At 39.3% G+C, this 107,716-nt stretch overlaps 8 protein-coding genes across 17 annotated transcripts; 5 read left to right on the forward strand and 3 right to left on the reverse strand.

The window, feature by feature from the left end:
* The first annotated feature begins 2,247 nt into the window (after window positions 1-2,247).
* LOC105694689 lies at window positions 2,248-72,751 on the forward strand. Of its 3 annotated transcripts, none has more exons than XM_012415584.2 (3): window positions 2,248-2,488; window positions 67,510-68,038; window positions 71,314-72,751. In XM_012415584.2, exons 2-3 carry the CDS (start codon window positions 67,573-67,575, stop codon window positions 71,502-71,504), a joined length of 657 nt encoding a protein of 218 aa, XP_012271007.1. In that variant the 5' UTR covers window positions 2,248-2,488; window positions 67,510-67,572; the 3' UTR covers window positions 71,505-72,751. The 3 variants fall into 3 exon arrangements, with proteins under 3 accessions (XP_012271007.1, XP_012271008.1, XP_012271009.1); XM_012415585.2 differs by lacking the exon at window positions 2,248-2,488 and adding an exon at window positions 56,298-56,629; XM_012415586.2 differs by lacking the exon at window positions 2,248-2,488 and adding an exon at window positions 58,997-59,752.
* Window positions 72,752-74,552: 1,801 nt separating this feature from the next.
* Window positions 74,553-78,076, reverse strand: LOC105694690 (probable enoyl-CoA hydratase, mitochondrial). 2 transcript variants are annotated; one of them, XM_012415588.2, is made up of 8 exons: window positions 77,967-78,076; window positions 77,758-77,874; window positions 75,775-75,981; window positions 75,582-75,706; window positions 75,285-75,489; window positions 75,046-75,165; window positions 74,910-74,977; window positions 74,553-74,828 (listed from the first exon to the last, which is right to left on the reverse strand). In XM_012415588.2, the coding sequence occupies exons 2-8, from the start codon at window positions 77,852-77,854 to the stop codon at window positions 74,763-74,765; spliced, it is 888 nt and encodes a 295-aa protein (XP_012271011.1). In that variant the 5' UTR covers window positions 77,855-77,874; window positions 77,967-78,076; the 3' UTR covers window positions 74,553-74,762. The 2 variants fall into 2 exon arrangements, with proteins under 2 accessions (XP_012271011.1, XP_012271010.1); XM_012415587.1 differs by lacking the exon at window positions 77,967-78,076 and having other exon boundaries at window positions 77,758-77,960.
* Window positions 78,077-79,481: 1,405 nt separating this feature from the next.
* On the forward strand, window positions 79,482-84,189 carry LOC105694693. Of its 2 annotated transcripts, XM_012415592.1 has the most exons (5): window positions 79,482-79,561; window positions 80,424-80,671; window positions 82,157-82,302; window positions 82,486-82,601; window positions 83,596-84,189. In XM_012415592.1, the coding sequence occupies exons 1-5, from the start codon at window positions 79,501-79,503 to the stop codon at window positions 83,598-83,600; spliced, it is 576 nt and encodes a 191-aa protein (XP_012271015.1). In that variant the 5' UTR covers window positions 79,482-79,500; the 3' UTR covers window positions 83,601-84,189. The 2 variants fall into 2 exon arrangements, with proteins under 2 accessions (XP_012271015.1, XP_012271014.1); XM_012415591.1 differs by lacking the exon at window positions 83,596-84,189 and having other exon boundaries at window positions 82,486-82,734.
* A 126-nt stretch (window positions 84,190-84,315) lies between these two features.
* Window positions 84,316-90,052, forward strand: LOC105694692 (inositol 2-dehydrogenase). Its single transcript, XM_012415590.2, has 4 exons — window positions 84,316-84,475; window positions 85,750-85,995; window positions 86,177-86,558; window positions 87,564-90,052. The coding sequence occupies exons 1-4, from the start codon at window positions 84,393-84,395 to the stop codon at window positions 88,023-88,025; spliced, it is 1,173 nt and encodes a 390-aa protein (XP_012271013.1). The 5' UTR covers window positions 84,316-84,392; the 3' UTR covers window positions 88,026-90,052.
* Window positions 89,574-92,388, reverse strand: LOC105694691 (protein DDI1 homolog 2). Its single transcript, XM_012415589.2, has 6 exons — window positions 91,911-92,388; window positions 91,470-91,709; window positions 91,104-91,358; window positions 90,413-90,718; window positions 90,213-90,332; window positions 89,574-89,815 (listed from the first exon to the last, which is right to left on the reverse strand). Exons 1-6 carry the CDS (start codon window positions 92,170-92,172, stop codon window positions 89,589-89,591), a joined length of 1,410 nt encoding a protein of 469 aa, XP_012271012.1. The 5' UTR covers window positions 92,173-92,388; the 3' UTR covers window positions 89,574-89,588.
* A 331-nt stretch (window positions 92,389-92,719) lies between these two features.
* LOC105694695 (prenylcysteine oxidase) lies at window positions 92,720-95,443 on the reverse strand. The gene is made up of 7 exons (XM_012415593.2): window positions 95,260-95,443; window positions 94,929-95,135; window positions 94,667-94,811; window positions 94,300-94,603; window positions 94,102-94,216; window positions 93,674-94,023; window positions 92,720-93,594 (listed from the first exon to the last, which is right to left on the reverse strand). Exons 1-7 carry the CDS (start codon window positions 95,396-95,398, stop codon window positions 93,334-93,336), a joined length of 1,521 nt encoding a protein of 506 aa, XP_012271016.1. The 5' UTR covers window positions 95,399-95,443; the 3' UTR covers window positions 92,720-93,333.
* A 317-nt stretch (window positions 95,444-95,760) lies between these two features.
* Window positions 95,761-98,308, forward strand: LOC105694696 (guanine nucleotide-binding protein-like 3 homolog). 2 transcript variants are annotated; one of them, XM_012415594.1, is made up of 8 exons: window positions 95,761-95,905; window positions 96,052-96,156; window positions 96,222-96,586; window positions 96,656-97,043; window positions 97,123-97,474; window positions 97,542-97,767; window positions 97,862-98,048; window positions 98,125-98,308. In XM_012415594.1, exons 1-8 carry the CDS (start codon window positions 95,887-95,889, stop codon window positions 98,223-98,225), a joined length of 1,743 nt encoding a protein of 580 aa, XP_012271017.1. In that variant the 5' UTR covers window positions 95,761-95,886; the 3' UTR covers window positions 98,226-98,308. The 2 variants fall into 2 exon arrangements, with proteins under 2 accessions (XP_012271017.1, XP_012271018.1); XM_012415595.1 differs by having other exon boundaries at window positions 95,884-95,905; window positions 96,203-96,586.
* Window positions 98,309-100,427: 2,119 nt separating this feature from the next.
* LOC105694697 lies at window positions 100,428-105,865 on the forward strand. Of its 5 annotated transcripts, XM_012415600.2 has the most exons (6): window positions 100,514-100,615; window positions 102,035-102,183; window positions 102,890-103,108; window positions 103,210-103,391; window positions 104,735-104,901; window positions 105,176-105,865. In XM_012415600.2, the coding sequence occupies exons 3-6, from the start codon at window positions 102,895-102,897 to the stop codon at window positions 105,375-105,377; spliced, it is 765 nt and encodes a 254-aa protein (XP_012271023.1). In that variant the 5' UTR covers window positions 100,514-100,615; window positions 102,035-102,183; window positions 102,890-102,894; the 3' UTR covers window positions 105,378-105,865. The 5 variants fall into 5 exon arrangements, with proteins under 5 accessions (XP_012271022.1, XP_012271020.1, XP_012271021.1 ...); XM_012415599.2 differs by lacking the exons at window positions 100,514-100,615; window positions 102,035-102,183 and adding an exon at window positions 100,428-100,505; XM_012415597.2 differs by lacking the exons at window positions 100,514-100,615; window positions 102,035-102,183 and adding an exon at window positions 100,461-100,509.
* The last annotated feature ends 1,851 nt before the right edge of the window (window positions 105,866-107,716 follow it).

Below are 107,716 nucleotides of genomic sequence, written 5' to 3' on the forward strand. Positions count from 1 at the left end.
AAGATTATTATATGTCATATTTTGTTTACTACTCGTATGAAAAAAAATGTGATTTTAATTCGTACTCGCATACACATTATCAATAATTGTTTGTTAGTCGAATGAAATCAGTCTTTAAATAAAATCATAGTTTATCATTCACATAATTTCATTTAAAGTCTGACTTATTATATAATACTTAACTATTGCCAAGTGTGACAAAATAATACAAAATAAAAAATTTCATAATTTTTTATAGAATTGCATTATTTTTTATTAAATGCTTGAAAAATTAATATTATATTAAGGTAGCTGAACTTATAACGGTAATAGAACATGTTACATAACAGTGGGAAATAATAACAAACATCTAACTTCCATGTTACTTTTATGCTACATAACACGTTAGCTTCGAAAACGTAACATTTACCTAACAGTTATATAACAGTGTTCAGTGGGTAATACAAAAACAAAATTGTTACATTTTCTTCATATCAGATTCGTACAGATATATTCTTCCTGCGGGAGATAATACTTTGTTCTCATCGTACTTATTATTGACAATTACCGTGCCATGAGATGCGCGTGGTACTGAAGATTTTCTAGGAAACGTATTATTTTTTAAGCAAAAAAACGTGAAACAAATCGATGTTCCAATCAGGTGCACGCAGATGTCTCGATGTATTGCTTCACTGTTTTCATCGGCAATAATCAGTCTTTGAAACCATTTTGCAAACGTTCGGTGTTTCGATATACAGTCAGTTCGAGCCATAATGACGGTTTGCGTGTCGTTCTGTCTTTTTGTTTGTCTCTGTCTTCGAAATTTCAGTGCATTTTCATCAAACAACACGCAAACTGAGAAATAATGTTGTACTCTGTAGTGGTACTGTTTTCATCTGTATCAATGAATCAGCGTGAAGAGAGGTTCTCGCCATACCATTTGCTATAATTGACAACTCGTGCATTTCTTTCTTATTTCGATGTCTGCACTTGCTGACTCGATAATAACACGTCAGAATTTCTCTCCATAATTCGTTCATAATTATTAGCCGACCGCATTTGACCATCCCAATTTTACTTCACACACTGAAGAGCTCTCGCGCCCTGAAACCTGTGTACAATTTCATTGGAATTAAAAGTTCGGAGTACCTAGAAGCAATTTATAATTCCTAGAAGATTAATAAAAACAGAACCAGGAGTAAGTCGATCGAGAAATAACGGTCCAGTAATTTTATTTCTAAAACGCGTTATTTTGAGAATCTTTAATTTTACCTTCACCATGTACTTTTACTATGACTTTTTAGCCATATCATCTACGAATTTCTTACAATTTTACTCTTACCGTTACTTTTAATTTCACCATCTGAGTGGGTGAAACGAAATATTCCTTTAGAAGAAAAGAAATTTCGGTAATCATTTTGGAAACGTGTTTTCTGGTTTCCTGGCTTTCTACGTAATCCTAGCTTACAGTATCATATAACATTAGGCTCGTTTCGATACATATAAGTGATTTGGATAACGAAAGAAAAACCCGGAAAATATAAATCGAAAGTGAGCATTTGATTCTTTATTAGTCGCTCTTACATAAACAAAAATTCAGTGCTACAAAAAAAGAATCAGTTCTTATATAATACCTCTTTATACAAATTTTATTTTCAGCTGCACCAACTTGCGCCTTTTTGCAAAGATAAAGAGACATGTATCAATATTGCATATATCCGAAACGATTTGTTACCAGCAATGAAATCATGGAATCTAAATTCACCACCTTTTATTTCTGCAAATCCATGATGTACCATTAACCTACCCTATCGACGATTATATCAATTGATTTATTTGTTATCGTGAGTATGAAATCATTCATCGATAAGCCATGGTCTTTAAAACTCAATATTAGACGTCTCGTATGTCGTATAAGTATCATATAAAATGATGAAGATGAAATATATTTTTGTCAAAGAATTAATTAACATCCTGTGCACCTGCGCTATTAGCTTTCGACGAGACTGACGTCCATATACGTATATCCTCCCATAACTCGCATACGATTGGTGTAATTCCCTTAGAGCCCGTTCCTGGGCGGTCGATTTACGGTGGAATGGAAGCGGGGACTGTTCCTCGAATTTGAAGGAGTACGCATGCGCAGCCCGAGAGGTGCGCGGTGGGGCGGTGCGCAGGTTCAGGTGCATAGCGGCGTGCGGGTGCGCGCGGCTTCACGTGCGCGACCCGGCACCCGGCGACTTTCATTGACGTGCAGTTCTGAACGAACTCGACTCCGTGCCGGACGCGCGATCCCGGGAACTTGGAACTCACTCTACCCGCCGCAAGGATTCCCACCAGCCATCCTTGTGAACCGTACCGGGTAACTTCGCAGCTCTTTGCGAGAAGCGTTCGCGCGTCCAAACTTCGAGCCGAGGAACCGGCACTTGGAATTTCGAATTCGCCGGTTCGGGAAGAGGAATTCACCGCTCACGTCGGCGGCTACTCGTCTCCTGTGTCCTCTTCTCCGGTGAGTTCTAGCATGTACGCGAGAAACGCTTATCGTTTATATGTTTGTGAGAAAACTGTCCAGAAATAATCATTTCTTTACAAAGCTAAAAGGATTCTTGTTCCTGTCTGGTGTACGAATTAGTAGAGAGAATTTGTAACGAATACTCGGATCCCATTTTGAGAGTGTTATTTCCTCGATGCAATCACATCGTGGGACAGAATAGGTAGGTAGGGGCTAATTTGCATAAGAGATCATGTTTCTTTGCTAATTTACATTTATATGTCATTTTTTGATGCATATTGTTTCTACGGTTCTGAACAGAAGTTCGGTGAATTTATGCCTCAAGGCTTATATCTCTATGAATATATATTGGAAAATATGGTTTTACAGATTATTCAACTTAATGTGTTTAATTTGAGTACACGGAGTGAAATCTTAATGTCGTTTAAAGATGGTTTACTAAAATGTGATAGGCCATGTTCCTCCTCGTGGGAACAAAGTGCATTTCAATGGATTAATAATCGGTCGTCGGTAAAAGCCTCTACCTCCTTTACTGAATACACATTTTTTTTAATTTTTATTATTCTTTTAATATGCAGACGAATTGAAGATTAATTCGAAGCGTAGCTTTTCTTTGTAAAATATGAATTATCTTCAGATTTCAGGGTTTGCATTTTATACGCTAAGAAAAAAAATGTCATCGAACCAAAGGAATATTTCTTTGAATAGTGCCAAAGAAATATTTTATTAATTCAAAGAATAATTATTCGACTCCAATTCGAATAAATTGGATGCAACGTTTCTTCAGGATTATGACAATTTATTTGACTTTGAGTCTAATAATTATTCCTTCAATCAACAAAATATTTATTTGCTACTATTAAACAAAATATATATATTTCTTTGGTTCAATAAAACTGATTCTCAGGGTATGCATATAAACTTACACACGAAAATGCACTAAATTCCAAATGGAATATTGCACTACATACATATCAATTGAATTATGCCATACTAAGGCAATACAACGTTCCCGTTAGAAGTTTCATTTGATCGAGGTCTACGTTTGATTCATATTTAGAGGCAAAGAAAATGAGGGGAAGAGGAGTCTCAAGTGTCTTAATAAGTTGATAAATAAATTGCATAACGATATGGGTAAGACTAAGGTAACCAGATCAGTGATTAAATTCTAGGATCCTTTCTTAAGCGGGGATATTGCAAAGATAGAAAAACCGCTAGCCTCCAGCTGTAAGCCCGTGTTATAAACACGGATAAAATCGCTTGTTTTTTGTTTTTTCTTTGCGAGAAATAGATAGTTAAACGATACCTTATGTGCTCGTAAACCAAGGCTGTCTCCGCAAATACAGCATCTCGCAATATTGATACGGCTAAAATAACGGTACCCCGCGCTCGTTGCCATGAAGTCGGGAAAGGTACGACTAGAGCAAACAGAATTACAGTTAATGTCCTTAAATATTTCTCTTCTGCGGGAGCAGCCGCGTCGAAAGAGAGTGGCGAATTTCCCAAGTAATGGGTTTATAACTGCACGCCGTGCCGTCGAGTCTCCAGGTTCACGGTTTTGCGAGAAAATAACACATATCCGCTTGAGTGGCGTTCTACTCCGGAAAATCCTTCCCCGAGAAATCGCATGCCAAATCGCGAGCCGATATTCCGCGAAATATTCAAATCGCATTCGGAACGGACGTTTATTTTCATACGAATGAGAGAATTCCCGGATCTCGGAGAGACTTCTCTCTGCCGTGTTAACCCATTTGCATCGTAAGGAAGTATGAAAAAGAGGGTCCTTATCACAAAATTTCAGGCTGAATGATAGTGACCAGGAAAACTGGGCGTAGTGATGGAAATAATACGTCGCGATCAGTATCGAATCCTAACAGTAAAATATCACTATCAATACCCAAATGATACCCACACGCAGGTATCAAGCCTGAGTAACTACTCGTCCACTGGAAATATTATCGATACTATCGCAATACTTTTTGTTAACCGTCCAAACACAAACAAGTAGAGTAGTTTGTGTTGATATGTACGTGCGAGTCGGAAAATTTACTGCCAATAGTCAATTGTTATTGTCGACTGTCAGTCGCCGAGCGTTATGTGAGAGAATGCGATAAAGGTTAAAAAAATGTCGAAAAGATCGTGGGGGCGGCAGTATTACGGGAGGAATGAGAATGGAGTTATTTAGGGCAATATAAGTACGAAAAAATGTTCTTCGATTAAAAATTTGGGGTAATTATTACCAGTGTTGTTCATTAGAAATGAGCTAAGTTAAGAAATGAAAGATGAGAACTATTATTCATGTATTGTATCATAAAGTACTTGAAATATTCGTATATATTGTTGATAGTATCGATACTTCGCTATTTTGTGACTGTATCAGCACATAACTGTATTGTTATATGTGCCCATAATTATGAAAGTGGTCTAAGTCAAAATTAAAAAAAAAATGAGTTTATCAGTTATTTCACGCCATATTATTTCAAACGAAATTAATTCAATGTAATTTCGAAACAAAAAATATATGACTTAGACCACTTTCATAATTATGGGCACATATGTATCACTCTAAAAGGTATCGATATCGAATATTTATGCTAAGCATCTCATTTTTTATATATTTTCGATACTTTGGAATAAATACCAGAGAATTGAGTTATTGCAATATTATCAATAAGTATCGTATCAGTTCCATCGCTAACTGAGCGTATATGTACGCTAATGATGCAAATGGGTTAAGGTGAAGTGAAACACGTCGAGGAACTTGATCGACGTCGATAAAGAAGATTTTTCTAAATGCCTACGTTGCCGGCGTTCGTTATTATATTGACAGATGTATCGAATTATATTGGATATTGTACCAAATGGCATACTCCACGTGTCGTTTTCGTACAATAAATATCAAGAAATCGAAGTAAAACTCCAGAAATCCTCTGGATTCATGTTTTCTGGGGCCCTAATTGACTGCAGAGGGACACCCCGCGCCGTCTGTGATTTCCAGGTCGATTAAATTTTCACTCCAAGACCTCGTATTCTCATTGTTTTAGCATAGAAGCGCATACAACACTTTTTTTGCCTTTATCCCGTTCAAATGCGAGTTTATCGATTACCAGAGTGTTATAAATTGTCGTAAAATTGTGTCGACCCTTTCGTTTCTCATATCAGAGCCTTCGATAATTGTATATTGATCGAAATATGAGAGCTCGACGCCATTTTGTTTCTGGTCTGGGCTAAGTGAACAAATTTTTTCCAAAAATCCAAATTTTGAATGTGTCAGGACAATTCTTAGATGATCGGGAGTGACGTGTCAAGGTTTCGGCCAGTTTGGTCTAATACCCTTAAAAAAAAGGTGTTGTATTCGAATCGAATGATTTGAAGGGGGTTTCACTTCACCTTAAGCGCGTTTTCTCACGAAGGAAAATGAGTAGGTACCCCTTTTACCGACGGCGAAGCATCGCCGTTGGGAGGACGTTTGGGTGAACTGGAAATTGATATTGAATTAATTTCGAGTAATGGTTGGGTGTAGGATATGCCGAGGTATTCCGAGTAATCGGGGGCAATTTGGAGTATCCCGAGGATATATCCTATGCCGTCTGGGAATGGGAATAGGAATATAAACGAGTCTAACTGTAACAAATCCTCTGATCGTCACGCCCGTTGGTCTTGAGAATCTCGGAACTTCGAGGACTGTTAGACGTTGAACGAGCGTACTTTAACGAGGGAATCCCTTGATCGGTGTGACTCAGAACCTCGAGACTTCCTTTCCCGATGGTCGGCGGTTTCGATAAAACGCCCCTCGAGTCGTACCCTTTTGTGCGCCTTGTTAATTCAGCCCTCGACAGACCTCCCCTAGGATAATTTGGGCCAAATAAAAGAGGGGACTTCTAGACAATGCCGAATGTAACGCCCACCCATATGCGACCTTTCGTTCGACCGTGTCTCCGTAATCTCTTTTGAAACCTCGAATATGTTACGCCTACGTATATTTTTGCGGACAGAACTCGTAGCATAAATTTTCCCAAATTAAACCGTAATAAATATTTTCAAAGGTCATCGTTGAGGAGTAAAATCAAAGAAAGGGGGAGAATTTTGTTTTATAGGAACTTTTTCTGTGATATCTCCTGTATATATACTTTGGAGAGATTATTCAAACATAATGGACTACTCGGCAAAAAATCTTCAAGCTTAAAATTCACAGTTGCGCATATCTAATAACCACGTGTATTACATGGCATAGTAAAAGGTGACCATATCTCGGTAATTGTAAGTATTCTTTAAACCAAAATTGAATCACCGTCCATTTATATTATCCTAGAGAATTAATTTTAGTCCGTGATTTGCACGATTTATGTTCTGAGGTGTTGCGACTTTTTACCGAGCGATGTAATTCTCTTTCTTCCACTCTCAGGAAAAATTATCCGTCGACAAGTGAAATTTGAGAATTTATCTCGTAATTGCGCCATATGGGGGGCGGCTTGTGTTATTACTCGACCTTAATCACTGGCCTTTTATTTCATGTCGACACATAAAGGTCCGTCGCTCGTAACCTTCAGCCTTGAGTAACGCGCAGGAAGTTCAGGGGGAAATGAGGGGAATTTTTCTTTCAGAAAATTTCTCGATACGGTGCACCCGACGGCAATACTAAAATACACATGAGGTCGAAAGGTCGCGAACTTCCTGCATGACCTTTATTGCGATGCCAATGCCTGGGTATTCCTACGGTGCCAGTAGTGCGGATATTATCAGAAAGATAGGTCAGGGATATCGGCTAACTCCCAGCCAGCTAATTGTGCACACATGGAAGGTACGTAGGGTACTCGCCGATCTCATCGAGGCAATCATCTTAATGACGTGCATCCAAGTTCCTTTCGAAAGAATTTACCCAATAATTAATGAACGTTCTCCCCGCGAGTACGTGAACTCTAATGGGTCGCGTTTCCATCTACGAGGAATTTATTTACGTACTTTCTATAATCGTAAACAACTGTCGACATTGTTCCGGTTGACAGACTGGAGAATACGTGCGTGCACTATGTCCTGTGGGGTTACGCACCATTTTTATCGGGGCAATCGGCTCAATTACATCGCATCGAGGTCCTTTTGGTAAGAACTTGACTTACATATCTCGGTGTGCGGTCGACGCTGCAAATGGATACAAGAAGAGAGCCTACTTTCTATTCCGTCCACATTCCCGCCATTAAAATCCGTCACGTACTATCCATCTTCCCTTATTAGATGTTTACTGGATTAAGGTGAAGTGAAACCCCCTTCGAATCAGTCGATTCGAATACAACACTCTTTTTTAAGGGTATTAGACCAAACTGTCCGAAACTTTGACACGTCACTCCTGATCATCTAAGAATTGTCCTGACACATTCATAATTTGGATTTTTGGACTAAATTTTTTAACTTAGCCTAGACTAGAAACAAAATGGCGTCGAACTCTCATATTTCGATCAATATACAATTATCGAAGGCTCTGATATGAGAAACGAAAGGGTCAGGACAATTTTACGACAATTTATAACACTCTGGAAATCGATAAACTCGCATTTGAACAGGATAAAGGCAAAAAAAGTGTTGTATGCGATTCTATGCCAAAACGATGGGAATACGAGGTCTCGGAGTGAAAATTTAATTTACCTGGAAATCACAGATGGCGCAGGGGTTCCCTCTGCAGTCAATTAGGGCCCCAGAAAGCACGAATCCAGAGGATTTCTGGAGTTTTACTTCGATTTCTTGATATTTATTGTACGAAAACGACAGGTGGAGTATGCCATTTGGTACAATGTCCAATATAATTCGACACAGCTGTCGATATAAAAACGAACGTCGACAACGTAGGCATTTAGAAAAATCTTCTCTATCGACATAGATTAAGTTCCTCCACGCGTTTCACTTCACCTTAATGATACGAACGACTAAGCGTCTTTCGTGGACCAATCGTGGAGTGACTTTTGGGCGTGGGAGCCGAAAACTTGGTACGTGATCATTTGGTCGACATTCAGACGCCTCGTATATTTCTTCCGTGGAAATTCGTCCGTTGCAACACCCTGATAGATCGTAGATACTAATTTCCGTTCGCCTAATGGCCAACATATGTGATCCTCCCAGCGTGGAGTGTCACACTGAAACACCGTTACCGATAGAATGGTAAATTAATATACCCGGTAAAAACCACAGCCATTAGTCAATCTCTCAGCCTCGACCATTAATTACCGATCGATATTTCCCTTACCTAATATCAATTAAAACTAATTGAGTCGGTACCATTCCTGATACAGTCTGGGAGATTAATCGCGTGATCATCTCTTTATCGTCCAATTAATTCGAGGGATTTTCACGTCGTCGTTGTATGATATATGCTTCTCTCTGGTATCGAGTCGCTCTTTTTTATTAAGCTGAAGGAAATTAATCGAAGCATCACCTCGGTTCATCGGCCAGATCCAATCGCACGTGGTTGACCTTCGTTTCCGAGGGTGGGTTTCGACTTCCTGTGAGTTTTGCATGGTAGTAACCTTTCGTCAAAGGTTAACGAGTTCGCAGTTGAGGTCGAGGGTGAAAAGCGCAGTCAGGTGGCTCTAATTGGAGCACCGTTCTCGGTACCGCGCCTCTCTCCACTTTGACTTCTGCGACCCGTGAAGTGCATCGTACCGCACCTGCAACTGTACCTGCGATTAGACGACACTTGCTCCTCGCGAGCAATGTTTACGCGAATTCGCGTCCCACATACTTCCAGGATGCATTCACACGCACCAAAGTAGGTGACTCATTCGTTGCTTCCGCCGCGTAAACCAATGGAACTCGGTCGAAGCACGTACGTGACCAACAGAGAAAAGTTACTAACAATTTATATTGAATTCTTAAGATTACTTATCTTCAGTTTCAACCCAGCTGGGCAATTCGTGAAAACTAAACGTTCCTTCTGACCGCTTGCAACAATTGCGTTATACTTTACCTTTTAAGGTGATGTGAAACACGTCGAGGAACTTATCGACGTCGATTAAGATTTTTCTAAATGCTTCGTTGCTTCCGCCGCGTAAACCAATGGAACTCGGTCGAAGCACGTACGAGACCAACATGGAAAAATTACTAACAATTTATATTGAATTCTTAAGATTACTTATCTTCAGTTTCAACCCAGCTGAGCAATTCGTGAAAACTAAACGTTCCTTTTGACCGCTTGCAACAATTGCGTTATACTTTACCTTTTAAGGTGATGTGAAACACGTCGAGAAACTTATCGACGTCGATTAAGATTTTTCTAAATAACCGTTTTTATATTGACCCCTGTGTCGAATTATATTGGGTATTGTACTAAGTGGCATACTCCACTTGTCGTTTTCGTACAATAATTATAAGGAAGTCGAAGTAAAACTCCAGAAATCCTCTGGATTCGTGGTTTCTGAGGTCCTAATTGACTGCAGAGGGTCACTCCGCGGCATCTGTGATTTCCAGGTCGATTAAATTTTCACTTCGAGACCTCGTATTCCTATCGTTTTGGCATAGAATCGCATACAACACTTTTTTTTTCCTTTATCCCGTTCAAATGCGAGTTTATCGATTACCAGAGTGTTCTAAATTGTCGTAAAATTGTTCTGACCCTATCGTTTCTCATATCAGAGCCTTCGATAATTGTATATTGATTGAGATATGAGAGCTCACGCTCTTTCGATTCTGGTCAGGGCTAAGTTAAAGAATTTTGTTCAAAAATCCAACATTTGACAATGTCAGGATAATTCGTAGGTACCCTCGAGTCATGTGTCAAAGTATTTGACGGTTCGATGCAATACCCTTAAAAAAAAGTGTTATTCGAGTCGACTGATTTGAGGGGAGTTTCACTTCACCTTAAGGTGATGTGAAAGTGGCGTTGAAGAGCTTTTGTTAATGAAACTTTTCTCCAAATTGGATTTACCGAATCGTTTTAAACTTTACAATGTGAATACGGAGACTATATGGAAGGTTCTGCAAGTCGTGAAACTTCAGTTTCTTTTAAATTTGTTTATGGGTAGTTTTACAATTTTGTATAAGAAATGAAATTTCATAACTGTCAAGATCTTTATACACTCTATATTCATGTTGCAAAATTTCAACCGATTCGGTACACCCAGTTCAATGAAAAGTTTCATGAACGATCGTTCCCTCAGATGCCACTTTTACATCCCCTTAACGGAAAAACTCCCAATGAATTATACATACCTATTTTTATATCGAAACTAGTCCGTGAAGTACAATAAATGCCCGTAATAGTCAATTTTGTAAGATTATAAGAGTAATTGATTTTTGAGGACTAGTACAAATAATAATTTTTATTTGTATTTTAGTCTCAACATTTATATTATTTCCATATGCACTTACTACGTAATAACGGACCCGAAGGTATACAGCGAAATAATAAAATATACGCACTCGATGAATATCGTTTGTATTATGAAAATATTCAATAAATACGAACAAATAAAATGGGAATATCCAAACTTGTGTATTTCAGATTTAGTGTTAAAATACTATGCCTTAATATACAACAGACTTTGTCTAACAACGAAGAAAGATGATCGAGTTTAAAGAAACATGCTTAACATTTGGATTAATGTTAATTCAGTGAATCAAAAAAACCAAATATTGTCCAATTGTTTTCGTTACTCGATGAGCTAAATTGTGAGGATTTGCGAACGAGAGAAATCAGCCAAAGCCTTTCATTAATTCGCGGATCATCTGATAATCTGATAAATACCACTAGGAGTGTATTGAGCATCTTTATTATCCTACTTATCCTTATTGTTCGTTATTGGCGTCGAGCATCGTTTCCAATCGTTATCCGTATTCGGCGGTTTCGGTATTAACGCATACATTAACGGAATCTAACGATGGCGCAATTACCGCGCAACGAGAGACTTTCCACTCGCGTTCGCCTAGGAAATAATGGGTACATTCTCGCAGTTATTACGGCGGTCCTCGTCGTTAGGACTTCCGTCGTGGCTCGAACGTGTTCCGCCGTATGGAACCGTGCGAGTGCGAGACAAGAGCCGCCGTTGTTGGTCATTTTTTCAAGCAAGCCCGTCGGAACGGCACGGAAACAAAGGGCAGTATTCTCGGCTCCGTTGGCGAAAATAAGAAGAAGGACGAAGGGCTGGCAAAGATGATGTGGGCTCCCTTTAATTGGCCGCTCTCTCTGGCTTTTCGAGAGAGAGAGAGGGAGAAACTTTTCGGCTCTCGCCTCCGAGCGAGGTAATCGAAGTCGATCCGCGAACGGCCGGTCTTCCCTTCTAACCTGTAATATAACTGGGCCGGAAATTAAAAGGAGAAGCCCATGACTCATGCCTCGTTTAGGGTCTGGCAAAAGTCGAGCGGCCCTCTCGAATCGCTTCCATGGAGGATTCTCCACGTCAACGGGGTGCGGTTTACTACAGGGGATGAAACTCGGAGAATTAGCAGGGTTCGACGTCGGCGATATAAGAGAGGGAGACCATAAGTGAAGTGTCATGGTCGTGACAGGGCCTTGTATGTTAATAGGCACCTTATATTTATTTCTTCTCTTCAAAAAAATAAGAGGAAAAAATTGCAAAATGTTAACGCTAGAACTACCAAGCCTAGTCAAATTTACTGTATTTAGATGGCCCACCACAGCCAAAAAATATCCGCCTGTAGTTCTAGTGTTATACGGAATCTGATAAAAGAATCGAGCGAGATCCGCGAATCGCTGTCATAAAGGATTCTTTGCGGAAATAGATGCGGTTTACTACAGGAGATGAAACTCGGAGAATTAGCAGGGTTCGACGTCGGCGATATAAGAGAGGGAGATCATAAGTGAAGTGTCATGGTCGTGACAAGGCCTTGTATATTAATAGGCACCTTTTATTCATTTTTTCTCTTCAAACAAGGGGGAAAAATTGCAAAATATCAAACGGAATCCGGTTAAAAAACAAACGAGATACGCGAATCTCTTCCATAAAGGATTCTCCGCGTTAAGGGATGCGATATTACCGCAAGGGATGAAGTTCAGAAAATTAACGGGGATATGAGAGATGGAGGCCATAAATGAAAGGTCGTGGCAAGAGCCTTGTACATTTATAGGCACCTTTCATTAGTCTTTTTTCTTAAGAAAAGGGAGAAAAATTTCAAAATACTAGACAGAATCTGGCAAAAAACGAGCGAGATCCGCGAATCGCATTCACAAAGGATTCTCCGTGTCAAGGGATGTAATGTTACTACAGGGGGATGAAGCTCAGAGAAGAAACGGGGATCGACGTCGGCGATACGAGAGAGGGAGGCCATAAGTAAAATGTCATGGTCGTGACAAGAGCCTTGTACATTTATAGGCATCTTTTATTAGTCTTTTTTCTTAAAAAAAAATGAGGAAAAAATTTCAAAATATTAGATAGAATCTGGGAGAAAACGAGCAAGATCCGCAAATCGCTCTCACGAAGGATTCTCCGTGTCAAGGGATGCAGTGTTACTACAGGGGATGAAGGTCAGAGAATGAACAGGGATCGACGTCGGCGATACGAGAGAGGGAGGCCATAAATGAAATGCCATGGTCGTGACAAGAGCCTTGTACATTTATAGGCATCTTTTATTAATCTTTTTTCTTTAAAAGAAAAAAAAAGGTGAAGGAAATGTACAGAATATTAAATGAGCGACGAGCGAGATGCCCGAACCATTTTCATGAAGAATTTTCCGCGTCAACGAGGTGTGGTTTATAAGGGGACGAAAGTATGAGGGTTGTTGGCGTCGACGTCGGCAATATAAGAGGGCGACCATAAGTGGGATGTCAAGGCCGTGACAAGAGCCTTGTACATTTAGGGTCCGGTCACATAACGCATTTTGAATGCGCGTTCGTTCATGCATTACAGCTATGCCATTGTATGAACTATCGCGCCGTCAAAAACGTGCTACGTGAATAGGCCCCCTTGTACCCTGACAAAGACAAAAAGAAAGCTGCTTGACTTAAAGAAATATGCATTACGGCGACAAAATTCTACGATCATTTGAGTCCAAAGAAATGTCAAATTGAGTTAACAGAATTATTTTATTGAATCAAACGAAAGAAAATGGTACCTCTTAATAGATATCGATGTTTCACCGACAATAGCAAGATGCGATAAGAAATAAATAAGTTTACCATTACGAAATATGTAATTATTTGGACATTAGGATTGTTGGGTGGACCACATACTTTCTTTGTTCAAGAAAATATTAGCTTGATTGGATAAATACCATCTCGAAATAAATAAAGGAATTCTTAAACAAGTGTATATATAGTGCGACTGAAATAAACTATATCGCGCAGGAAAGGAACGAACAGAATATGTTTAAAAAAAAAATAATTAAATTAATTAAACCCTATTTTATGCTAGAATATTTTTTCCGATTATATATGGCTGAGGCAATTACGTTTACATCAACAAAATATATTTATTTCAGTCAAGGTAGGTGTCCCAGGTCGATCTCTCCGATTTGATTTCTTTTATAATATGTTATAGTAGACTAAAAACTAAGCGCCACGTATATTTTTTTGATCTACCATTAAACACTTTAAGGGGGTGAAACCACCATCCAAAGTAAGGCATGTCAAGGGGCGATTTGGCAGTTTCACCCGCAAGAACATAATATTTTTTAACCAATCCATTTGGAAAAGCTTTCTCATAACGAGAAATGAAAAATATAAAACTCAATAAAAAAAAAATTAAGGGGTGAGCAACCCCTCATAGGCCTTACTTTGGATAGTGGTTTCACATCCTTCAAGTGTTTAATGGCAGATAAAAAAAAATACGTGTTGCTTAGTTTTTAGTCCACTATAACATATTATTAAAGAAATCAAATCGGAGAGATCAACCTGAGATACCTTCCTTGTCAGCGTAGACCCTGGATTCGTGTTTCCCTTGAAAATGAAACGAGAAGGAAGAAATTGCAAAATATTAAACATAAAACCCAAGAGAAATCGAGAGGGATCCACAAAGTGTTTGCATAAAGGATTCTTCGGGTCAACGTGGTGAGATTTATTAGGGGATGAACGTCGAAGGGTGGCGATGATCGACATCGATGATATAAACGAGGGCGACCATAAGTGAGACGTTGTCAAGAGTGTTAAATTTTCGGCCACCGTATTAATCTTTTCTCTTAAAGAAAAGGAACAAATGAAATCACTTTAAATGAAAGAATTAAAAAAAACTCGGAATGTCAGGTGAAATGACGCGGTTGCGCTTAACCTTTAAACGATGCCAAACCTCGTCGGGAATTTTTAAGAACCCCGCAATTCGTAGGAATTTAATATCCAGGATTCCTTGTCCTTACCCGAATTCTTCGGATATTACATTTCCTGCAAAACTGAGGGAACGACTGATTAGGAGTCAGGGAACGAGTAGCTCGCAGGACGGAAGGAAACGGAGGAGACGAAAATAAACTACCTTCACTGGACATTTAATTACTCCTGAACAAGTATCTATATTTGTAAAAGCTAAATACCACTCATTCACTGCCTGACTCATCATCGTTCAGCCGAAACCGCTGGGCACAGAAACGTGAAATTTGGGTTGTATGTTCCTTTTGTAACATAGATAATCCCTAAGGAGGGTTTTTTCGAACTTTATCCCCTAAGAGGGTGAAAATGGGTAAAACATGTTTTTACAAATTTCTTAACATCTCTCAAGCCCGCTGAGATATTGACTTGGATTTACCCAAAAAGAAATACACGTACGTATACCTAAAAACCAATTTCAGGATTTCGCTCTAATCAATCCTGTAGGGGGTGAAAAAAGGTAACATACGTTTTTACAAATTTCTACTTGCACATATCACGAGCGAAGCCGCGACGTGGCATGTTAATAAATAATAAATTAGAATCGTTACAGGATATTTTCCTAATTCTCATTCATGCTATCCTAGGATCCCCACGGTTTCGTCCCTTTCATTGGAAGCTCTCTTAATAAAATATAAACGGAGAATAATAGAATAGGCGAGAATTACGTTTAAGCCAGCAAAAGGAGGGAATTAAGGCGGTCGTTAAGGTGAAGTGAAACACGTCGAGGAACTTAATCGACGTCGATAAAGAAGATTGTTTTAAATGCTTACGTTGCCGACGTTCGTTTTTATATTGACAGCTGTGTCGAATTATATTGGATATTGTACCAAATGGCATACTTTCCTGTCGTTTTCGTACAATAATTATAAAGAATTCGTAGTAGATCTCCAGAAATCCTCTGGATTCATGCTTTCTGGAGCCCTAATTCACTGCAGAGGGACACCCTGCGCCATCTGTGATTTCCAGGTCAATTAAATTTTCCCTTCAAGACCTCGTATTCCTATCGTTTTGGCATAGAAGCGCATACAACACTTTTTTTTTCCTTTATCCCGTTCAAATGTGAGTTTATCGATTACCAGAGTGTTCTAAATTGTCGTCAAATTGTCCTGACCCTTTCGTTTCTGATATCAGAGCCTTCGATAATTATATTTCGATCGAAATATAAGAGCTCGACGCCATTTTGGTTCTGGTGTGGGCTAAGTTAAACAATTTTTTCCGAAAATCCAAATTTTGAATGTGCCAGGACATTTTTTAGACGATCAGGAGTGATGTGTCAAAGTTTCGGACAGTTTGGTTGGTCTAATACCCTTAAAACAGTGTGTTGTATTCGAATCGACTAATTTGAAGGGGGTTTCACTTCACCTTAACGAGTCCGGTTTTATGAGTACTTTTCGGGGGGGGTAGTCTCGGCTTTCTTCGATTCCGAAAGAAGGAAGGTTCGGCCGGTAGTTTGCTCACAAGTGTTCGTGGTTGGCGGCCTGTCACGAAAATAGAGGTAGGCACATAAATGCAGCGCAGATCAAAGGCCGTGCTGGCGCAGCTCTCGAGCGAGCCAGCGCTCTGAAAGCGCGGCCGAACAAGACGAACAAGAAAGGGAACGGCCAGGCCATCCCCCCGCCGCCAAATTGTTTTGTTTCCCATCGTACCTTAACGCCTCTCTCGGCCTTCTTGTTTTCAGTTTCCGCTCTTAGGCTTGTCTAAAAATATACAAAGCGTCGCTGATGTTTCTCGGAAGCGCGACGTTGGCGCCGCTAACCGCCCCTTACCTACAGCGACGACGCAGCACGGACGTTTTTAATTTTGCGCCCCCTAGGCACTTCTGTTCTTAGGAACCACCTTGAAATCTCGAGAACCTTGGCATCGTTTAGCCAAAAATTCGCAACGTCAAATACTCATTAATGTACTCGAGAATTAAATTCTACGGCCCCACGTTAACCATCCGTTAACCATCTTCCCATCTGAAACGTTTTTTAACTGCGCAACGTACAGCCATTAACGAGAACGATATTAATAACAATAGTAATGTACAAATCATAACAAATTTTATTGCGACGTTAACTACAAGTTTGCTCATTTGTCGCAAAATCGTGGGCCTTGTCCAATACTCGAAGTATTACGTCCAAACTTAATTGTACTTGTAATTATTAAGATGTATGGAAAAGAAATGTCAAAATATTTATAAAACTTTTCTCCAAACTTAGTGCACCGAATAATTTGAAACTTCAGAACGTGATTATGGAAGCTCTAAGGATAAACGCGATGCTCGTGAAATTTCATAAAAAAAAAGTCGTTTATTTATCTTAGACTAGAACCGAGCACACATTTTCGTTGATAAATAAAATTTCACGAGCATTATGTTCTTCCTTCGAACCTCCATTCTCACGTGCCGAAGTTTCCAATGGATTCGGTGCACCCAGTTTGAAGAAAAGTTTTGTAAATATGTTAACGTTTTGATATACATATATACCCTTTCGGAACACCTTAACGATAACGTTAGCAATATATAAACCGTAAAAAATGTTTCTAGAGGTTAGCCAACCCGACGAGGCAGTTTGTTCCGATACCGCGCAAAGTTCCTCCACGATCTGCGGGGAGTCCATCGTTCCTCAAAAGCGAGGTCCCACGCTGTCGCTAATTTATCCATCTGCCGCAGTCATAGGCCTAGCCCATTCTCCGAAGCATAACGCGCAAGGTTAATCGCGTCCGAAGCGTGAAGCACGTGACCGGGGAAGTCCGGGGATCGCGCAGCATCCCTGCAGGAGTCTGAGAAGGCGTCTGCACGTGTATGCAACCCGAGGACGCCTCGCTCGGTCGGTGTCGGAGAGTCTCGGCGAGTTTCGGCGGGTCTCGGCGAGTTTCGGCGAGTTTCGGCGGGTCTCGGCGGGTCTCGGCGGGTCTCGGCGGGTCTCGGCGGGTCTCGGCGGGTCTCGGCGGGTCTCGGCGGGTCTCGGCGGGTCTCGGCGGGTCTNGTCTCAGCCGGTCCGGGCGCGGCAGCGGAGGGGGTGCCGGTGCTTCCGGTTTCTAGCCGATTGAGTTTATATCGCATGTGGCGCGGCGAGCGGTTAAGCCGCGCTCCCACGAGTTGCCGGCGGCGTCATCGACCACCGTGATCCCTCTTTAGTCGCTGCCTCTCTTTCCTTCTCGTCGCTCCCCTCCACACCGCTGGCGCTCCTTCTCTTCCGTCGATTCGTTCTCTCTCCCTCTGCGTCCCCGTTCCGCCCGCCGCCCTCGCTGGCATCGCTCGTTGCCTTCTCTCTCCCGCGCTCGCCTTCCCCGCCTTCCCCACCCCCGGCCCATCAGCCTCTCTCTCGCGCTCCTTCCGCGACGCGGCATCTTTTTCTCCCGTTCGCCCGCCGCTGCCGTGCCCTCTCGCGGTCGCCTCTCGCTTTCGCACCGGATCACCTTGGTGCGCCACACTCGACCGGCTTAACCTCTCGATCGGATCGCATAAACCAATATAGCGTACGCCCGCCGATGGTCGGGCCGCATTCCCGTTTCCTAATTGCGGCCCGCCGACCCCGCGAGCTGACCGACGGCCGATCCGCGGAGGGATCCCCCTCTTCTCGCTTCCGGAAACGCGAGAGAGAACCCCCCGGCGTTCTATTTCGATGTTTTCAACCGTGGGTCCTACGAAGACACGGATGGTGAGAATCGCTCCAGGGGTGAAGCTCGAGACGCGAGGGGGAGGAAAGGTGGCGGCCATCTTGTCCTGCTAACGACCACGTGTTTTAAAGGGAATTAAGGGGATGTGAAAGTGGCATCCGAGGAGCCAATCGTTCATGAAACTTTTCTCCGAACTGGGTATACCGAATCGTTTCAGACTTGAAAATATGAACATGAAAGCTGAAAGTAAGGTCCTGACTCTCAGGAAATTTCAGTTTTTATCAAGAATTTTGAAAATATCTATAAACAAATGGTTAAAAAATTGAAATTTCACGAGGGTTAGGACCTTCCTTATAGCTTTCATGTACGTATTTTCAAGTTTTAAAGGATTCGGTACGTCCAGCTCGATGAAAAGTTTCATAAATGGGAGCTCGGTGACGTCACTTTCACATCGCCTTAAAACAATTTGAAGTACATACACGGTTACCGTTATTGTCGCTTGCAATTTTCGTGTCCTTGAGAACAGCGTAGAAAACGATTTCACGAGCTTTATACCTTTTAACTCGCGCCTTATCGTACCTCAAAAAAAGGCATAATTTTATAACCGTAGCTATCGTGTTCACGAACATGAGATCGCATATGTGGCGTAGTCTGGGAAGATGGCCGCTGCAGTCCTCTCCTCATACGTGTCGAGCTTTAATCCCCTCGTCCGAGAGCTCACCTTATGCTCCATTTGTCTCTTCATAGATCCATGACTTCGACAAATGTGACAATTACTTCGAAAAGAGCTTTGCTCCCTCGTAAGGTGACTTCTTCCGTGTACGCTGAACAAGGCGTCATCGGTTTTAGAGATTCGACAAGTTTGAATATTTGCCCTATAGTTAAATTGCATTCTTAATGTCTTTTATTGTATTACCGTACTTGTAAATCGCCCGTAGTTGCGCCGCATTCCAATTTCGTAATTACAGACCCACGACCTTTTGTTCCGATCCGCTTTCATTGGCGTTGCCGGATGAAACGATCGAATCGAGCCGATAGAAGGTAATGCTACTAGATGTGGCGCAGGCCCTGCAGAGTGAATTTATTGCTGTGGTCGTTTATTTAATTTCCTATCAAGTACTTGTGGAGAAATGGTAGACCTTATTAATTCGCTTTAATGTCGGGGTTTTCAGTTTCCATGCTTCCGTGCTACCGATATAGATTCTTGCCTTAAGGTGAAGTGAAACGCGTCAGGGACCTTGATCGACGTCGATTAAGAAGATTTTTCTAAATGCCCACGTTGCCGACGTTCGTTTTTATATTGACAGCTGTGTCGAATTATATTGGATATTGTGCCAAATGGCATACTCCACCTGTCGTTTTCGTACAATAAATATAAAAAAATCGAAGTAAAAGTCCAGAAATCCTCTGGATTCGTGCTTTCTGGGGCCTTAATTGACTGCAGAGGGACACCCTGCGCCATCTGTGATTTCCAGGTTAATTCAATTTTCACTCCGAGACCTCGTATTCTCATCGTTTTAGCATAGAAGCGCATACAACACTTTTTTTGCCTTTATCCCGTTCAAATGTGAGTTTATCAATTACCAGAATGTTCTAAATTGTCGAAAAATTGTCCTGACCCTTTCGTTTCTCATATCGGAGCCTTCGATAATTGTATATTGATCGAAATATCAGCTCGACGCCATTTTGGTTCTGGTGTGGGCTAAGTTAAAAAATTTTGTCCAAAAATCCAAATTTTGAATGTGTCAGGACAATTCTTAGATGATCAGGAGTGATGTGTCAAAGTTTCGAAAAGTTTGGTCCAATACCCTTAAAAAAAAGTGTTATATTCGAATCGACTGATTTGAAGGGAGTTTCACTTCACCTTAATTCGCCTAAGTCATTCCCGAATCTTCGCCGAAATTTCTCGGGGAACGTTATGTTCCGAGGGGGTCAATCAGCGTTCATCGTTTCACCGATCAAATCACGCGCCCGCTCCAACGGAATACCGCCTTGTTCTCTCCAACGGAAAGCAGCTTCGGTCGGCTGCGGCGCAATTCGATGTACCGCTATTTCGCGATTCCACCATAGACGTAGAATGTACGGACCCCATACCCTGATCCAGTCTTTGACTATATAGGGATGAACTACTAGTCGTTTTTCTCTTACCACGATGTGATAGCCCTAAAAGTGTGACTAACGTGAACTATGGTGCAGCCCCCGCGTTAATAACTAAAAAGAAGAAAATTCAAACATAACTATTTGGATCGACATGACAATCCCAAAAGCTGGTTCTTTAAGAGTACATTGACATAAGAAAAAGATTATCGATAATTTACGCAATTTTCAATTCTATTGAACATCTTTTTATGCACTACACGTAAAATATCCATGAATGCCTAAGAAAAAGTTTTTGCTGAGAAGCTTATAAATAAGATATCACTTATTCAAATATAATGAGTTAATCACATACCCATAACATAGCATACTTGCTGCATTTTCTCGATTTTTAAGCTGATATTTTGTGTTATTGCGGCCTTTATAAAGTTACAGCGGTCCATTTTTGTTAACTGATTGCAAGTCGTTTACTTTGCCTATTTAACCAGTTAACTGTGTCGACCTATTGGAAACGTGTGTTCTCATGACGAGTATACTCGTCAAACACAGCTAACTGGTTAAATTCCCGGACGTATTGAATTAAATTAAAATCTCCCGGGTACATTAAATGATTAGTTCTTGGTAAGAGATGGCGCTGACATCCTAACAACCTGTGTGAAGTTGGTACCTACCAAGTGCATGTTTTATAGTCAAAGCCGTTTACTCACTCTTTCTCTCCCTCTCTTTACGTGGAATAGGTACGCGGCGCAATATGGCGACAGTCTATCCATCAGTAAGAGAGAAAAACAGAGAAAGAGGTAGAGAAAGGGTAGCCCCTCTGTTCTCTCTTTTTTCTCTTCACCGCCTTCACAGGAGTATCAAAGGAATGATTGAGCTTATGGGCTCCATACCTTGATCCATATACTAAATACTTTCAATGTTTAATAATGTAATATAACCTCGCAATTACAAAAACTAACCTCTACATCCTACTAAATTCTCTTTCTTCTAACGAAAATGGGTCTGAGGCATCACGTAATTCGCTTCTTCTTCAAATAAGGTTATTATTACGTCCCCGAATACGATTGTTGCCAAAAATCAAAACACCCAGGAGATTTTCCATTTCGAATTTCGGTGTCAGAATCCATGGAAGATGGCGTTTGCGGCGCTTATTATCCTATCTTTTCTTGTATGCTTCACCATTTCTCTTAAAAATTTGTGCCGAGCCAGTTCATATGAATGGTCTCGCATTTTCACCACCAAAAACGTTCCGTAATACCGTGAGCTACTCATCTTTCACATTTTCGCTCAATTTGCTTTACGTAATAGACTCCCAGCTATCCAGTCGGTATAGAGACCAGGAGCCCTATACCTCCTACGTCCATGGCTTCGCCCGGCCACGAAGCGATTCGGTATTTCGCCATTTCGCGATTCCGCGACTCCTCGATGCGCTCATCGACGTTATCGCGCGATCCCGCGATCCCGCGATGCGCTCGCCGGCGTTACTCGCGATCCTTGCGCGAAGCCAGCCGGAAATCTGCGCGCCCCGCCTGTGGACATTGCCATTCGAAATATATTCCGAGGTTAGCCCAGCGGAACAGAGAGAAACCGGCGGCCGAGCCGAACCGCGGATCTTGGGCAACCCGCGATTCCGCAACGGCCTGCGAGTGCACCGGCTATCTTCACATCTGGCCGGCCGTGATTTTAGGTCCCGCGGAGGAGCGTTACGGGCCTTAATTCTAACGAGCGAGATGGAAAGGAGGATCGTTCCCCGGCGCTCGTCCGGCTGCTCGGCGATCCCGGCATTGCGGTTGGGTAATCGGACCGACCGCTCGGACCGCTTGCTCTCACCGATCGAGAACGAGACGATTCTTTGGGGCTTCTTTCGCTTCCTTCCTGTACTCGCGGGTTCCGCTGGGAGAACGATTCGACCGACGATGATCGCCGCCCCGCGAATCGATAACCAATGGACGCAAACCGCGCTTCTTTCCGGCACTAAGAGGTTAAGGTGAAATGAAACCCCCTTCAAATCAGTTGATTTGAATACAACACTTTTTTTTAAGGGTATTGGACTAAACTGTTCGGAATTTTGACATTATTCCTGATCATCTAAGAATTGCCCTGACTCGTTCAAAATTTGGATTTTTAGAAAAAATGTTTTAACTCAGCCCAGACCAAAATCAAAACGGCGTCGAGCTCTCATATTTTGATCAATATACAATTATTGAAGGCTCTGATATGAGAATCGAAAAGGGTCAGGACAATTTTACGACAATTTAGAACACTCTGGTAATCGATAAACTCGCATTTGAACGGGATAAAGGCAAAAAAGTGTTGTATGCGCTTCTATGCTAAAACGATGGGAATACGAGGTCTCGAAGTGAAAATTTAATTGACCTGGAAATCACAGATGGCGCAGAGTGTCCCTCTGCAGGCAATTAGGGCCCCAGAAAGCATGAATCCAGAGGATTTCTGGAGTTTTACTTTGATTTCTTGATATTCATTGTACGAAAACGACAGGTGGAGTATGCCATTTGGTACAGTATTCAATATAATTCGACAGAGCTGACAATATGAAAACAAACGTCGGGAACATAGGCATTTAAAAAAATCTTCTTTATCGACGTCGATCAAGTTCCTCAACGTGTTTCACTTCACCTTAAGTTGTTTGGTTGGTTGGTTATTTGCAGTGGCGCTTTACAACGCCTTTTTTAGCCTGCATTCGATAAGGCACTTTAGCAAACTCAAACTGTAGTATTTTATTCTAGTTTTTAAAATTGTTCCGTATAGATTCCTTTGTTTAGTTTATCGAGTTTGTCTTCTTTGTGGGTTGTATGAGCACGAGGTAGTAGCTCTGCATGCAGGTTGTTTCTTCGGGTGGTGGCGCGGCGTCCCCAGAATGTCTTCCGCGTGCTTTGTTGCTGTATAGATCTTGATACGTCGTCTTGTTTTTCGGACATCCTGCCGCCACCGCGATCGCCGGGAAACTCCTTAAACGTTAGGTTTCTACCACCTTTGAAGTTAATTCCCATAATCGTCGCGCCCGTGTATGAACGAAAGAGGAGAAAAAAAGAGCACCAGCGGGAGAACAGCCGTATCTCATGACGAGCATTATGTAAAACCTCGTCGTAAATAACGATACGATCTCGTCTTTTTACAGAGATCCTGCGAATGTAACCTGTCGTCATAATGCGAGGTCTGGAGGAAATTTGAATAATGGAGGGAGATCGATGGTTCGTAATGCAATGTCAGGGTTTTCGAGGATTTATAAGGTCCCGGGGTTGGGCTGTAGCCGGTAGTTAGACGGTTTTGTGGGATCGGGTTTCCGAAACAATGATTTAATGGATATTGTGGGCTCTCCCGATGCGGTCCAGCTCTCCCTAGGGATGCCCCATAACCGGGGTATCAAGCTACGTTTCGCGGTGCTCCCGCTCCGTTCTGAGGTGAATTGGTACCTCTCGGAATCCTGCTAGAAATTATCGCTCGGATTCTTCTTCCTCGTTGTCGAGAGTTAACGGTAGCGGGAACTGAAACGCAAAGGCAGAGCCAAAGGTAAACCGAAGAGACGGTCGTCCAGCTACGGGGCGCAGTTATCGGCGGAGGCTCGAGCACTGGAGATTGCCGATAAATTTGATAACCATTGCCCGGCTCTTCATCTTTTATTTATCCGCCTGCACCGTTACATAAACATTGCAAGAAGATACCTCGGACCGTGTGAGCAAAAATGGATGACTTTCAAATATCGGCCCATATTTCGTACAACGCCAATCGGGCCAGATTTTGCATTAACTCTGTAGGGGAGAGGGCTATGGCAAAGCATACGATATGGTGAAACATTTGAATAATTACGGATTGGATGAACGCTTAAAAATTCATGCCACTTTATGAAGAGCGCACTAGGCGGCAGTCATTTTTCATGCCTACAGTTGGTAACTTCTGTTGCAACATTGACGAGTATCGGATATGGGTACAATGCTGCCACGACGTCATAAAGCACATTTTAGATGAGTCGTGTTTTTAGGAACAAATGCCTTAAATCTCCCGAGTATTCAAGTCATGCAAATATCGCTTAATTTGCTTGAGACTTAAGGTGAAGTGAAACACGTCGAGGAACTTGATCGACGTCGATTAAGAAGATTTTTCTAAATGCCTACGTTGCAGATGTTCGTTTTTATATTGACAGCTGTGTCGAATTGTATTGGATATTGTGCCGAATGGCAAACTCCACCTATTGTTTTAGTAAAATAAATATCAAGAAATCGAAGTAAAACTCTAGAAATCCTCTGGATTCATGCTTTCTGAGGCCCTAATTGACTGCAGAGGGACCCCATGCGCCATCTGTGATTTCTAGGTCAATTAAATTTTCACTCCGAGACCTCATATTTCCATTGTTTTAGCATAGAAGCGCATACAACACTTTTTTTGCCTTTATCCCGTTCAAATGCGAGTTTATCGATTTCCAGAGTGTTCTAAATTGTCGTAAAATTGTCCCGACCTTTCAGTTTCTCATATCAGAGCCTTCGATAATTGCACATTGATCAAAATATGAGAGCTCGACGCCATTTTGTTTCTGGTCTGGGCTGAGTTAAACAATTTTTTCCAAAAATCCAAATTTTGAACGTGTCAGGACAATTCTTAGATGATCAGGAGTGATGTGTCAAGGTTTCGGACAGTTTGGTCTAATACCCTTAAAAAAATGTGCTGTATTCGAATCGACTGATTTGAAGGGGGTATCACTTCACCTTAATGGCTTAATCTAAGGATTTTGCAAATATGACCTTAAATCGTAAAATCCGTCACGTGGAGTGCCGTGGGGCGAAATGGAACGTTGTTTCTCTGTAATTCGCAGTATCTCTCTAATTTTAAATATTACATACAGTTAAACGAAATGGTTAAAAATCGAAATAAGCCTAGGGCCATTGGCAGTATTAGCAAAGAAAACATACTTAAAACCATGCAATTGGTATATCTAAATGTTCGTTTGTTTGAAAAATATACGTTGCTTTAATAGACCTATATCCATTAAAAAAACTTGTGAAATTATATTAAAAGGGAAGCTTTTCCTTTTGTTTCATTGTACCCCGTATGTTAGACACGGCAGAACATTTGCATTCCGTATAAATATCTGAATTTACAAAAAGATTGAAAAACATTAAAAGGAAATAGCACTTAACTATATACTAAGAAGTCTATTTAGCATGCACAAGGTCCCTTTTTTCTACAGATTATACTTAGAAACTTATCGGGGATTGGAACTTTTTCATTCTACCGTGCGCCGGCCTCTTCGAAAGTTTCGAAGCTTCTCGGTTCTCGAAATGCGGCGAATCCCGGCACTATCGTCGTCTAATTGGCACCTCTCGGGGCCCGGCCCGAGACCATAGCCCCAATTCCTCTTCCTCATTGTCAGGAGTTAACGGTAGCGAGAACTGAAACGTAAAGGCAAAGGCAAAGGCGAAGGCAAACGCAAGAGGCGATCACCGAAGAGCGAGGCGTAGCCGGCCTAGAAGGTCTCGCGTTAAATCGTGGAAACCGAGCCGCCGCGCCGCCACGATAGAGGATAGAGATAGGCGGTACCTAGGAAAAAGTCGTGCACGAGGCGTACAATGAGGTGGAAGGTCTTACGTGGAACCAAGGTACGGACCGAGACTCGCCTGGAAAAGGTACGCTCGCGCGTTCGCCGACTCGCCTGTGTCCTGTCGGTGTCGATGTCGGAGCGAGACCCGAGGACAGGACAACGGGAGTCTGGCGGCGAGCAAAGACCGCGTGCAGGTTGCATAACGGTGCGGCCCAGCATCCACCATGCAGTATCCGATGTCCGGGAGGAAAATATTACCCGAGTCCACCCGGCGGTGACAACGCCGACGACCGATCGGCCTCTGTTCACTTTTCGGGGTTGTGGCGGGAGCCGAGGCGACGAGGACCATTCGAGGACCTCCAAACTAGGAGCTGCATCCACCATGTCGTAGGGATGTGACGAGTCGGATATCGACTCGAGTTACTCGAATCGCATTACCAACGAAAGCATTACCAACTTGTGTTTGGACTCGAGTCGAAAACTCGGTGCCGCGTACATTCAATGCGGCGAGGAGAGCCTATGGCGAGTTAGCGAGAAAAACGACTCGATTAGCCAAGGCGCGAGTCGAAATGGTATAACGAGTCGAGTACTTTATTGAATCGAGTTACTCAAATATCGCCAACTCGAGTCGACGACTCCATGCCGCATACATTCAATGCGGCGAGTACAGTCAATGGGGAGTTGGCGAGTAAAACGACTCGAGTTAAAACGGTACAACGAGTCGAGTACTTTATCGAATCGAGTTACTCGAATATCGCCAACTCGAGTCGACGACTCCATGCCGCATACTTTCGACGCGGTGAGTGTGGTCAATGGGGAGTTGGTGAGTAAAAGGACTCGAGTCGAAACGGTACAACGAGTCGAGTACTTTATCGAATCGAGTTACTCGAATTTCGCTAACTTGAGTCGACGGCTTCATGCCGCATACATTCAATGCGGCGAGTACAGTCAATGGGGAGTTGGCGAGTAAAACGACTCGAGTCGAAGCTATATACCGAGTCGAGTACTTTATCGAATCGAGTTACTCGAATATCGCCAACTCGAGTCGACGACTCCATGCCGCATACACTCGACGCGGTGAGTGCGGTCAATGGGGAGTTGGCGAATAAAACGACTCGATTAGCGACGACTCGGGTCGAAACGGTACAACGAGTCGAGTACTTTATCGAATCGAATTACTCGAACCTTGCCATCTCGAGTCGACGACTCGATACTGTATGCATTCAACGCGGTGAGTACAGTCAATGGGGAGCTGGCGAGTAAAACGACTCGATTAGCGACGACTCGGATCGAAACGATATAACGAGTCGAGTACTTTATCGAATCGAGTTAATCGAATATCGCCAACTCGAGTCGACGACTCGATACTGTATGCATTCAACGCGGTGAGTACAGTCAATGGGGAGCTGGCGAGTAAAACGACTTGATTAGCGACGACTAGGATCGAAACGATATAACGAGTCGAGTACTTTATCGAATCGAATTACTCGAATATCGCCAACTTGAGTCGACGGCTTCATGCCGTATACGTTCAATGCGGCGAGTACAGTCAATGGGGAGTTGGCGAGTAAAACGACTCGAGTTAAAACGGTACAACGAGTCGAGTACTTTATCGAATCGAGTCACTCGAACATTGCCAGCTTGAGTCGACGACTCGGCGCCGCATACATTTGGCGCGACGCGTCGAATCAATGGCGAATTTGAGAGGAAAGCAATTCGAATAACGATTACTCGAATAAACAAAGAAGGCGCGATTGGTTTCTCGGAACGAGGAACTCGGTCTCACTCTTACCCTCGTAACTCGTTCTCGCCCTTACCCTTGTAATTCGCATTCGTTTGTCCGAATAACTCGAGTTACAATAAAAATGACTCGAGTTGACTGGAATATCCGCTTGACTCGAGTTTAACAAGTTGAAATACTCGACTCGTCCCATCACTCCCGTGTAGTATTCGATGACCGGGAGGAAAATATTACCCGAGTCCATCCGCCGGGGAGAACGCCGACGACCGATCGACCTCCGTTCGCTTCTCGGGGTTTCGGCAGGAGCCGAAACGACGAGTACCATCCAAGGACCTCCAAAATAGGAGCGCTCAGAACGCGAGAAAGCCAGTTCTCGGCGTTTCCTGGAAGGCCCCGAACAAGGAAAACGCAAACCCCGGGAACTCGATTCCACCTGGTTTCGTAACTCGGGAAGATAGGCCCGGAGGCGTTAAAAAGTAATCCCTGTAATCTTGGAAAAAGCGAAAAGGCAACGTAAAAATTAAAATTGCCGTAGTCCTGGAAAAGTGTAAAGGGGATAAACGTAATGTGGGCATAAATGAGCCTTTTACGGAGGGGAACGAAAGCGAAAGAACGGAGGGCCGAACCATGGACTCGCGTTTAGTGCCTTTGGATCTGGGAAAGTGTACTCTATTTTGTTGTAAAATAAGCAGGAAGGAAACGCTCGTCCGAGTCGTTGGTTTCGATTCATCGAGGTTCTACGGACGATGCCCTAAGCCCTGAAACGAATATGCTTTTAGCAAACGCACTTTTTGCTTCATCCCGGCGCATTTATACCCGAGTAACCGCGACGCGGAGTCGATAAGATCATCGCGGGATGAAAATACTGGCTTTCACATTTAACACGAAGGTAATTACCTTTCCCGGGGTACTCATAAGCCGCGGTGTCGTCCTTGGACGCGGGTTCCTGGAAGCGAAGGACATTCAAGATCGCCGACTGCAGCGCATGCGCGATCGACGTCGTAACATCCAGATCCAATGGATACCTCGATTAACGGCAACGATGGGAACGACGTTGTCGACGGAGACCCCCGATCGCTCGTTATTACTCACGAGCGTGCGTAATCGTTGACGAAGAAGCCCTTCACGCTTCGCGCAGTTTCACGACGATGGTGGTCCTACTGTTAGCGCGAACCACCTTGCGTATCGTTTGCTCGGTGATTGCTCGACTTCCTCTGCGTACCTCCACCTCGTTCTTTCTCGGTCTTGCGCAAAGCTCGGCGCATCCCTCTCTCTTTCTCTCTCTCTGTTCCCCGCCTTCTCAGCCCTCGGTTTTGTCCATCTTCCACAGTCCGTCCTTCCCTTTGTCTCTTCTCTTGGTCTCTCAGGATTGGATATTCCTTTCAAATCACGGCGAAGCAAATTAGTTACCCTTATAAATGTTATCAATTCAATGTACCGATTCAACGGAAGAATGTTTAAACTTTGGAGGTCATTTTTATCAACTGTCCCTTTTGTTAGTAAGATATCCTGAGAAAAAAGATTAGTTGAATTAAACAAATATATATTATTCAAACAAATATTGTTGCCTGAACCATGTATAATTGCAAGAAACAATTATTTTGTTCAGAAGAAAAATTGTATTGTTGGTTTGAACGCATTTTGTTGACATTTCTTTGAATGTATCTGATCGCAGGATTTTGTTGGGACAATGCATATTTCTTCGAGTCAACCAACTTTTTTTTCTTAGCGTAGATTCGCTAAATATTGCCATGCGAGGATTTATCATTTTTTTTGTTACTGTTAAACAATGGTGTAATATTCGGTTAACTTAACCACATATGCAATAGAGGTATACATATTTTAAAAGTGAACAAATAATTGGACTATAGAAATGGAAAAGAAAGTTATAATTTGTTTTTTTCAAGTTGGCAAACTAGAGACTAAATCTCAAATGTTGCCATAGTACCGACAACAAAAGAAGCAGCTGTTTTTAACAGCAAAATAAATTAAATATAAAAATAGACCAATTAACATTTTTAACTGCTTTTTAGGAATACCATGGGTACATAAAAATATCCTTGTCATTTTGAGTGAGACCTACAGCTGCCTTATGTACGTATCAATTACCAGCTGAACAATCTCATATCGGCACAGCGATTTTCGCTACATAAAAAAAGGAACATCATATTTGAACAGCAAAACAGAATAGAACAAATTCAGCACATTTTGGGGGAAAAAGCTTTTCTTACTAAATACATCTTCAATAATTTTACAGCGTAAGCTGTTAATATTGCCATAGCAATATTTGAAACTAAGTCGCACAGTTAGCATATCAACTCAGAAAAACAAAGTTTATAACGTTTCCGTCATTTAATTTCGTCATCAGTTAAACAGAATATGGATTAAAAACTTTATTTTACTTTACAACATTTCCGCTCTGTAATTATCAGCGTCAACAAGTTTGCTGCAGTCAGCACAATTTTGTAATTTTGTTGTAGGAGAAATGCACGAAACACGTATTGCCATGTTTTGAAGGTATTGTCGGCTGAGTGCACCTGCATCGCATTTTGTTTGTTTATTTCGATTAGGATTTCGATATATAAGACCTACTGACAATATCATTTATGATATGAGGTACGAACTGACGAGTCTAAGGAAGATGGCAAAACCATGATTGTGACAATAACTGGCGCACCTATCTTATATCATTATTAAAATGAGCTGTTGAACGGCGAAGAGTCCTGGTTGCATAGGTTAGACGATGGGTTGAAGATTTCCTGAAAGAATAATTGATTTCTCTTTGTCTTGTCTTTATCCGAAGCATCCAGGGTGTCTAGAAGCATCGAACCAATCGAGTCACGAATTCACCCAGGTGTCTCAGGATCCGTCGAAGAGCATCTATGGGTTTTCGCCTTCCGCCTTTCTCCTGGGGTTCCCTGTTAACTCGGTTGTCGCCTCGTCCTAAGGACCTCCTCTAGGATGTAGAACCTTACCTCCCATCGTCGTTCAGCTGATTATACGGTTGCATAAATGCATTAAGCGACATTGCCTGGAAAGACCCGCGTCTCCTTCCGGTCTAGCCAGAGAGACCTGAGCCGAAGGAAACCAAACCCGAAAAAGAAATACGTACCTGAAAGACTAAAGGATTTAAAAGGACCGCCCAACCTAACTCTCCGGCCTAAAAGGAGCTCTTACTTTTGCGCCCTTCTTCCAACCAAGCCCAGATACGATCTCCTGGAAGAACCGGAAGTTGCCGACGTTCCCTGGCATATAATCGCGAAGGTACAGAACATATGAAGCATAATAACCTAGTTACTACGTTGCTACATGTATTGCTACCCGAGGCGCAGGATATGCACGCGTAACCTCGATAAAGGGCCTGATTCCCAGCAGGATGCAGTAAGAAAAGTATGAAATCATAATCGGTCCCAGATAGAAAGATCCCCTTGAAGGTCTCAAGCCGCGCGAGGGATCCTCGAGTCTCCCCACACCTGTTCGATTTTTAACCAAGAAAGTGCTCAGGTGTGTGGTATCTGGAATTATTTCTGAGCCTTCGGTCCGCCATGTCGTCTGTCGCACGGTGCCTGTAAAAGCGGGCCCGAGAAGACGTCCCTCCTCGCCTGGGTATACAAGAGGGTCGTATGTAGGAACGAGCGTACACGCGTGCACGTGTACGCACGGACGTGCACGTCTTTCCGTGCCGCGCGAGTGCCGATCTCGTGCGCGCGCAGCTCCCGTGTACCACGTGGGTCGCGCACACTCGTGCGCGCGCAGGTACCTTCCGCGGCGCGGAATGCCCGCGCGCATGCGTCCAGCCCGGTAGGTGGACAGAAGGTAGGAAGTATCCCACCGCGGAGCCCGTTTCGCCGCAGGTAGGTCCGCGAGATCTAACCTAACCTGGCGAGTACACGGCCACGCAGCGCGCACGCGCACGTACGAGACCGTTTATTGGCACGACAGGGTTAATATTCTATGCCGCAGGCGATCCCGGAGGGACTCGTGGCGACCGGCAACGATTCTAAGTGCATTACCGACAGACGGTAAAACGCAACGTATAACGTATAATCAATACTTTATCAATACCGGAGATGCGTGACTTTGTTCCTTCTGTCCCTTCACCTCTTTCCCAATGGTCATCGGTGCTGATCTTACGGATGTACCAACGCGCGAGATGGAAACTACCGCGTAATATTTACGAACGGCATTAAAACCACTAAATATGGATGCAAGGAATTTTCCTTAGCTTACAAATGTAGGAGGTTAAATTAATTAAATGTGTCTACTATTGACAAATTCTTATAGTTTCCCTAGATCTCGCGGAAACTTATCGTTAACACTAGAACTACCAAGACCAGTCAAAATGACTGGTTTCAAATGGCCCATCCTATACAAAAAAAAATCCGCCGGTAGTTCTAGTGTCAAAACAGTATCCATGTATGCCTCAAAACTAGTGTATTTGAAAGAGTCCAACTACTCGGTTCAGTGGTCCAGGATTAAGGTGAAGTGAAACACGTCGAGGAACTTGATTGACGTCGATAGAGAAGATTTTTCCAAATGCCTACGTTGCCGACGTTCGTTTTTATATTGACAGCTGTGTCGAATTATATTAGATTTGTACCAAATGGCATCCTCAAACCTGTCGTTTTCGTTCAATAAATATCAAGAAATCGAAGTAAAACTCCAAAAATCCTCTGGATTTATGCTTTCTGGGGCCCTAATTGACTGCAAAGGGACCTCCATCGCCATCTGTGATTTTCAGGTCAATTAAATTGTCACTCCGAGACCTCGTGTTCCCATCGCTTTAGCATAGAAGCGCATACAACTCTTTTTTTCCCTTTATCCCGTTCAAATGTGAGTTTATCGATTACCAGAGTGTTCTAAATTGTCGTAAAATTGTCCTGACCCTTTCGTTTCTCATCAGAGCCTTCGATAATTATATATTGATCGAAATATGAGAGCTCGATGCCATTTTGGGTCTGGTCTGGGCAGAGTTAAAAAATTTTTTCAAAAAATCCAAATTTTGAACGTGTCAGGACAATTCTTACATGATCAGGAGTGACGTGTCAAAGTTTCGGACAGTTTGGTTTAATACCCTTAAAAAAAAGTGTTGTATTCGAATTGACCGATTTGAAGGGGGTTTCACTTCATCTTAAGTGTGCCGTTTTTGTCCACTGCTCGAAGGGACAGCCTTAGTTCAGCCTTATCTGCTGTTTGAGCAACAATAACGTCTTCTCGTGAGTAATCCCTGAAATAGAACCGCCTGTGGATCTACGATCATTTTGCCTTTGTTCCTTTATGAATGTTCCCTTTAGAAGCGCGGGATTAAGATGCGTTCATGCGAGGGCATCGTCTGGTCTCGAGCAGTAGGCGGTCGATTTCGCAGCTTCGCTGCCGACTTCGATGCAATAAAGTCATACTCGGAGTCGGATTAATGAAAGATCGATAAAGCGATTAGAGGCCAGCTCGACGAGCGACCGCGAGTGCTCCTAGAGTGCGAGCCTCGGCCAATTAAGCTCTTCAGCGAGGAAACCGACGCGTTGCAGTGTTAGGGTGGATCGCGGCCGCGCTTAAATTACACGCCGCTCGTCTCGCGTTCTTCGCGCGGCCGCCATGTTGGAACCGTCACGCGTCTCGCGGGAAGAGGCGCTCGGGTCAAGCGGCAGGACTGACGAGGACGAGGTTTATTTTTCCCGATTATTTACAAGGATTATTACAGACCGCGGGGGTCCCGGTCTAGTTTGACGGACATCTGCGTGCGAGGGGGCCGCGAGGAGACCCGATACTTCGGGTCTCGTACTCGTAGGGTCGCTACTCGATACTTCGGTACTCGACACCGTAACAAGCAGCTCCTGCACGGAGAGAAAAAAGTTGTTATAATTACTACAATTGGGATAGATGTAACAGCAATCGCTGGGAAATATAAGGACGGCAGTTCTACAAAGTAATGATTACTCTGCTAAAAATTGTCAAATGTACAATTTCATTGTAGTACAGGTTGTTACAAAGAATGATTACGGTTACAACGATACGACAGTTATATTTACAATCGTGACAGCATAAACTCGTCAACTGAAGTAATTGTTACCACATAACGTGTGTATATGATAACGTTCGCTAGTGTACCGTTTACTGTTGATACATGTAGAAAGTAACGTGCAGCAACGCATTTATTACCGTTGGGGTAGCTAGAAAATACAATAGCGACATGTGTATATTACAGTCAGCTCGTGTGAAAACTATCATGGACAAACGTACATATATGTTGCCGTTGCTGCATGTAAAAAGTATCATTGTAAACGGTATCCTTTCCTGTCAGGAACTCGGGAAATCCCTACAGATATAATACATTGAAAACAGTAAATATTTGTTTTATGTAGAGCTTACCTTGGGACGATTGTTGTAGGTTTTCTAACCTCTACTCCTGAAGTTCATTTTTTACAAAGTAATCCATGTAGTCACTCAATCAAATTATTACAATGAGTTGAAAAAGTAAAGCTCGATCTTAAATTAGATCGAAAATCGAATTTCGAAGAGGACCGAATGATGCGGCTACCGAAGCCACAATGAATCTAACAGTTCGCAGGATTGCACAACTAATGCATGTCACGACCCAAATGCTTCTCGCGCTGTCTTAAACGCACAATAGGAACAATAACAGTTCACGCTTATAAAAATTACCAGTGCTACGGTATATTATACGGTTTTCAATAGAGTTCTTGTTTTTCAATTTTACACCTATGATGGTCATTTTCATACGTGCCTTCATACGTGTAATTTTTACTTTCCAATGTTATGTATGTAACACTGTCAGATGCAAATATAACTACAATTTATTTACAAGAATTCTGCAGTTGGTGCTACAGCCGCAATGGTTAAAAGGACAAAAAATTGTAATTACATCTACAATAATTGTTGTTAAGGTTACAACGATACTTTAACCCGCGAGCATATGTAATGATTACAATATTATTTTTCTGCGTGTGCCGCTCGAAAAGTCGACCATGACGATATCCTCGACTCGGAAAGGCTGATAGGGCGGAAAACCCGCAAGTGACTGGTTAGTAGTTCCGTTATCGTTTTTTACTAGAGCACTCGCGGTGTTCTAATTTTCTGGGAAAATCCGTGAATTCGTCAGGGTAACTAATTAGAGGGGTAAATTGGAACGGCGCGTGGTAATTGGCTCGTTGAGGTTATAGTCGCAGGAGAGATAGGATCGTTTGATTTAGATTTGGAGCAATTTGGGTATTTCATTAGATTTAAACTAAAACTTCGATTAGGACTAAAAAATCGACAGATTCGTCATCTAAGGGCAGATCATGACAATTCGAAGATTCGATGTAAACGCATGCCCCATACATAAGGCAATGATATGAGAAGTACCATACGTGGCAACTACATCGCAAACCACCAAAATATCTCGCGAAGAACATATCGATCGTAAATATATGTAGCATAGCAATATAGCTATGCTTCTGTTGATTTTTCGTGACGTTTGCAATTTTTCGTGACATTTCCATTTTTCCATGATATTTGATTTCCCAGGGTGTACCCCATATGTAAGTCGAAGAAAGACATAGTTCTATGCAATGGTCACGTTTAATCTCTTAAACTGTTATGTCTCTTTGCGATCTCGGCTAATAATAACCAATGTTTTAATTTCATTTTTGAAGTATAACTTCTTACGGGACAGTACTGATGTAAGTTCACACGTTACAAAAGGAACCGTTTCGGGATCTGAAACGCTTCCTTTTCTTTCTCCTTTTTTTTACAGTAACTTTCTATTTACGTCTTTCTTCGTCGATTAATGTTAACAAAATTTGTACAAATGTTTTCGTCCGTGTTATTTAATTTCAATTTCTTGTCTAAAAAGTCAATCTATGGCTGTGCATCTGGCGTGATGATGATAACATTAAGGGGCTTTGATAAACAAGTCGGTTGGCTGAATTAGTCGTTACACCCCTTTCCGAGATGATATGAACTTTTTAGAAAAACAGCGTACGTTATGAATGTTGGAAATCGCTACTTTCTAATGCTGCCACGTTATTGTCAATTCGATTTGTAGGTTTAATTATTTATCATTTGGATTTCCAGTGAAGGTGTAAATTTACATCAATAAATTCTGTATCGATCTTACCGACCTGGCCAGGATAAAGACCCCTTAAAAACGCCTTTCATTATAAGTATCGCTGCAAGTGTGCCTCTCAAGCACCACCGATGTGCGGTGTTCTACTCCAAGTGTGTTGGAGTTGCCGGTCGATATTCACAATTAAAAGTCGGAGCGTTAAGGGTTAATGTACAAAAGAATCGATATTGAATGCGTAAAGGTATTCTGTGAAAGAAAATTAAGAATTATGAATAATACCTAATATTTCTATTTAACTTGCGGCCACACGCGACAAGAAGTTAATCTTGTAGTTGGGAGATTATAGGGGATTCCGTTTATTTCATAACTTTTCAACGTTTATTCAAGAGATTTGCCAGGGGAGAGACATCGAGGCGAAATTGGTGAAAAAAATGGTGTATTGGATAGTGCTCTTAGATTACAGCAACCGGGGTTGGCAGAGAGGGCGAGTACTGTGCCGATGACGTAATATGGTGCCTCGTTGCATCCTGGGTGAATGGTTTCTGCGCTTACGTCCTCCGAAAGCGTTCACCCAGTGACGAGAGTCTCTCGGGCCTCGTTGGGCTTGAGTTACCCTGTCCGGCAGGTTCGTAAATCACGGCCGGTAATTCGAGTCTATAAATGAGACGTTAAGGCGCTCTTAATAGGACGACGGACTGAATTCTGCGAAGCGAGACCGGCCGAGGATCGCGATCGGTGGCCAACGGTACCAACAAAGGGGAACCTTAAGATGGTGCCCTCGAGACCCCTTGGCAAACCTCCGCTCCAGGTTTAATATTTCAACCTTCGACGTAATCCCGGGCAGCCTCGGCAAAGTCTCGCCAATTTCCGGAAAGCACGAGGCAAGCCGTCCAATAACCCCAAGCACCAAGAACATCTGCGTTTTAATTGAATTTCTTTATTACCCGAGGAAAGATGCCACACTTCGCGCGTGTGACTTTTTTTCCCGCATTTCATTTAAGGTTTGAGATTTAAAACAGAGGTTGTAGACGGGGCACTTAAAAAGCGGATGCGTTTCAACCCGGGGTGGTGTTCGAAAAAGCCTTTGGGAAAGAACGGGCGAAGAGGGCAATTATTGCGGAGAGTAAGAATGATGGCAACATCCAGCTGCTGGCCGAAATTGGCGTTTGGTAGGTAACGGTAGCCTACGTGTAACGAAGAGGACTGGACTTCCTTCGGGTGGTGGCCGTTCCCAAGAGTCTCCTCGAGCGCAAAGTTCTCCGGTAACCTCGGGAGAGTTTCGCAGATTCGCGGAGAAAGGGAGACATAACGCGGTCCAGGGACCCGTGGAGGAGGAACTTTTGTCCCAGGGCGTTAAGAGACGTCAAGGTCCGGTCCTCCCACCAGAGGAGTAACTTCCTCAAACTCTGCGGATGATTCACCGCTCGAGCGGGAGGCAAAGTTCGCATCGAGGAAGCCCTGAAGCCGAAAGGCGAAATGAATCACGGTCCAGCTGCAAACGGTGAAACCGTGAAAATGTCCGTAATAAATGTACTGATTACATTTTTTAACGATCGTCAACGCATTCGCCTTTTGCTTAACAGGCGGGACCAGCTCGCGGCCCTAATCAGCTGCAGGGTTAAGGTGAAGTGAAACCCCCTTCAAATCAGTCGATTCGAATACAACACTTCTTTTTAAGGGTACTAGACCAAACTGTCCGAAACTTTGACACATCACTCTTAATCATCTAAGAATTGTCCTGACACATTCAGAATTTGGATATTTGAACAAAATTTTTTAACTTAGTCCAGACAAAAACCAAAATGGCGTCGAGCTCTCATATTTCGATCAATATACAATTATCGAAGGCTCTGATATGAGAAACGAAAGGGTCAGGACAATTTTACGACAATTTAGAACATTCTGGTAATCGATAAACTCGCATTTGAACGGAATAAAGGCAAAAAAAGTGTTGCATGCGTTTCTATGCTAAAACGGTGGGGATACGAGGTCTCGGAGTGAAAATTTAGTCTACTATAAGATATTATAAAAGAAATCAAATTAGAGAGATCGACCTGGGATACCTTCCTTGTCAGAAATCTATAATAATTGTACACTAATTTACATTGAAGAGATCACATTTATAATTATATTTCAGTTTTAAGTACTAAAGGTGTACGAATGTTATTTTTAGCGGTGTTTTTTTATATCTATTGTCTATATTATACTGGGTTGGGCGATTTTTATCAAATATCACGCACGAAACTGCACGAACTTATTACACAATCCTATATATTTACTAAGCGGGTCAAGACAATTCTTCCCTCGGTACAACTCAGGCAGGTCAAGTTGAACTCCCTGATCTAGAATGTGCGAACACGTCTATGAGACATTTATGCGCCACACAGGTCACGCATACCACAAAGATAATGGAATTTCGAGCGAGCAACAAACGGCGAGATAATTATAAAATAATTACGACGAAATAAGAGGTAAAATTAAAAACGAGAGCCAGGCCATCAGGGAGAAATCCATTATCGCGACCCCGCCGTTGATTTGTTTGCGTTGCAGGCCACGCAAGTCGAGAAAGTGGTAAAATTACGCGGTCGGGATGAAAACTCGGCGATCGTTCGTGGACCGTTCCAGGAGGGACAGAGAGATATCGCCGATGGAACGGACGCTCTATCCAAGGTGAGGCGAGAGAGGATTCGCATTGTTCCCAGCCTCGTGACTGGCGATGCTCATCTCCCGCCTGTCCTCGTCGGGCACGATCGTAATTTAAGCGATCGTCGGGAACGATTTAACGACTGACCCCGACGGAGCGCCGCTTTCGAAATCTAACCCTTCCTCTTTCGGAGGAGGAACGGGTTACGCCCGTTACACGCGCGGAGCCGCCTTTGAACTCGCCACGGCCTCCGAGTGCGTCGATTTGCCGCCGTGGGGTCTCTAACCTTTGTAGCGCTCGTAGCGTCTATGCCGGGAACGAGTCGGGACCGGCACGGACCTCCAGATGGCGAGGTGTCCGCCCGAAAGACGTAATCAGGATTGAGTAAGCAGCACAGGGGAGAATGGGGTACGGTCAAACATTTCAATTATTGCAGATTGTACGACCGTTTACAAATGCGTCCCATTTTACGAATAACGCACCACACGACAGTCATTTCCTCCCTTAAGGTTAAGTGAAACACGTCGAGGAAGTTATCTTACATCGAGAATTTTGTACGCGATGGAAATTCCGTGAACATAGGACTTTATCTTTCTATAGTTCATGTTCCTGCCGTTGTGCGATAATGAGCATAATCTCCTTTATTCCGAAATTTAATGAGATCGCTTAAAAACTTATTACAAATAAAGTATGAATAGAGGCGGGAGGCCAAGACACAAAAGCTACAACGAATTGGGCTGTCTTTTAGAAAATTATCCGGAATTATTACATTAAAAAATGAAGCGAAAAGGTGTAGCTTTTTATCTTCATTTTTCAAATTCATTTTTCCATGGAATGCATGAAAAACTGGAATGTTGAAGCTTGGAAGACCTTTTCACTCCTGCCTGTCGTGATTCTTTATTCTTTGTTCTTCTTTTTTTTTTAACAAAAATATTATAATAATTTACAAATGATGTACACATTAGATACTTTTGAAAAAATGAGATTACACCGCCATCTTTGTCGTATAATTTACTGGGTATTTTTCGTAAAAAATGTCGAATGACGCGTCACTACACAACCCTGATCGTAATACCACTTTACAACGTGCCTACATCCCGGTACCCGAATGCCCCCGAAACAGGTTTCTTGAGAACGCTCCTGAAACCTTCGTCGGCCTGGGTTCGCGTGCAAGTGGCTCGCTGTGGATGTGCCTCGTCACGTTTCGACGTGTTTCAGCTGGTTTCGGCAGGTTTCGGCAGGTCTCGCCAAGTTTTAGGACGTTTTGGAGCACCGAAAGGGCCTTCGAAGCGCCATCTTCCTCGCCCCGGGTGGCGCGACAACGGTACATTTTTTTTTATTCCCCTTTACTTTGGTTTTTATGCATCCTCGACTTAAGCGGGTCAAGCTTCAAACTGAAACGTTCGTGTACATTTTAACGTACCCACTGATTATCCCTCTGTTTTAGGAACTATTTCGATTGTTTCGATTTAATTTTTAATTTGTCCCTGTTAAACCCAGACAGCACAAATACATAGCACGGAGGTTCATAGAATATTCTTTGAAAGTAATTCAATATTAATAGGATATGGATTTATGTACTGTGTACATTGTTTGAACATAGGATGAATGTAGTTTGGGTCAGTTTTTTATATTCGAAGTATATTTAACGAAATATTGTATGAACATGGAATTGATGCTTCTTACACATAAGACGTAGCATGTCATGTACATATCTGAATAATATTTTTTGGCAAGCAAAGAAAAATACAAAAGGTTCATGTTTTAGTATTCTATTTTTAAATTAGTATCAACATTTGGCGAGATAAAATATTGAAACACTGAAACATAAGCACCTACTTTTGCAAAAAACAAAGTACTTACCCAGGGAATATAAATTTAAAGTATTGGGGCACGTATGTGTATTCAAAATAAAGTAATAAAATAATATTATTATCACACGAGATATTTAGCGTGTTTCGATTTTTTTTAAATAAGGGTGTATGTGAAAATGTTTAAAATAATTGTTAACTTTAGTATTTCAATGTTATATTACAAACCTTTCCTAACACTTGTAGTATTTATAGAATAGTATTACATATTTGAATTGACATTGCTAAACCAATATTGTATATTTATAAAACATTAAATATTTAGACTACATCTGGGAAACATTATCATATGTACATAATCTAGTATTGTACTTTAAATATCATTCCAATGTCGAACATACATGAGGAATATTTTCCAACTTCTTTTTTATATGCCATGAATATTTTATGCTGTCTGGAAAGTTATTTCGATATTTCAGACACTTTCGAATACAGATGTGTACTCGATCCAAAAACGACAGCATTTGGAACGAAAACGAGATAAACGTATGTAGAGAACTTCGAACAACCTCCCCTAGTAGCATAGAACAATTCCTAAATATTTGTTTGTAATCTTTGCTAAATATCGCAAGCGACAGATTTTTTAAAATTTCTTGTAGATTTCCTTTCGAAGATATTTGAAATATTTGTTGAAAATCACAACGACATATTTAGTTTCAATAATTTATAAACATATAGAAATTATATTTTTTAATTTATGAACATGTAATAAAAATACATTTTTTATTTCACAACTATTATTGGACACTTCATTTTGTATCAATAAACACGAGAAATTTTTCTAATATTTTCGTTCCGCTATTTCATTATGGGAGCAAAACGTGTGATTTTGATTTTAAATGTATTTAAAACGTTTATAATGTATTCGGCAGAAAATATTAAAAAAATACTTGTATTAAAATGAAACGAAATGTTTCGTACATCTGGTAGAAAAATATTATGAAAACACATGAAGCTAACATTATATAAATATTATAGAGATAATATTCTAAAATAAACGTATTGCAAATATTTCAAATGTCTGCTAAATATTTACAAAATTTACGATATTCGTTAAATATATAGAAAATATAGGACAAATATTTTGTGCTACTAGGGTCGGTTCTATAAGAACGAACGTGAAAAATATTCGAAATTTTGAACGCCTTCGAATACGAATGTGTACTAGAACCATAAATGGCGATACTTAAGATGAAAACCGGGCGAATATACCACATTTTGAAATACACCATTTCTGCATGAGAATTCGTACAAAAGTGTTAAAAAATTGTGAATAAACGGTAAGATGATAAAAGAAGTCGGTACAAACGCCAATAAATGCCCTGTAGGACGTTTCCCAAAAATACATATGTACATTAAGTATCTCTATGTAGACGCGTGATCGAAAATCAATATACAAAAGTATCTAAATTTCCGTACACATGTTTTATGACAATTGTATCCTTGTACATATACACAATTGCCCGTAAATTCTCAGATGTGAGAAAAAATGAGTATACAAAGTATTTCTAAATTTAGTATACATCCCCTCTAAAATCCATGTACTTGTATATTAAGACCCAAAACACATTTGTATATGAAATTCCAAAATATTATATCTTGAAGCAACATCGACTATACGTATATTATATTTCGAGCGGATATCTTTAATAGTATAATTACATGTGCATATACACTGTATTATTATAAAACTCGAGGCTGTTGTGTTTTCCGCCGGATTTCAGGGCATTTCGCTCCGAAGAAATCTCCCGGATGCCATTGTTCTTGGTTTCGGGAGATATTTATAACGGGCCATTTCCTCTCCCTTTTACTTCCGGTTTATACATCCTGTCCGTAACTTTCGAGCTTCGGACTCCAACGCGAAATTGCCTCGATGAATCACGATTTACTAATTATTTGTCGTTGGTGGTTTGGAGTGGCGTCGATGTTGATTTAATTTAACTTAAGCTGCAACTCGTTAAATTCCCGTATATACGACCGCGCGATTCGCGATGGCCGCGCCGCGGCGCCTGGCGCCGTCCTTCTCTCCCTCGAGTTGACGTTTATTGCCGCGTTTATTTTCTCCCCTTTGCGCCCGGTTTTACATCGTGTACTTAACAGTTATCGTGTCAGGTTCGAAACCAAATTGTTGAGTCTAAGTTTTCCTTCGTCTTCTGGTCTGCCGACTGCGGTGTGCCATACCACACGAAGAGACTTCCGCTTGTAGTGGCGGGATAATTCATTCATCCGTGAATGACCGATCGTACGCTCTCTTGCAGTAGATAACATATTTAATTATAAGCCCATCGACAATCAGGTACTTAATCTTATTATACGTAATATTCTTGGTCTATTGACTTAACCCTTTTAGTGCCGGGCGAAAAAGAGGTGCTTATGCGAAGATAACCGGCCGAATTTTACGATTTTACTAGGATTTGGAAAAAGGCTCATAAGAACCAAACGAAAAGCAATATTTACATAATTCAAAAAGCAGGGTATTAAGGACAAAATAGAGAATAAAACAGTGACGCTAATTTTTCTATATTCATTGAAAATTATATAAATAACAAAGGTATACGTGATAAAAAAAAAAGAAAAATTGAGTTCTCTGTTTCAAAACGTAATTGCACATAGGAAAAGTCATATTTTTATCATAAATTTATATAGACCGCTTATTGCAAAGTATATACTTTAAATTTCCAATATATTTTTTAACAAAATAATTAATATTGCCCAAGAAACATAAAAAATAACTCCAAGGCACATGGGAGGCGCCGGACGGATTATCTCATCCGAAACAAGTAATTGTTATAGGTTATAGGTGTTGTTGTATTGTTATTTTAATTCTCTCGTAATGAAATTAGACTATTTATAACGTATTATAAATTTATTTTGAGATAGAGATCTCTCGCAAAGCGAATAGTAAAGCGCTACAAGGTGCGGGCCGATATATCGGCTCTGGCACTAAAAGTGTTAAAAACAATATCTTTCTTTGGTTACGACAAATTTTCACCACCCATTCTACCGTCGAAGTCGCAACACTTTTACAGCATTTTTACAACAGGGATGTTGTTTAGTGAAAATCCGTGATACATAGTTAAAATAGACAAGAAAATGACATGGCGTGCTGGAATAAATTGGTCGATGTAAGAAGTAACTTGCTTAGGGTTTCTTCGAGTAGGAATAACTATTACGTTGAAAGTGCGATGCATCGGTGTCCAGTAAAGTGAAGATAGAAGGAACTATGAAGAGGTTTGCATTATTTGTGATAGAATATATGGGAAAATAATTAGGCCTGCACATTAGAGCAGTTAACGTATAATCCTTTCCCATCATCGGTATCAATGCTATCTTCCTTCAGTTCACCCGAGGCGATTGATCTTAACTTTAACCTTCTCAACTTCATTTCTTTCTCAGATCCATTGTTTAATCGGCGTACCTCTTCCGCTGTTATCTCGTCCGTCTTGAAACCGAAAAGCGAAGCGTTAATTAATTAAACCGACTTCCTCGAGCCAAAGTAGTCCACGACGGATTCGTGCGACCAGATCGGCGTCTTTTTCCTTGCAGAAGTCTGCAAAAGCCAGACCGAGGGGCACCGTTAACTTTCATAAACAAGACGGAAACGGCAAATGGGGCACATCTACGTCTCGCCACCAAGAAAGATTCCTTTTGCCACCGAATTGGATTTCACTTTCCTACTTGATTTGCCACGGGATCATCAGCGACCTCTGGATCTCCCTGAATCCCCCCTCGGTGCAATTGCAGTTATAATGACTCGGTTTATTGTTCGCTTCCGAGACATCGGGGCCACGTACATATTTATGCTCGGGAAAGAAAAGCCTCAGGAGGTTTCTCTTCATAGCTTCGAACGTCTGGGAGCAAGACAAGGCTTCGGTGATAACGAATCTGCAGCGGATGCACACGAGATCGCGGACATGTATTAAAGCCACTGATTATCTTGGAAATGCTCGGCCAAGCGTGACATAAAAATCACAAAAGGTTAAGGTGAAGTGAAACCCCCTTCAAATCAGTCGATTCGAATATAACAATTTTTTTAAGGGTATTAGACCAAACTGTCCGAAACTTTGACACATCGCTCCTGATCATCTAAGAATTGTCCTGACACATTCAAAATTTGGATTTTTGGACAAAATTTGTTAACTTAGCCCATACCAAAACCAAAATGGCGTCGAGCTCTCATATTTCGATCAATATACAATTATCGAAGATTCTGATATGAGAAGCGAAAGGGTCAGGACAATTTTACGACAATTTAGAACACTATGGTAATTGATAAACTCGCATTTGAACTGGATAAAGGCAAAAAAAGTGTTGTATGCGCTTCCATACTAAAACGATGGGAATACGAGGTCTCGGAGTGAAAATTTAATTGACCTGGAAATCACAGATGGCGCAGGGGGTCCCTTTACAGTCAATTAGAGCCCCAAAAAGCATGAATCCAGAGGATTTCTGGAGTTTTACTTCTATTTCTTGATATTTATCCTACGAAAACGACAGGTGGAGGATGCAATTTGGTACAATATATAATATAATTCGAGACAGCTGTCAATATAGAAACGAACGTCGGCAACGTAGGCATTTAGAAAAATCTTCTGTATCGACGTCCATCAAGTTCCTCGACATGATTCACTTCACCTTAAGAAATTATCGATCCGGATCTCTAATCCTCTATTCTTTTGATAATTTAGTTTGACAAAAATTTCAATCTTATATACTTCGCCATAAACCTCGGAGTACCTTTGTCTCATTACAATAATTCAATTGAATCTAAGTTTGAGAAATCTCAGAATTAAATGGCTATTTCGTACAATTTAGATAATCTATACACAATAATCATCGGCGAATGACAGAAAATGAAAATCGGTAACCCGTGGCCTTGATTTTATTTTGTTATCTAATTTAATACCTATTAGAAATATAAATTCATTGGAGTATTGCAGTCATAAAAAGAAAAATGTTAAATATGGAAAATTTAATATTGCAATTTATGGTAATAATTTATATAAGAATCTACCCCTAGGGTCAAAGATGTAAAGGACCTTGAGGATGAGGTCCGATTGAATATTCGAAAAATTGAGGTTTTCGCGATTTAACTGAGTTTAGTTTTATTCCACTACTTTTTTTTTTTTTGGATCTCAACCCAACGGACAAAACTGTACAGTTGAGGTTCAAATGTAACTGATTTTAATAAAATTCTTCTATTTTAAATTCTTATATTATAAGATAACCGGCCGAATTTTACGATTTTACTAGGATTTGGAAAAAGGCTCATAAAAACCAAACGAAAAGCAATATTTACATAATTCAAAAAGCAGGGTATTAAGNCATGTGTTTTCATGATATTTTCCTACCAGATGTACAAAACATTTCGTTTCATTTTAATACAAGTATTTATTAAATATTATCTGCCGAATACATTATAAACGTTTTAAAAAGATTTAAAATCAAAGTCATACGTTTTGCTCCCATAATGAAATAGCGGAACGAAAATATTACCGAAATTTCTCGTGTTTATTGATACAAAATTAAGTGTCCGATAATAGTTGTGAAGTAAAAAATGTATTTTTATTACATGTTCATAAATTAAAAAATATAATTTCTATATGTTTATAAATTATTGAAACTAAATATGTCATTGAGATTTTCAAGAACTATTTCAAATATCTTCGAATGAAATCCGCAAGAAATTTAAAAAAATCTGTCGCTTGAGAGATTTATCAAAGATTACAAAGAAATATTTAGAAATTATTCTATGCTACTAGGGGGGCTTTCATGAGGCTATATGAAGTGAAAATTGTCGACTCGAAAGGTCGGCGGAGGAAATTGGAAAAAGGAAATTGTCGACTCGTATCGGCGACGATGTCAATGGAGTTTTCTCGCCGTAAAATGGCGATCCCTTGGGATGAACTTACGTTCGGAGAAATCGAGAGGGCAATTTTCTCTCGCGGTCGGAGAAACTCCGAGAAACGGCGCCCACGAATTGGATTTTCCCCGTGAAAACGTGAAAACGTGAAAACGCGGAGACTAGTGCGCCGAACGATGATGTCTCCCGTTCGGAGGCAGCGGTCTATTTAATTCGCCTTAATTGAACGCTGAAATATTCGGAATTATTACCGTACAAAGAGAACGATTCGATACGTTTCACTGGCTTTATGTGGCTAAATGGCCTCGGCCGAATAAAAATTAGGGACCATTGTGTGGACTCTTCGGGCGAGTTAATTATTCTTCGCTCTTCTGGGGCTTTGTCCATCTTGATGGCGCGGTAATTGACCGCCAATTACACCGGTGGATTTTGCAAGTTATTTAAATACGTAATAATTGGCCGAGGTGATTGTATCTTTTTTTGGAGTCGAGTTGGCCGACGTGGTGTACGGTGGAAGTGGGGTAAGGCCATGCAATTGTGTGAGGGTTAGTTGTATTATTTAAGCGAAGGAGAAGCGAGTAAATTGGGAATCCGGGTTGAAGGTGAGGGGCATTATCGATTCTCTGGGAGCGATAATTTCTCGTGTCGGAGGACTCTTCTCGAGGCTCGACCAGCCGAGGTAATAGGTGAATTATTTAATACTCCGTTCACGGTCTGCCGGCTTTTCGGACCCCGGTAATCCGGTGGTTAGTTACCGACTTTTCCTCTTTACCTGCACCAGCCTCGTAAGAACACTAAGTCACTCGATTAGGTAAACGAACGCACGAGGATCCCTACGAAAAAGAGGAAGTCTCCTCGAGAATCCTGACCCTGAGTTTCGATCGACTGCTCTTGAGAATATAAATGTATGTTCACAACATATTATAATATATATATTTTATTATCTTTAATGTATTTGGTAAGGATACCCTATCCAAAAAATCAATCGAAAGTACAGACTTTCTAGAGGATGTGATTCAATAAAAAATGATTTAAATGCTTTGAAAACAAAAAATAGAGCAATTAAATGGTAGGATAACTCTAGGTACTTTTCCTTTATAACACGTATTAACATTCTTAGATTACTTGCAAATGAATAAATACGTATTACTCCATATTTTTGAAAACTTATGTAATTAATTTGTCGCAGGAAGTTGGATTTTTAATCCACCAGAAACATCCATCGAACGAAAATCGAACGACCCGTCAAAAATGCATACATTGTCGGATATGTTAGATAAAAAGTTTTAATTGAAGATTTGCCTGCAAGTCAATTTTGCGATGTCCGGCACTTGCATCTTCTTAAGGACACGTTTCATCGATAAAGCATAGTCGAGATCCGATCATCTGATTGCTCGTATACGTATTGTATACGTACTGTATACGTACTTACGGCACTTCGTTACGTCTCGACTTAGACATGCTCGTCGGCAAAATGAATAGTTCCACGCCCCTTGTTGGCAATTTCATTGCGAATAAATATTCGCGCAATGGACTTAACAGTGAACAACGGTCGCTCACACCAGTTACACTTTTCTCTTATGTAATTCCACTTTGAAGTTTCTGCTCGGCGTAGCGTGGAGGCTGTCTTACCGGACAGTCCGGTAACTTCATGCCAGGCCAAAGTGAAGGAAGTACTGTCGGTTCCTTTCTACAATTCTGTACGAACATGTAGGTACACTTTGTACGAGTAAACCCGATTCCGGATTACCTAGCCAAAAACATCATTAAGGTGAAGTCAAACACGTCGAGGAACTTGATCGACGTTGATAAAGAATATTTTTCTAAATGCCTACGTTGCCGACGTTCGTTTTTATATTGACAGCTGTGTCGAATTATATTGGGTATTGTACCAAATGGCATACTCCACCTGTCGTTTTTGTACAATAAATATCAAGAAATCGAAGTAAAACTCTAAAAATCCTCTGGATTCCTGCTTTCTGAGGCCCTAATTGACTGCAGAGGGACCCCCTGCGCCATCTGTGATTTCCAGGTCAATTAAATTTTCACTCCGAGACCTTGTATTCCCATCGTTTTGGCATAGAAGCGCATACAACACTTTTTTTGCCTTTATCTCGTTCAAATGCGAGTTTATCGATTACCAGAGTGTTCTAAATTGTCGTAAAATTGTCCCGACCCTTTCGTTTCTCATATCAGAGCGTTCGATAATTGTATATTGATCGAAATATGAGAGCTCGACGCCATTTTGTTTCTGGCCTGGGCTAAATGAAAAGATTTTGTCAAAAAATCCAAATTTTGAATGTGTCAGGACAATTCTTAGATGATCAGGAGTGATATGTCAAAGTTTCGGACAGTTTGGTTTACCCCTAAAAAAAAGTGTTGTATTCGAATCGACTGATTTGAAGAGAGTTTCACTTCACCTTAATGCTGTCGCACGAGAATTTTTCAGTGCCTTTCGTACATGCTAAATATAAGTTTTACCCTTTACTTTGAAGAATTGTATCCACTAATGAAATTTAGCAGTAGTAGGGAATATTTCTTTTTCATTGAGATATAATGGGATTTATCCACGTGTTATTTTTTAGGGAATAATTACTTTAACAATATCTAATCAGAGGAAGAAAGATTTCAAGTGTTTTAGGTAGAAAACGTTAGGAATAGAATGAAAGGAATGGTAAATTTATTTCTAGTCAAGAAAGAAACGTTTTCAAGGAAATATTAAGACATTAATTTACCGTGATTTCACGGTAATACTTACTAATTGTATAACACGATTTTCTTTAACATGTTGCACAATCGGACACTCTTCCGAACTCACTTCAAAAGCATGACGCTCTAGAGCTCCGGAACGAATGATATTCTAGGAAAGTTCCGTGTGTTCGGTAACAATTACCGTCCTATAAGGGAAACAATGAAATATTGCAATTTTATTTCTAATGAAGAATTCGGATGTTTTGAATTCCACCCCACCCTTTCTTCCATTGGTAAACCTAATCTCGTAATAAACATCTTTAAGCTCCATTCTCATCATCAGTTTAACGGGTTGCGCCTCTCATCTGAGATTATACGAAGGAGATTATACAGCCCTAGTTGATAGCGATCTCTAGAAATACAGCAGATGAAGGAGTTCTCGTTTAAAGTCTCTTATTACCTGCGATATCGCGCTTTCATCTTTTTACAAAGAAGATCCTGTCGCCGTTGGTCCGTGATATACTCCTTTGAGGGATTTCGAGTGAAAGACTAAAATCTGATGACAAGCTCCCATTCGCTTCTCATTCCTGTTCTGTTTATTAACATCAGTCTTTCGGAATTAACTTGAAAATTCGTCTGTTTATTGAGGTAAGTGAAACCCTCTTCAAATCAGTCGATTCGAATACAACACTTTTTTTTTAAGGGTGTTGGACCAAACTATCTGAAACTTTGTCTCATGACTCGTGATCATGTAAGAATTGTCCTGACACGTTCAAAATTTGGATTTTTGGAAAAAATTTTTTAATTTAGCTCAGACCAGAACAAAAACGGTCAGCTTTCATATTTCGATCAATATATTGGGTTGATGCATAAGTCATTGCGCATTTGTTCAAATATAAAAATGCGCGCAGAAATTAAATGTTTTAACATAATGTTATATGTTATTTTAAAGAGAAATTTTTGCTCTATAAGACAGTGTTTTAATATTTTTGTTAGATTTAATTTTTGAGTCCATTTCTTGTGCCAATTCTCTGGTCGATTTTCGCGGGTTTTCATGGATAAGCTGGTTCAATCGCTCTTCATCAAATTCAACCGGGCGTCCAGAGCGAGTGCTGTGTGTGTGTGTGTGTCTTTGAGGTCGAAATTTCCATTTTTAAAGCGCAAAAACCACCATTGAGCCGTCCTTGTGGTCATAGTTTCTTCTCCGTATATGGCGCAAATTTCACGAGCCGCTTTGGAAGCATTTGAGCCGCGATTAAACTCGACCAAAGGAAAGTGTCGAAAATGCTCATTTTTGTCCACTTGACTCTCCATTTTAATTGCCTGAAAATTCACAAAAATTAAATCTAACAATAATATTAAAACACTGCCTTGTAGAGCAAAAATTTCTCTTCAAAATAACATATAACATTATGTTAAAACATTTAATTTCTGCGCGCATTTGTATATTTGAAAAAATGCGCAATAACTTATGCATCAACACAATACAATTATCCAAGGCTCTGATATGAGAAACGAAAGGGTCAGGACAATTTTACGACAATTTAGAATACTCTGGTGATCGATAAACTCGCATTTGGACGGGATAAAGGCAAAAAAAGTGTTTTATGCGCTTTTATGCTAAAACGATGGGAATACGAGGTCTCGGAGTGAAAATTTAATGGACCTGGAAATGACAGCTGGTGCAGGGGATCCTTCTGCAGTCAATTAGGGTCTCAGAATGCATGAAACCTGAGGATTTCTGGAGTTTTGCTTCGATTTCTTTATAATTATTATACGAAAACGACAGGTGGAGTATAGCCATTTAGTGCAATACCCAATATAATTCGACACAGCTGTCAATATAAAAACGAACGGCGGCAACGTAGGTATTTAGAAAAATCTTCTTTATCGACGTCGATCAAGTTCCTCGATGCGTTTCACTTCACCTTAACCCTTTGCCCTCCCAATTATTGAGATGTCGATGCTTATGTCGATTCACACTCGACAAAGGAGTGCAAAGGGTTAACGTCAACGTTTTGGAATTAACCTGAAAATTCATACTCGTTCGAAGTAAGAAACTACTGCTTAGTGAAGTAATCAACTGTTAAAGCACTCGCAGGGAATCCTTTCTTGGAGAGACTTACCTTTCACCCCGAATGTAGCTGTAAAACAAGAAAAATTAGTAAAACAGTGTTTCAGGCGAGGAGACTCCTCACCGCTTCTCGGTGTTCTTCTATCCTCGACCCACTGTTGCACTTTCTTCCTTTCTTACCTGTCTTTCAGGTCGATGTTAAAGCAATTTCCTGCCAAGATATCGTATCTGTAATCAAACCAATTGCGTACAAATAAATTCAAGTAAACTTTCGATGGCATCGAAAATAATTCAAGTTCATATAATCAAAAACCCATTTATCCAGTAAATTGTATCATCTTAAGTTTTTAATTTCTTGGAGTGATATCGCGTTAAACGAAACGACGAAATATTTCTATGGATTTGTGGGAATTAGGTAAAAAATGATTCGAATAAAAACTAATCAATATGGTGGGAGAAGTAACTGTGGTATAAGATTACTTTTTCACGTGCTTTCGTGAAATAAACAAATTGTCGTTAAAAGTTTATTTCGCAAAGTTAAACCGCAGTCAGAATTTTAATTGATAGTGTACTTGAAGTTCACTTTTATGAGGAGGGAGAAGTTCTCCAACATTCCCGGAAACGGGAGATCCACTTGGATTACGTTTCCAAAAGTCACCTGGTATTAAATGGAATTATATTATCGGGTAATACTGTTCCTGATACCGTGATAGCAATCTTAGTGCAGGATGGTGTCGTGCGCATGTACGATGAAGTACCGGTACGTCGGGTAGATATCTTATCGCTTCCTGCAATTCCAACGAAAAGAACGACCATAAAAAAAGAGGAGAAGATGCATTGCAGAGAGCCAATCAACTTCCTGCTCAATGTTTCTCCAATTCATGCCGATACTTCTTTCGTAGCCTAAATTTAATAGACATTTTCTGAACATGTAGTTTTTTTCCGTAACATTTCTTCGTAGAATTAAGGTGAAGTGAAATACGTTGGGGAACTTGATCGACGTCGATAAAAAAGGTTTTTCTAAATGCCTACGTTGCCGACGTTCGTTTTTATATTGACAGCTGTGTCGAATTATATTGGACATTGTACCAAATGGCATACTCCACCTGTCGTTTTCGTACAATAAATATCAAGAGATCGAAGTAAAACCCCAGAAATCCTCTGGATTCATTCTTTCTGGGGCCCTAATTGACTGCAGAAAGACCCTCTGCGCCATCTGTGATTTCCAGGTCGATTAAATTTTCACTCCGAGACCTCGTATTCCCATCGTTTTAACATAGAAGCGCATACGACACTTTTTTGCCTTTATCCCGTTCAAATGCTCGTTTATCGATTACCAGAGTGTTCTAAATTGTCGTAAAATTGCCCTGACCCTTTCGATTCTCATATCAGAGTCTTCGATATTTGTATATTGATCGAAATATGAGAGGTCCACGCCATTTTGGTTCTGGTCTGGACTAAGTTAAACAATTTTTCCAAAAATCAAAATTTTGAATGTGTCAGGACAATTCTTAGATGATCAGAAGCGATGTGTCAAGGTTTCAGACAGTTGGGTCTAATACCCTTAAAAAAAAGTGTTGTATTCGAATCGACTGATTTGAAGGGGGTTTCACTTCACCTTTATTCCTCGACGCTTAATAAAGTGATTAATATTTACCAGTACCTAATCGATATTTATTGGAGTATTGTCATGCAGATGTAATATGCAAACGTATGTTCTTCGGAACAAGCGAAACACCCTGTTCATTAATGAGAATGAATATCAGGTGAATAGCTAGCTATAATTTCGATTACGTATAAAATTTCTTTCTTCAACATTTCGTTGCAAAATGAAATCATCAGCACTATGCATGCAACCTTCTATTCTTTGAATTAACCCAACACGATACAACAATCGGTTAAAATCTTGTCATAATTTAGCGATTGGTACAGAAGCCTACAATTAAAGTTTCGCTAATCAACATTTGTTCAAGTGCCAATTGCGTGTTCTCCTTTAGAAAAGCGTAATAAGCGCGCGCGAGTCGTAATGAATCGCGGCCATTTAAAAATGGCGGCCGCGGATCGCGATCGTCTCGGCTGGCGCTTCGCGATGAGCTTAGCTCATTGTGGGCTTAGGAGTACAGTTCAATGGCTAGAATAAATCAGTTTGCACAACGGATGTAAGAGGCTCGTACGGAAACGCCGTTACGCGATTTTGAGTCGCCGCGGCGTTGTAGGAACGAAGTGCGAACCGGCAGTGCAAAAGGTGAGCCGCCATTGCGCAACCTAGGGCCGCTTTCATTTGCGTCCGCTTAGAGCATTATTTAAAGTTTATTCGCGTGGAGCCCGATTTCCACGGCTCCGATTCGTTCCCATCGACGTTTCACCCTCCGGTGCACCGGAACGCGAAACGTCTTTGGGAATGAGGTATAGAAATCGGCTGAAACGGCAATCCTTGCTCCTCCATGGACCATCCATCTTCGGAGCATAGTCGTATCTCTTCGTTCCCGTTAAAGATCCTCGTACTCGAGCGCGAAGCGCCCCGAGATGGCCAAGCGCACATTTTTCGCCACCGAGATTTATATTACTTTTCGAAATCCCTACCGATTCGATATCTCACCGAGGGGCACTCGAGAAACAACGTAGAAACACTGCCAAGTGCCTGCGAGATTTTTTCACCCTCCGGGTAATATTTTCCATTTCTTTCGCTCTTACGCAAACGTGTATAGGGAGATTCAGGAAAATACATTGATCATTTTCCAATGTAAAGACGAATTCTTCAGGAGGGTTGTACAGGAGAGAGTGGGTTGAGAATTTAAGGAAGAAGAGTCCACGATACTCGCCAATAAATTGCAACACCATGGAATAGAAATCGTGCAGATCAGAGACTAACCTATATCGTTTAGGACAGGGTAAATAGATAGTGAATTAAATTTTATTTTAAAAATGGGTGTAATTATCGAGGTATGGTCCGAGTCTCCTTTCATTTTGCTACACAATATGTTTTTACGGATTGCAATGCTTTTCGCGCACAACGGATTTTGACATCGACGATAGGGTAGATGTTCGAAATTATTGAGGTTTTTATTTTCGTATTTTTGAAATCAATGACCTTTTTCACTTGGGCACGTGGCACGGAGGAAGGGCACCCATTCAAGTTATGTGCTTCTATTTTTACTTTACGAGGGTCGAGAGTCGAAGCAACTCCATTTTGGGACCCCATTCGTCTTTGGGGCACCCTCGTCTCTCCTTGCCCCCTGTAAAAATCGTCGCGTAACTTTTTCTACACCCGCGTAATCCACCAGGATTCCTTTCGAGCTACGTCTGGATATCGGGTTTCGCAGGGATCTATTTTAACTTGAAAAAGCAGTATATTTTCTTTTCCTATATCCATTCATTCCCGGGGCGGCGTCGTCTTGTTTTCGCTCCCCATAAATTTCTGACTGTGGGGATGTAGATTTTTCGAATAGTTACCCCGTGTTCCTATTTTTATGCAACGTATCGGCGGATACGTTCTCGTACTCGTAGTCGTCGCTAAATAAAATGTCCCATTGACTACATAGATTTTTAATTTTCAATCGGTAACGTCTTTGCGATATTAAAACATACTCGTTTCAAAATTGATGATTTTTAGCCCTTTACCATCCTTATAAATGCTGTTTTAATCGAAATGAGCTTAAAATAGTATGAAAAGATATATGAAATATTTTCTTACAGAGGTGTTTCATTTTATGTTTTGCGGAAAATTTAAGATCAATTCTTTTATCTTAAATTTTCTTTAAGTTTCTACTTTAAAATGTTTCAGAATAACAAACTCGTAGAGTAGTGAAATTTATTGAGGAAAAGCAATAAAATTGAAGGAATAATTTTCAAAGAAAATTGTAAAACCGATCATTTAATCGACTTGGCAGTTTCAGTGTTAAAAGGGCTCATACCTTTTGACAATGATAAAACTACCCATTTTTCAAACAGGTACAGGAATGAAATGAAACAATAGTTAAATACAGCTTAAGCGTGTTATTAACCGTACGTTTAAATACATACTGATACCATTACTTATCATTTTATATTAAAAAATGTTTAATTTATAGTACCTTGAAAACAACCGTATTTCGGCGTATATCTTTGTTTGTCATACCTTTTCAGACAGACCAATCACTCCAGAGTATTCCGTTTAAAAAAAAAGGATCATGAATATCTATTCAAAGATGATCATTTTCATTAAAATCCAGTAGTATTTAAACATTGTTTAAACGCATGGAAGAAATTTCCAACAAAATATTAATGGAGAACTATAATTTTACTTAATTTTTCTGTTACATACTTATCGGTGTTCATTTTGTTATCCATAAATTCTACCAACCGTCTTCAAAATATGAACCGAATCTTCTTAACATATCTTGTAACAAAGAACGAGGAATGGCATCGTTCGCAAACTGGCTTTAAAGTTTCAAAATACTTTTTCTGTAAAATGATAATATATACTTAAAAGTCTGATCAGTAATCGATTCCAATACAACACAGTTTTTTTAAGGGTATTAGACCAAACTGTCCGAAACTTTGACATATCACTCCTGATCATCTAAGAATTGTCCTGACACATTCAAAATTTGGATTGTAGACAAAATTTTTTAACTTAACCCAGACCAAAACCAAAATGGCGTCAGCTCTCATATTTCGATCAATATACAATTATCGAAGACCCTGATACGAGAAGCGAAAGGGTCAAGACAATTTTACGACAATTTAGAACACTCTAGTAATCGATAATCTCGCATTTGAACGGGATAAAGACAAAAAAGTATATGCCCTTTTATGAATCCAGAGGATTTCTGGAATTTTACTTCGATTTCTTGATATTTCTTGTACGAAAACAACAGGTGGACTATGCCATTTGGTACAATATCCAACATAATTCGACACAGCTGTCAATATAAAAACGAACGTCGGCAACGTATGCATTTAGAAAAATCATCTTTATCGACGTCGATCAAGTTCCTCGACGCGTTTCACTTCACCTTAACCCATTAACTGTCAGGAAGATTTAGAGGCAGCTAGGTATATACGCTTACTACGAGATATCTCTTAGCTGGCAGTAAATGGGTTAATCCGTATTTTCATTTTGAACTTAATTTGTTCCTGTAGCTGTCAGAAAAATGGGTATCTTCCCCCTGTCAATAGATACGTCTAGGCGCATAGAGCAGTCGAATAGAGCACAGGGCGTATCGGTGCTCGCGGGCGTAGGAGGACCGCAAGAGGAGGGACCCGATCCTCGGGAGAAAGTCTCGGATCTTTCGTCCGAGCCCTCAGTTCGACCGCGGCCTTCCTTGTGTACACTTCGCGGCGTGCGGTGCAGCGCGACGCAGGACGGTGCAGCAGGGTGTCTCACTGTGCTCCGCGGCGCGGCTCCGCGTCCCTGCTCGGAGGCCGGGAAGTTCGGCAGTGACTCACGGACCTCCGAGAGACCCGTCGCCCGTCTCGCTCGCACTCGCGGGAACCAGGACCCAGGGATGAATCAGGATGCGACGCCGCGCGGGATGAACTCGAGGCGGCGGTTTTGCCGTCGCTGAATCGATCCATCGATCGACCACGTAATCGGCGGCGGGGACTGAATAAGGAATTACCTGCAGCCGGGCTGCGTCAGCCGAGACGAGCCAGGTGCATCTTGGATTAAATAATTTACCGACCGGATGAAATTCCTCGGCCGCGCTGAAAATTGGAAACCTTTAAACCTTTTCGGCACTGGGTGATTTTCATTTATCATTCGCCGTTAATTAAAAATCGGCCTCGGTAGTAGTCGAAGGGCAAATCCGAAAGGCCGCTCTCTGAGAAGAAACATTCATCGAACCAAAGGAGTCTTTCTTTGAACGGTACCGAGGGAACATTTTGTCACTTCAATGGATAATTATTTCACTGAGATAAACTCGAATAAATGGAATTCAACCGAATTATGACACTTTATCTGAGGTTATTCCAGCTAAGTATTTTTTAGAATTGACTAAATATTTCTTTGGTACCGTTCAAAGAAACATCTCTCCGATTCAATGAACATTATTTGTTTCCAGGGTGGGGATGCGCGTAAAGTGGAGATTTACCGAAAGGCCGAGGTCGAGCGTTTTGGATGTCTCGAGAGATTAAATTAATGATATTTTTAGATCCGAGGAGGGTAATGAGAGCGTAATGAAAATCGGGATTTGCCCGAGTCCGTAAGGAGAGCGCGTCGATTGGGTTTTGCTGGATTTTGCCGTACTGGAACTAGTCGAGCGTTTCGCGAACGGCGAAAAAACGGAAACCTGCCGATAGGAGCTACTCTCTAACGTACTCGGGGGTAATGTATGCACCGCCAGGTTTCCTGATAACGGGCTGATAGAGGCCGGTGGAGGCTGTTCCATGATCGAACGTTGAGCAACTAGGAAACGAAGCCAAGCTGGATCGCTGCCTGGCAACCGAGAGACCTTTCACGTTCTCTTTGTCATAGTTATCTAATAAAGTCGGCACGGGGTCTGCGGGGAAAACCGTGAAAAAGCCGGACCCGTTGGACGTCTTGTCGACTTCCCTCCGGGCGGAGAAAAACCCGCGAAAACCCCGTTTTTTGCCCCAAAACTGTTAGCCTACTGGAAGTGTCAATTTCTTCGCCCCTTTGCCAGGAGCTCGTGCTAAAAAATCGATTTCGAAGCAAACGCGCGGGTACTGAATTATTCCTTTTTTGTTCCCTTAAGAAAAAGATCCATCGGACCAAATAAAACGTATTTCGTGGACGCATGGTCGACCTATATTTTTTGTATTTTTAATATTCGAGGACATGCTGGTAAAAAATGTTTTCATATTTGAACTCTTTCTAGAGCATATATATATTAAAATCTGAAGAAGCGCCACTTGAAATGAAAATCTGACTAATGTACGTTACATTTCGAAGAATACCATTCTTCGTGATAATTCCTGCAAAAGTATTTTAAATTTTAAACAGAACAGTAAATTGAAGGAAAAAATTGGGACAGTTTTAATACATATACTAAAACGCGCTTTTCTCAAAATACATAAATACAATTGCCTGTGTGCATGTGATGGAAAATTGGTACGCAAAAGATTTCGAGATTCGGTCATAAATGCCCTCGAAAATTTATATACTTGTATACTAAAATCTCGAACGCAATGTATGAGAAATTTCGAAATACAGTAGATTCCCGTACAACGCGATTTCTTACAACACGCGTTCCTATAACGCGCCAAAGATATTGCAACTACTGTTTTCATATAATGTGATTCTTCGTACAAATAAAACACATTATGCGCATTATACGGGAAAAATTCCCGTACAGCACGATTTCCTATAACGCGAATTCATATAGCGCACAACGTGTTAAGGTGAAGTGAAACCCCTTTCAAATCAGTCGATTCGAATACAATAATTTTTTTTAAGGGTATTAGACCAAACTGTCCGAAACTTTGACACGTCACTCCTGATCATCTAAGAATTGTCCTGACACGTTCAAAATTTGGATTTTTTAACTTAGCCCAGACCAGAAACAAAATGGCGTCGAGCTCTCATATTTCGATCAATATACAATTATCGAAGGCTCTGATATGAGAAACGAAAGGGTCAGGACAATTTTACGACAATTTATAACACTCTGGTAATCGATAATCTCGCATTTGAACGGGATAAAGGCAAAAAAAGTGTTGTATGCGCTTCTATGCCAAAACAATGGGAATACGAGGTCTCGGAATGAAAATTTAATTCACCTGAAAATCACAGATGGCGCAAAGTGTCCCTCTGCAATCAATTAGGGCCCCAGAAAGCATGAATCCAGAGGATTTCTGGAGTTTTACTTTGATTTCTTGATATTTATTGTACGAAAACGACAGGTAGACTATGCCATTTGGTACAATACCCAATATAATTCGACACAGCTGTCAATATAAAAACCAACGTCGGCAACGTAGGCATTTAGAAAAATCTTTTTTATCGACGTCGATCAAGTTCCTCGGCGTGTTCCACTTCACCTTAACCACGTTATACGGGAGTCTACAGTATTTCATCTTGAAAAAAGGAAAACTTCGACTTCATGTATGATGTATTTCGAATAGATATTGTGAACAGTGCAGGTAGTCTACATCCTCGAGTTTGACATTCATCTTCTTTAATACGACATGGAACATGGCTCCTTGGAATCGCCACGGGAGGCGTGCGAAATTCCTTGAGATAAAAAGGGCACTTGGGTTTCGGACCTCGAAGATATTTCGAGGCGATTCCCTGCCAAGAACTTGGTAGTCCGTGTACCGGAGATTCTGGTATTTCGCAACCGCAACCGGCTTCATTAGGATTCATCCTTGTGCCACTTCGTGCAGGCCCAACATCCGGATCGATCCCGTTTCTTGCGAGTGTTCATTTCTTCTGCGTCCTCGTCTAGCTGTCGCATGAAACCTCGGTGTCGCCTAGGTCCAATTAAAAAGTAACGATGCATCCGCGATTATCCCGGGATGGCTGAATGACGGCAGAAAACCGAGACCTACTGAATCGCCGCGGGAAAGACGCGACTCCCTTCGCGATCTTCTGCCGGGAATGTAGGATTCCGCGAGGTCGGTCTTCTAAGCCGGTATATCTGGGAGGAAAGAAAGGGAGGTCGGGAGGAATAAAAAGGAGATCTGGGAGGTAGAAGCTACAAAGTAGTAGTTTTATTAGCGAAGCACTAAACTTGTTTTCGTTCCTTCTGGTTACGTCACCTTCTGTTACCTGGCGTAGCCAGAACCAGTATTCCGTGCTTACAGCAAGAAGAAGCGGTACGTTCCTTTACCACCTGGCTTGGATTAACCTATCGCATCGGAGAAGTTATTAGTGAATCGAAGCTTCGGGGATTGCGCAGAATCCGGGAGATATGCGGCGCGGAAAATTTGCGATTCGCTCGCGTGTCCTTTATCCGGGAACGTTCGTTTATCCGGGTATCCTGCCTTCCTCGACGAGGATATTTTCCTTATTAAAAGTAGAAAAAAGGCCTACGGGCGGGGACAAAAGCGGTAAAAAAGAAAGTATCCTTTGCCAACAATGGGCCTCCTTTCGGTTTTCCTGGTTACCGTATTTTTCGCTGACCTAAGCAATGTTTCGCCGCAAGACGGGACTTCTTTCACGTCATCACGTACGGACGGTTCTCACTTCGTGAATTCCTGCCTTTACGTATTTTCTCGTTTACGGATCTTTATCGTTGGAATTTTTCGTTTAAATATACAAACATTACGAATTCGCGATTTACGAATGACCGTCAAAAGCCAATTCATTTGTAAAGATAGGAACTACCTGTACACTGTTTAAAAAATGGTGTGAATTTTATAATATNAAAGTGTATAAATTTTATGAATTTTTTTTACAGTGTAGGGTAAAGTACGGATAGATGCCTCGACAAGATAGATGCCATGTTTCCTTATATATATATATGAATAAATATGTATTTCTAAAACTTATATGTACTAACTTTTATCTCCAATATTTTTTCTTTTGTCCTGACAGGCTTTACTTATGCGATTTTTTCCGCGTGAAACGAATCTACATGGAACAGATATTTCGCGTAAATTGAGGGACGTTTATACCTACGTTAACTATTAAAAACTATTTTTGTTATTTATTATAATTTATATAAGTTTTTAAATAATTTGAAAATTGTTTTTGTTAACTTTGCTAAGATTAAAAATATGATTTTTCAAACAAATTCATAATGATTTCATTTATTCTCCCTTAGGGCATCTATCCCCCCCGAGGGGGGTAGATGCTCAAATCGAGACCTTTAATATTTTTGTTCTATTATAACAACTATTGATATTAGGCAAATAATTGAAGAATATAATGAAGGTAAAATACTGCGGTATGATATGAACATGAAATTGTTTGGAAACGAAAGCAAATAACGACTTTAGAAGTATACGTTGAAAACGTAGGCGTCTATCCGTACTTTACCCTATACATATGCAGAAAAGTAAATCATAGTCATAATTCAAAATTTTACTTGCTTTAGCAAATGCAAACATTTGAAAATGGACTAGCGAAATTTTTTTGCAGAAATATTTTGACTCCATGAACAACAAAAGAGACCGTGGCAACACAAATTATATTCTTTCTTGCAATATTCTTTCCCAGCGACAACAAACTGTATTTCGTTCATTTGATAAAGTAGAATCAACAATATCTTTTTGGTCTGCAAGTTTATTTTCTAATTTAGCAAGCATTTTTTTCCAAAGAAAGTTCTCCTATGGTTACATCTACGTTTGATATAATTGCAAACATTTTTGCTGTTTGTGCGATTATTCCTGTAATAAGAGCAAAGCTTTGTCAACAATGTTGTATTGTGCTAAGAGGGTAAATGTATTTTTTCTGTGTATAGTTGTGAATCTAAAAAGAAATTGTTAATCGATTGAATTGTCGAAAAATGAAATTATAACATTGTTCAGAATACTCGTACTATGAAAGTGTATGTAGATATTCTGTGTTCTTATAGTCACTTTTTTCGTTCATTTTTTATTTATATTGCCTGGCGGCAACTTACGGTTTGGCAAGGTTGTTTTTGCTGTGACGTTCGGTGTTTGCACTTTGCTCACCAGCAATTTATTAACCCAGGATATAAAAAAATTAACAAGTCCAAAAGGCGGAACTCCGAAGTAACGAGCCAGTGTTCTTTCCAAGGATTTTTAATCTTACATTTGTTTTCGATCATCTCGGTTACATCACGTTCCCTCAATTGGCATAATCGGAACCAGTATTCCTCGACGAATGATTACCAGCTCCAACTCGGAGAAAACAATGCGTACTCTTGACACCTTACTTGTCCTCGGGTAATGAGTGGAAAAAAGCATTGACACATCTTGCCGCGGTACGAAAACACGATTCAATGACGCACGTGACGTACATCGACGGCTAATTTGCATCTTTATGGACGTGAGATAATAGGGCCAATGATACACTCTGGCCATTGCGTATCCTTGTGACTAACTTACTCCATAAATCGAGTATTCTGTCAGACGTGACACGATGTTCGCCCACTCGACATTTACGCGAGCAAAGCGTTTCGATTTACTAGATTTTTTTATGCGGTATCAATATTCCTCGTCGAGTCGGTCTTTCGAGATATCCAACGTATAATTGCTTCGTTTGTAAGTTGTTTCGGCATGGACATAATTGGTTCACTTGGGAATGGTCGTGCTTCGAATTGCGTATATTTGCCCCACTGGAATTACGTGTACCATCGGAATTATAGTTACTTTGCCATGCAGGATTTTCGATGCAATTTGCAACTGAATGTGATGTGAAACTCCCTTCAAATCAGTCGATTCGAATACAACACTTTTTTTTAAGGGTATTAGACCAAACTGTCCGAAACCTTGACACATCACTCCTGATCATCTAAGAATTGTCCTGACACATTCAAAATTTGGATTTTTGGACAAAATTTTTTAAATTAGCCCAGACCAGAAACAAAATGGCGTCGAGCTCTCATATTTCGATCAATATACAATTATCGAAGGCTCTGATATGAGAAACGAAAGGGTCGGGACAATTTTACGACAATTTAGAACACTCTGGTAATCGATAAACTCGCATTTCAACGGGATAAAGGCAAAAAAAGTGTTGGATGCGATTCTATGCCAAAACGATGGGAATACGAGGGCTCGGAGTGAAAATTTAATTGACCTGGAAATCACAGATGGCGCAGGGGGGGTCCCTCTGCAGTCAATTAGGGCCTCAGTAAGCACGAATCCAGAGGATTTCTGGCGTTTTACTTCGATTTCTTGATATTTATCGTACGAAAACGACAGGTGGAGGATGCAATTTGGTACAATATCCAATATAAATTGACACAGCTGTCAATATAAAAACGAACGTCGGCAACGTAGGCATTTAGAAAAATCTTCTTCGATCTTCGTCGATCAAGTTCCTGGACGTGTTTCACTTCACCTTAAGGTGATATAAAAGTGGCAACCGAGGGGTTAATCGTTTATGAAACATTTCTTCAAACTGGGTGTATCTAATTGAATATGGAGGCCTTGAGGAAGGTTCTGTCACCTTCGTGAAATTTCATTTTGTATACAAAATAAGAAAATGTTTATAAACAAATGTAAAAAAAAAATTCAATTTCATGGATGTGCCGACCTTCCTTAGGACCTCCACATTCACGTGCCAAAATTTAAAACGATTCGATGCACCCAGTTTGGAGAAAAGTTTCATAAACTAATCCCCTTGGACGTCACTTTCGTGTCACCTTAAAACTTGCCAGAATTGGAACTACCCGAGTAAGAATTATCACTTTCAATTAAATTTCTAAATCCTTTATTTTTATCATTTAGTTTGCCGACAGAAATTTCAGTCTCATTTCATTCACTGTGAATCTCGGAGTTCATTTATTTTCATTAGAATCTCGTAACGTTTGAATTGAACTGAAGCTTGGAAAATCTCAATATAGAATTCCATTTTGTACAAATTTGAGATTAATACTTTCAAAGCATCATTAAGGAAAAACTAATTGGGAAATATATTAGAAATATGAGTTGGTTGCATTATTGCACTCATATAAGTAAAATCGTAATTATGGAAATTATAACCTTAGAATTCATTATCATAAATTATATAAAAATCTACTCCTAGGGTCAGAAGTGAAAAGGAAAACTATCTTAAATCCTCGTATAATGGTTCAAATCCTCTCGTGCATTCAAGAGACCAATTTGAAAGTAAACTTTTTGCCTGAAATACAATTACCCCGTCATGTAGAAATTTCCAGTCCAATCTACGATTAGTTACATGTAAAAAAAAAAATTAGATTTCAATGTTTCTTTGCGCACTCGAAAGGTGAACAAATAAGGGCGCATAATAATATATTCTTTATGACCTATAATTCTTATCACTTTGTTTGCCAAACACGGCTTATCCTTTGATCATGCTTTAATAATTCATTTAATTTACAACCTTCGTATAGATAACGTTCTCGAGGTTACTTGGATAGATTGTTTTGAGTTTTTTACTGCTACATAAATATAAATTGCGTCGATTGACCTCAGGAGAAGTTTTTCCCGTCGTGATTGCGAAGTGTCGAAAGAATCAAGGAAGGAGCGCAGACGCGGAAGCAAAGTTGTAAAAACCCGTAAAATTAGCAATGAAAATGGATTCCTCGTCCGAGGGTCGACTTGTATGGCAAAATCCATGAAATGTTGTAACACTGACATTGCGCCACCGTTATATAGTTCGACATATAGAGCGACGCGAGCGCAAGAATGCCGGCGAATAGCTCGGAGCGATTCCTCTTCGATCCAATTTTCCAATACCCGTCCGAAGCTTCAGAAATTGGCTGGCTGGTTATTTATAAGTCACTTAACGGCAAACTAGATCATTTCCCCGGTGATTGGACCAGCTTTCACGGATCGAAGACGCCAACGAGCACGAGACCCGAGAGGATCGGTTTAAGCTCGATTAAAGCTCGTCCTGGGAGCCTCGGGGTTGGCTGTCGCGCATCTTATCGGTTTCAGATTACATAAATTTACAGCTTTCCATGCAGCAACAAGCTCGGCCGATGTACAGCAGTTATTTCCAGGCCAGCTTGATTTCTCCCGAGTTTCCTAGGTTTCGTTTAAGCGCGCGGCGGACGCCGGGAAAATAAAGGACGCCTTCCCAGGATTCGCTCGCTCAAAGTCGTCATTTTATTTGAAGGTCTGAATACGTCCTCTTATTTTCTCCCTCGGTAAATCTCTCGGAGGAAACTTTAAACACGTAGCTGGATATTGTTCCACTCCTTTACATAATCGCTGATTACCCCAGATCGCTCCCGCGTAAACCCACGAGTCGGATTAAAATGTCGCCGCTACATCGATTCAATTTCCTGCCTCGGCGATGCGCGATACGGAGAAGTAGCGTCTAGAAAAGTTGCTTGAAATTATAGCCGGAACAAAGTTTCCCAGGGCTATTTTATCGTATTATGCATCGTTAAGGAGAGAAATTGCATTTACATAGACTCTGGAAGAGGCCTCTGGATCCTTCCGTTTGATATACCGGCGCGATCGGTCAATTACCCGATTCCGTTGCTTGTTTTCAAGATTCGCGGTAAGTGCGCTTTAACGAGAGCGTTATTGATGGCTGTGCCCTCGATGAATTAATTAACGAATGAATGAATGCGGTGTCGAGTCGATTAGGTGTCACCTCTCCGCGGAGAGCGAAGCGTGAGTGTTGGTGCGTTCGAACGCACACGGGGCCCTTATAAATGGGAAAAGTCGAGAGTTTCTGTGCCCACGCCATCGTATTAATAGAATGCAGACCAAGAGCTGGAGCTCGGTCTTGCCTCGTTCGTGGGCCGTCGTCGTGAGAAAAAACCTAGGATGGAAATAAAGTAGCTTCGCGCCACAAAGATGGGAAGTAAGCGGAGAACGTAGGCGCGATTCTGAGTTATCAGTCTAGACATCGACGGAGGGAAAGAGAAACGGAGCCCGCTGTCTTTCTCGCCCAGTCAACTCGTAATTGAATCTCACCACTCGAAACGATCGAATTACGAGCCTCGTTCTCGCCATCGTACGAGGGCTCCGATAGGTCGGCAGTGACCGAGGAGAATCGAGAGCAACTAACTGGCCTGGAGAAAGAGAGATCGAGGCTATCAACAATAAAAACCCGGATTAACCAAGTTATCGAGAGCAACTAATGACGTGGGTACTGGTTGCCACCCTGGTTGGAGTCATTTTTGACCGATTTCATCTTTACATAAAGTTCAATTGAATAAACTGTGACAGCGCCCATGCATATTACACGATCAATTTATCAACCAATTGTTCATGAATTTGTCTGCCAAGTGGTACATTTTTAAGTAAATACATTTTCGAGCTCTTGAAGAAATGATTTATTTTCTATGAATACGTCGAGAAAGCGCGATTGGAGCGCCGCAGGATTCCCCGTGGCGATCGCGCGAACTAAGATCGTCAGCTGATTCGATCGGGCATTGAACTCTCCAGCTTTCATGGGCTATTGGGAGGTAATTCAAGTATGTTTACAAAATTGGGCTTCCGTTAAAGGGTTTTTTTGACAATTACAATTTTAAAATTATTTTCCTTCGTTCCGTTTGATAGGGATTCCTTTTTCTGCAACTACCAGCGGTTGCCGGGATTGGTACTGCAAAAAGTGAGCTCGGTTTGGTGTGCTCCTTCGACTTATCTTCATGTTTTCCCGAGTTCTCTTTTCCACTTTCTGGGCGAAAGACCACCGCTAATAGTAGTCGGAAGCACTCTAATAGCTTCTCGCGTTTCCACGTCACGATTATAGCGAGCATTCCTAAACGGAGTTGACGTTTGATAAATGACCGGTTCGCTTGTACTTTCTTGCCACCGATGGACTTTCTCTGGATCGACGATCCTATTTTAACGACAGACGTTTACCGTCGATTTTCTCCTCAATGGTTATGTTTAAATTTAGGTGCATTTCTTATCTACAATGCGGCGCTGGTTACTCAATCTCTATCTATAATAGAAATACAAAAAAGACGATTCCTGTACATTACATTTCTTATACAACTCACGACTCTGTTATCGAATCGTAAAACTAAGTGAGCAAATTTGATCGCACTCACCGGACTGATTGCGAATTTACTGCGACGGTTAATGAACGAGCGGGTGTAAAATTTATTGAACTTTTAAGATAAAAATATAACCACGACAGTAATTGCTAGTCCAGTCATTTACAGTTCAATATAAACAAGCTTTCCGGGGGAAATTATATGTTTTTTTGGAATAATAATAGATATTATAATTCTTCCTCGATTTAATGAATACAAAGGCGCTTGAGAATACCGTCAAATAGATCCTCTACGGTTTCAATTTCATTCGCAGTTAGTCTGGATCTAGATTTGCCGTTCGCATCGGACATCTGCATACAACACCCGGTCTCGACGATCCTTTTCCTTGGTATCATCGGATCAAGGATATAAATTACAAAGGAGGGCAGGCAGAGAAACGATTCCATAGAGCTCTATGGCACGGTCTTTGGCCTACAAACGTATTCTGAAATTAACTCACTCTTGAGTTAAACAACCATGAGCGAATTCTGGTTAAACCCAACGAGGCCACGACGTCCTTCCGTAACTCGGTCACTTCGTATTATTATAATTTCGCGGATTTTATTCATAGGACGTATTGTCTCCCGCGTTAGATTGCGCCACGTTAACCTTCCACATCCTCCGAAAGAGCTGGCCCGATAAAATCTCAAAGAGAAAAATAAGTTACGCGTGATTTAAATGTACTTTCATTCCTTGAGTGGGTGGATTTTGACACAGAGAACGTTTCGCAATTTGTTCGGATATCGAAACTTATCCTTGCAAATCGAAAAATTATTCCTTTCGATCGATGTCACGATACTTTGTGGACAGACCGGTTAAAATGAAATAGTGATTACGTTGGTTTTTTTATATCTGCATTTAATATGTCATCAGTGGTTATTTTTTACCCCCTTGAGGAGGAGAGATTTGTTAAACTAGGTTAATGTAAACTAAAAGGAACTAGGTAATAATTAGTTTCTCTTAACTATTTTGCAGATCGCTCGCAGAGACTCTTGAGGTAAATCTTCCTACTTTGAAGGGTATTGAAGGGAATTCACAATGGCCAGACAACAGACGACCGATCGTAACATTCCTCACCTTCGGGACATTTTCGGATTCGGAAATAAATGGGAGAACGCGAAGAATCAACCGGAAGAGAAGGCTCCTGGCCACGACAGCGCCATTTCCGTAGGCTCCACTTCCGGCGAGGAAGAGAGCCCTAAGAACAGCAAGAAGAAGAAGTCTCGTCGCAGGGATAACAGCAAAACTTTGACCGAAAGCGACGTTAAGCACCTCGAACGGCATCTTTCGATGAAGAAGACCATTCGGAAGAAGATAATGCGCGACTTGCAGCAAGCCTTTGTCGAAGATCCCAACGAGTTCCGGGTCGACGACATTCCCCCCGAACAGCTGAAAGCGGAAATTAATGTTCAGAGTCTCAGTTTTGGAATGCCGTCGCAAAAACAGGGCCGCACGAGGGGTAACGCGGAGAACACTTTCCTTGACATGCTTCGTGGAGGCGGCGGTAAGTTTCCGAAAACAATTAATTATTTTTAAAAAGGTAAAGGATCGCCATAGAAAAGTTCTCAGTCCGACGACCGCACTGTTAAAAATATCTATTCGAAGTATAAAATACATGTAGTCGCAGTGATTTCAAAACAGAATTTTTCGAAATTTCGTGTACAATTGTGTTCGAGATTTTAGTATACGAATTTCCGAGGGCATGTATGTTAAATTTGTAAATCCCTTATCTACTCATTTTTTATCACATCTGGTAGAATTCATAAGCAAGAAGGTATATATACAACCCTAGTAGCACAAAATATTTATCCTATATTTTCTATATATTTAACGAATATCGTACATTTTGTAAATATTTAGCAAACATTTGAAATATTTGCCAAACGTTTACTGCAGAATATTATCTCTATAATATTTATGTAATACTACCTCCGTGTGTTTTCGCAATATTTTTCTACTAGATATGCAAAACATTTCGTTTCATTTTAATACAAGTATTTTTTAAATATTATCTTCCGAATAGATTATAAACGTTTTAAAAATATTTAAAATCAAATTCACACGTTTTGCTCCCGTAATGAAATAGCGGAATGAAAATATTAGAAAAATCTCTCGTGTTTTTTGATACCAAATGAAATGTCCGATGATAGTCGTGAAGTAAAAAATGTATTTTTATAATGTTAATAAGTTAAAAAATATAATTTCTGTATATGTTTATAAATTATTGAAACTAAATATGTCATCGAGATTTTCAACAAATATTTAAAATATCTTCGAATGAAATCTACAAGAAATCTTAAAAAATCTGTCGCTTGATATATTTAGCAAAGTTTATAAAGAAATATTTTGAAATTACTCTATGCTACTAGGGAAGTGTGCAGTTGTCATATAAGACATGCGGACGAAACTCGGATCCTTTTGTATAGTGATTGGCGATCGCGTACAGATTCGTAAGGGTGCATTTTGAGAAAAACACGTTATAGTACATTAATTTGTGCTTACTTGTTTTCTCATATTGCGGTATTGTTCAACATTCTGAATACTTTTGTAGGAATTCTCGCGTAATAATGGTGTTCCACGAAAAGTAGTAAACATTTGTCCGGTTCTCATTTCGAGTTCCGCTATTTCTGATTGTAGTACCCTGAGAAAATATTGCTATTGAATCGAAGAAATATTTCTTTGAATAGTACCAAAGATTCTGTTAATTAAAAGAAAAATTATTTGACTGACATAAAGTCGAATGAATTGAATTCAACATTTCATCGGAATTATGACAATTTTATCTCGGTCAAATAATTATTATTTAAATTAACAGAATATTTCTTTGGTTCAGTGAACTTTTTTTTCTCGGTGTATATATTTGTACCCGAAATATCGAAATATTATTAACAGTACTTATAGTTGGACACGCACCTCCATCCTTTCCGAGTCGAAAGTTTTTGCCTCGTATGTCTCTTGAATGCACGTAAGAATTTAAAGAATAATATGAGTATTTAAGATAGGAAGATGTTAATGAAATCTGTCTCATTTCAACCTTCAATATACACTTTTGTCCGTTTTTGTAAAGTCGAGGTGTAAATGGACATTAGATCCAGTTAAACCTCGGAAACCTCAATTTTCAATCGAACCTCGTCCTCGAGATGCTCCCTATCACCTCCTTAAGGATAGAGTTTTATATAAATTCTTAACATAAATAGTAATATTAAAGTTTGCACATTCAAGATTCTACTTTTGATGCGGGCAATAATGCAAGACACTCATTTCTAGTATAATTCCCAATTAGTTTTACTTCGTCTTTCGCCAACGAGTGGTAGTTGAAGATTTCCGGGTCTTTGGATAAAATGGAATAACCATTAATTCTATTCTGAAATTTGTCAAGCTTCAATCCAATTGAATCGCTACGAAGACTACGAGGTTCTAATAAGAAAAATGTCTCTAAGGTTCTTAGTGAACTTAATGAAACTGAAATTTCTGTCGGTAAATTAGCCAGCGAATAAAAGATTTAGAGGCTCAACTAATTTTAAGATAGATCGTTTCGACTCGGGTTTCCTATCCTGAATTACCCTTCGCATTTCTGTAAGTGTCCTACAGCCTTCATCTCTATTTGCGAGCAATAATCTGGCTAATCTAGCTAGTCTCGTCTAGATTTACCTCTACTTTTCTTTATTCCTACCTCAACGTCTAGTATGCCTCGGATCAAGTTCTCGTGTTTCGGGAGATGCCCGATCATCCTGTCACTCCTACTCTTTATTATTTCCTATGCATTTCATTCTACCCCAATCCTTCTTGAGGTGATGTGAAAGTGGCGTCAAAGAGGTCTGATTTATGAAACTTTTCTCCGAACAGAGTGTACCGAATCGTCTCAAAGTTAACAATGTGAATAAAGGGGCTATAAAGAAGATCCTGACACCCATACATTTTCATTTTTTTTTAAATTAGTTTATAGATAATTTCAAAATGTTGTGTAAAAAATTAAATTCATGAGGGTCAGGACCTTTCATGTAGCCTCTATGTTCATGTTAGAACGTTTGAAACGATTCGGTACATCCAGTTAGTAGAAAAGTTTCATAAACGATTGACTTCTCGGATGCCATTTTCACATCCCCTTAACTCTTTCGGGTTTGGTGGGTACTGTAACTGTCCCAACTTTTGTTTAGCTTTATATGCCTCAAATCGTGCCTCAATGAGTTAATAACTTTTCACTTCTAGCCTTGTCTCCCCATGATATTTTCAATATGATTCCATAGCGTTACATTTTGAATGCTTCTATCGACTTCCTATCAGCTTTTTCCACCTTATATCACAGTCGCACAATGCTGTGCTCCACGTGTAATTAGTTTCTTCGCGTTTCTAAGTCCATCATCACGTGGAAGATAGATATGCGAAGTAATGAAATTTTGAAAACAATCTTCTATATGTTTTCATAGCGTTACACTTCGAATGCTTCTATCAACTTCCTATCTGTTTTTTCCACCTTATTTCACAGTTATACAATGTTGTGCTCCACGTGTAATTAGTTTCTTCGCGTTTCTAAATCCATCATCACAAGGAAGATAGATATGCGAAGTAATGAAATTTTGAGAATAATCTTCAATATGCCTTCCATAGCGTTACACTTCGAATGCTTCTATCAACTTCCTATCTGCTTTTTCCACCTTATTTCACAGTCGTACAATGCTATGCTCCACGTGTTATCAGTTTCTTCGCGTTTCTCAATCCATCATCACGTGGAAGATAGATATGCGAAGTAATGAAGTTTTGGGATTAATTCACTTTCAGGCATGGAAAAAGGAGGAACCGACGGCGATAGGGATTCCGGACACGGAGGATCTCCCACGAGAGAAACTCCCAGTGCACAGGACACCGACGACGAGTCAAGTTACACCTACGACACCCCAACGGCGACTCCCTCGAAAAAGGGTGGCAACTTCTGGAGACGCTTCACCATGAAGAACCGCAACAAGCGGTAAACTCGCGGGGGCGAGATCGCGAGAGACCCGAAGCCCACGATTAATTAATTCCTTTCCTACGACTCGACCATCGTAGTTCTGCGCAGAGCTTGCAACTGTGATATACGTAAACGACTAACTGATGCAATCCCCGTCACATCTCCGTTTACCTGGTTTAAGGAGCTTTCAAAAGGGAGTTTTCTAAAGTGGACCAAATCTGGATGCCGCCGACAGACCGTAAGAGCGGCGGTCGATTCAGGGATGCAGGGATCAAAGATTTTGGAAAAAAAGGAACCAAGTCGCTACATATCCGTTACGCGATTGCTCACCGAGTGACAATACTTTATAACTAACAGCTACACACCTACTTTCGGACCTTGTATACACTTTTCGAGGGTTCTTCGCGTCGGTTTGGAAAACTCCTTAAATCTCCCCTGACAGACAGTTTCTCCGATTCTTTTAGGAGCTCCTCGAGACATCCAGGAACATCCTCGATGATTCCTAGGAAAAAAAAAAAAAACGACGGCAACTTGTCGGGGGTACCGATTTACCGAATACTTCAAAATCGTTCTTAGGTTTTCTATAAAATTCGGAAAAGTCCTGAAACATTGAATGAAGTACAACGACCGGATGCGTACGTCGAAGGGAACGTTCCGAAACATTTTGAAAAATTCAGCCGCTGAGAAATATGCCAAGTTTCCTAAATGAATCTTGAATATCGTCACGGAACGTTTTGACCATATCTCCACAATGAATTAGAAATGAGTACTGGGGATGTTCGATTCTGATTCGATTCTTTAAAAAATCGATTCTTTTGGTGAAAGAATCGATGTTTAGAATCGATTCTTTCCTATGCATGCATTCGATTTTCTTGAGAATCGATTCTTTACCCTCAGAATCGAGAAGCCGATTCTTTTTTACTGAAACGGTAGACGGGAGAAATTCGCTTCGCTCGTTGGTTGCTGTTTGTCGCCACAAGATTGTCTACTGAAACTCAGCGTCGTGACGCACTTCCGTCGTAACTGACTACCTGACTTTCAACAGCCAATCGGAACCTCTCATTTACTCCGTCGACCATCTCGGCCGGAAATATCGGCCAAAGGAAAAGCTAGAGAAGACGTATAATTGCTATATAAACGGCTAATAATTCTTTAGTTTTTTTATACAACATTCATTTCATTATCATGGATGGCTTTCGACACGTAAAAATGTATTAATTATATTTGTGTTAATTATATATAAAAAATTTCCGATTTTTTGAATCGATTCTTTGGACTCCGACTTTTAAGGTGAAGTGAAACCCCCTTCAAATCAGTCGATTCGAATACAACACTTTTTTTTAAGGGTATTAGACCAAACTGTCCGAAACTTTGACACATCGCTCCTGATCATCTAAGAATTGTCCTGACACATTCAAAATTTGGATTTTTGGACTACATTTTTTAACTTAGCCTACACCAGGAACAAAATGGCGTCGAACTCTCATACATCGATCAATATACAATTATCGAAGGCTCTGAATATGAGAAACGAAAGGATCAGGACAATTTGACGACAATTTAGAACACTCTGGTAATCCATAAACTCGCATTTGAACGGGATAAAGGAAAAAAAAAGGGTTGTATGCGCTTCTATGCTAAAACGATGGGAATACGAGGTCTCGAAGTAAAAATTTAATTGACCTGGAAATCCCAGATGGCGCAGGGGGTCCCTCTGCAGGCAATTAGGGCCCCAGAAAGCATGAGTCCAGAGGATTTCTGGAGTTTTACTTCGATTTCTTGATATTTATTGTATGAAAACGACAGGTGGAGTATGCCATTTGGTACAATACTCAATATAATTTGACACAGCTGTCAATATAAAAACGAACGTCGACAACGTAGACATTTAGAAAAATCTTCTTTATCGACGTCGATCAAGTTCCTCGATGTGTTTCACTTCACCTTAATAGAATCGATTCCTCATGATCCGATTCAGAATCGATTCAAGAATCGATTCTTCTAAGAGAATCGAACATCCCTAAAGAGTACTCTGAAATCCTCGTATGCGTGATTTCCGGAAACTGCTTGAAAGATTCAGAGTAAACGTTCGCCGGGGTCGCACTATGATAATAATTGTAATAATACATAATCTCATCGCGTTGGGCGTACTCGTTTGCGCGTACTTAATTAACATTTAAGCGAAAATGGTGGCAGTACGGCTGCAACGGTTGATGTTGTGAAACGAGCACGTAACTCTGCCGGTCCATAACGGTGGCTAGTTTTATCCTTTTTCCCTAGGCTCGGGAAGACGGCCGAGCAGAGGAGTGGGCGAGCAAGAATTATTCGTATGTAGTGGTGTATAAGCGTGTCTCTACGTTTAATCGTATCTTTACGTACTTCATTAGTATTAGCTAGTCAACGCGTTAAAAAGCGTCGAGGACTATGGCTCGGCTTCGCTCGCACATCATATATTTATACGAGCGGGTACAGGATAATCTACGGTCAACCGAAGGACTCCAGGAAATCTTTGAAACGAGCTCGGTTAATACCCGTTGAATATCCAGACTACTGCGACAGCCAGTCGGCGTTTAAAGGACTTGCGAAAATTTCTAACGTGTAATGTGCTTTATGACGTATATGTATAACGACCAATCCGCGAATCATGCCAATATTCCCGATCACGTAATCGCGGCTGAGAGTTCGAATTCAGCGTCCTTAGGGAAATACCGATAGACTTTTGAAGCATTAGAAAGATCGTAAACGTTCCGCAGTATACTGCAGGAAGGGCCTCGCCATCGGACACGAGGATACCCGGTGTATTTTTTTAATATCGATTTTATGTGCTATCGGATTGACTATGGCATCGTTCCTACTTTTAAATTGCATCTCACTAATTCTAGGCACCCTTTGCGACGCTCTTAGCGAACGTATTTGTCCTTAAGAATATATGTGGTAGACGTACTTCTCTTATTATGACGGATCAGCCGGTAATATAATAATTTTAATGTAATGTACTCGTTATAATGTATTACTTGTAGGTGTATCATATTAGAAATCGTTTGGATGTAAAACCAATAATGCGTGAAAATAAAACTTTCCATCACGTATGTCTTTTAATATCGTGCTTCGCCCCCGTTGGTACATAACATAGTCGGTAGAAACGGGGGCAAAGTTTTCTCTTAACGTATTTACTAAAGGATAAACAAGCCTATATCTGATATTAATTCTCGTATAAAAAATAGATCGTGTTACTTGGGAAGACGCCGTTGATCGTTTGTGGGCGTTTAAGTGTTAGTATTCACTGATTCCTGAAATTTGGTGGACGTTTCTCGACGAAAGCACTCATGCCTTCTTTACGGTCCTCCTGAAAGGGTGTAATTATGATTTAACATAATGCAAACAGAGTAATAGTTCAAATTGTGAAAAATGTATCCTAATGTTTTACCGTAGCGAATGTTCCATGGAACATTCTTTTTTCGAAGTGAAGACCTTCCTGCAGCGTCGTCTCGAAAGCTGTAGATAATATATTATTGTTTAACATTCCAAAACAATTTATCTATATAAGACCTTATTTTAATTACCAGTATTGACTGATTCCTTTGCCATGGCGACAATAAGCTGCGAGTGAGACGCAATCTTCTCTCCCAGCTTGATCGCCTCTGGGACCAGCTGATCGGCCGGAAGAACTTTACTCACCAAACCTTAAAAGAAATATAGTAAAAGTTAGGAGATGGCACGACATATTATCTTAAAAAGATATAGTAAAAATTAGGAGATAGCAAGACCATACGATTACGTACATTTTCTAATAGAAACTCACCGCTTTTTTCAGCGTCTTGTGCAGTTAATTGGTTTCCAGTAAGTACTAACTCCATTGCTTTACTCTTGCCGATCGCTCTAGTCAATCGTTGAGTACCACCAGCACCAGGAATAGTACCGATCGCTATTTCAGGTTGGCCAAACTTAGCTTTGTCGCCGGCATAAATGATATCACACATCATAGCCAGTTCGCAGCCTCCACCCAGCTACAAATGAAGAAAACCCTCATTTAGATATATCAATAAACTTTGCTCTGAAATGAAGAAATCAGTGAGATTCCCCTGTCTGGTGAACTTACGGCATAACCATTGACTGCGGCAATAATCGGTTTCTTTGCCAGGGTAATGCCATTCCAATGAGTCAAGAAATTGCCCTTGATTGTCTGAGCGTAGGTGTTGTCGCGCATCTCCTTGATATCCGCCCCTGAAAAATCGAGCCGATGTCAGGGTCGGTTTTATGACTGGCCTTAAAAACGATTAGCAACTATTTACCGGCGGCAAAGGCCTTTTCGCTTCCGGTTATGACAACTGCGCCAACGTTCTCGTCGGTCTCGAATTGTCTGACCGCGTCATTGACTTCGGTCATTAACTTGTCGCAAAGAGCGTTCAGCGCTTTCGGTCTGTTCAAGGTGATGACCCCGACGTTCTTCTTTTCTCCGGCTGTGTCAACCTTGATGTACTCGTAATTCGTGACTTGACCTTAAACCGAAAAGAAGAGTCTCAGGGACGAAGCACAATCCTTATTTGTAAATCAATTGTACAAAGGGGACAAATTTTAATATACTTATTTAAATTTTCATTGTACTTATCGGTCCACGGCCGAGAACGCGGGGTTCTAAAATTGAAAGGTATTAAGGCGAAGTGAAACACGTCGAGGAACTTCATCGATGTCGATAAAGAACATTTTTTTAAATGCCTACGTTGCCGACGTTCGTCTTTATATTGACGGCTGTGTCGAATTATATTGTCTATTATACCAAATGGGATGCTCCACCTGTCGTTTTCGTACAATAATTATACAGAAATCGAAGTAAAACTGCAAAAATCCTATGGATTCATGCTTTCTGGGGCCCTAATTGACTGCAGAGGGACACCCTGCGCCATCTGTGATTTCCAGATCAATGAAATGTTCACGACGAGACCTCGTATTCCCATCGTTTTGGCATAGAAGCGCATACAACACTTTTTTTGCCTTTATCCCGTTCAAATGCGAGTTTATCGATTACCAGAGGGTTCTAAATTGTCGTAAAATTGTCCTGACCCTTTCGATTCTCATATCAGAGTCTTTGATAATTGTATATTGATCGAAATATGAGAGCTCCACGCCATTTTGGTTCTGGTCTGGCCTGAGTTAAACAATTTTGTTAAAAAATCCAAATTTTGAATGTGTCAGGACAATTCTTAAAGGAGTGGTATGTCAAATTTTCGAACAGTTTAGTCTAATACCCTTAAAAAAAAGTGTTGTATTCGAATCGACTGATTTGAAGGGGGTTTCACTTCACCTTAACGTAAATACGATAAACGGGAATGATGAAACGGTTATACCATTGCCCGGGCCGACTGATTTGATAAGCGCTATAATTCAACACGTTACGATAATTTCATGTTGGGTCCATAATTTCAATTTCACATTTCATTCACTGATGTTAACATATATACATATGAATGACACAAAATAATGTTGCGACATTAATTATCATTTATGTACATCCAGGTAAGGTAAGAGATAAATGAAATCAACATACTCGACTTAATGAACGATTTCGTGGAAAATAAATGCCATCCAAATTTTCTAAAGGTTTAAAATTCTTATGTTGACTTAATTCCGATGACTGAGTTAATTAGGTTGAAACATCTATGAGTAGTAAAATAAAAGAAAAATACTAATACACCGCAGAAGTTATTAGGACACGAGGAGTCGGCGATAGATTTGCGAATAACGCATTTTATCTTGAAGTTAAGTAGATAGGTATAAAGTTCAGCCCTCCACGTTATAAAAATGAAAAAAAGGTGCTCCACTTTATCGACTTCAAGAGGCCAATCGAAGGCAACGCGTAAAAAACGATGACCGTAAGAAAACGTATTTATCGCACGATCAACGTGATCTGGCGATTCTAAGTTAATAAGGAAGGAATTATTTAACATTAGTGTTCATTCCTGTTATTATTCGGAGTTGATATTCAAATCTAATCACAGAACTAATATAATATCTCCAGCTTGGAGAGAACGTCGCCTCGGTCGGTAAAGAAGATCGGCTTCCGGGCCGGCTTAGCGACCGACTCCGAGTTCGTGAATATTTTTCTCGAGAACTTCTTCCCTCTCTTTTAAACGACTTGTAAACAAGAAGAAATAGAAAACCAGCAGATCGCCGTTATCGCGACGATTTATCGTGCGATTTAGGGCAACGAGGATTCAATCGATTGGAACTTGGGCAAAAAGGAATCGAGAAAGCATGGAACCGGCATGTGCACTTACTCGAGTAGAATTTGATCGTTGGTCCGACTTGGCGCACATTTCGTGTGATTTGTGGAGCGCGACTGAACAGAAGACGAGCCACTGTGGTGGTTGCCATCTTGTAACGGAGTGACGGGCCTGTAGCAAGAAACCGAATCGAGGAAAATAAATTCGGAAACGAACGAGAGTGCGACCCGGTGGTTTACCGTCTCCTCCGAGGGTTCACTTACCGATTTATACGGAATGTAATCAGTGACCCGATATCCCCGGCGCTGATAAGAACGAAAACAGTGCTGCCAACCGCGTCGCCTTGAAGTTGTCAGACGAGTTTCAGTCCACTTGGTTCCCCTCTGGAAACGGAATAATCCTAGGCTGTGTCGTGTCTGGCTCTGTGCGTCTTTCCCTCTTTTAAGTTGGCCAGTCTCGGCTTTCTACGTGGTCCCTGTAACGTCCAAGTTCCACTCCTTCCCCTGCATCAATAAACTTGAATGTTCTTAAATAATACCTCGTATTTTTCTTCCTATCGTGACTAATAGCGCTAGTTTTGGTATTTGTGTGTATTTGACGTACCTTTAGAGGCGATCGGGCACGAGATGAAACTGGTGGGCTGATTCTTAAAATCTGAAAGACTGCCTGGGTAAAAGTGGATACGGCACGATGTTGGAACCAATGGTAACGATTTCGTTGGCTGTAGATTATTTCCAATTTGTATATTCACATTCTGTCGGTCGGTAACTTACCGGCGAAGGGAATAAATTTTCCTGCCATGATAACCGCATTAGTTAACGAAAACGTGTGTCGATAATTTATTCTAAAAGAATGGTTAACATGGAATGACTCGACGGATTCGGAACAATGGAATCGAATATTAATTGAGGACAAATAGCAAACCATTGATGGTGGATTATTTGAAATGTAAGAGGAAGAACTGAAATGAAAGATGGCCTTTCGAACACGTTTAATTTTGGTGACTAAAAATATTTAGAATGTATACACTAAGCATGTAGCTATTATCCGTAATACAAGAACGAGTACAAAACTTGCATGTAAATAGAGTAATAAACCATATGACGCATAATGTATCTGAGATTTCGAAAACAACCTCGATAATCCTCTTGTTTAATTTAATTTAAGAGATGACAAAATAAAAATCATCCTTCGGTCTTTCGTTACATAAGGTTGTAACTTGTAAAAAGTAAGGTTACATAAGGTTGTACATAAATGTAACCGAACTTAATAGTTCCACCCTAATATAAAATCACAATAAAACGAAACGCTAAACAGTGAGTCAAAGAATTGAATGATAAATAAAAAGCATGGCGACCCTGCAATTTAAATCCTCGAATTTACTCTCCGCTATCCATTTCATTTTTACTGCCGCGAAACAAGCCTGTGGTATTTAAATAAGTATGTCGTAACTTCTGAATTATTTGACTTAAAGATGATAAAAAAAAAATATGAATATTCACACGAAGAATAATTATTTACAATTGTACGAACGAGAGGTCATAACGTCCGAATGGTTTTACGTTAAAAATGATAAAAGTATGAATATTCAAAGGAAAAATAATAATTTAAAATTATACAAAGGAGAGAACTGGGTGCACCATGCATATGCAACGGGTAGAGGAATCTATGACTCGTCTCGAAGACACCAGGTGAAAGTACCGAAGAGGAACGGTGCCAGGTGGGAGGCATCTCTGAACAGGTGAACTTGAATATGTCCATCAGTTCACGGACGGTCATAGACCGATACTCTACACCATGGACACCGTCCTGCTGACGTCCTTCCTCGCCCTCCCGATGTTCAGTGAGATTTTAGCAGGTAATGCGATCCATTTTGAATCTATTACAAAAATCTATCTTCACGTTTGATTGCATTAGGGTGAAGTGAGACCCCCTTCAAATCAGTCGATTCGAATACAACACTTTTTTTTAAGGGTATTGGACCAAACTGTCCGAAACTTTGACACATCACTCCTGGTCATCTAAGAATTGTCCTGACACATTTAAAATTTAGATTTTTGGATACAATTTTTTAACTTAGCTCAGACCAGAAACAAAATGGCGTCGAGCTCTCATATTTCGTTCAATATACAATTATCGAAGGCTCTGATATGAGAATTGAAAGGATCGGAACAATTTTACGACAATTTAGAACACTCTGGTAATCGATAAACTCGCATTTGAACGGGATAAAGGCAAAAAAAGTGTTGTATGCGCTTCTATGCCAAAACGATGAGAATACGAGGTCTCGGAATGCAAATTTAATTCACCTGAAAATCACAGATGGCGCAGGGTGTCCTCTGCAGTCAATTAGGGCCCCAGAAAGCATGAATCCAGAGGATTTCTGGAGTTTTACTTCGATTTCTTGATATTTATTGTACGAAAACGACAGGTGGAGTATGCCATTTGGTACAATATCCAATATAATTCGACACAGTTGTAAATGTAAAAACGAACGTCGGCAACGTAGGCATTTAGAAAAATCATCTTTATCGACGTCGATCAAGTTCCTCGACGTGTTTCACTTCACCTTAATATGTTACTCAATTGAGTACAACTTACTATATGACGCCCGACTAATTGATGCGTGAATAAGAAACTGAAATAGCGCGGTCATAATGTCATTGTGTTACGGTTTATTTTAATATATTAAAAGTTCAATTGTTCCTTCGACGTTTCAGAAGAAATTTGGAAACAGGATCTTTCGAAAGAAATGCAAATAGGAGCTTCCACGGAAGGATACGACCGGGTAGGACTTCGTTGCGGAGCGGAAACAATGACGGTGGAACTCAGAACTGTCGACGATTTTTCTGGAGTAATTTATACACAAGGCAGCTTCCATTCGAGAGAACCACCCTGTTTCCTCGACCCTGTTCGAGGCAGAAGCTTTACTATGAGCATTCCTTTGGGTGAATGTGCCACAGAACAGGTGACGATACATATTTTTATCAAATCCGTGTACACTGGTGGACATAAGTGCTTTTCCATCGTACCTTGGCAGCGGAAGGGATTCATGTCCGTCAGAGTACATGTGTTAAAATCTGTCTGGTGCTTGATACATAGATTCATAACGATTTATACCACTTTTGGTAAAATTGGAGTTTAGGGGACCCAACTTCAATGATCTTGACCTTGACATGTGCCTATAATTATGAAAGTGGTCTAAGTCATATATTTCTTGTTTCAAGATAGTTAATGAATTGCATTTGAATAAATTAAAAAATATTTTTATATTATGCAACATTTTAATTTGGAATTTTATTAATCTTGATTAATGGAAATTTATTATGAATATGAAATTTTATGTGAATTTCATAGGAAAATGTTTTTAAAGTGTGAATGACTTAGACCATTTTCAAAATTAACTGAACGTCGTATATATGACTTAAAGCAATAAAAAAACGACGAGTTTTATTAGAAACAATAATTTTAATGAAATAATTCATGAACATTTATTCATTATTTTTAAGAAGTAAGATAAGTGAAGTATAAGATAAAAATGGATATTTTAATCATTTTAGGCTTTTATCATTATAAGTTTTTAAGATTCTTAAAATGTTCCTGAAAAACTGGAGGGATGTATGGTAGTAAACACATAATATCTTTATGTTTTTCTTCCGTTACTGGTCTAGCGGTGGAGTATAATGGAAGTAATTTAATATTTCCGTATATTTTTGGCCTTCCCCTTTTAGGCGAAAAATCCAAAACGTGGAATTTAGAATCATCTAAAGAAGTATTACGTGGTCGTATAATATCTGCAAATCACATCATATCCGAATAATAACTAACATATTCACATAATAAGTACGTTGTCATTAACTTACCTGAACCGCTATCCGTTGACATAGTGGTAAAATATATCAATTATTTTTCCGCCAATAATTAGTTCGGAAGAGCCCAACTGAATTAATGCACTTTCAAAATAGAACTAAATGAATTCCATATATTGTTAGCTGGACCGGAAAGTATTGTCATTTCTGTTATCGTTTGATTATCATTTGTCGACTTATCGTGTAGTTCAAAAACACGTCAGAGGGCCACGTGCAATTTTAGGGTAATGTTTATATAATGTCTTTAAATCTTTGACTTAGACCACTCATGGTTAACACAAAATGAATTCCATATAATGTTGAAATTACAACCACTATCTAATGGTTCATTTTTGACAATATCTTAAAAGTTACATTTAATTAATTTAGTTTAAAATGTGGGGTGAAATAACCGATAAACTAATTTTTTTTTAATTTTTACTTAGACCACTTTCATAATTATGGGCTCACATATGTTGTCAAGGTCGAGAATTTTGTTCGAATATTTCTATATAAGGATGCAATGCTAGAAATGCGAGAGAATTTAAGGCCTATTTTTTTAATCTCGTGGAAGAAAATCGGAATGTACACGATTTTCTATTTAGGAAGGCAACAAGTATAGCAACGTCGTCGTCATCCAACACGATGACGAACTCTTAACTCCAGGAGATGCCGCTTTCACCCTAGAATGTGATTTTTCACGACCACGGGATCTCACGGTCACGGCCGATTTCAATGGGAGGAAGAATAAGTGAGTCCATTACGCACAAAATTATAGTCACGTGGTGTACTTTCGAGCTCTCTCCGTGCGTGCGCTTAAGTCGATTTCACGTGAAAAAGGATTTGTCATGTTTCTCGACTCCGTTCTACATTCACAGTCATTAACGATGGAAAATAAGGTCGAGTGGTGAAATGAAAAAAGAATTTCTTCTAGGGCCGCGAAATCGAGTATCGCTCTCGTGGATGCTGATCCTGGAAGAGACCGACGGAAACGAGCCGCATATGTGGAAAGCGACACACCAGAAGTCGTTTTCACGCCTGATTCACTTCGTAAGATCAATGACGAGCTATGAGACACCTGTAAATGCTACTTTTCATACACTTTTGTAAGCAACGGCGGAGTGATTAAGTAGTCCATCGCTTGTTAGGCTTTCTTAAGGTGAAGTGAATCCCCCTTCAAATCAGTCGATTCGAATACAACACTTTTTTTTAAGGGTATTAGATCAAACTGTCCGAAACTTTGGCACGTCACGCCTGATCATCTAAGAATTGTTTTGACACATTCAAAATTTGGATTTTTTGAAAAAAATTGTTAACTCAGTCCAGACCAGAACCAAAGTAGCATCGAGCTCTCATACTTCGATCAATATACAATTGTCGAAGGTTCTGAATATGAGAAACGAAAGGGTCAGGACAATTTTACGACAATTTATAACACTCTGGTAATCGATAAACTCGCATTTCAACGGGATAGAGGCAAAAAAAGTGTTGGATGCGCTTCTATGCTAAAACAATGAGAATACGAGGTCTCGAAGTGCAAATTGAATTGACCTAGAAATCACAGATGGCGCAGGGGGTCCCTCTGCAGTCAATTAGGGCCCCAGAAAGCATGAATCCAGAGGATTTCTGGAGTTTTACTTCGATTTCTTGATATTTATTTTACGAAAACGACAGCTGGAGTACAATACCGAATATAATTCGACACAGCTGTCGATATAAAAACGAAAGTCGGCAACGTAGGTATTTAGAAAAATCTTCTCTATCGACGTCGATCAAGTTCCTCGACGCGATTCACTTCACCTTAAAAATTGGCTTACGATACATTTTGTAAAATTCCTCTGGACGTATTTATCTAAAAATGGATTCGTTTCGGAATATGCACTTAATAAATTATTACCACTTACTTCTTCCTAGAATACCAAAAGTAATGTCTAAAAATTTATTTCCAATTTGGCTTGCCATCCGGGTGTCTCATTGTAAAAAAATAAAAACTTCCCAAAATATACCCCTAGAAGTTGTTAAAATTTAATTCTTTCAATTTTAGGATAATACAAAGGAAGGGACTTTTCCTACCCCGCCAAGAATCTTGCCAGCACGCAGTTCCAGTATTGAACAAAAAAATACTCGAAATTCTGCAACAATAGTAATTCACTTGTTTTGCATAAAAGAGAAGTAGAATCGCAATAAGCGCTTCTAGTGGAAATTCTCGACGACAAAGAATATTTTAAGCTCCGTTCATTTATGCAATATTGATCTTTGTTAACTGTCTCGATATCTGTGAAATAGAAAAGTCATGCAGCATACTCTATGGAAATATTTCTCGCGCCACACAGTAATATTCTAACAATTTGCGACACGTTAGCTACAAATCTTTGCATGTATATGACGTGAGTGTACGTAATTATCGGACTCGATAACCTTTCCTGCACTCAAGAAAAATGTGTACCAGTGTACAACTACACATTGAAGACTTGTAAATCATTTAGCCATATCATCTAAAAGTTATCCCAAAAGCTTGAAAATACCCTGGATCGATACAATCGTCCTGTACCGACTCATTTGATGTCACTGTGTCTTGACGAAATCATACATACATAAGGAAGAGATAAACATAAATAATCTTAGACGATGGCACGAAGTTATGTCACACAAATCAAAATACGAGATTAATAAAACTCTTAAGTTTTACACAGGCGATTCTAATCAAACGTCATTACACGTAAGCCTTAATGATAACGATTCGCCCTACACGTATAAAATGAAAGATGAAACACTCAGTGCTTCATTTCCTTTCTATCACTTCGTCCGTAGTCTGTTAAACTTTACTTAACTTTGCTGAAAATGGCAACAGTGAAATTTATAGAAACATCTCCATACCGTAAACCCAAGCCTCAACCACCTAAAGAAGACTACCTTTTCAAAAAGTAAGTAAACGGCCTAATAATAAATAAAACTTCTGTTTTCATTCCACTACACTGGGAATAAAATCGTATTCTTTCAAGGAAATTATTTCTTTGAATAGAGTTACAGAAACTGTAGCATAAAATCAAAGAAATATAGTCATCGATACAAAAGTGCCGAATGTTTATCCGCCTAATGCATTGCATTGGTCCATCACTTCATATCTTAAAATAATTAAAAAATCCAAACTTTTTCATTTCTTCAACTCCATTTAAAGAAATAATTTCCTTGAAAGAAACACTTATTTTTATTGAAAGACTTTTTTTTTCTCAGTGCAATGCCCCATGATTCCATGCCTAAGAAACCATTGCTTTCAATAGATCAAATAAATTATTCTACCATGTTATTTATTGCAAATAAACACGTTGCGATTTTAACACTAGGTTTACGGGCGTTTTTTATATACCTGTTTCTACGAGCACCCGTCAAATTGACGGGTAAACGAAAACCCGCATTTTCTTTAAAAAATCGATTTATTCAAATTATGTCTGTGTTAAACAACACTAGGCTTTACGTTTAAATAAATGATTAATAAGTAAAAAGTCCTTTTTTAAAAATTATCACGGAAATGATTGGAATGCTCGTCCTCTCATCCTCGGAGTCAGAACTAGAAAGAATGCGCATCCTTTTCTTGCTACGACACCCTTTCAAGAAGTTTTCCTCTTCACTATCCGAAGATCCTTCTATTTCTCCACTTTCAATGCAAACTTTCACTCTCATCTTCGCCTTACACTCACTGCAACGAAGCAAATATATATGGATTGTTTATGAAATTAGCTAGTCCGTCAATTTAACGGGTTTCGTAGAGATAGGTATACTACATACAGATTTTAATAATTAGAAGGCTTAGGAAAAAATAATTGTGTGTACAAATTCTTTGAATGAAATGATTAATTTACGATACAAAAATGGTTTAAATTAATGCTATGGTTTTTTCGGTATTTCTTTTTTAAGTTTGAATTCCGTCAAATTGACGGGTCCCGTAAACCTAGTGTTAAAGAAAGACGCAGAACATTATCATTTCTTCGAATGAAAAACGTATATTTCTTTGGGGTAACTACATGCTCTTTAAACCAAAACGCTGTTTTTTTTATCCAAATGAGCACTATTCAAAGAGATTTTTCTCAGGGTAGTATTGCAAAATTGTCTAATAGCTCGTCGTCCGCGAGAATAGTATTCTCAGGCGATGTCTCAAAACCCAAATGAATAATGATTTTAATCGATTGATTCTCTCTAGATATTCAGAAGATCTTCAACTGGAATCGGACAGTTCAAATGATACGGTGGTGAGAGTTGCTCTCTTTGGAGCGGGCCGAGCAGGTACCATCCATTTGGCATCGATAATTGAAAACCCGCGATTAAAGCTAGTCTATCTAGTCGAGGAGGATTCAAATAAAGTTTCCAAGATAAAGAAATATTGGCACTTGGACAACGTCACCTGTCTTCATCCGAAGGATATCGACAGGGTCTTGGCAGATCCCAAGTGAGTGTCCACGAAAAACAATAACATTTCCTATCATTTTACGTGCTTTCATTTAAATTCGCGTCCTTAAATCATTCGACGAAATGATCCATTACTGAAACGGAGAATCAAATGAATGCCATGCAATCAGAATTATTACCACACAGAGCACCCTTAGCTTATTATCTATTCCTGATTACAGTATCGACGGAGTGATAGTAGCCACGCCGACCTTTTCCCACGAGGAAATTGTAACGAGAGCTCTACAAGCGAAGAAGGCTGTCTTCTGTGAAAAGCCTATTTCTCAAGAACGCAACAACGTAATGAAATGTTACGAAACGGCGAACAAAGTTGGAAGACCACTTTTTTGCGCCTTCAACAGGCGATTTGATCCCAGTTTTGGGTCTGTACGAGAACGCGTTCGGAAGGGAGACATTGGTCATATTCAAACGATCAAGCTGACTTCGAGAGATTCTCCGTTGCCCTCGATCGAATATCTTGCAAGTTCTGGAGGTATTTTTAATGATTGCATGGTGCACGACATCGACGTTATGACATGGGTCCTCGGGGAATATCCGGACAGGGTACGTATTAACTTCGCTGTATGATGTTTCTCTGAAACTGAAACGGAATTAAAATTTTGGCCAATGTTACCTCCTACAATATCATGCCGAGTATAGAGTAAAATGATAAGTATTAAGGTGAAGTGAAACACGTCGAAGAACTTGATCGACGTCGATAAAGATTTTTCTAAATGCCTACGTTGCCGACGTTTGTTTCTATATTGACAACCATCTCGAATTATATTGGATATTGTACCAAATGGCATACTCCACCTGTCGTTTTCGTACAATAAATATCAAGAAATCGAAGTAAAACTCTAGAAATCCTCTGGATTCGTGCTTTCTGGGGACCTAATTGACCGCAGAGGGACCCCCTGCGCCATCTGTGATTTCCAGGTCAATTAAATTTTCACTCCAAAACCTCGTATTCCTATCGTTTTGGCATAGAAGCGCATACAACACTTTTTTTGCCTTTATCCCGTTGAAATGCGAGTTTATCGATTACCAGAGTGTTCTAAATTGTCGTAAAATTATCCTGACCCTTTAGTTTCTGATATCAGAGCCTTCGACAATTGTATATTGATCGGGACAATTTTACAACTTAGAACACTCTGGTAATCGATGAACTCGCATTTGAACGGGATAAAGGCAAAAAAAGTGTTGTATGCGCTTCTGTGCTAAATCGATGGGAATACGAGGTTTCTCGGTGAAAATTTAATTGACCTGGAAATCACAGATGGCGCAGGGGGTCCCTCTGCAGTCAATTAGGGCCCCAGAAAACATGAATCCAGAGGATTTCTGAAGTTTTAATTCGATTTCTTGATATTTATCGTACGAAAACGACAGGTGGAGGATGCAATTTGGTACAATATCCAATATAATTCGACACAGCGGTCAATATAAAAACGAACGTCGGCAACGTAGGCATTTAAAAAAAATCCTCTTTATCGATGTCGATCAAGTTCCTCGACGTGTTTCACTTCACCTTAAGCGTATACCTATCGAAATGTGTTTCTTTTCCAACAGGTGAGCACTCAAGCTCACGCACACATCCCAGAGATCAAGAAAATCAACGATTACGACACAGTAGCCGTAACTCTTCACTTTCCTTCCGGTACCTTGGGTATGATCGATTTATCCCGCAATTCTAGTTTCGGTTACGATCAGCGACTGGAGGTTTTTGGTCCCAAAGGGATGATAATGGCTACCAATGAGCAACCCATTCACTGTGTCACTTCTCAACGCGACCTCAGTGGCCTCAACACCGCTCCGATCTGGTACTCTTTCCCTAGTCGGTATCGACTTGCGTATCGGAACGAAATGAACCATTTCGTAGACGTAGTTTTGGGAAAATGCGCGTCCCACGTGCTACCTAAGGAAATCTTAGCCGTGAGCAGAATAGCCGCGGCTTGCGAAGAATCTGCCAGGACGGGCAAAATGGTCGACTTAAGATGGGTCGAGGGAGAGCTTCCAGTTTATCAATTCTGACCGATTTCTTCCAAGAAATAGAAAAGTTTATTTTCTTCTCTTAAAGCCTACGTAACCGTCACACCGACCCTTAACATTCTCGGGAATGAGCGTATTGTTTCGGTATCAGTAAATGGGTAAAAATTCTTGACCTAATAGCATGGGATACGATGTTAGTCAAATAACTCCGATAAACGTGGTGGTTCACATATTTTTATCAATAATAAAGAAAATACAATAAATTGTATACCCTAGGCGGTCGTTAACGGTACAAAGTACACGTCACTCATAAATTGATTATAGATACACCCCATACAAAATCATAGACGCGCCTCTTGTAACGATTGTACAAAAGAAGCAATGCATTCTCCTCGAAGTAGTGGGACATTTCATTGTAATATGTACATATAAAATGCAAGTCTTGTGCCAAATAAAGGGCAAATAAAGAGCAAGGAACTAGTCACTCGCGAGATTTTCTAAATTCACGCCAAGAGTCATATTTTCATTGCAAATGAAACGATTTTCATTTTGCCGTTATTGCGTATCTTAACTCTGATAAATTAGATCTCTGTTCTCTGTCAAACGGAACGGAGAATTTTCTTATTATCGCAATAATAACTGAACGATAATCAACAATATTTAACTCTCATGTTGTTTATTCGGCTTTTCATTTATATTTAACATTTATTTTGCATTGAATTACCAGCAGCACCGTTCAAAGGAATTATTATCAATATGTAACAGGTGCGAGACGCTGGTCCCGCACTGAAACGTTATATAAATAATTATAAATGTTAACCAAGAATAGAAACGAACTAATTGGATGAAACATGAGAGAAAAACATTGCTGATTAAGTATCGTTCTCGATGAATGTGCATTGATTATCGTTTAATGATTTAGTTATGCGGACATCCCAAATATACACCAAATTGATTTTCAGTCCACGTAATTAAAAATTATGCAGGATACAGCCAGGCAAATTTAACGTAGCATGACAGCTTGCATATATCTTATTCCCGGGTGATGTAAATCCGACATCTCATTGATTAACTGGCACCAATGACTCGTGCCTCTCTACCAGATTTGAAACATTACATTTCATCTCACATGACGAATGAGACCCGTAGTAGATACTAGATGACAAATTACGTGATTCCTTTTCTGGTCCATTTTACATCCCACCATCGGTCTAACTTCAACGAAGGACGTAAAAAAATGCATTTCAATTACAATTGCAATTCAGTTACGGAAGTAAAGAATTCTTTGAATAGTTTAGTATTCTTTTGTTAATAGATGTCAAACGATTATGTAAATTATATATCTAGCAGTGAGCGATGGCACCTATTAACAAATAGAAGACTTCGAAAATAGTAGTGAAATTAAAATTTCCTGCTCGATTACAGTTGCAATTAAATTACATACATTTTACTACCGATCGGAACACATCACTAATGGCAATGCATTAATATTAAGGGTCAACAAAACCCTGATGGACTGTGACCCCATGATTTTTTATGTTTCTTATTAACAATTTCCTTTAGTTCCCTGTACCGTTCCTCACAAGGACCAGCGATATGAATCACTTAGAATTTCAAGGACTTTGCAAAAAGTGCAGCCGTAGCTTGCGCCTTATCACCATTGAATCTGCGAAGCTCAGAAATTACTTGAGCTCGTGTAAAGCCTAGAGCTTCGATTTCTTTTACCGTAGCCTCCGTAAATGGATCGTGAGCGAGAACGGTAGTTTCCAGGGCAGTAGATGTACTACTAGATGAAACGGTCGGGGTCAGTGGACTATTTACGCCTTGGCCGTCTGTAATTAAGAAATGAGTGCACTGTAACTTGTTCCAGTTATTTGACAATCTCACTAAATTTCACATTTCGCTAACTTTGTACCAAGAAATTGACAATTTGTATACATCTACTTTATAACCTAACTGAATTGAAAATTGCTTGCGACAGATATTTCCGGAAACAAAGAGAAAGAAAACGTAATTTTGGCAAATTAAATTGTAAATTATAAATGAATAAACTTATTGAATTTTATCTATATCCATTACGTTCATTAATCTTTAAAGTAAAGGAATATTATACCAAAAACAGTCCAGGCAGGATGGAGAGGAATCTTTTGATACTGGAAAATTCTATGAGTTTGGATTTATAGGTATGGATCGGGCTAGTTGGGACAGCCCGGACTGATACATACTTACCCTGCTGCTGCCTTTGCTTCTTTGCATCTCTTGAACTATCTTCAAGAGCTCGTTGGAGATTTCGATCGTCCAGAGACTCTTCGCTTTTGCCACTCAACCTGGCACATTCAGGTAAGTCACCTGGGAACAAGCCATTGAAATACGTTTAAATTATAAAATTTTTTTATAATTTAAGCTTAATCTATGATTGAATGGCTTACCTTCTGCCAAAAAGGGCGTCTCGGTTCCTGTAGTACCAATTTTTAGGACGTTCTTCTTTAGGTCTATACAACATTGATGTCTTTTAAGCATGTCCAGTCCTAATAGCATATCCATAGGCTGATCCTCCAAGACGCTGAAGGACGTTGTAAGATGATCGCTACCAATTTGTATTTGGACCATGTGTATTCGACCAATGATACGCTGAACACCAACGCCTTTTGCTACTCCAGCCCACCTTGAGTCAACCAGTCGCATTATGTGGCACCTTTCGGCACATGCCGCAGACATAATTGTCGTTTGTGCGCCTAATTTATAAAATGTAACATTAAATACAATATATGCACTAGAAATTTGTTAAATAGCATAAGAATTTTATTCTAGAATTCAACGACAATCCAAACTTAAGTGACAAAAAACAAATCCTCCACGCGTGATGCTTCTAAAAATAAACTGTACATCCGTACCAACATCTCTCACACTTAAGTGACCCTCAAGCCATTTACATTTAAAAATAGCACTTCTTTGTGCATGCAGAGAAGTACCAAAATATAGTTCTTTGAAGATTTATTTATTTTCTAAAGAGTTTGTAAGACGTAAGGAATGCAGTCGTTGCTTCTTTATCAATTTAGCACAAAATGGTTCAATTCTGAGCGTTGCTGATATCAATGAAATATATACATTAATGTATACCTGAATCTATGAATGCTTTAACAGGAAATCCATTAACTTTACAGTTAATATAAAGCATGACAACGGTTCCAAAAGTCTCTGGATTATATTCCATGGCAGCTTCCATGTTCGCCTCGATATTCTTCTGTCGAATTTCTTCAGCAATCAGTCTCTGAGCTTCGGTATCAAAGGGATCCGCGTTCATCATTCTCAATCTTTGAGCTTGCCGCTCCTCTCGAGCCTTAATTTGCTCCCTCAATACAGTCGCAAACCTGTCTACAATCGATAAATTCCTAGACGCGAAAGCGTGATATAAATTCGACAATTCGTCGACCAGATGCATACAAAATTCTTTGAACATCCCATGAGGGTTTTAAAATTACTCACCAAGATTTCCCATGAGTAAAGCATCCGCTAACCTTGGATTATTTTGCTTAAGCAATGCCAATTGATCCGGGTTGGCCATGAACATATCCCTGATCATTGCTGGATTGTCTTCGTTTCTAGGATTTTGCATTCTTTGAGCAGCTGCCGCGCTAGCAGTTGTTCCAGTGCTAGGACCTGGTGCAGGTCGACCCGTCGAGACACCAGGTACCCTAATGGAACTGAAGTCCAACACGGGTACAGCTAAAACAAAGCACCTCGTTGTTAACAAATATTTACATCTTCATCCGAGTTTCCTTTGCCCCTCAACATGATAAGTCTTATATGACCCATATATTAAACGGAGCACCTGATCTAACCTATCCTAACCTATCCAAGTGTCATTTTCTGAATCATGAAAAGAGACGAGGTAGTATTAAACGTTACTATGATACATATACTGACCTCCATTGAATGGATGCATGTTAAGATCGGATCCACTTTGGTGCATGTGCTGTAATATAACCACATCGCCGTCCCGAATCCCATGATCTCGGAGTGATTTTTTATCGTCCATTAACGGCCTGCCGTTAAAGGCGATCACGATCTCATGGGCTGGTACACCACTCTCGATCTCACAGAAAGCTTTAAAGTTCTCCAGCTCCAATTCCTCGCTGACGTCCAGGACGAAGATGTCGTCGCTGAGAGTCGTGACAGTCACCTTCATCGCGATCACCGGTTTCTGTCCGGTTGTCCACACCGACGCTTCGCTTCCACCTCGGGCTCCCTTTGTCTCTACTTGGCTTTTTCTTCGTGACGCGCGCTTTTCGCGCACGTTCGTCCAAAAATTCACTTGCGCTTCAGGGAGGGGCGCAGAATAAACAGTGTCTGGGATGTAAACAACAACCCAGCTCAGCAAAAATACTCTCCCCGTCGCTTCTCGTGACCGAGGTTCGGCGCGAAGGCCGCTAATATAACGCTCGACCTGCCGCCCGTCGACATCGCTCGAACTAATCTCGAAATTCGATTTTTTCTATCACCAATCATATCTCGCGTTTCGAGTCACGAGTTCATTCGATTCAACTCCAAAATTCCGAAAGCCATCACACGAAACAAACAAACAACTCCAAAATTCAACTGTCATCGGACTGCTTCGACCGCCCAACCGGAGTAAATCAGAGACCAAAGGATACCAGAACGAGAATGAAGATACAATAAATTTAAAATCTAATACAAAAAAAGAACGAGAAGGCATTTTACTAAATGTTGTAAACGGTTCCTCCTTTATTTGATTTTTCATTTACTTACGCTCTAAAGTCCAGACTTTATTTCCATGAAAAATCTGATTATTGAACAAGATTACGGTTTCCGTGGCGCCAAGGTTTGACACTTGATTATGGTTGTGTATTATATGAACAAATATCATCTGAAAGAAAAAATGGATATTTCAATTAGTTTGGGAGATATTCATTATTTTCTTTGATTTTAGATATTTTAATTTTTTTAAATATCTCGAATACTGTGCGAGATAAAATAAAATTTCATCTAACATTTTCGATAGAAAATGTGATTTCCTATAAGAAAGATGATATGCATGTTTATCATATCTTGCATAGTTTTTTAGATATAAAGGATTTAGTCGAAAATATCTAATATCAAAGAAAATAATTAATATCTTCCAAACTAATTGAGATATCAGCTTTTCTTCTGAAATGATGTTTGTTCATATCAAACACGATCATAATCAAATGTCAAACCTTAGCGCCACGGAAACCGTAGTATCCCTAGTTTTATACATCAATATCTTGTAAGTCAATAGCTTCATTTTGTATGATACATATATAATAGATTGTACTAAAAATAATGAATATACAAGTTAATACGAATGTCATAACTCTGACGAACATGTGGTTTGAGGTATACTGCGATCAAAGTCATTTTGTTTTGACAACAAACATTTTTTACGGTAGTCGTTAAATGCTAAATTGGCGACATTCCTCCCACCTATAGCACTCATCTCCATAGCACTTGCAACCCATTCAATTGCATTAACATGATAAAGAAAATCATGAAGTTTAAACTTATCATGTCGTATGTTTGTACTGTATCGTGGGTATGCTTTCCATCTGACTTCTTTCACTTGATTAACCTTAAAAAGCAGAACAATTTGACATTCTATAGACTTATTTTTGTTAATAAATATGAGATATTTAATTTTAATAACTTACTTGTAGAAACATGTCATTTAATAAATGTGATTTCAAAACTTCTTTACTAAAAATTTTCCACACTCTTGATATGTTCTCTGCAGAACCTTGGACAGGAAATAATCTACTAATTGAGTTAATTATTGTTTTGTTAGGATTACAACTTAATATGCCATCTAATGATTCTTCCAAGCCAAAGTGCTGCGGATTTGTATTTCCTTCAACAAAAGTTGCCATTGTTACTTGATAATCTCCTTTGAACTTAAATTGTTCTGGAAAACCCTCAAAGGAAATTGGGTATTTCTGATCATATGTTAATGGAGTTGCAATAATGACAATATCATAAAAATTGGACATCAATGTACCATTACCTGAAATTGATTATTGTTAATCTTTTTATGAACTGACAAGTAAATAACAGGATTCACCACTGTAGATATATTTGTTACCATAAATAATTTCATACTGTACTGATACATTCTGCTGTGAAATACAGCGAATCTTCTTTACTTGAGAAGGTATTAAGTTTATCTTCCCATTTCTATAGATAAGATGTTCAGGAATCTAGAACCAATTACTTTATTACATATTTAACATTCTCATTTTACGGAATAATTAAATAATTCAACATTATATGCTGGACTTACTTCTTTATTTCCTCCTTTGACTGCCCAAAGGTTAGCTCCTGCACCAGCTACAGAAACACATCCAACAAAACCGTGAATATCAGTATTTTGTCCATAATTAACAACAATGGTTGTTTCGACTAGTTCATCAATCAATTTTGACGAAAAACCTAAATTTAAGAGATATTGTTTTGTGGAGACTTGTAACATTTCAGGAAAGTCCTTATTTATGGCAAACATTAATCCAGTCACATTTTCAAAGGCTTTTCCATGGTCTTGTAGCTCATAGATATTTTCAAAATTCTCTAACACACTATTCACATGCCTATTGAAAATGAAAATAAAATGTTATTTTTTTTAAACCCACAATATTTTAACTTCGTGTTACCTCTGAAGACGAAGTGGATCGAAACCATATCTGTAAAATAATTTTAGGAGACTTATAATCTCCGAGTTACTTTCTTCAAAGACAAATGCGTCACCATTCCATATACCGAATCTCTGGTTCTCCATAAATGGTCTACGTTCCATACCTGTAAGTATAGCATTATAAATCATAATAACTCATAGATATGACAGATATATTATTTAGTAATATTGACATTTAAATAAAAAAATAAATATAAAATAATAGCGACTGTAATACCAACCAAGCAACTGTAGGAAATCATTCATGTATCGATTTCGAGAATGAATTATGGAACCTCCAGCTTCATATTCATTCTTCCCAACTGCTATCGTTGCAAGGCGACCACCAATCTTATCAACTTCGTAGATATCGATTTCCAAGTGTTTGACGAATAATTCTGTCAAAAAATGGGATGCTGAAGCACCACCAATCCCTGCTCCTACTATTGCTAATATTAAAAGATAAATTGAAATTATTTATAATTAATTTTAAAATAAATTATAAGGAGAAGTTTTCCAAAATCGAATTTGATTAAATTGGCATTAATGATATGATAATATATTATTACGTACCAATTTTTGGTTTGCATGGTTCCGTACAAAATGTTTTTCTTACAATTAATAATCCAATAAAAAGAAATTCAAAACCTATGCGCATTGTGCGTGATTTACAAATTGGAGCATTATGCAGGATGCTTAATACTACATTCATGGCCCGTGCATTGCTGTGTGCTGTGCATGTTTTAATGCATGTTTATCTAATCAACCAATCAAAAGGTTATAGTTCTTCCTTTCCCTACTTTCTTTTGTGCTCTCGGGTATGTTCGTATTACCTGGTAACTCAATAAAGACAAATTCTTGACGTTTTGTATGATGTGTACATACATACAAGAAATGGACATTAAAGCGTATAATTATTTTATTTACTTTGTTAAATTACGCTTATTATCACTTATTTCCTATGCATTCGTATAATGACTATAAGGCAGTGTGTGGTAATGAATAACGGAACACGATGGAAATTTTCTTCAGACAAATGCTTCTTCTTGCATCTCTCTAATCTTTATAATTCGTGGTTACTCATCATTTTATCTTTTCTAACCTAACTCTACTAGATATACACGTGATTGATTTGAAACTGTCATTTTATTAAAGAAGAAGCGCTTTTTTTATTGCAATCAATTATTTAACAGAATCACAATGGCCAAATTTTGTCTAAGTAAGTATAACGTGGTTTCTCAGTAAATTATTATAACCAGTATTCAGCAATTTAAAGTTGTATCTGATATTAGTAAATAATATTTTATTAGGTAAAATATGAAGTATTTCTAAATGAAGTTTAATGAGTTTGTATTTTTTTTTTAGAAAAACCGAGTAAACGAATGCCTGCTCGAAAGAGGTATAAAATTGAAAAGAAGGTTCGAGAACACAATAGGAAATTGCGAAAAGAAGCGAAGAAACATCCAAAAAGTAAGCTTCATTATCAGCATTGTCCCAAAGTTATTCTGTGTAATAGATTTCATTTTTTACTACAGAAAAGGCAAAGACGATTCAGGTTCCAAATCAATGCCCATTTAAAGAAGACATATTAAAGGAAGTTGAGGCAATGAAGAAGCAAAGGGATGAGGAAAAAGAAAAACTGCGGGAGGCAGCTCGTGAGAAGAAACGCGAAGAGCTTGCTAATGGCTTGCAAGGTCTTGTTTCTAAGGCGGAAGCTAATCAAGTCCAACATGAAGCAATGGCAGTTGATACTAGTTCGAATATCATAAAAACACTTGTACAAAAAGAAGAGTGTTCGTTGAAAGCATATTATAAAGAGTTTAAGAAAGTATTGGATGCAGCTGATGTAATTCTTGAAGTGGTAGATGCTCGCGATCCTTTGGGAACTCGATGCAAGCAGGTACAAATATTACATTCTGCATTGAAAATATTTTATTTCTATTTTTATTCATTTTTTTTTCATATTTAGGTCGAAGAAGCAGTTCAAGCTGCACAAGGAAATAAAAGACTAGTCCTTGTTTTAAATAAAGCAGATCTTGTTCCCAGGGAAAATTTAGATCAATGGTTAAAGTACTTACGAGGCAGTTTACCAGCAGTGGCATTCAAATCATCCACACAGGATCAGTCCAAGCGATTAGGTAGAAGAAAATTGGGAAAGAAGACTGAAAAAATGATTCAGGGTGGAACTTGCTTTGGTGCAGAATTATTACTTTCTTTGCTAGGAAACTATTGCAGAAATAGTGGAAATGTTAAAACTAGCATTCGTGTGGGTGTAGTTGGACTTCCTAATGTTGGCAAGTCTAGTGTCATTAACTCTTTGAAAAGAAGTAAAGCTTGTAATGTGGGAAACACACCAGGTCTCGTATTTATCTCATATCTTGGAAGTTGTCATGGATACTACTAAATGAATGTTACCAATAAACTATATAATTTTAGGAATAACAAAGTCCATGCAGGCAGTACAATTGGATTCAAAAATAAAATTGTTGGATTCACCAGGAATTATCTTTGCAAATCCAGCAGCTAATAGTACCGATGAATCGATTGCTTTAAAGAATGCAGTTAAATTAGAGACTCTTAAGGATCCATTTACTCCAGCAACTGCAATTTTAAGAAGAATTTCGAAGGAGCAAATAATGGAGCTTTACGATATGCACGATTTTTCATCGCCAGAGGAATTTTTTGCCAAAAAAGCTGCAAGAATGGGAAAATTTAAGAAAGGTGGAATTCCTGACATTCTGGCTGCAGCTCGCGGAGTTTTAGCTGACTGGAATTCAGGAAAAATTAGGTACATTTTAATAATTTCACATATCAGTGGCACAGGAATACATAACAAATATTTTATCAAATTGAAGGTATTACACGGTACCACCGGAAGAAGCGTCATGTCAGTTATCGGCGGAAATCGTTAGCCAAATGGCAAAAGAGTTTGACATAAATAGTTTTGCTGCAGAAGAGAAGATAATGCTTGATGAAGTGGAGACTGCAGCAAACGGTAATGATACTGTCGTCAGTCCTGTTGTAATAGATAGTGCAGGTCCTGTGGAGGCAATCATGGAAATTGATGCAAAGAAAGAAGGGGTAATTATACATTTTTAACGAAATTTTCCGTATTAAAGAATCCGAGAATTTATATATAGGATAAAAGTTATAATAAAGATCTTTCTAAAATCAGGAATTCAAAATAGCTGAAAAAAAGAAGAAGCAGAAACTTCGAAAGAAAGAAGCGAAGGCAAAGCAAAATTTGAATAAACCAAACAAGAAAAAAGACGAACCCTTGTTCAAACTTGAAGGAAATCAGAAATTAAATAAACTGAATAAACTTCAGTTTAAAAAGGAAAAGAAGGAACGCGCGAAACGAGGTATGCAATTCTTAAAAAAGTTATTTGTACTAGTATTAGATTTTTACATCAGAATTTTTCTTTCTCCATTTTTCAGAGAAAGAAGCCGGAAATCTAGCCAACCAACTGAAGGGGTTTAATATAGAACAAACCGCATCAGACGATTACAACTTTGCAACTGATTTCTCTCTCACGTGAAATTAGTTCAGTATTGTAATTACATTTATACTCTGATTCAAACTTGTATCATAGTGCAGAATAAAGGAAGAGATCAAGTTGGATATAATTCAAACCATTAAACGTTTAATAAAACCTACCAAATAAAGAAAAGTAAAAAATATGGCTTATCAGTGATAAGAGGTCTAATCATTTAAAAAATTTTATTAGTGTTCTTAAGCAAAAATTTCTAATATAGAATTTCTCTTCTTGATTTAATACAATATTCTGGAGTTATTAAAAATTGTGTTAATGGCAAACTATTCAAAATAATTAAAATGATAACATTAATTGTACAATAACAAAGAACAATTCGTTCTCAACCATCAAGTTAACTAAACAGTAAAATAGAGATTTATTTATATGGGTATCTCTACAATCTTATATATTATAAAAATATTAACATTGTATTGAAAACAAATGACTTTTATTGCAGAAAACTGCTTCATTGAATATTTTCAATATCTTGTACCTTAAACGTAATGTATTATGCGTGATAGAACTATCTATGTTCTGTGGTTAATCTACTAACTTCGATAAATCTTATACGGTAAATGTTTCTTGTGGTGAATAGTTGTTTTGTGAAGAAATAAGTGTTTTCAATGTTTTAGAAAGTCTGTTGTCATCTTTTTTACCTTATCTACACTGATTTAAATATTTTTAATGTTTTGAATATTTACATCGTTTACATTAAATTATTGACATTTAATTCATTATGTATACCTTTTTGTCCTAATTTTAAGTTAGAGACAAATGTACCATTATAAACAAATTACTTTTTAACAATTTAAAAATTAGAAGTGTTACATTCCGTTTCGTAAAAATATTATTCTTACTGAAGAACGGTAACGCCAGGGAACCGTTCTGAAATAATCAGCAGATAGGAATTACTATAATTAAAATTATTTTTAACGTAACACCAATCTCCACTAGCTTTCGATAGTCTACCGACAACTTTCGAGAGCTTACCGACGATTCCTACCGATAAGTATCGATATCGCTCTTACCGACATTTGCCGTTAAGGGGATGTGAAAGTGGCATCAATATTGAAGGAAATATTTCGAAGAGACAAGGCAAAATGATCGGAGGTCCATGGCCTATTCCCAGAATCATAGACGAGGAAAGGCGAGCATGTTTAGAAGATATGAGCATGGCCTAAACAATTGATATGGCTAGACCAAGACGGTTCCTGCGAATGGTGGACGGACCGACATTTGGTCGAGGATCGCAGAACGGAACGCTTGAATCCAATTTATATACGTCTCCTTCTTGAACAATAAGTCAATTGATATACCTGTAAATCTACAAAATATAGACTCGTTAACAGTAGTTCCGCTTCGGTAATTTCACCTCCTACAATATACAATTATTGAAGGCTCTGATATGAGAAACGAAAGGGTCAGGACAATTTTACGACAATTTAGAACACTCTGGTAATCGATAAACTCGCATTTGAATGGGACAAAGGCAAAAAAAGTGTTGTATGCGCTTCTATGCTAAAACGATAGGAATACGAGGTCTCGGGGTGAAAGTTTAATTGACCTGGAAATCACAGATGGCGCAAGGTGTCCCCTTGCAGTCAATTAAGGTCCCAGAAAGTACAAATCCAGAGGATTTCTAGAATTTTACTTCGATTTCTTGATATTTATTGCGCGAAAACGACAGGTGGAGTATGCCATTTGGTACAATATCCAATATAATTCTACACAGCTGTCAATATAAAAACGAACGTCGGCAACGTAGGCATTTAGGAAAATCTTCTTTATCGACGTCGATCAAGTGACTCGACGTGTTTCACTTCACCTTAAGGCTAAGTTAAACAATTTTTCCCAAAAATCCAAATTTTTTAAAATATCAGGATAATTTTTAGTTGCGTACGAGTTATGTGTCAAAGTTTCGGACAATCCATTCCAATACCCTTGAAAAAAAGTGTTTTATTCATATCGACTAACTAGAAGGGTGTTTCAAATTACGTTAAGAGAATTTAAGATTATTGTGGGATACTTTGTAACAAATCATAGGAAAGAATCTGAATATCTTAGAAGTCTTATCTGATAAGGAATAGTTCTTTACAAACACACGTCAGTCCGATTACCGTGCACTTTAAAATCAGAATAAATGAGTATTGAGCAGGGAAAAGATACAACACTGATACAGTGACGTGATATCCAAGCCTTTGTTAAAACCATATCTACCAATTACAGAAGCGCGCAACCCCACCAGTTTAGTCAATGCAGGACTTCTGCCCGGCTCGTAGATCAGTAGGTCATCATCTCTTTAACGCTCTACTATACACGTTGCATGTCCAAAAATATAAAAGACATTCGTGGAGGAACCGCTTTGGTGTAACGAGCCGATAAAAACACATTGTGTAAATATTAAACAAATATTAGTCAAAAAAGGAAAAAAATTAATTACTTTCATGATCATTTTTAGAAAATCCTCAATTACATGGCTTGAATACTGAATAAACATTTCGACGTGACTTTCATAATATTGTGTCGGCTAAGATATGTGTTTTAGCAAACTAGACTAGGTTACCTCGGTTACGTAATATAGTAAGATAAGTTATATTCAAACGTTTAAGATGCAAATGTGTTCAGTTATGTGACGGTTATTTGATTAATAAGTCTATTTTTTATTTGTCGGGTGAATAATTAAAAAAATTTAATTCGCTTTAGTTTTTGCGTGTATTTGTTTTTTATTTATCGTGTCAAAGATTTATAGATTTGGCACGTTTTAATTTTCGCATATGTCTATTTTCTATTTGTCGTGTTATCGGTTTAAAAATGTAGCATCGATGCACATGTGTTCGGTTATGTGACGGTTATTTGATCAATAAGTCTATTTTTTAATTGTCGGGTGAATGATTAAAAGAATTTTGTACGCTTTAGTTTTCGCGTGTGTTTGTTTTTTATTTATTGTGTCAATGATTTAAAGATTTGGCACGCTTTAGTTTTCGCGTATGTCTATTTTCTACTTGCAGTGTTATCGGTTTAAAAATGTAGCATCGATACACATGTGTTCAGTTATGTGACGGTTATTTGATTAATAAGTCTATTTTATATTTGTCGGATGAATGATTAAAAACATTTAGTTCGCTTTAGTTTTTGCGTGTGTTTGTTTTTTATTTATCGTGTCAAAGATTTATAGATTTGGCACGTTTTAATTTTCGCATATGTCTATTTTCTATTTGTCGTGTTATCGGTTTAAAAATGTAGCATCGATGCACATGTGTTCGGTTATGTGTATTGTCGGGTGAATGATTACAAGAATTTTGTACGCTTTAGTTTTCGCGTGTGTTTGTTTTTTATTTATTGTGTCAATGATTTAAAGATTTGGCACGCTTTAGTTTTGGCGTATGTGTATTTTCTACTTGTCGTGTTATCGGTTTAAAAATGTAGCATCGCTTTAGTTTCCGCGTGCCAGCTATGTTGGGGTCTTCATCTCTGGACCCCACAGCTCGCTTTGCTCAGTTGAGTTTATAAATTGACCCCCTCATCGGTCTTTCCTTGGCAAACAAGGAAAGCTTTTCCGCAATGAAACAAGCCAACGATATTATATCTCACTAATAATATCTTGAGGATTTTCTGTCTGCGGCTCACGCCTTGACATACGTTAAATATAAATACTTATACAGTCACAATTTTCATACTCCTGATACTATAAATGGAATGTTCAGTGAACCAATTTATACTTAAATGCAAATTTCCCGTCGGAGTTCCACTTAATCGGCTCGATAAGGTCGTATCTAAGAAGTCCATGGAAGTTATCTCATATCTCTTTCCAGTCACTGAACTTATTAATTTCTGTAAACTGTGCACGCTACGTACAGTCATCGTCATGTACCCAGAAATAGAGAGAGAAAAATATTACAACAGTGTTAATATAAAACAGACTATACGATTCATATTAATGAATATGTCTGTATAATTTATGGTGAATTTCATTATATGTTTAGAATGTAGTAATTTTATGACGAGCATCTATGTCCGATTTTTTAAAAGAAAAAAGAAACCGGATTGCTCGAGCTCTTTATATAATAACTGTTTCAATTCGCGTGCCATTTACAATTCCGCGACCTAGGAATACTCGCAACGAATTCAATTGAACATAATAATGAAGAATGTAGTAATTTTATGACCAGCATCTATGTCCGATTTTTTAGGAGAAAAAAGAAACCGGATTGCTCGAGCTCTTTATATAATAACTATTTCAATTCACGTGCCATTGACAATTCCGCGGCCTAGGAATGCTCGCAACGAATTCAATTGAACGTAATAATGAAGAATGTAGTAATTTTATGACGAGCATCTATGTCCGATTTTTTAAAAGAAAAAAGAAACCGAATTGCTCGAGCTCTTTATATAATAACTATTTCAATTCGCGTGCCATTTACAATTCCGCGGCATAGGAATGCTCGCAACGAATTCAATTGAACGTAATAATGAAGAATGTAGTAATTTTATGACAAGCATCCATGTCCGATTTTTTCGAAGAAAAAAGAAACCGGATTGCTCGAGCTCTGTATGTAATAATTATTTCAATTCGCGTGCCATTTACAATTCCGCGGAATAGGAATGCTCGCAACGAATTCAATTGAACGTAATAATCCTTGATAACCATTTTACTCATTTCTTGACAGACGCGATGACAAATAACGCATCCGAGGAATTATCCTTATCATGGAAGCGTCCAGCAGGACCGCTAAAAGTCTGGCAGGTGATCGAAAGTAAAAAACAGAGCCACAATGGCCAACCCTTGAAATTTTCAATTCAAGATGTGCCGAAAGACAGATACGACGATGTCATTTCCCACATGTGTCAGAATTTTGCTAGAGATGAAACAATTTGCAAAAGTTTTAGTGAGTCCTTTTTTTAAACGTAGTGTATCAATTTTTAATAATTTGCGTGCAAAGATTTGTTTCAAAATAAATTATGTTTAACATTGGTAACGTTATTTCAGATGTAGTCAATGATCCAGTTGCCTTAGAGGATTTTCGTCTACTTTGGCGTCTTGCTATCAAGCAAGGTATTACCGTGGGAGCTTTTATCGAAGATCCAAAAGGTGGGAAACCAGTGCTGGCAGGAGTTAACGTTCTCTACGTCATTTCGGAAGGAGACAAACGGACGATGAAGAAACTTTCTGTGCGTATTTCTATAATACACCTTTTTTTTTAACATCACTAAGGTGAAGTGAAACCCCCTTCAAATCAGTCAATTCGAATACAACACTTTTTTTTAAGGGTATTAGACCAAACAGTCCGAAACTTTGACACGTCACTCCTGATCATGTAAGAATTGTCCTGATACGTTCAAAATTTGGATTTTTGGAAAAACTTTTCTAACTTAGCCCAGACCAGATCCAAAATGGCGTCGAGCTCTCATATTTCGATCAATATACAATTATCGAAGGCTCTAATATGAGAAACGAAATCGTCAGGACAACTTTACGACAATTTAGAACACTCTGGTAATCGATAAACTCACATTTGAACGGGATAAAGGCAAAAAAAGAGTGTTGTATGCGCTTCTATGCTAAAACGATGGGAATACGAGGTCTCGGGGTGAAAATTTAATTGACCTGGAAATCACAGATGGCGCAGAAGGTCCCTTTGCTGTCAATTAGGGCCCCAGAAAGCATGAATCCAGAGGATTTCTAGAGTTTTACTTCGATTTCTTGATATTTATTGCACGAAAACGAAAGGTGGGGTATGCCATTGGTACAATATCCAATATAATTCGACACAGCTGTCAATATAAAAACGAAAGTCGGCAACGTAGGCATTTGGAAAAATCTTCTTTATCGACGTCGATCAAGTTCCTCGACGTGTTTCACTTCACCTTATAAGTCGCATCAAGTTTTATCGCATATTTCGTAATATATGGATTTCTTTTAATGCAATGAATAAAGTAGTAAAAAATTGTGATTAAAATCATTATGAGAGACATTAATAACTGGGCATGTGACGTCTTGATAACTTGCGATTTTTCTGAGAGCAGAATGAATATTATTGTAATCGATATTTCATTCAATCGTGAGATTATATTGCTTAAAAAGAATGTCACTATTTTTCACAACATACATTCAATATATTTATAGTGTATTTATATGCGCTCAAGTAACGATATAGAAAGTAAAAGAATAGGAAAGGAAGATATATATATAATAAAAACACTTTCTATTTCTAATGAGCGTTACGTCTGCGAGACTTCTTTTCAAGATAATAATTGTTTAAACATTGCAAATTTTGGTTGTTTTAATATATGCTAGTACTAATATACTCTATGCAAAATATCATATAAACGATTTTTCTAACACTACCGTATGATACTAGTCGTTTAAATGGAACAGTTGTTGTATTGACGTATTATTCCTTAAATAACTGATAAGGAAATTATCGTGTCATGATTTTTACTGATTCATACACTGCTAATAGTATATTGTTATACTTGTATCATCATGTCATCATCGTTAATCATGATTGCAGTTCAAGTCGAAGATGATGAAAGATATATTAACGCTATTTGAACGAATGGAAGAAAACAGTAAAGTCGAAGAGAAATATGGCGTGAAAACGTTTATGCATGCAGTTGGCCTAAGTGTGGATCCGACGTTTAGGGGAGAAAGTCTCGGAGAACATATCCTTCGGGTCAGGTAAACTTACACCTTTACAATTTTTAATTCATTCTTTATCCTTAAATATATTTAGTTATTCCCCTTCGGATACTTATTTTTATGTCTTGATAATATAGCATGACATCTAAATTAGATGAAATAACCCAATTTCGTATGACCGCAAGAATGATAAGCGGAAATAAATTCATTGTGACCTGGACATGGTTTATATTTTTTAACGTGACAAAAAAAGACACCACGAAATGTGTAAAAACGAACTTTATGATAAGAATATATGATGCTCTTTTTGCAGAGATAGCATTGCTCGAGAATTCGGCATTCCCGCAACAGTGACCGTTTTCACAGGAGACGTTTCGTGGAAATTAGCCGCTCGTGTAGGTTTCGAAATTTTAACCGAAGAAAAGTTTTCCGACCAACGGGATGAAGATGGACAACCGGTTTTCCCTAATTTAAAGGAGGGATCTATAAAGCTTATGGGAAAAAGATTTCTCTAACGATTATAAGAAACTCCAGTTAGGTTTATACATATATATATATTCAATCGAATAAATATAAGATACGGCAATTTTGTAGAAATGGTGAAATTTATTTAGAAAACACTAAGCATAAACTCATCGGTAAATTTAACATCTGTTGAAGGCGAGAAAATGTACCTATATTTCATATCGTACGAGACGATTTGGCGCAACGATATATACTATTTCTACACAAAGTTTCAAACAATTATGTATATTAAATTAAGACATTTTCAGAAAGGATGTAGCCAGGTAGGCATGCGAAAAGTGCTCCTATACCAAATTAAACTGTGTATAAATTAGTTATTAGTATGCAACCAATCAACAATTTTCGCCAACTTTCAACCCTGAATCTAATAGTAAAAATTACGAAAAGAATTAAGGCACTTACACACAGGGATGCATACTGAGATTTTTTCGTATTTTCCGATTGCATATTTGATTTGAAAAAAAATTGTTTAATTTTTCATTTGCAATTTTTATATCGTCTTTTAAATGGCAACCCTGAGGAAAAACAGTTGATCGACTCAATGAAATATGCATTGCGAGAACACAATCCTGCGTTCAAATGCGTCCAAAGAAATATCAGATTGCGCAATCATTACTCATTTAAATCAACGTCAATCTTTCTTCTCATGCACTGAGAAACCTTGACACATGCTTGCAAATAGCTTGGTTAAAGTAAAGTCGTTTAAAAACAACTAAGTAATGGGTAAAAGTAACCGAATGACTATTGCTGTTCGTTGCCAAATTCAAACGATTTAAATGAAAAGGTGAAAGTAACTTATTAGTAGGTTGTTGCAACCGAGTTTAACTTTACAAAATTTAACCGCGTAATTAATTGTCAAAAATAAATGAGTTCTTCAATTACAACAACTGACTAGTATTAGTAAGTTGGTTACTAAAACCGAATGAATCGGTTATGATAATCCAGTAGGTTAGCTACTGCAACATAGTGTTCTTCAACTATATACAACTAGTATTAGTAAGTTGGCTACTGAAACCGAATGAATCAGCTACGATAATCGAGTAGGTTAGCTATTGCAACATTGTGAATCGGTTACGATAGCTGAGTAGGATAGCCATTGCTGCCGATTCGATCGGCTACGGTAACTAAATAAGTTTGTTATAGCAACAAAATGTATCAGTTATTGCAGTCAAATAAGATTAGCTACCCTAACCGAATAGATTGGTCATTTTAAATCATCAACTTGAACCCAAGTTTACTCCGTTGAATACGCAAACGAAGTTTGCAGGTGCTATATTAGCAGGGTTGCTCGACGGTCATCAACAGAAAATTAGTTATATATGACAACTACGTTTTCTCAGGGTAACAAAATAATTGTTTCTTGCAATTATATAGTATTCAGACAACAAAATATTTTCCAACTATGTATGCCTCTTTTGAGACAACTGATCTTTTTCCTCAGTGCACCATGTTTTTTATTCAATAACACCTTATTTTTACTATTAATTACTAAAAATACTGATGAAAAAAGTAATATTGCTTTTACTGGTGAATCTTTCATGATTTCAACATTTTTTCTTAAGTTTATTCACCGTACATACGCAAGTACTCCTTTTAAAATACCAACAAATCCTAAAATACCGTGTGATAAACTAACATAATGAGCTCTTATTGCAGCTTTCGTGTATTACAGGAATGATACGCTCAGAATCTACAATGTTACTTAATATATCTGCAGATCTTAAAATTCGTGCAAGGTATCGAGTGTGAAATCCAGTAAATAGATTTTTTAAATCTTTATGTGTCATTTCTGAAAATTCAAAGATCTATACATCTGAACTTCTGAAATGGAGCTTTTCGCCTCCTCCGTTTCATATCAACCTGTAATGCTAGAATATTTTCTATATTTTGTTGCGTCGTTGCTTTTTACATATTGATTTGAAAAACGATTAAACTGAGGTGCAGGTTTTATCGATGACTAACTCTCGTAAATCACATCAAAGCTAAATGTAAAAAATATTTTATGGACCACAAGTATAATTCACGTCATTTCACGGCTCCCTTCGGTACTTGAAATTGCCTTTTCTGCAATGATGAACGTGACAGACGGCGGAGAGCAGAGACCAGAGATGAGTTGGGAGATTGCTCACGTGCAGGGTCGCGCGATCGCACCGTGTGCTGCCCTCTGATTTCGTACGTTAGCTTTCACCGTTTTTTGCCCCCAAGGGCGGCGCAACGAATTTCTGGTAGGAGCTCGCGCAATCGCGATGGCTGTGCCATCTACCAGTTGCCGTTGACGGCTCACGTATTCGTGATGGTAATACCATGCGGCAGTTGACGGTGGTGGCTT

The sequence above is a fragment of the Orussus abietinus genome, unplaced genomic scaffold, assembly GCF_000612105.2.
Source record: "Orussus abietinus isolate OABI.00-Male unplaced genomic scaffold, Oabi_2.0 scaffold251, whole genome shotgun sequence".
Taxonomy (NCBI): domain Eukaryota; kingdom Metazoa; phylum Arthropoda; class Insecta; order Hymenoptera; family Orussidae; genus Orussus; species Orussus abietinus.

Bases quoted from the DNA above. Each gene is read 5' to 3' on its own strand.
- LOC105694689 (XM_012415584.2), top strand. From the start codon at position 67,573: ATGGCCAGACAACAGACGACCGATCGTAACATTCCTCACCTTCGGGAC. The intron at 68,039-71,313 runs GTAAGTTTCCGA...ATTCACTTTCAG, and splicing joins CATGCTTCGTGGAGGCGGCG to GCATGGAAAAAGGAGGAACC.
- LOC105694690 (XM_012415588.2), bottom strand. From the start codon at position 77,854: ATGGCAACCACCACAGTGGCTCGTCTTCTGTTCAGTCGCGCTCCACAA. The intron at 75,166-75,284 runs GTGAGTTTCTAT...ATTTCTTTTAAG, and splicing joins ACAAGACGCTGAAAAAAGCG to GTTTGGTGAGTAAAGTTCTT. The intron at 74,829-74,909 runs GTAAAACATTAG...ACACCCTTTCAG, and splicing joins TCCATGGAACATTCGCTACG to GAGGACCGTAAAGAAGGCAT.
- LOC105694693 (XM_012415591.1), top strand. From the start codon at position 79,501: ATGGACACCGTCCTGCTGACGTCCTTCCTCGCCCTCCCGATGTTCAGT. The intron at 79,562-80,423 runs GTAATGCGATCC...TCGACGTTTCAG, and splicing joins GTTCAGTGAGATTTTAGCAG to AAGAAATTTGGAAACAGGAT. The intron at 80,672-82,156 runs GTGACGATACAT...TTTTCTATTTAG, and splicing joins GTGAATGTGCCACAGAACAG to GAAGGCAACAAGTATAGCAA.
- LOC105694692 (XM_012415590.2), top strand. From the start codon at position 84,393: ATGGCAACAGTGAAATTTATAGAAACATCTCCATACCGTAAACCCAAG. The intron at 84,476-85,749 runs GTAAGTAAACGG...GATTCTCTCTAG, and splicing joins GAAGACTACCTTTTCAAAAA to ATATTCAGAAGATCTTCAAC. The intron at 86,559-87,563 runs GTACGTATTAAC...CTTTTCCAACAG, and splicing joins TCGGGGAATATCCGGACAGG to GTGAGCACTCAAGCTCACGC.
- LOC105694691 (XM_012415589.2), bottom strand. From the start codon at position 92,172: ATGAAGGTGACTGTCACGACTCTCAGCGACGACATCTTCGTCCTGGAC. The intron at 91,710-91,910 runs GTCAGTATATGT...GCTTTGTTTTAG, and splicing joins CATGCATCCATTCAATGGAG to CTGTACCCGTGTTGGACTTC. The intron at 90,333-90,412 runs GTAAGCCATTCA...GCTTGTTCCCAG, and splicing joins GACGCCCTTTTTGGCAGAAG to GTGACTTACCTGAATGTGCC.
- LOC105694695 (XM_012415593.2), bottom strand. From the start codon at position 95,398: ATGAATGTAGTATTAAGCATCCTGCATAATGCTCCAATTTGTAAATCA. The intron at 94,812-94,928 runs GTTGGTATTACA...CTATACTTACAG, and splicing joins TGATTTCCTACAGTTGCTTG to GTATGGAACGTAGACCATTT. The intron at 94,604-94,666 runs GTAACACGAAGT...CATTTTCAATAG, and splicing joins GATCCACTTCGTCTTCAGAG to GCATGTGAATAGTGTGTTAG.
- LOC105694696 (XM_012415594.1), top strand. The intron at 96,587-96,655 runs GTACAAATATTA...TTTCATATTTAG, and splicing joins TGGGAACTCGATGCAAGCAG to GTCGAAGAAGCAGTTCAAGC. The intron at 97,044-97,122 runs GTCTCGTATTTA...ATATAATTTTAG, and splicing joins TAATGTGGGAAACACACCAG to GAATAACAAAGTCCATGCAG.
- LOC105694697 (XM_012415597.2), top strand. From the start codon at position 100,476: ATGCAGGACTTCTGCCCGGCTCGTAGATCAGTAG. The intron at 103,109-103,209 runs GTGAGTCCTTTT...ACGTTATTTCAG, and splicing joins AACAATTTGCAAAAGTTTTA to ATGTAGTCAATGATCCAGTT. The intron at 103,392-104,734 runs GTGCGTATTTCT...TCATGATTGCAG, and splicing joins GGACGATGAAGAAACTTTCT to TTCAAGTCGAAGATGATGAA.